We start from the raw sequence: 144,179 nt of genomic DNA on the forward strand, positions 1-144,179 counted from the left end.
AAATATGCGATTAGGGCACGGAGTGGGGTATCTGAGCTTCAACATTTTACCACTTACCTGCAGAACAATAAATTCCATTTTAATTGAGAGAGGTAAATTGTTCCCTGTGTAATGATTTTTAAACGATACTACTTAACTTGCATTGCCCTGTGGTTCATCAATGCTGTGGATGCTGCAAATAATGAGAACACCATGAAAACTTCAAGATTGACAAATTATTTATTGACATCAGCTGATCGATAGAACTGACATAATTGCTAAACAACTGACGAAACTGAGCTAAACCGAACTGAACTGCACTGACTCCTGTAGTAAACAAAACTTGACTGACTTCCTGCGCAGCATCACTGTCTCGCTTTAAATACCATTTTAACAATTGCTACCATTGTTAATTTATTACAAAATGTAACTTAAAATTAAAAACACTTTTGTATAACATAACTGCTGTTACATTTGTACAGGTTATAAAATATAATGTCAGATAACATAATATTTTTATCATCATCTTGATTTTATGTGTAAAAATTAATTCACAATCTGATTTCAACAATTATTTTGATTTTACTTTAACTTTGTAATTAGTGACTGTAAGGATTTTATTGCTAACATTTGTTTCAAGTATACACTTTGTGCTTCACCAGATTACATAAATTAAATACACACGTTTTCTCAAATACCGGAATTTCATAAATTTGGGTGGTGTAACTAACAAGAGGTAAATATCTGCTTATTTTACAAGCACCATTAATTACAATGAATTACATAAAATGAATAATGAATGGAATTACATCACTGGATAATGATTGTTATTTTCATTTGAATGGTAATGAGGTTTTTGTGTTAGCGAATTTACCAATTGCAATTATGGTAATTAGAGACATTAGTTATTTATGCAAAAAATTCCACAGCCTCTTTATATTTGTTACTAAACATTTATTACTTCAATTTCACAATCTGATATTTAATTTGGCATAAGTACATATTTTTGTTAATGACAAAATTCTATTAACAATTATGAGAATGTACATCATTCCAGAATATTCTATATGTATTTACAAAGAAAAATAGGTTTTTGGGCAAACTGACCCTGAATGATAAGTATAAAAATACACATAAAAGGCCCTAGGAAGCACTGAATCGTACAATAGATACAAGGATGCATATAAAGGCTGTTGCATAATACCTGGAATAAATAAATATGACTCTCTTCATATAGCATTCTCTGTGGATGCTAACATAATTATGAGATTTCATATTTTTCCAACTTTTCATCTTTGAGCTAAGGTGTTCTCTCTCAAGCCCAATTTATACCGAGGTCATCAAAAGCAAACACAAGCAAATGAACATTCATGTGGACAATGTGCAGGGATTCACTAGTGTCCACCATCCATACTCGTACCTGCAAATAAACATTGGCACTGCAGCAAACGGAAGAGAACATGAGATAACTAAGCAGCCATGCTGTATTTGGTTGTTTTCGTATTTCTACTTGAGTATGATGAAAATATGCAGTTTCCATGAACGACCACATGAATCAAATAGTGGGGAAAGCAGATGCCAGATAGAATCATAGAAGAACCTTAAGGAAATATAAATCATCCACAAACGAAGTAGCATACAAGGTGCTTGTATGACTGATTCTTGAATAATGTTCATCAATCTTGGACCCATGCCAGGTAAGACTGATAGAAGAGACAATAGAGAAGATCCAGTGAAGAGCAGCACATTTTGTCACAGGATCATTTAGTCAGCAAGAGCAAATTCAATTTTGATTATTATTATAGATAAACATTTGCAGTTCTTTACAAAGGTTGTGCTTATTCACTCCATTCCTGACTGATGCAGGCATGTAACCAGTTGGATGTTTGAGTCCATCAATTTTCTACCAGTTTTAAGAATTTAATCTATATCATGGATGCTGTTCAGTGAACAGCATCCATGATGGTGTGTACTTTTTTCAACGATGAATGTTTGCATAGTGAAATATTTATTTCAAATGCATTAAATACTGATATGTACTTATTCTGTTTATTTAATTTACTTGTATATTGTTACTGAACTACTGTTAACATTCTTCTTGTAACAAAAGTGAAGTGTATGGCCTGAAGAGGTTTTTTTTTTTTTTTTTTTTTTTTTTTTTTTTTTTTTTTTTTTTTTTTAAAAATCTGATATTTATGTTGTTCACAAATTGCACCACCTTCTAAGCTTCTCATGCTAATTAAGGCCATATTGTTTTCTGACTGTACCTCTGACCAAAATGTCATTCTGGTAGCTGGAGCCCAAAGTTTTTGGTAATCGTGCCTTTTGTATTCTTGTAGAGATATTTCCAAAGCGACTTTCATCCTGTAACAAATATTTATTTATACATAACTGAGAAGTTAAATACCAAATTTCCTTAATTTAGCTTTGAAATTTTTGTAAATTAAAAAATATTTTCTTAATTTTCTTCCTGTATTGCACTCCCTTAGGTGCTGAATTTCCAGAAACACTGAAACATGTATTTTTTTTTTTATTTCTAACTGAGGAGTCAAATACCAGTTGCCATAGATATAGCCTTAAAAATTCTTTAGGAGGTAATTATTTATTTTCAAAAAAATTTTTGTCTTCTGTTTTAACCCCTTATTGGTTGAAATTTCAAAAACACTGAAACACGTATTTATTATTTTCTGGCTGAGAAACCCAATACCAGTTTCTGTAATTCTAGCTTCAAAATTCCTTTAACAGTGACATAATTTCAAAAAGCCTTTCATTGTCTATTTCACTCCCTTAGGAGTGGAATTCTGGACAATCACCTACAGTGTAAGATTCAAACACTCTCCAAACTTTTAAGTTTCTATCCCTAGTGGTTTGGGCTGGGTGATGGTGAGTCAGTGAATCATTCTGACCCTATTTCACCCCCTAGGGTTTGAATTTTCAGAAACTGTGAAACTTGTATTTTTTTGTCCCTAGCTGAGAAACCAAACACAAATTTTCAAAGATTTAGCTTTAAACATGCTTTCGCAATGAAATATTTTCGTAAAACGTTTCATCCACACTTTCACCCCTTAGGTGTTGAATCTCCAAAACCAGTGACATGTGTATGTTTTATTTCTAACAGAGAAACCAAATACAAATTTTCAGAGATTTAGATTCAAAAATGCATGCACAATGAAGTATTTCTCTAAAAGCTTTCATCTCCCGTTTTACCCCCGTAGTGGTTGATCTTCCTAAAACAGTGAAACACGTTCTTTTTTTTTTCCATAACTGAGAAGCCAAATTTAAATTTGAAATATTTAGCTTTAAAAATGCTTTATAATAAAATATATTCATAAAAAGTCTCATCCCCTATTTCACTCCCTTAGGAGTCCACGTACTTTTTTTATTTGTAACAAAGAAGTCAAATACCAATGTTCATAGATGTAGCTTTAAAAATAGTTTAGTAGTTCTTTAATGATGATGTATTTTAAAAAATAAGCTTTCACCCGCTCTCTCACCCCCATTGGTTAAATTTCCAAAAATGCTGAAACACATATTTCTTTATTTCTGACCAAGAAACCAAATACCAAAACTGCCTTAAAGGTGACATAAAAAAAAGAAACTTTCATTTCCTGTTTCACCCCCTTAGGGTCAAAATTTCGAGAAATCCCTTCTTAAATGACGTGTACACTAAAAGGCACATCTTCTCCAAATTTCAAGTTCCAATCTTCAGAGGCTGTGGTTGGACGATGATGAGTCAGTCAGTCAGGACATTGCCTTTTATGTATAGAGAAGATTGTAGATATGTGGATAATAAATTTTCAAAATAGTACAGACAGAAAATAAAACAGAGCATGTTTATATCATAACTGTACAACCAGTCATGTTTACCAAAATTCAGCTGAAGGTCCTGCACTTCAATGAAATATTTGCTTATTGGCATGCGTTGAATTTCTGACCAAGAAACCAAATACCAAAACTGCCTTAAAGGTGACATAAAAAAAAGAAACTTTCATTTCCTGTTTCACCCCCTTAGGGTCAAAATTTCGAGAAATCCCTTCTTAAATGACGTGTACACTAAAAGGCACATCTTCTCCAAATTTCAAGTTCCAATCTTCAGAGGCTGTGGTTGGACGATGATGAGTCAGTCAGTCAGGACATTGCCTTTTATGTATAGAGAAGATTGTAGATATGTGGATAATAAATTTTCAAAATAGTACAGACAGAAAATAAAACAGAGCATGTTTATATCATAACTGTACAACCAGTCATGTTTACCAAAATTCAGCTGAAGGTCCTGCACTTCAATGAAATATTTGCTTATTGGCATGCGTTGATCTTCCAATTAGTTTAATTTCCATTTGCTTGTGCAGTATCCAACAGTTCCATTGTTGCCAGCTTTGTCACTGAACTGTGCTGTCACTATTTGTGTTTTGTCATGTTATTTCTATTGTTTTTCATTATTTAACATTCCAGTATGGACAGTGATATCAGTTTTGATAATTCAAAGTACTTAACTGACGATTACATCCATCAAGCACACTGCTGATTTCATGGGAGTTCATAGCACAAGTGCACATGTGTGTGGGGGGAGGAAGGGGGGGGGGGAGAGAGAGAGAGAGAGAGAGAGAGAGAGAGAGAGAGAGAGAGAGAGAGAGAGAGAGAGAGATGATCATCAGAGCTCACCTTGCGCCCCTGTCTATTTAAGTTTAGCCAGGCTACACTTAAATGTAACTTAAAATACTGTGTTCAAGTTGTTAATGCTTCTGTGGAATAAAGTTGTGTTCAGTCTACTGGTCACGTTGTACTGATACCTAACTAGCTACAACACAAGTGGCAATGAGTGTGGTCCTGTTCTCCACTCAGATTTCTACTCTGGTTCATTCTCACAATGGCTGAGAGTGTTATGGAGGACATTTCACATCAGCTGGTCAAACAGCAAGAATCATTTGCCACAGCATTTCACCAGCAATCACAGATGCTGGACAATCAAACTCAGGTACAAGGGGGGACCCAAAAGAAACCGGATTGTTGTCATAAAAAATTTATTGATGAATTTTTTTACAAAATTACTTCAGTCGCCTTCAAAATACTCTCCATTACATGCGATGCACTTGTCAAGTCTCTTTTCCCACTGTTGGAAGCATGTTTGGAACACTTCAAGTTTGATATTGTCTAGTGCCTTATGCGAAGCTGTTTTTACCGCCTCCACATCATCATAACGCTCCCCTTTTAGCATTTTTTTCATTCGTGGAAATAGGAAAAAGTCACACGGGGCTAGGTCTGGTGAATAAGGAGTATGGGGAGTGACAGACCACCTCTGAGGTGCCAAATAGTGGGTCACTCGTAAGGCCGTGTGTGCTGGAGTGTTGTCGTGATGCAGAAACCAGTCATCTGATTGCCAAAGTTCCAGGCGTTTCCTCCTCACATCCTCTTGCAGACACCTTAAAACATCCAAGTAAAAGTGCTGGGTAACAGTCTGGCCAGGGGGTATGAATTCCCGATGCACAATTCCACAAACATAAAAAAAGACAATGATCATCATCTTCAAATTTGACCTCACTTACCTTGCTTTTTTTGGTCCGGGAGAGTTGGGAGTCTTCCACTGGCTTGACGCTTGCTTGTTTTCTGGGTCATACCCATAACACCATCTCTCATCCACTGTAATGACTTTGTTCAAGAAGTTTGGATCACGTGCAATCTCTGTTTTCAAGTCCTGACACACATTCATGCGGATGGTTTTTTGCTCCTGTGTGAGAAGGTGCGGAACAAATTTAGCAGCAACATGTCTCATGTGCAAATCCTCACTCAGAATCTGCTGGCATGAGCTCAAACTGATTCCTGTCTCTGCTGAAATTTGATCGATTGTTTGGTGATGATCCTCGTTGATCTTTTGGTGGACCTTTTCAGTGTTCTCCTCATTTCGCGATGTTGAAGGGCGTCCAGAACGAGCCTGGTCTTCAACACACATCTCACCACTTTTAAAGCTCCCAAACCACTCGAAAACCTGCGTGCGGCTCATAGCGTCCTCCTGGAAAGCTCCCTGAAGCATTTGGTGTGTTTTTTTAAGCAGGAAACAAAATTTCACACACACTCTTTGTTCTTTTAAAATTTCCATAACGACTTCGCAACTTGCCAACAGTCAGAGAAACACAATACCACACTTGCACATTCAGCTCTACACTGATGCCGTCTGCACAGCTGTTTCATGAAAGTCTCTACTAACACCATGTAGCATGAGAACCCTGCACTATGTCTACAAGTGGCAGCGCCCTCGGAGTCCGGTTTCTTTCGAGTCCCCCCTCGTACTTCAATCATTGGCTTCTGTCTTGTCTAGATGGCAGGCACATCAGTCTGTGTCACCTGTTGTTTTGGCCTCCATGGCCCCCTTGGTTTACCTGCCTCCCTTTTCTACATATGAGTCCATTGAGGAATGGGATACATATGATAAATGTCTGCGACAATACTTTCAAGCTTTTGGGATTGCTGATGCTATTTTATGTCATGCCTTGTTCCTTTCATTGATATTGCCAAGAATGTATCAAGTCCTACGGCAACTTGCCCTTTTGCAGCATCTGCCTTCTTTAACATTTGATCAAATGTATGAACTTCTTTCAAAATATTACTGTAAGCGCATCTATGTTATTACATACTGGGTTGAGTTTTATCTCTGTTGGCAGCAACCTCATCAATCCTTTCGAGCATGGGTGGCTGAACTCCATGTGTTTAATCATCATTGTCATTTTGTGTCTGATGCGCATAAAGAGCCGTGTACTGATCCAGTGGTGAGAAATGCTATCATTCAATTAGCTCTGGATCATGAGGTGGGAGAACATGCCCTCCTATGTGAAAATCCATCCATGTCCACTGTTTTAGGTATAACATAGTTGTTCAAGGTGATGCGATCTGCAGATTACCAAATTAGCTCATGGTGTGAGGTACCAGCAATCCAATACTCTCCTTCACACCAAGCTTCAGTTAGTTCACAGAAGGAAGACATAGTCATGGTAGTCCACATATGATCACAGGATCAAAGCAGTTGGCCTCTCTCCCAACAGCAGATGCACCTACAAAGTGAACAGGCCAGCTAACAGCAACATATGCCTTCCATGCTCCCATCCTGCCATTAGTGTTCCATTAACCATGAGTGCGCTGACTGCCCAAAATGCTGGGCCATGTCATAACTGCAATGAAAAAATGTCACATTGCTTAAAAAATGTCACATTGCTACTGTTTGTAATGCAAAAATTCAGCACACCAACACTGATATGGATATAGACATAAATTTATCAGCTATTTCCGCTGCACCAAACAAGCTTTTCATTGGTTTTATGTTTTTTTCTGCACATTTCTGCGCATTCAAATGGATACAGGAGCTGCAGTAACATTGCTAAACTCACAAACTTATATGAACTTGGACTCCTATCTGCTTCCCCCTGTGTCACAAAAGTTAGTAAATTACAATAAACAGAGTATTCCTATTCCCAGTCAATTCTCTGCCTGTGACCCACAAGTCAGTAGTCCAGTCACTTACATTTCTTGTTGTGGCCAACGCACATACAGAGAATCTTTTTGGATTAGATGCTTTTAAGTTGTTTGGTTTTACTATTTCAGGTGAAGTGAATTTAGTGTCTGAACAAGTGCCATATATACAGCTAAAGTGTTCTGAGTTTTCCTCTTTGTTCTCTCTGGACTGAGGTGTGCCTACAATTTTCAAGTGCATGTTACCATGAAACCTTCTGCTCAGCCTCATTCTTCTGGACCTGTCTGGTTCCAGTGGCATTCAGGGAACAAGTCAAAGATGGATTAGATCGCCCCATGGAATCCTGGATTGTCTGGCTTATTGCATCAAGTGAATCATGTACTTCCTCAGTCATAGTAAAGAAATCTTCAGGACAGTTAGGTCCCTGTGGTGATTTTAAAGTTTCTGTGAACACATAGTCTATAGTGGGCACATGCCTGAAACTGCACCCAGACTAACTCTTTACAGAGTTGTTGGGTGCCTATTTACAAGGCCCTTTAGATACAGAGTTACAACATATGTTAGTTGTCTATACCTCTTTTGAACTATATCAGTACCTGTTGTTACCTTTTGGAGTCACAATGGTTACTGATATGTATTGAGGTAAGGAAGATATTTGAAAATGGATTTGATGAAAACCATAAACAAGTATGCAAAATATAGTGTCGTATGTATGTAAAATGAGACTTCATACCATCATACCCTGCATCTGGTAACAAACAATAGAATGTAACAAACAATGGAATGTGTATGATATCTGCTTCCACAAAACTAATTCCATAGGGTCAACACTAGGTAGAACTGACGGACTAAAAGACCTATGAGTTGTTTATTTGCCTCCAAAATTACCCAAATCTTGAAATGAAGACATGTATACAATGTTGTAACAAAATCCATTCTATTTAAAGTGACGTAGTTACGAGTTCATTAAATATAATGACATGAAAGAAGAATGTTGTGTAGCCACTATACTCACCATGACACAATTGAACAAAACCATTAGGATTAACTGTGGTTTCATTAGTCATTACAATATATTCTTGGATGAAGATTTTGATATCATTGCTAGATGAGGATGGGGTTAAAGAAATAATTAAAAGGAAGAAAATAAATGAGTATAACAGAATCTTCGTAGCATCATAATGGATGTGTCAATGTAGCTGGTAGATATGTCTGTATTATCTGCCTATATTTAAATACAGTAACATGGTTGAACCAAGTTATGGGTCAGAGAAAGGAACAAAGAACACATTAGCAGTCAATGAATTCACAACAGCCAATTTGGTCTTCAGGTAAGTGAATGTGTGAAGCTAGTGTAATAAATTGCCAGTGGAATTCTCAAGGAAATTTTTATTCTTCATATTCTTTGTTCATTCAAGGTACGCTTCAGATGTAATTTTAAATTAATTAAAAATTTCATTTTCCTCTGGTAAAGCCATGTAATATTCTTTCTATAACTTATATAGCAATTTCAAATTCCTGTCCATGTGGCCTGTGGTATGTTTGGGAGCCTTGAGATGCCCACTTATGGCTAAATTACTAGACTTGTGGATGTGCTCTTGAAACCTATGTTTCTATTTGGCCTATATAAAATTTATTGCATTATTCACAAGTGATTTTATAAACTCCCCTTTCTTTGAATACTGCTTTCTTACTTGACCTATCCTTCAGCAAAACATTGACATTATTTTGTGTCTGAAAAATAATTGAGACATTAATTTCTTTCAAAATTACAAATATTTTATCTGAAATGTTTCCAATATATGGAAAAATGATATATTTGTTCTTCTTTTTTGTATTAATTTTTGAGAGTGTAATTTCTCCAGCATTCATGGCCTGCTTCATCTTAACCTTCTTTTTTATTAGTCTGCCTGTAAAAAGAGAGGTCATACCCATTTCTGACACCTATGTACTTTAGTGCATCTAATTCTGTATTCAACTGTTCACTTGTCATAGGTATTTTTAGTGTTCTTTCATCCACTATTCAACTAACAGGTGGAAATATAAATATTTGTATTGGACTGGGTGACAGAAAGTTTCATGAATAAGTAGGTCAGTTGCGGTTGGTTTCCTGTAAATGCTGAATGGATGCTTATTGTAAGTTATTGATAATGTCAGGTCTGAGAAGTTAATTTTACAATCTCTACCTATTTCCACAACAGACATCAACTTTCAATAAACAATATTATACAATTCTAATAAATTCTGTCTCCTCTTCTTTACCATTAAATAGAATAATTGTATCATCCACATTCCTTCTATAACATATCATTCTAATGACAATTTCTGATCCACGTTTCACGATCTTGTCCTCTTATAGAGTCCATAAAAATATTGACCATAGTCCCACCAAGACAGCAACCCATGGTTAACCCATTATACTGCTTATAACAACAAAAATAATTGATTATTGATAATATAATGTAAATGGATAGATAAAAAAAATCTACACACCAAACAGCAGCAAGGGAACACACACACACACACACACACACAAAAGGATTTAACTTTTACAAGCTTTTATAGCCAGTGGTTTCTTCTTCTGGCAGAAGAGTTGATGTGGTAGAAAGAGGGGTGAAGGAAAAGGACTGGAGAGATTTAGGAAAAGGGGTTGATGTTGTTCTTGCAGTTTTTTGCGGTCTTGCGGTTTGATGCAGCTCTCCATGCTACTCTATCCTGTGCAAGCTTCTTCATCTCCAAGTTACAACTGCAACCTACATTCTTCTGAATCTGCTTAGTGTAATCATCTCTTGGTCTCCCTTTATGATTTTTACCCTCCACGCTGCCCTCCAGTACTAGACTGGTAATCCCTTGATGCCTCAGAACATGTCCTACCAACGATCCCTTCTTCTAGTCAAGTTGTCTCACAATTTCCTCTTCTTCCCAATTCTGTTCAGTACCTCCTCATTTGTTACATGATCTACCCATCCAATCTTCAGCATTCTTCTGTAGCACCAAATTTTGAAAACTTCTATTCTCTTCTTGTCTAAACTATTTATAGTCCATGTTTCACTTCCATACATGGCTACACTCCATACTTTCAAAAAAGACTATACTTGATGTAAACAAATTTCTCTTCTTCAGAAACGCTTTCCTTGCCATTGCCAGTCTACATTTTATATCCTTTCAACTTATAATTTATTTTGGGAAGCAAAATAACTGATGATCGCCGAAGTAGAGAAAGGGGTACAGTGTAGAAAGGTCACCCAGAACCCTGGGTCACAGGAGACTTATTGGACTGGATGAGAAGGAAAGACTTACCATTACAGCTGTTGGTTTTGTTCCATTGAGAGTGACATGTTGCGTTCTGTTTGCAAGGATGTCTTGAATCCAGTCACAAATCTGCTCTGATACTTGATAAGCTCATATTTCTATAACTAAACAGCAGTGCAGGATGGAGTCAAATGCGTCCATGAAGTCAAGGAACATGGCATCAACTCGAGCGCCATTGTCTACAGCACTGCGGATCTCATGGAGGAACAGAGCGAGCTGAGTTTCAGAGAATCTCTGTCTGCGGAATCCATTTTGATTTTCGTAGAGGACATTTTCCTTTTGCAAGAATGTCATAATTCTTAAGCATAAGACATATTCCATAATTCTACAACAGACTGATGTCAACAATATAGGTCTATAATTGTTTGCATCTGTCCTGTGATCCTTCTTAAATATGGGAATGACCTGCACTTCTTTCCAGTTGCTACATGCCCTTTGTTATTCAAACAATCTGAGGTAAGTTACTGTTAGAAGGGGAGCAAGTTCTTTCACATAAACTATGTAGAATCTTACAGATATCTCATATGGTCCTGACACCTTTCCACTACTACACGATTTTTCTGTTATGCGATCAGTTATCTCAACATCTGCCATTTTGATGTTCATATGATGACTGAAAGGAGGGACTGTATTATGATCTTCCACAGTGAAACAATTGTGGAAGACTGAATTCAGTATTTCATCTTCCTGTGTGTCACCTTCCGTTTCAGTGCCAGTACGGCCACTTGAGCAAATGAGTAGATAATGATTTTAACCCACCTACTTGTTTCAGATATGACCAAAACCTCTTAGGGTTTTTACTCAGAGTTGGTTGACAATTTTACTGTCAGAGTCATCGAACACTTCTCTCATTGCTTCTGTGTCTAACCACTGTGGTGTATATCCAGTGCATACCTCTGGGACTTAGGCCCCAGTTCTTGCCACAAGCCCTTCTGGTATTCACTAGAGTACCTTTCACCTTGAAGCAGATGCTCTTTATGTGAGAGGTCCATGTTAGTTTCTCATCTAAGGTACCTCTAGATATTTCACTATCCCCTTCACAGGTAGAGTTTCATTGAAGAGCTTTACATTTCAACTTGAGTGTTGGATATGCTTCTTTGTGAATGGTACCACAACAGTCTTCTTAGGATTAACCCTTAGATCCTGTTTAACACACAAGTCTTGCACAATGCCCAATGCACCTTGTGCCATGTTCCTAACTGTGTCAGTAAATTTGCCAAGTATTACTATGACAAGGTCATCTGCATATCCTTGGCCAAAGCATTGTCTGGAATTTAGTTCCTCAAAAGAGTTCGTTCACCACTAGATTCCACAGTAACAGGGACAAAACTCCATCTTGTGGACAGCTGCTAGTGGTATTAATTACCATCTTTTCTTTCATCATGGTGGCCCCTACCTTCCTTCCACTAATCATGGCCCTAGACCCCCTACATATGGTGGTCCGTAGGTAATGCCCCTATGCTGCCCTAACCATGGAATTGAATGTTGTGTTACTAAAGGTCCCCTTGATGTCCAGAAAGATGCAGAAGGCTATTTCTTGAAAGCAAAGTGCTTTCTCCACCCCCACCCCCCCCCCCCCTCCCCAATGAGTTGATGGAGAACTGTCTTACATGATTTACCTGGTTGATATGTGTGTTGGTTTGAATGTAGAGCAGCCCTAGTTAGCCTCCTCTCCCCAGCATGTATAATATCCAGTTTTTCCAATGTTTTGAGAATGAAGGAGGACAGACGGATTGGTCTCATGTCCTTGGCCTTGCTATGATCAATTCTCCCTGGCTTTGGAATAAAAACAACCTTCACTGCCCTCTAGGCACTGGGAATGATTCCTGATGCTAGGCTAACCATGAATAACCTGCATGGGACTCTTATGAGATTCTCTCCTACCTGTTGCAGGAGAGATGGAAAGATTCCATCTGGGCCAGGTGACTTGAATAGTTGGAATGTTCCCACTGCCCATTGGATTTTATTGAAGTTGACACACTCCTTGGCCGACTCCCAGTCCTCTCTTCGAGTGCCTGAGAACCATTGTCTCTCAGGGATCACATTCTGGTCTATGTTATCTGGCAGAGAATATTGAGGAAAGTGAGTTTTGAGTAGTAGTCTTTGCTGTCTTTATATATTCCCCATCCTCCTACCTCAACATACCTCCTGGATTGGTTGGTACTCCAGTGAGGATTTTGTGAAGTCTAGCTTGAGCAGTGGTGTTAATTACCATCTTTTCTTTCATCATGGTGGCCCCTACCTTCCTTCCACTAATCATGGCCCTAGACCACCTACATATGGTGGTCCCTAGGTAATGCCCCTATGCTGCCCTAACCATGGAATTCCTCACAGAATGCCCTCCAGGATGCCTCCTTTTGCTTGTCTAATTGCAAGGTTGTAGTTGGCAAGGGCCTCATGATATTTTACCCATTGTCCTTTATGTATCGCAAGGTTAAACAGTGTTCGTACCTGTTTTCCTTGCATTTCCAAGTTATTGTTCCACCAAGGCACACTCCTATTTTTGCACTTCTTGGTGATTGCACAGTGGTCCTGGTATGAGGTCATTATGGCAGAAGTGACAGTTTCTATTACTTCCCCAAACTCTACTGGATTCCTTATTGAGGTTTTAATTTCCGATAACCTTAAGTCAAGGTCCATCCTATATGTCTCCTAGTCTGTTTTCCTGAGATTCCTGTAGGCCGTGGTCGGTCTGATTCCCATTTCAACCTTGAATTTAATATACATGTGGTCTGATGAGGACAGCTCTAACACCACATGCCATTGTCTGACATAGTTGCCCATCATCATGGAACCAAAGATTATGTCAATTACTTCTTCCCTTCTGCTATTCCTGAATGTAGGTTCATCACCTCTATTCAGGACCTCCAAGTTGTTAGACAAGAGAAATTGAAGAAGGTACTCACCTCTACTGTTTGTGTCCTTGCTGCCCCACAGTAAGTTATGGGCACTGGCATCACATCCAACCAACAGTTGGTTACCTTTCCAATGGCAAGTTTCTGTCAGTCTCCGCACCTCCAAAAGAGGAGAAGATCTGTCTTTGTAAGGGAGGTATGCTGAGGCCAAAACAATTTCCCTCGTGATACCTTCCTCAGCCTCGTGATACCTTCCTCATGTTGCTGCATCCTGATGGTCACCAGGTCCCCGGAGCAGAGATCCAACATCGGCATGAAAGAAATTCCATTTCTCACGTAGGTACATGTTCTGGAGTTTCTTAAATCTCTAACATAAACCAGCTTACCTCCAATGCCACCAAGGCCCAATACGCCCCATTTATATAAGTAGGGGTCTTGTATCAGGGCCATGTCCACTTCCTGTCTCCCCAGGCAATGGCTCGGGTCAGCAGTGGCCTCTTTACCATGCTGCAGATTAATCTGCAGCACCTCCAGTCTCCATCTTGCTGCCATCATTGCCTTTGAGGTCTTTGATTACCCTGATGGTGAACTGCGAGAACCCTAAAAACAATTTCAGGTCTTGCTCTTGCATCACCTTCAGGGACTTCTCTCTGACATCCACTACCAGAATTCATCCTTCTGGTACAGCCTTCTGGTTGATTACTCTCCAATCCTCTGTTGAGACTTTTGGGTTCTGGACGCCTGTTTTCTCAAACAGAGTCTTGGGGAGACATCCTTAAAGATCTTTGGTACCCATATTGCTACCTTTGCGGTCTTAATAAGCTCAGCTACTGTCTTGACCAGCAGCTTCGCATCCTCCCCTGGGGATATCATGGGCACCTTGTTCTTGTGCCATTCCACCGTGTGCACCCACTTGCAGACAAAAACGAGGGTACTGCAATATCTAGATAGACCCTCCTGAAATTGGTTCCTGGACCAGCATCTCTCGCACCCTCCCCCGAAATCTTTTCAAAGAGGGCCAGCTGTATGAGCTCTTCCTGCTGTGAGGTGATGCCTACCAGTGGATAGCCTTCCTGGATAATTGCCATCTTAAAACTGAGACTGCTGTACCATAGGTCTGTTTCCCTATTTCCTGCCTTGGCTTCTTCTGAGCTTGCTTATCCTGAGAGGAGAGAGTCTTAGATTCCTCCCTTATCCTCTTGTTACCTGTCTTCAATGTTGTGGGTGTCTGCGTATCCCCTTCAACCTGAGACAGCTTCTTTCTCAGGCGTCTTGGTCTCAAGCCCTTTTAGTTCCCTCCACTTATGTTTGGGAAGCCATTCTTTCCCTTCCTTTTGTTTCTTTTCCCTGAGAAGTTTCCTCCTCTGGGCACCAGACAAGGCTTTAGTTTTGATCTGGTCCAACTTCTCAGTTAAAGTTCCCACTTCTTGCTCAGGTCTAGACCCTGATTCAGTTGTGGGAGTGCATTACATCAGTCCTGACCCTGATGTTTGGGTGTCTGAGCTCTCAGTTTGCCCTTCAGTTTGTTTTAATTTACTTTTGTCTGTCATGTCCATCTTGGTCCCACGAGATTTGGGGATCTACATGGTCCACACCACAGAAACCCCATGCAGTGTAAGGCTACATACTCAGCAAGGTCACCCAGTATCCCTGAAGCTGTGTTTGCAACACATCTTCCCATGTGCCACACAGCCCTTGGCACAGATTGCATCACATCTTGGGTTGGAGAAAGGAATTAGGTAAGGACTAGGAGTGGATAAGGGTGACAGGGCATTGTGGGACACTCAGCTAATGCCTTTCCGGCAGTAAGTCCTCTACCTTTGGCATAGTCCTCAGCTTCACATAGATACACAAGCCTCTCCACCCACACAGACAGTGCTTCAAGGTGGTGTCCCCAGGAGAAGATGTAGGGGGAAGTAATATGTTGTCCGACTCTTCCTGAAAAGTGCTCTCTTGAAACTTCAGTAGTAAATCTCTCCTTGATGCACAATGCCTCCCATGTAATGTCTGCCAGTGGAGTCTGTTGAGCATCTCCGTAATGCTCTCGTGCCAAGTAAATGATCCTGTGACAAGATGTGCTGCTGTTAATTGGATCTTCTCTATCTCTTCTATCCATCCTATCTGGTAGGAATCCCAGGCAGATGAACAATACCCAAGCATGGGTTGAGCAAGTGCCTTATACGGCACTTCCTCCATGGATGAGTTACATTTCCTTAAGATTCTTCCTATGAATCTGAGTCTGGCTTCTGCTTTTCCCACTATTTGTTTTATATGGTCATTCCACTTAAGTTTGCTCCAGATAGTTATTCCTATAAATTTGATGGCAGATATTGTTTCCAGTAGTTCGTCTTCAATAATGTAGGCATACAGTAGTGGATTTCTTTTCCTATGTATGCACAATATGTTACTTTTATTTACATCCAGAGTCAACTGCCAGGGCCTACACCATTCAGCAATTTTCTGGAGGTCATTCTGCAAATCGTACTTGAGTTCTAGGACAGCACTCATGGCTGCTGCATCATGGTCGCGAAGTGGGGCCGAGGCAGTTTCACATAAGTTTTTACAGTTTGACGATAATTCATGGATTTGTAGTTTTAGCTTGATGTCCACTGTGGACAAATGGTAGTTACTTTTATTCTGAAGAAGATTGGGTTATCCTGATTGAAACCTAGGTAAAGCTAGGTAAACTTTGCAACTGAGGCTGTTGGTTTTTAAAATTAAAATTAATACTTATACAGTTGCCGACAGGGCCATGAAATGTTGAAAATATTTAAAATCATATTAACCTTTTCTATTTCTGATATATGATGATGAATGTTGTCAGAGGCTACTTTGTCAGGAAAGGGTGGGTTTATCTAAACTAAAAATGCTCCAAGTGCACTTCACATGTATTCCACTACCCTAGCAGATGCTTCCTGTTTGTAGCACACGCCTGACCTATTAAGGGCCTAACCTATTAAGGGTAACCTTGCAGTTCTTAACTCAATAGTGGAGGTCAAGAAATCCACATCTGATATTGTCATAGTTTCATCTGAGCCTCTGGTTTAGACATTCCACTCTGCTCCAAACCAGAGAACCACAATCAACCCTGGGAACAAAACTACAAATAGACAGCTTACCAGCATCCCACATGCGATGACAGTTGCCTTGACCAAATCAGCCATTCGCCAAAAGGAGCCAAGGATGCCCACAGAACCCAAGTGGCAGGCATCATTCGTACCGACATTGTCACTATATGCAGCCAGTTGCACCCAGTGTGGTTGATAGCATCTGGCAGGGCCTCTTCCACATCCCGGATCATGGATGAGACCCCTTCCCCAGCAACAGACACACTGAGTGCACGCTGGCGTTCTTTCCTGCCTTGCCTGTTTTTTCTCTGAGGGGCTCCATCACCAACCTAAAGTTGGAGCTCCCAATACAATCATACCCACCCTCTGTATTTGTCTGTACAGGGCAGGAAAATTGTGAGAAATTTATCTCTGTGTACCAAACACGTTTTCGTGTAGTTGGGCAGAAAATTTTCTCCTGCCCATTTGTGAATATTGCATCTTGCTGTGTTGCTGTGACTGGACATGTTTCACTGCACAAATTTATGTTTCTGAAGGGATGTTGGTGTTTAGGATTGTGGTGTCAAGAGTGACAAGTATGGATCCAGGAGATAGTGGATGGGAATACTGGAAAGTTGGTGAAGAAGTAGTTATCTTTGTTGTGGGAGGCTACATTTTGGGCAGTTGGTTGGAGGTGTTGGTCAATGAGGACTGAAATTCTTTCAGTGGGAGCACAATAACCAGCTATAGTGGGTTGTCCACAGTTGTTGGGTTTTTGGATTTTTGGGAACATGTATAAGGTGGATACGCAGGGTTTCATGGCGTTTAGGAGGGGAATGGATTCAGGGGAGAAGATCTGCCAAGGGCCTGAGGCTTTAAGCTGGGACTGGAGGTTATGTTGAACTACTGGGACGGATCACTCTGGCAGTGTTCATAGATGGAGTAGTCAGGTAATGGGGAGAGGCCTCCCACCAGTTAGTCTCTATAATCATAAAGTGGTGAAACCTTTGTCTGCATTTAGGATTCTGCTGAAACATTGGTGTTCTTACGAAGGGATATGGGGAATGATGGTGAGGCCAAGTTGCAGGTAAGGAATTCCTGAAAGATGACAAGGGGATGGTTAGGTGAAGGAGGTGGGTAGGGTCATGATTGGATGGTGATATGAACTGGCAAAGGCAGGATTCAGTATTGGGATTAGGTTGGATTTGGAAGGAGGGTTTGATGGCAAAGAAGTGTTCCCCCTGCGGGGATTTGGAGAAGGATGGTATGTCTCTGACAAGTCCAGCATGGTCACATTTGGGTGCAGGGATAAAGGTGGGGCCTTTGGATGGGACTGAAACTTCGGTGGGGATGAGGGTTTTGCTGGAATGTTTAACAAGAGTGCTCCTGGAATTGTATCTGGTTATTGTGACCCCAGTCAAAGAATTTCAGTTCTCATTGACCAACACTTCCAACCAATTGCCCATAACCTAACCTTCAATGTCAAAGATACCAACCATTTCCTTCACTGACTTTTCACCATCCCCACCCCTTTACATCCTGGATCCATACTCATCACAGTTGCATCACTTCCCTGCACACAACATCCCTCACACCTGTGGTCTTGCTGCTATTGGACACGATCTTTACCAATGTCCTTCAGACTCCAAACTCACTGTCTCATTCCTAATCCTTTATCCTAACTAGCAACCACTTCTTCTCTGAAGGGAAAGTATACAAAGAAGTCTGCAGCACAGCTATGATGATCCTCATGGCACCCCCCTATGCCAACCTCTTTATGCACCACCTAGAGGAGACCTGCCTAACCTCCCAAATGCCACCCCTTCTGGCTCAGGTTCATTGAAGATATCTTCCTGATCTGGACTCAGGGCCAAGACACTATACATGCATTCCTTCACAACCTCAACACCTTCTCTCTCGTCTCCTCAACCCAAGGTGTCATCTTCCTGGTCATTGACCGCTTCCCCTGTGATGGCTCCATCCACACCAACCATCAAAACAGTACCTGCATTTTGACAGCTGTCATCCCTTCCACAGCAATAAATCACTGACAAACACTTGGCCATCTGGGGATGGAGTATATGCAGTGAGAATAACTCCCTTGTGCAGTAAGCTCAAGGTCTCTCCAAATTATTCACACAGATGCATTGCACTACTTCCAGGCCTAATCTGGAAACAGATCTTCCATTCCATTTCCCCACACACCTTCAATCGCCCCACCACCCCAAGAAACAGCTACAAAGGAGAGCCGTCTTTGTCACACAGTACCACCCCAGACTGGAACAGCTCAACCACTTGCTTCGTCAGGACTTTCATTACCTGTCATCATGTCCTGAAATTATGGACATCATACCCAAGACCCTTCCTTACCCAAGATCCTTCTCACTCCTCCTAAAGTGGTGTTCCATCACCCATGCAACCTCCACAACCATCCTATTCCATCCCTATGCCACTCCCAATCCCAACCCTTGCCACAGGGATCATGTCCTGTGGAAGACGCAGGTTCAGAACCTGTCCAATACATCCACCCATCACTTCTTATTCCAGTCCTGTCATAGGTTTATCCTACTCAATCAGAGGCCAGGCCACTTGTGAAAGTGGCCGTGTCACTGCAATGATTGCACAGATTGTTATATCGGTATGGCTACCAGCCAGCTGTCCACCAGGATGGACAGCCACTGCCTAACTGCGGGCAAGAGCAAATTGACCACCCTATGGCACAACGTGCAGCTCAATATCACATGCTTGATTTCAATGGCTACTTTACAACCAGTACCATCTGAATCCTCTCCTCCACCACCACCACCTCTTCTGAAATTTGCAGATGGAAATTATCCTTACAAAACATTCTCCGCTCCCAAAATTATCATTGCCTCAACCTACAGTAACCTATTGTCCCCACAGCCCCACCCTACAGTTTCCACCCTGTCTTTCCTATCATCTTCTCCCTATTCTCATGCCCCACCCTCACTGTGTGCCACCCTCTTTCCCATTTCCTGCTCCTTTCCTTTTTCACTCTCCGTTTCCCCCTCCCCACCTCCCTGCCTCACAGCCTCTTGATACTGCACCTTATGGCAGTCTTGTCATGTCTCCCCATAGTCCCTGCACACTTGGACAGACGGCGCTCTTCTCTACCTTGAACCAATCCCACTATCCTGACCATTCCCTGTCCCCTCCAGATTGCTAGTTTTGGTCAAATGACAGGTGCTTTCCTGTCTGAGCTGCTGGAGATGATCATGTGTGCGTAAGGTGTGCTTGCCTTTGTGAATGAAAGTGCATGTGTTTCCTTTTCTGAAGAAGCCTTTGCTGAAAAGCTAAACGTGTAACAGTCTTTTCATTGTGCCTGTCTGCAACTCAACGTGTCATCTTTATGGTGAGTAGCAATCTCTCCTTTTCCTTCTATTGTTGATACTGCAACCTGGAGTTTCCATTGTTTGAGATGTTCAGGAATTCCATATTGTCTCTACAATATTTCACAATGATTCTGAGTGTGCACTATCAAAGTTTAGGTAATATTGATCAACAAATTTATAAGAGGCAGTCAAATGAAAATGAGACAATTGGAAGAAAAGTAAGTAAACTGTTTATTATATCTAAAGTAATCGATGTAACTGTTAATACATTTATCCTACTGTACCTGAAAAACCTTGACTGTCCCAGTTGTGCCCCTCTTTGTCTGTATCAAACTGACAGCCACGAATGTCTTTGTTCGGAGGTCCAAAAATGTCAAAATTACATGGGTAGAGATCAGGACTGTACATCTACATCTACATCTGCATGATTACTGTGCTATTCACAATAAACTGCCTTGCAGAGGGTTCTGTGAACCACCTTCAAGCTGTCTCTCTACCGTTCCACTCTCGAACGGTGCATGGGAAAAATGAGCACTTAAATTTTTCTGTGGGAGCCCTGATTTCTCTTATTTTATTGTGATGATCATCCCTCCCTATGTAGGTGGGTGTCAACAGAATGTTTTCACAATCGGGAGAAAACTGGTGACTGAAATTTCATGAGAAGATCCCATTGCAACAAGAAACACATTTGTTTTAATTATTGCCATTTCGACTCACATATTGAGTCTGTAGCACTATCTCCCCTATTTTGCGATAATACAAAATGAGCCGCACTTATTTGTACTTTTTCGATGTCATCCATCAGTCCCACCTGAAGTGGATCCCACACCACACAGCAATACTCCAGAATAGGGTGGACAAGCATGGTGTAAGCAATCTCTTTAGTAGACCTGTTGTACCTTCTAAGTGTTCTGCCAATGAATCACAGTCTTTGGTTTGCTCTACCCACAACATTATCTACGTGATCATTCCAATTTAGGTTATTTGTAATTGTAATCCCCAAGTATTTTGTTGAATTTACAGCCTTTAGATTTGTATGACTTTTCACATAATCGAAATTTAGTGCATTTCTTTTAGCACTCATGTGAATAACTTCACATTTTTCTTTATTCAGGTTCATTTGCTACATTTTGCACCATACAGATATCTAAATCATTTTGCAATTCGTTTTGGTCATCTGATGACGTTACAGGACGGTAAATGACAGCATCATCTGCAAACAATTGAAGACGGCTACTAAGATTGTCTCCTATATCATTAATATAGATCAGGAACAGTAGAGGGCCTATAACACTTCCTTGGCAAATGCCGGATATTACTTCTGTTATATTCAATTACTTTCCATCTATTACTATGAACTGTGACCTTTCTGACAGGAAATCACAAATCCAGTCCCACAACTGACGCGATATTCCATAGGCACGCAATCTGGTTAGAAGACGCTTGTGAGGAACGGTGTTGAAAGCCTTCTGGAAATCTAAAAATATGGAATCAATTTGACATCTGCTGTCGATAACACTCATTAATTCACGAGTATAAAGAAGTAGTTGTGTTTTGCAAGAATGATATTTACTGAATCCGTGCTGACTATGTGTCAATAAATTGTTTTCTTAATGTTTGAATACAATATACGTTTCAAAACCCTACTGCAAATTGACATTAGGGATGTTGTTGTTGTGGTCTTCAGTCCTGGGACTGGTTTGATGCAGATCTCCATGCTACTCTATCCTGTGCAAGCTTCATCTCCCAGTACCTACTGCAGCCTACATCCTTCTGAATCTGCTTAGTGTATCCATCTCTTGGTCTCCATCTATGATTTTTACCCTCCACGCTGCCCTCCAGTACCAAATTGGTGATCCCTTGATGCCTCAGAACAAGTCCTACCAACCGATCCCTTCTTCTAGTCAAGCTGTGCCACAAACTCCTCTTCTCCCCAACTCTATTCAATACCTCATCATTAGTTATGTGATCTACCCATCTAACCTTCAGCATTCTTCTGTAGCACCACATTTCGAAAGCTTCTATTCTCTTCTTGTCTAAACTATTTATAGTCCATGTTTCACTTCCATAGCCGGCCGGTGTGGCCGTGCGGTTAAAGGCGCTTCAGTCTGGAACCACGTGACTGCTACGGTCGCAGGTTCGAATCCTGCCTCGGGCATGGATGTGTGTGATGTCCTTAGGTTAGTTAGGTTTAAGTAGTTCTAAGTTCTAGGGGACTGATGACCACAGCAGTTAAGTCATATAGTGCTCAGAGCCATTTGAACCATCACTTCCATACATGGCTACACTCCATACAAATACTTTCAGAAACGACTTCCTGACACTTAAATCAATACTCGATGTTAACAAATTTCTCTTCTTCAGAAACGCTTTCCTTGCCATTGCCAGTCTACATTTTATATCCTCTCTGCTTCGACCATCATCAGTTATTTTGCTCCCCAAATAGCAAAACTCCTTTACTACTTTAAGTGTCTCATTTCCTAATCTAATTCCCTCAGCATTACCCGACTTAATTCCACTGCATTCCATTATCCTCGTTTTGCTTTTGTTTATGTTCATCTTATACCCTCCTTTGAAGACACTGTCCATTCCATTCAACTGCTCTTCCAAGTCATTTGCTGTCTCTGACAGAATTACAATGTCATCGGCGAACCTCAACGTTTTTATTTCTTCTCCTTGGATTTTAATTCCTACTCTGAATTTTTCTTTTGTTTCCTTTACTGCTTGCTCAATATACAGATTGAATAGCATCGGGGAGAGGCTACAACCCTGTCTCACTCCCTTCCCAACCACTGCTTCCCTTTCATGTCCCTCGACTCTTATAACTGCCATCTGATTTCTATACAAATTGTAAATAGCCTTTCGTTTCCAGTATTTTACCCCCGCCACCTTCAGAATTTGAAAGAGAGTATTCCAGTCAACATTGTCAAAAGCTTTCTCTAAGTCTCCAAATGCTAGAAATGTAGGTTTGCCTTTCCTTAACCTTTCTTCTAAGATAAGTCGTAGGGTCGGTGTTGCCTCACGTGTTCCAACATTTCTACGGAATCCAAACTGATCTTCCCCGAGGTCGGCTTCTACCAGTTTTTCCATTCGTCTGTAAAGAATTTGCGTTAGCATTTTGCAGCTGTAACTTATTAAACTGATAGTTCGGTAATTTTCACATCTGTCAACACCTGCTTTCTTTGGGATTGGAATTATTATATTCTTCTTGAAGTCTGAGGGAATTTCGCCTGTCTCATACATCTTGCTCACCAGATGGTGGAGTTTTGTAAGGACAGGCTCTCCCAATGCTGTCAGGAGTTCTAATGGAATGTTGTCTACTCCCGGGGCCTTGTTTCAACTCAGGTCTTTCAGTGCTCTGTCAAACTCTTCACACAGTATCATATCTCCCATTTCATCTCATCTACCTCTTCTTCCACTTCCATAATATTGTCCTTAAGAACATCGCCCCTGTATAGACCCTCGATATACTCCTTCCACCATTCTGCTTTTCCTTCTTTGCTTAGAACTGTGTTTCCAACAAAGCTCTTGATATTCATGCAAGTGATTCTCTTTTCTCCAAAGGTCTCTTTCATTTTCCTGTAGGCAGTATCTATCTTACCCCACGTGAGATAAGTCTCTACATCCTTACATTTGTCCTCTAGCCATCCCTGCTTAGCCATTTTGCACTTCCTGTCGATCTCATTTTTGAGACGTTTGTATTCCTTTTTGCCTGCTTTACTTACTGCATTTTTGTATTTTCTCCTTTCATCAATTAAATTCAATATCTCTTCTGTTACCCAAGGATTTCTACTAGCCCTCGTCTTTTTACCTACTTGATCCTCTGCTGCCTTCACTATTTCATTCCTCAAAGCTACCCATTCTTCTTCTACTGTATTTCTTTCCCCCATTCCTGTCACTTCTTCCCTTATGCTCTTCCTGAAACTCTGTACAACCTCTGGGTCTTTCAGTTAATCCAGGTCCCATCACCTTAAATTCCCACCTTTTTGCAGTTTCTTCAGTTTTAATCTACAGTTCATAACCAATAGATTGTGGTCAGAGTCCACATCTGCCGCTGGAAATGTCTTACAATTTAAAATCTGGTTCCTAAATCTCTGTCTTACCATTATATAATCTATCTGAAACCTTTTAGTATCTCCAAGGTTCTTCCATGTATACAACCTTCTTTCATGATTCTTGAACCAAGTGTTAGCTATGGTTAAGTTATGCTCTGTGCCAAATTCTACCAGGCGGCTTCCTCTTTCATTTCTTAGCCCCAATCCATATTCACCTACTATGTTTCATTCTCTTCCTTTTCCTACTGTCGAATTCCAGTCACCCATGACTATGAAATTTTCGTCTCCCTTCACTACCTGAATAGTTTCTTTTATCTCATCGTACATTTCATCAATTTCTTCATCATCTGCAGAGATATTTGGCATATAAACTTGTACTACTGTAGTAGGTTTGGGCTTCGTGTCTGTCTTGGCCATAATAATGCGTTCACTATGTTGTTTGTAGTAGCTTACCTGCACTCCTATTTTTTTATTCATTATTAAACCTACTCCTGCGTTACCCCTATTTGATTTTGTATTTATAACCCTGTATTCACCTGACCAAAAGTCTTGTTCCTTCTGCCACCGAACTTCACTAATTCCCACTATATCTAACTTTAACCTATCCATTTCTCTTTTTAAATTTTCAAATTACCTGCCCAATTAAGGGATCTGACATTCCACACTCCGACCTGTAGAAAGCCAGTTTTCTTTCCCCTGATAACGACATCCTCTTGAGTAGTCCCCGCCCGGAGATCCGAATGGGGGACTATTTTACCTCCGGAATATTTTACCCAAGAGGACGCCATCATCATTTAATCATACAGTAAAGCTGCATGCCCTCGGGAAAAATTACGCCTGTAGTTTCCCCTTGCTTTCAGCCGTTCGCAGTACCAGCACAGCTAGGCCATTTTGGTTAGTGTTGGCAGGGCCAGGTCAGTCAATGATCCAGACTGTTGTCCCTGCAACTACTGAAAAGGCTGCTGTCCCTCTTCAGGAACCACATGTTTGTCTGGCCTCTCAACAGATACCCCTCCATTGTGGTTGCACCTATGGTACGGCTATCTGTATCATTGAGGCACGCAAGCCTCCCCACCAATGGCAAGGTCCATGGTTCATGGGGAAGGACATTAGTGATATGGGCTTGTAATTCAGTGGAATACTCCTACTTCCCTTTTTAGGTATTGGTGTGACTTAAGTAATTTTCCAGTGTTTAGGTGTGGATCTTTTTGTGAGCAAGCAGATAAATATGGAGCTATAGTATCAGCATACTCTGAGAGGAACCTGACTGGTATACAATCTGGACCCGAAACCTTGCCTTTATTAAGTGATTTAAGCTGCTTTGCGACATCGAGGATATCTACTTTTATGTTTCTCATCTTGGCAGTTGTTCTTGATTGAAATTCAGGAAAACCATGTTTAATGACTGCTTTAGCAGCACTGTCATTAAACACGGTTTTCCAAAACTGTATGAAGGATGTGTAAGGGATTCCCAGCAAAGCGTCTTCAGTTTAGTCAGACTTGCCAGCAAAATGCCTGCCCATATGTTGCCAAAGTTGTTTTGGGTTTGCTGCAGAAGTTTCACTTGAAAGTCCTTACACATCTTCCACACAGTCCCTATCTCTCCCCATGCCGTTTCCATATCTTTGGAACCCTAAAGAAAGACTCTGTGACCATCAATTTTCTTCAGACAAAGAGATATGTGCCTTGGTACAATCACAGTTCTGTTGGCAACTGCAAGTCTTTTTCCATGAAGGCATTGACCATCTTGTCTCAGATTGGGATCCATGTATTAATAATTATGACGATTACTTTAGAAATGATAAACAGTTTAATTTTTTCCCATGTGTCCCATTTTCGTTTGCCTTCCCCTTATACTCACATCGATTTCTTCCCTCTGAAGAATCTAAGTAGTTTATCATACTTTTTATAAGCTTGATTGTCATTCTGGCCCTCTTCAATTTGGTGAGTAGTTGTCTGTATTTCCATAACTCAAAACTTTTGAATACATATGAATCTTATGAGTGATTGGTTTTTTCCAGTTAACTAGTAGCTGCTCCCTAGTATGCTGACTTCCATCTTATGTTTTCATCATTATTGATGATAGTAACTTGTAGTTGGTTCCAACAGTTTTTCTTGTAAAGTGATCAGGAACTCATTGATCTGCACTGTTATTGTGGAATTAAAAATACTACTATATGAGTAACAACAGTATTTGCAATGTTGTTTTTTTATGAGAGGAAAGTTACATAACAACATATGTCTTAATTTATGTATCTCTATTTGCTTGTATTTCTGCCTATTACCTGGCTTAGTGTAGTGTCTGCCTGATGACAAGGTCACTACTGTACTATATTGTGCTGAGATGGGGATGGAGCAGCTCTGGTACAAAGTGAAAATGGAGCAGTCAGTAGTATTCCCTTTCACAGAGATGGATGGACTGCAGGAACAAGGATGTCTGGGTGGGGACTGCTGAAAACAAAAATAGTTACTGCCAAAAAACATGTAAACATAAATTGAAAAATGAACTGCCTTGTTGTGGTTGCTCTGTGTGTTGTCTGTTTTATGCAGAAGATTCTAATTGTTGAGCACAAAAAGCTTTATATGCTGCAATGCAACACCTAAATCATAAATACACCATTAACTCTCCACACACACACTTTGAATGGTGAAACTGCATTATTGTGTCTAACACACACAAAGATACAAATGAAATACTATGGTAAAAAGTTCAGTGTTTATTTCTCCAGATCTTCAGTAACAAGTTAACAGGTTTCAATTTCTTTGAGCAACACTAAAAACTCAGAATTAATTAAATGCAGCGTTTACTGCCATGAAAATTTAGATTTATGCTTCTTCTCCTTCTCCTTCCTCCTCTTCATCAAATTCTCCCTCTTCTTCAGCTGTTGCTTCCTGATACTGCTGATATTCACTAATTAAATCATTCATGTTTGATTCAGCCTCAGTAAATTCCATCTCATCCATACCTTCACCTGTGTACCAATGAAGGAAAGCTTTGCGTTTGAACATTGTTGAAAACTGTTCCCCTAAACGTTTGAAGAGTTCTTGTATAGCTGTGGAATTCCCAATAAATGTTGCTGACATTTTAAGTCCACGAGGCGGTATGTCACACACTGCAGTCTTAACATTGTTTGGAATCCACTCAGCAAAATAACTGCTGTTCTTGTTCTGGACATTCAGCATTTGTTCATCCACCTGCAAACACCGTCATGCATATTATCTGCTTTGTCTTACATCAGGTACTATTTTAATAAACACTGTTTTATTGAGGTCAGTTGTGTTGTGTACTATGAACAGAGATCTTGTATTATGTACTGATAGCTTTCTCAAATATTCAAGTTGATGCCTATTACTAATGAATATTGATGAAAGACAATGAGAAGTCAACCTATGGAAAACATGCCATTTAAAACAAAAAAACCTTCACCATGAGTTTATCAATATTTGCATATATGAGTGTATAGCAGAAAACTACAACTATGCTAAATTAGTTGGAAAATAAATAATGAAAATGTAAATTAGGATAAACAAAAAAATGGTTCAAATGGCTCTGTGCACTATGGGACTCAACTGCTGAGGTCATTAGTCCCCTAGAACTTAGAACTAGTTAAACCTAACTAACCTAAGGACATCACAAACATCCATGCCCGAGGCAGGATTTGAACCTGCGACCGCAGCGGTCTTGCGGTTCCAGACTGCAGCGCCTTTAACCGCACGGCCACTTCGGCCGGCTAGGATAAACACATTGAACATATAAGTGGTAAAATTAGCTAACTCAAAGACACAAATATTGTGAAAATGATGTGCTACACACTAATCCATTCAACATTAAGTTATGATTTAGTTTTTTGAGAGACACCTCAAAAACAAACATCAATAGAATATTCAAACCACAAAAACGGGGAATAAGGATGATAGCCAATCTTAAATGTAGAGGATAATATAGGCCAGCTGTTAAAATTTGTAAGATACTAACATTGTTTACCATATACCTTTATCAGAAGCAGCCAAGATTTCTGCTTGCAGGCCGGGCACTGGCAAGAGTGCCACAGCACTTGCCTTCACAGCACATTTCCCCCACTGCAATGCCACACATCGTGAGCAGGAGCAGGGGCAGAGGGGGAAACTGTTAATGTGCCATACATATAACTTGGTTTTATATTTCAGGTTTCCCAACAATGTAGACCACAAACAGAACAAATTTTCAGTATTATTTATTTTTGACATGCTGAAGAAGTAATGTATTTTTTATGTGATACAGACCATTGGTACACAGACAGTCACAGACAATTTCAAAGAGTTTCACACTTACATTGTCACGTAATTGTGACTTGTTTAGTTGATCATCTCATTACAGAGATGTAGAAACTCTATCTGAGGGATGTAATGTAGATATCCTGGACAGTTGTACTGTAAAAGGATTTGTCATTAAATTGGGAATTACCTTGCAGATCAATCATTTACATCTGCACATGCACAGGGGTGCTTTTATCTGAAACAACAAATGGTCTCAAAAACAGTTCAAAAACAGATGTAAGACTGACAGTGTCCTCAAAATATTTGGGAAACTATCTTTGTAATTCTTTCAAGGCCACAATGAATTCTTCAAACATCATGTGCTTTTATAATGACAGTAAGCTTATGGAACTGAATCGTGTTTGTCAAAATGTTCCTCTTGTACAATATTATTTTCTTTTCAGCTGTATCTCCACCAAATCCGGAAGTTGTTCCTCATCTTTCAGTGTCTTACTATTGGATGTGTGCAATCAAGTCCACTTAAAATGCACCTTTTCCTTCATAAATGCAACAAAAGTGAGTTTTAAATTGAAATATCATTCCAGGCTTACCCCTTGATTTAACCAACGTACTTTGCAGTAATATATAAAATATTCATACTCTTCATTCAGTTTCATTGAAAGTAGTTGAAACTGACAGTGGAGCAGTAGGTGCACTTCAGATATTTTGCTATTTATACTACCAATATCTTCACATGCTGCATGGCTGCAAATTTAGCACAAAGTACTCCTTAATGTACTGAACAATGAATCCCATCTTTCAATCATTTTAATTCTTTGCTCTTTCATTGTCAATTAAACCCCTAAATTCTTTCTGCATGGTATTGTAATATAGCTTCCTAGCAAATTTGGGATACCCCTTACTTGTGCGACTGCATAATACATACTGAGAATTCTCATCCCTCTCTTCTGTCATGCCCATTCAAGTTTAAACACTTGTGATGGTAGGCTGCTTCTTTTTGTGCAAACACTCCCTGGACCTGTGACTGTCCTTCATACCATAAACAAATAGTGAAGGGTAAACAGTGCTGACACCACGATTCTGCTGAACTGAAGAGTGCTGCACCAACCGAAAATGCTACCCCACAATATTAAATGAAATTATGTAAACTGAAGGTGGAGGTGGAGGAATAAAATGGAAGGAACTAATGATATCAGTTGCATTAGGGCTTTATGCAGAACCAGCACTGATGAGTGAAAATATACGTTGGACCAGGACTCAAGCCCAGGATCTTCTGCTTACAAAGCAATTCCATTAACTGTTGTGCTGCCTAGACACAGAGTTTATCACAAGTACATGGACTATCCCAGCATGCTCCCCTGCTGACTCACTCCCACATAGCACTACCTATCCACAGTCTCCATCCATGTCCTCCTTGCTCACTAATTTTAGATTCCTGGTGGAGGTCAAACATAAATCTGCATCTGCACTGAAGGTTGTGGATTCATTGCCTATTGAGGCAAATTCATTATATGAATGTGTGATGTCTGGCCTTTTGGACATATCCAAAAGACCGGACCCCATGTATTCATACAACTAAATTAAATGGCATGTTGTACCAAGTACTTCCGGGAAGGATTGAGCAAAGGCATTTCATGCACAGCCTTGACTTGCACACTCAGCTGTGTGAAGTTTGGCACACCATGACCATCACTGACCTACACGAGCTCCTGCGTTGGACACAATTAAAATATTCTCCTGGTACTCAAAATAACAAGACCCACACAACCACAACACAAAGAAATGGGACCTCTTCCATGAGCCCATTCAAAATTCCATGAAATGCAAAACAATGCCATTATATGCAGGTCCAAAGGCCCCAGAAAAACTACTTTCAAACTTGAGAGTGATAAACAATAAGAATATTTTTAAAACATCTCTCAGAACTTATTTAATAGAAATCATTAAAGATTTTATATGCACTACTGTTAAATTGTAGGACAAATTGCAATGCAATTACTGTATCAAAAGAAATGTCACTTAACATAAATGATATAAAAGGCAATTATAATTTACCATGAAATAGACCTAGAATATTATTGTGAAAAACCATAATCTGCTAAATGCTTAGTAAAAGTTTATACTCATCAGTGTGTGTGTAATATAGACCTAACTGCACCTGATAGATACAATGTGTTTTGTCTATGGGTATGATGAATAAATAAATAAATAAAACTGTTGTGTATTCATGATGAGTACTGTGGGATATAACAAGTTCTGAAATAAGTACTGCTATTTAACCAAAAGCCTCCAAACCACCTGCTGAATACACCATGTGTGATCTCGAGCTATATATATATAGTAAAATGTATATACAGGCCCAATGTATAAACATTATGGACCTAACTTCTGTCAGGTTGTGTCAAAAGAAGGAATAGAATGAATCTGAATGGAATATAATTGCAGAGTGACATGGTATGGAATTTGACAAAATTAACTTTGGGAAAATTTCGCATATCCGTTGAAGGTGGTGCAAAAATTTTTGTACCTAGTTCTCAATAAATCAGAAATCTTGTGTTAAGTAATTGTATTGACCATTTTGTAATAATTGAAAGGAATAAAAATGTGCTAGTAATCCAGAGAGCTACGTTACTTATACCTGGGTAATATTCTTTTTTAAATGTATTCTGATACTCATTTCGTATTTTAGTATTTTGTTTGAGATACTCCTTGTGTGATGTATGGCAGGAGGAGTAACTCATCAGAAATCCTGACACCACAACAGGTGCTGCACAGGGTTACCAATATACTGCACAGTGCCAAGGGAGACCTGGTAACTACGAGGATAATCCCAAAAGTAAGGTCTCCTTTTTTTATAAGACATAAACCTGTTTATTTCTACAATGGTTTACATCAGTTTACAGCTTGAACATTTAGTTATTTTTCGACATAATCACTATTTCTCTTGATGCATTTTTGTAGATGCTGTGGCAGTTTTTGTATGCCCATGTCATACCAGCTCGCCACCATGCTGTTCAGAAAGTTATGAACTTCTTCTTTCACCTTCTTGTCGGAGCTGAATCGCTGGGACCACAATTAATGCTGACAGGTACTGTGAGACTCTAAAAAAACTCAGACGGGCAATTCAGAACCAGAGAAGAGGAATGTTGAGTAAGGGCATACACATTCTCCATGACAACAATCGCCCACACATCGCTCGGCAAACCGTTGCTCTCCTGCAACAGTTTCAGTGGAGTGTAATCACCCACCCACCCTATAGTCCTGACTTGGCGCCCAGTGACTATCACCTGTTCCGTAGGTTAAAAGAACATTTGGCCGGAAAGCGATTCAGCTTCGACTACGAGGTGAAAGAAGAGGTTCATAACTTTCTGAACAGCATGGCGGCGAGCTGCTATGACATGGGCATACAAAAACTGCCACAACATCTACAAAAATGCATCAACAGTAATAGTGATTATGTTGAAAAATAGCTAAATGTTCAAGCTGTAAACTGATGTAAACCATTGTAGAAATAAACAGGTCTATGTACTTCTAAAGAAATAGGAGACCTTACTTTTGGGATTACTCTCCTATATCATTCCATTGTATGTTCATGGATATTGAAGACAACAATTACATACTTGTACATATTGAGTGTGAAATGGAAAGCTTTTGACAGGAAATTATAAACCATTACATGTTTGTCCAAATAAACAAAAGTATGACAGCTTTTCAAAAAGTGTCTGACCTCATTATTTTTGTTGAAACCAACAATGGTATTGGGGTGCATGCACTATCTATGTTTGTAGGCATATGTAGTGAGCATGCCTGATTTTTTACAGTGGAAACAACTGTTTGCTGAGTAGCCATTGACAAATGAAAACATGTAAGTGGTATTTTTCGAATTTTGTGGTGTGGTCAAAATGACAGAAAAAGTGGAACAACATTACTGCACCAAACTTTGTTTTAAGCGTGGCTTTTCTCACATTGAAACAGTCTGCAAGATTTGACAAGTGCTAGGGACAAAGCAATGTGTACTAGACAGATAAAGGAGTAGTACAAACACTTATACACTTCAAAGATGGCCACTCATCAATGGCAAGTGAAGCACATTCAGGTAGGCCTTCAACATTTGAAAGTGAGGTTGTTATTAATCATGTAAGGATCCTAGTGATGCAGGATTTACAGAGCAAGGTCAGAGAACTTGCAGATGAGGTTAAAATTAGTATTGGCTCCATTCATTCCATTTTAACAGGACATTTGAACCTCAGAAGGATCATACTAAAATTTGTGCCAAAGCTGCTAACACGCAAGCAGAAGTACCTTTATTCAAAGATCACACAGGACATGCTGGATACTGTGAACAGCCATCCCAACTGTCTTAACACAGTGATAACTGAGATGAGTCCTGTGTTAATGGGTACAGCCCAGAAACAAAGTTTCAGTCATTATAATGGAAACATGTATCATCCCTGAGACCTAAAAAAACAAGACAGGTCCACAGCAATGTGAAAGTCATCCTGACCATCTTTTTTGACTCAGATGGTGTGGCCCATTTCGAGTACACCGCAGAAGGTACTCTTGTCAACAAAGAGTACTGTCAAAAGGTTCTGTGTTGCCTTCATGAAGCAGTAAGTAGTGAGGTGCAAAGGCTGGATTTGTGGGGACCAGGCAGTTGGCACCTTCATCACAATAATGCACCCACTCACCATTCTAAGTTAATTTTTTGACCAAATGCAGCACGACTATGGTTTGTCAGCCTCCCTATTCTCCTGACTTTGCACTGAGTGACTCCTGGCTTTTCACTAAAATCAAAAAGACTCTGAAAGGGGCCAGATTTCAGAACAGGGAAGACATTATTCAGAATTTGATGGAGCAGCTGTGCCCCATATCAAAGGAGGCTTTCCAGCAATGTTAGCAGCATTATGAGAGGTGTGTAGAAGCTAAAGGGGACTACTTTGAAGATGAATAGCGCCAAACAGTTGTATCTGAGCAAAGATTAACTTTAGAAATAAAAGTAGATACTTTCTGAACAGCCCTCATATTTATGTGAGAAACTGATTATTTGACTAAATCAAGAAAATAAAAGAAGAACAAATATAATTACGTATGAATCCAAACGATGAAAGCACAGCTGCTGCAGTCAGCAAAATACATGATGATGTTTGCCTTGAAAACACACACACACACACACACACACACACACACACACACACACCAGAAGGAGAATTCACATTGTAGCAATTCTGTATCTTGCAACACATTGCAAAAGGACAACTAGTTTGGTTATTCCAACAGAGAGATTTCAGCAAAGCAGTCACACATGATCAGATATGCTACTAATTATGTAACTATGAAATTAAAGTGTCATGAAAGTACTAAAACCAGTCACAATGAAGGTCAAAATTTTACTGTGTAAGGTGGTATAGTGTTTAATACACTGAACTTGTATCCAGAAGTACTAGCACTGAAATTCTCATCCTACTAACTAGATTTAGGTTTTCCAATATTTCCCCAAAAGCACTCCATTCAAATGGCAGAACAGTTCTTTCAAAAGAACCATGGCCATTTCTACTACCAATCAACTAAAGCATGTGACTTCAGCTACAACAGACTGGAAAAAATATCTGCTGGCATATCTGTTTTAAGTTTAACTCTTTGGGTGCTTCAGACATGTGTACTACATCCCTAACTGAGTTGTGTATCATTGTCACCTAATGTGCTTAACGGCCTGTATCTAAGCATCTACCTGAGCCGGAGCTACCACAGTTTCCTGCTTCACCTTGTGCTGAGCAGTTCTTGAGTGCTTTCTATTGCGTCTCCTTCTATCGCTTAAGATTTGTCACAGGCATGAGGAACACTGCAAATGTAAAACTAGTTTCTGAATTTGAGGATTGTATGTGAATTAATACTTGATACAGATCTGCGGAGATTTAAAGCAGCTTATTCTCCAATAGTTTATGATGCAATTTTGGTAACCGATTCTGATTGTATGTGTCACTTTCAGTACATAGTAGTAGTTCAGTATCGCTTCATAGCTATAAATTCATAATATGTCATGTACTGCATGTATTCTTCATTTTACTAAATAAAGGAATAAACAAGTTTGATCTTAAATAAGTAGATATTTTTGGATTGCACATTGTCTGTCCAGATTATAATACTGTTCCATTGCATGTGAGGGATGAAAGCCATTAGTGATACTGTTTTCCTTTATAGTATTTTTGTAATTAAAAAGCATCATGATACACTGCCCAGTGAATGAAATATACTGATTGTCTGTAATATCATTCATGTATTGGCATTTATTTTGAGCCACATTGAAAGCTTTTTAACTCCATTGTTATTGTTTCATGAGATTTTTTAATTTCATTGTTATTATATCATGAGACTTATTTAGTAGCTTCATGAATGATTTTTCACCAGACTGATTGAGTGCTTAATCATTGGAGGTGGACAGATAGCCTATCTATAATAAGTACACCCTGCAAGCAATACATCTATGAAATAACTCTCTTCTTACAGGAAATTTGGTAATGTGTCACTTATATTTCTGATAACTACTTGTCCACTGAAAACAGGCAACATGGTTTTCTGTCTCACAGTCAGTAATATTTCATAACCTGAATGTAACTTTTCAGACTGGGCATATATAATCTGAAATGTTCATCTTTTCATGTGTGTTTTATGGCACAGTACTTCACCCAAAGTCAGCCACAAAGGGAAAGATGGGTACCAGCCTGAACAGTTTATGGAAATGCATGAAAACAGTACATTTTTTGTGCAATAATGTCTTTAAGGCAATGGAAATCAAGGTGTATGGGCATTTTTATTAATATAAAAATAGTTCAAAATCATACATAGATGATCATTTACTATATTTGTCTATCTGACACAGGTTATGCTGTATTTTTATTTTTGTAGATTTCACTTACAAAATAGATCATGACACTTCAAACCTCCGGTCTGTGAATTTGTCTGCACAATATGTTCTTTCAAAAATGACAGAATTATTGGATCTTTCCCTAGTTAACAGTTGTGTCCTAAAGGTGAATCATCAAGTATGTGATTAAGTGGACAAAAATAATTTTGATGCATTCACATTTGTCACTAAACTGTGTTTTGCTATCACTTTTAGATTTGGATAAACTGTCGATTTCATTCTTGTTGAGGCATGAGACTGTAGTGTTACACTTGCTGATGTAGATGGCTCAGGGCTGCTTTGGAACCTATAGAGGAGCTGTATAATTAACACTGAATAATTTATCCTAACTGTTGCCCTTCCCCATGATTTTTTCCTCAATAGAATAGCTGATGATAAAAACCTTCTGATGTCCAGCCTGATGAATAGTAAGATCTAAAGTGAAATAGAATGTAGTACAATGAGATCATAACAGATAAAGTGTACAAATACACCTTAGGCACCAGAACTATGAAAAACTAATCAGATAATGGACAGCAAATCCACTGTACACTTGAACTCATCAACAGTGCAGGTACCTGAGTGGTGGTGTGGCCATACTGTCATTAGTATCAGGGGATGGCAAGGAGGTTCAAGTTGTCTCATCAACAGTGCTCACCAAAAATCCAGAGGCCATGCTTAAACTCATCAACAGCACCTGGGGAACAGTAGAGCATGATGAGATAAATCATCAACGGCAGTCAGAGGATTAACAAGCCATGTTGTTGCCCAGAAGCTTTTGCTTAGAACAGTATGAACAACACATCATTGAACAGTGGAGAAGCTTTTATTCTGTAATCAATAACACTAGACAATGGTAGATAGATGGGCACAAGTGGATTAGACTGATGCATGAATTACTGTGTGTCCCATGTTCCCATGTCTCTTTATCAAAACAGTATCTTGAATTGGAGTTCTGACATATAAGAGCTATACATCCAATAGATCAGTGTGTGTGCTATTGTGCTTTACACAGGGGTCTGTGTGTCTCCATGCCCTCCTTGACATATTGCAGAACATCTTCGAAGCTATGCTTCATAACACTTCCAAGTAATTCGTCATCAGCTGTGTACCAACAATGAGGCACAGAGGATTTAATTACTCCCCATAATGAGTTGTATGGTATGGTAAGATCATGGTGGCAATTTCAATGAGGGTGGAGATGGTTCTGAACCACATACTATCCAGAAGTCTCAAAACTGCTCATCAAAGAACTTGCATAACCAAAAGTCAGTGTGTACTAGAGCTCAGTCCTGCTGCAACCATGTAAATTCTATGATTCCCTTTCTGTTAAGCTGAGGTATTAACCAGATTTGAAACATGTCAAAATGTGGTTTACTATTCATGTAACCTTTAAAAAAATAGGGTATAAAGAAGTTTCATGATTACATCCTGGTCTATATCATAACATTCCCTTCCAACTCACACTCATAATGACATTTTTCATGTGACAAAAAATCAATTTCCCTCCTGTGTGAACTATGACATATTATACATTCTTCATTGCTCCAAGCTGTCATCAGGTAATTCAGTCACAAACATTGGTCTAAATCCATTCACAAACACTGGTCTAAATGCTTTCATTCTTAAATCTTTTTTCATGTGGTCATGCAAAACTAAGTTCACTTGCTCTTTTGCAAATGGATTTTATTAAAGACCACTTAGTTCATTGAGCCACAGTGGCACACATTTCCTCTCACGTTATCTTATATCCACTATGTGGCTCGCTTTTGATGCTGCCTGAAATGAAACCACATTTCTGCCAATCAAGTAGGAGTGCCTTGTGAGGCAGAGTTTTGCCAAAGCGATCTCTAAACTTACTCACTATCTCTCTTACTTTTGCATGTCTGTTGACATTTGTGCACCCCACAGATGTAACAAATCACTCCTCAACAGTGTGTGTCCACTCACATCAGTCATGGCTTCGTAACTGAAAAACACACAATACTGAAGTGAAACAATACAGTACTGCCAACATATTTTGGCAGCTTTGAAGGAGGGATAGCATTAACTATTTATTTTCCTAATTGTGCAAAGTCAAAAGTGGACACAAATTTCTCAGAGAACCTGTGCTCTGTTGACACTGAAATTAAGTTAAGATGCTATTCGGGCCTTTAACTCCAACCACTTGTTGCAAGTTGCATTAATGTGTTTATAAAAACATTTTGAGAATAATATAAGTGAAATTAGGGCATGTACTGAAGCATAGAGCCAGTCTGTTTTTCCTTGTCCTTGTAAGAATGCAACAGGACAGGAACTTGTTAATCCCTGTATGAAGTGCAGATGGTTTATGATAGGAATGAAAATTACTCTTCCACCAGAACTCCCAGTGATGTGTTCCATATTCTATGATGTATTCACAAACAGATCACTCGAATATGAAACAAATTAATTAATAAAATTAAATAAGCATTGCAATATTTGAAGTGTGCATTCTGTGAGTGAGTTGATAGGTCAGATGAATCTTCCACAGTACCACATTATTCAAAACCGTCTCATTTCTTTGTCAAGAAGTAAGGCCAGCTGTATTCTGCGCAGATGATGCTGTCATTTACTGTCTAGTAAAGTCATCAGAGGTCAGTTGCAGAATGATTTAGATAAGGTATCTGTATGCCATGAAAACTGGGAATTGACTCTAAATAATGAGAAAAGTGAAGTCATAACACAAAAAGGAATCCATTAAATTTCAATTACACAGCAAATCAAACAACTGTAAAGGCTGTAAATTCAACTAAATATTTATATATCTAAAAACAAAGATGATGTGACTTACCAAATGAAAGTGCTGGCAGGTCGACACACACACAAACAAACACAAACATACACACAAAATTCAAGCTTTCGCAACAAACTGTTGCCTCCCAGGAAAGAAGGAAGGAGAGGGAAAGACGAAAGGATGTGGGTTTTAAGGGAGAGGGTAAGTAGCCATTCCAATCCCGGGAGTGGAAAGACTTACCTTAGGAGGAAAAAAAGGACGGGTATACACTCGCACACACACACGTATCCATCCACACATATACAGACACAAGCAGACATATTTAAAGACAAAGAGTTTGCCCAAACTCTTTGTCTTTAAATATGTCTTTAAATATGTCTGCTTGTGTCTGTATATGTGTGGATGGATATGTGTGTGTGTGCGGGGTTGGAATGACTCCTTACCCTCTCCCTTAAAACCCACATCCTTTCGTCTTTCCCTCTCCTTCCTTCTTTCCTGATGAGGCAACAGTTTGTTGCGAAAGCTTGAATTTTGTGTGTATGTTTGTGTTTGTTTGTGTGTCTGTCGACCTGCCAACACTTTCATTTGGTAAGTCACATCATCTTTGTTTTTAGATATATTTTTCCTACGTGGAATGTTTCCCTCTATTACAACTAAATATTTAGTTATTACAATTACGAATAACTTAAATTGGAATGATCACATAGATTATGTTGTGGTGAGGGTGAACCAAAGACTGTGATTTATTGGCAGAACACTTCAAAAATGCAACAGGTTCACTGAAGAGACTGTTTACACTATGGTTGGCCACCCTCTTCTGCTGTACTGCTGTGCTGTGTGGGATAGGATTAATGGAGGACATTGAAAAAATTCAAAGAAAGACAGCTTGTTTTGTACTATCATGAAACAGGGGAGAGAGTGTCACGGATATGATACACAAATTGGGGTGATGATAATTAAAACAAAAGCATATTTTGTTGTGACATGATCTCATGAAGTTTGAGTCACCAACTTTCTCCTCAGTGTTTGTTGGCACCCACCTACAAAGGGAAAATAATAATCATAATAAAATAAGAGAAATCAAAGCTCACACAAAAAGATTTAGATTTTTGTTTATCAAGTATGTGTTTGAGAGTGGAACGGTAGAGAAATTGCTTGAAAGTGGTTCGATGTCCCCTCTGGCCAGGCACTTAATTGTGAATTGTAGGATACTCATGTAGATGTAGGTTAAAATGGATGCAGGTTGCAATTGTTACGCAGAGGTGTTTGCTTGCGGCTTGTAAACTGTCAGTGTTTCTTAATCCATCATTGCAGCACAGCATAGTCATCTAGATGAAGGACCTTTTTTTAAATTTAATTTTTTTAAACTCATAGCCATTCTCACTTTCTTCTTACTGGTTATACAGAAGCATAACATCATCTTGCATCCATCAGTATATATCTGCTCAATTTAGTGACTTCTACGTAATCTGCTGATAAGCATAATACATCTCTAATATTACATCTGCTCTTTTGTTTTCCTGTATAGATATTGCAAATCAATCTTTTTTATTAATGAGACTTCTTATACTTGGTTAAATGGCACTAAATATGCTTTCTTTAATACTCATGGCTTTGTCCAATGTGCAGTACTTAGTTTTGCTAGTATCTGTTTCAATCACAACAATTTCTACACTGAAGCCCTTGTCATTTGGACAAATTTACTAAAAAAATGTCATAGGAAACATGATGGATATCACTGAGCTAAGATGACTACTACTTTGGTCAGATTGAATGCTTTTGGCAATTATCTGTGCAAGCAGCCTCTTACCAAAAGCATTCAGATGTAAAAGAGTGAGGGGTCATGCATCAGTCACACTCATGTGAGAATGTTTTTGTATCCTTCAAATATTCTGAGCTTTGTTGTAACACGTTTCAGAGAATACTTCACCCAGGATTTATCACAAAGCTCAGAGAGTAACACTTTGGTAAATTCCATAGGATAGGTAATTTTCTCATAGATAAATGTGTAGTTAACAATGAATAACATCTATTCACACTTGCACTATGTACTTTTGCAGAGAGAGATAAACATGCAGACTGAAGCAAAGGCTGTTCTTTATTGTCAATGACAAGTGTGCTCACTTGTTGTGATAGTACCAGTGAGGTCAATCCATGATGGAACCACATTAGCCCCCTCCATTTTTTAAAAACCATGTGTCCTTGGTACTTGGGGAAACTGGTGCTTGACTTGTCTGCCAGTTCTCATAAAGACAGCCTGTGGCGTTTGCCTGCTTTATTTCTTCTTTGATAGTCCTCAGTATTGATGTACTGCGTTGTGATACTGGCTGAACAATGGGGAGTGGAAGTTCAACGCTGACTATAGTTCTTTACTTTCACTGTTCACAACTCCCCCCCCCCCCCCCCCCATCTCCCCCCAATAATGCACAGTTATACGGCCAGTGCACTATTGTTTAACTTTCGATAGGCCTAATTAATAGGTTGCACGCAAACATCCACATAATGCTACAATAGTTTACTGTTGAACATCTATGAGCAGAAAAAGCCTAACCACACAGTTCTTGCCGCATAATACAGTATGTATTGAACAGACACTGTCATTGTTTTAACACATGGCCTAATTGTGTTACACTTATTTCACTGTTAAGTTGATGCATTGTTGTTGGTCTAACCAATACAGGTTCCTCATCTGAAACTTGGCTGTGGACTGACTGTCTCGAGACCAAAATTTAGGCCCTTATATTTCATCACAATAATAGGCAGTGAAACTCCACATTGTTTGATGTTTAATTTACAGAGATTACAGTTAGAACTTAACTCATTAAATTAACTGAATACATCGAAAAATTCCATCTTTTTAACAGTTTCTTCTACTAGAAGAGTTAGGCTGAATTATTTGTCTAATTGGCAGTTGATCCTAAATAACGAAAGTTGAGAGATCATCTGTGATGAGTGCTAAAAGAAATATGTAAAACTTCTGTTACACAATAAATCAATCAAATCTAAAGATGATAAATTGAGTTAAATACCTAGGAATTATGATTACAAACAACTTAAATTGGAGAGAATACATAGAAAATTATGTGTGGAAGGCAAACCAATGACTGCATTTTATTGGCAGAAAACTTAGAAAATGTAACAGATCTACAAAAGAGACTTCTTACACTGTGTTCTCTGTCCACTTTTGGAGTACTGCTGCACATTGGGGGATCCTTACCAGAAAGAATGAACAGACTACATTGAGGAGGTTCAAAGGAGGAAGGCACATTTTGCATTATTGAGAAACAGGAGAGAAGGTGCCAAGGACATGATACAAGATTTGGGGTGGACATCATTAAAGCAAAGACATTTCTCAGTGCAGCAGGATCTTCTCATGAAATTTCAATCTCCAACTTTCTCCTCTGAATGCAAAAATATTTTGTTGATGTCAACCTACATAGGGAGAAATGATCATCATAATAAAGTATGGGAAATCAGAGCTTGCACAGAAAGATATAAATGTTTGTTTTTCCGCATGTTGTTTGACAGTGGAATAATAGAGAATTATTATGAGGGTGGTTTGATGAACTCTCTCCTGGACACTTGAGTGTAATTTGCAGAGTATCCATGTAGATGTAGATGTAGAAGTAGTCTTTAGTTTGCACCTTAATATCTGTTGCATCAGTCCACAGTTGCAGGCAGTTCCTAAGTACAATCCAGATAGATTCAAGTCCTTAGCCAAGTCCATAATACCCTAAAATCACTGACAGAGAGAGGCATATAACACAAATTTAGTGGACTGATGATAACTTGCAGCATCGCCTCAGGTGAGGAGGGCAGCTGTCAGCCAGTGGCCATGGTCGCTATGTAGGTGCCTCTGGCAGCAGGGTGCGGAATGTTTGGTGCCAACCTATGAATTATGAAGTGACACTTCTAGCATGGGGCATGTGGTTAATAACACCACAGTCCATTTATCTCTATCTCTCTCTGCAAGTGTACCTGTACCTATGTGTGTGCTTCTGAACTTACTAGGTAGTACGAATGGTTTGTCTACAGTCTCCAAAGCACTGAAGTTATTAGCATTGTAGCACCACGTATATTATTTCACTGACTTGGAAAGCTTGAGTGTAATCCAGTCTTCTGAACCATTCTTAACATTACCACTGCAAAATCTAGGTCACAATTGTGGTAATTCTTCTTGTGCTACTGCCAAATCAGGCCTGAAGCTTCATGATTAGCTGCTCTTTTTCTAGTAATGATAACTGATTCCCAAAAAAAATCACTTTAAATCTTAATTTCACAAAGATGCATACACTATTTCAAACAACCAAAAATGACCTTTCTTTAGCAACCAAAGTGCACCTGACTAATTGTACTCTGCATGAAATACTGTGAACAAATTTCCTTGGGGTCTAGTTGGATAACTCTTGAAAAGGGAGTCAACATATAGATAAACTCACTGGGTTCAGCTAAAGACAAATGTGTTGTCTTATTTTGTATATTTTCATTACTGGTTGTCTTACAGAATTATCCTCTGTGGTAGTGCAAAAAAGTGTTTATTCAACAAAAGGAGTGAGTAGTGAGAACATTGATTGAATCCACGACACACATTTTGTTTATTTTTATTCCTTATGCTTCCTGCCATCATTGAGGATGTTTGACTTGTAAGAAGGTAATAGGTTGTATGTTGCAGATAAAAGCTCTTTAAATACAAGTTAGTCAATTTGAGAACCAGCCAGAGAATTTATAATGATCTTGAAGTTCTAACACTAACTTCTCAATACATTTACTCCTACAGATTTTTGTTGCTGATCAAAAAAGTCAGTTTCAAATAAATTGTGATCAACAAAATAACAATAGAAGAGACAAAAATACTTTTCATGTAGACTTTGCTACCTTATCTAGAGTTCAAATTGGATTTATGTTCTCTGGTGCAAAGGTCTTCTTACGCTCCCATTAAACACAAAGCAAGAAACTCGGAATTCCTATCACTTAAAAACAAAATCAAAAACTCCTCTCATTAGCCACTCTTTTTACAAATTTCCATTTTATTTAGATTATGTGATTGGAAGTTCTGATAGCTACAATAGAAGTATATGTGTTCATTTTAAAGGTGCGTGACAAGTATCAATGCATTATAAACATGTATCTGTTGTTACAGATGAAGGTAACTATACCAATGAAAATATTATGCTACCAATAAACCAACATTGTAATTATACAAACCACTAAATAATAAAAAGCAGTAACTCTAGGTATGACAGTGCATCCCTCATCAAGTGAGAATCCCATGTTGATTCAATCTAATTTTACATGAGACGTCTTTGCAGGCAGTCTCTAACCCAGACCCGTGGGCTGAAGGTGTTACATTATGGATCTGGTCTGGGACTATGACATCAACTTCTAGTTACAGACCTATCTCAGTCCTATCAATTTTTGGCAGTCACCTGTGATATAAGTTCTGGCTACAGTTTAAAAAGGGAAATTATACTCTTAATGTGATGCAAGTGACAGATACCATTCTGTTGACTTACTGTAATGGAGACACACACACAAAGTAGTCTGCTTGTTATATGTAAAAGCAAGTTAATTAATTAAATAAACATCACCTCTTTCATAGACATGCGCCCTCTGAAGATGGCTGCCACAGTGAGATATCGACCATGTCTGGGGTCACAAGCTGTCATCATATTTTTTGCATCAAACATCTGCTGTGTGAGTTCCGGTACAGTTAAAGCTCTGTACTGCTGGGACCCACGTGATGTCAAGGGAGCAAATCCAGGCATGAAAAAATGTAAACGGGGAAATGGGACCATATTTACAGCAAGCTTGCGAAGATCAGCATTTAACTGTCCAGGGAACCTGAAATTTAAAAGTAAACATATAGTATTTTGTATTTGTAATCTAAATAACTTCTTCTTTTTCTAGCAGAAATAAAAAAATGTTATATGTTTAAAAAGCTAAAGAAAATACAATGGAAAATCCAGGATTGAATGTAACGATATTATGAAAAGGAAAGTTGCTACTCACCTTATAGAGGAGACTGAGTCGCAGATAATGCCTTCGTCAACAATACACACACACACACACACACACACACACACACACACACACACACACGACTGCAGTCTCAGGAAACTGAAACCACACTGCGAGCAGCAGCACCAGTGCATGATGGGAGTGGTGACTGGGTGGGGGTAAGGAGTTAGGCTGGGGCTGGGAGGGGAGGGATATTATGATGGGGATGGTGGTTAGAGAAGTACTGCCCTCAACATGCAAACTAACCTTACATCTGCAGAAAAAACTGCAGTCCACCATCTATAAACTGATCCTGACCTTATAATCTTACTTGCAGACAAAGGCTCCATCACTGTTGTTTTGAACTACAAGGATTACCTGGTGAAAGGACTCCACCAACTCTCAGATACTTCCACCTACAAACCTTGCCACAGTGACCCCATTCCGGAACTCTAGCAGGATCTCCAGTCACTACTCAAATCCTTAGGCCATCCCAGAACCTCTACCCAGAGCCCATTTCTCTACTCACCCCTGCCATTCCCCACATTCCTACCTTCTATACGCTTCCTAAAGTCCATAAACCTAACCACCCATGATGCCCCATTGTGGCTGGTTACTGCGCCCCCACTGAGAGAATCTCTCCTCTCATAGACCAACACCTTCAACATATTACGTGGAACCTTCCGTCCTATATAAAAGATACCAACCATTTCCTCCACTGACTCTCCACAGTTCCTATCCCTTTACCACACAGTGCCCTGTTCATCACTATTGGTGCCACCTCCCTTTACACTAATGTTCCTAATGTCCATGGCCTTACCGCTATTGAACACTACCTTTCCCAATGCCCGACGGATTGCAAACCAACAACCTCCTTCCTAGTTGCCATGACCAAGTGTGTCCTCACCCACAATTACTTCTCCTTTGAAGGCATTACCTACAAACAGATCTGGGTACGGCTATGGGCATCCACATGGCACCATCCTATGCCAACCTATTCATGGGCCATTTAGAGGAATCCTTCTTAAAAAGCCAGAATCCTAAACCCCTCACCTGGTACAGATTCATTGATAACATCTCTGCAATCTGGACTGAGGGTGAGGATACCCTATCCACACTCCTCCACAACCTCAACAACTTCTCCCCCATTTGCTTCACCTGGTCCTACTCAACCCAACAAGCCACCTTCCTAGATGTTGACTTCCACCTCACCTACAGAAGTACCTCTGTCCATGTCAAACCTACTAGCCACCAGCAATACCTCCACTTCGACACCTGCCACTCGTTCCATACCAAGAAGTCCCTTCCATACAGCCTAGCCACCTGTGGTTGCTGCAGCTGCAGTGACGAGCGCCCCCTCTTGAAATATACTGAAGGTCTCACTGAAGGCTTCACAGAACATAATTATCCTCCCAACCTTGTACAAAAACAAATCTCCCGAGCCTTATCTTTCCAGTTTCTCACCGTCTGGCCACAGAGGAGCATTCCCTTCATAACTGAGTACCATCTAGGACTAGAGCAACTGAATTACATTCTCCGCCAGGGTTTTGACTACCTTTGTTGTGCCCTGAAATGAGAAATGTCTTGCCCACTATCCTTCCCACCCCTCCCACAGTGGTATTCCACCGTCCATCATAGTTACACAATATACTTGTCCATCTGTACACAACCCCTGCTTCCAACACCTCATCTCATGGCTCATATCCCAGTAATAGACCTAGATGCAAGACCTGTCCCATACATCCTCCCACCATTACCTATTCCAGTCCGGTCATGAACATCACCTATCCCATCAAAGGCAAGGCTACCTGTGAAACCAGTCATGTGATCAACAAGCTAAACTGCAACCACTGTGCTGCATTCTATGTGGGCATGACAACCAAAAAGCTGTCTGTCCACATGAATGGCCACCGATGAACTGTGGCCAAGAAACAAGTGGACCACCCTGTAGCTGAACACACTGCCAACCATGACATCCTTCATTTCAATGACTGCTTCACATCCTGTGCCATATGGATCCTTACCGCCAACACCAGCTTTTCTGAATTGTGCAGGTGGGAACTCTTCCTGCAATACACTTATGTTCCTGTCACCCTCCTGGCCTCAACCTTCGGTAGTCACTGTCCTCACCTATCCAGCCCCTTCCCTGTTCGCATACCAACACTACACAGCCCACCATGATATTCAGTCTGTTTACTTGTCTCCTTTGCCACTAATCCCCCCCCCCCCCCCCCTGCTCCCCACCTCTCCATGCCCTCCAGCTAACCTGCAGCACTTCACTGTACACCATCCCCACCATACTATCCCTTCCCCTCTCCACCCCAGCCTCCTCCTTACCCCCCCCCCCCCCCCCCCCCCGCCCCCCAGTCATCAATCCCATCATGATGCACTGGTGCTGCTGCTCTCAGTGTGGTTTCAGTTGCCTGAGACTGCAGTCATGAGTGTGAGTTGCATTTGCATGCATGGTATCCGTGTGTGTGTGTGTGTGTGTGTGTGTGTGTGTGTGTGTGTGTGTGTATTGTTGACGAAGTCTTAATGGCCGAACGCTTTATTTGTGACAGTCTTTGTGTTGTGCCTATCTGTGACTTGGCATCTCCACTATATGGTAAATAGCAACTTTCCTTTTCATAATATTGTCACATTACAGTCCCATAGCTTTACTGCTGCCAGGAAATACTTCTCTAATACTTTCCAAACTTGATAGAAACTATCCTGCATGCACGTCTAGACTAGCACTTGAAGGAGAATGGGTACAGTTGAAAAAGCTCTCAGCCACAGCCTGTGGGATTGATTTTAGAATGAATCCTTTAGTCTGCAGCAGAGTATGTGTTGTTTTGAAACTTCCTGTTGGATTAAGACTGTGTTCTGGACGGAGACTCAAACCTGGAACCTTGTTTTTCATGGGAAATTTTCTTGCCAACTGAGCTATGGAGCATGACTCACAACCCATCCTGCTGTGAAGTTGATAATGTATAGATCATAAATGTGTTCAACAGAGGGAAGTGTTCATGTGTTGCATGACTGATGAATTTCCATTAATTCAGTTGCATCAGATTTCACTTTATTTAAATTGGAATATTTCTGTTAATACACTGCTTGCACAGGTAACTGTCAAAAGCAGTGTCTGGCTAATTCAGCATCTGCCCATGCACAAGGATATCCAATACTTTTTCACCATTTGAGGAATGACAATCACCAATATAATGGACTTGCATTCAGGAGGATGGGGCTGCAAGTTCCTGTGCAGGTATCTTGACTTAGGTTTTCTGCCATTTCCCTGAAGCAATTAAGGTGAATTCGAGGATGGATCCTTAGAAAAATATTTTCGCTGATTTCCTTTTCTACCCTTTTCACTCTCAGAGAGTGTGCTCCACCACTAATGACATCATCAAGAGCACATTAAAGCTTACTCTTCCTTCATTCCATTGTCTCTCCTTGGCCATTTCTAAACCAATTTCTTCTCAACAGTTGAGCTGCAGATGAATATTCAGCTGAAACAGCTAGTAACAACACAGAATGCTGCAGCTTGGATACAACTAATTGTCTCAAAGACCACTGATGTAGAGTATTACCACATGCTGTGGGTTGTCTCCTGTAGTGTATGTGTTTAAACTCACAGACTGATTACGTGTGTGCTACTAGTGTGATTCACAACTCAAACAATTATTTATCATTGTGGTTTATGGAATGTCACAGGACTTCTATATGGAATATCAGAATTTGCTAGAATGTTCTATGTATGTATGAATAAGACCACTCTCTGCTCACACAATAAAGGTGCTTTCAGCATGAAGTGGAAGTTCTTGTTGATGACCCAGTTCTCATAATGTATTTGATTCTGGATTGTATGTGATGCAGATTGGTGGAGATATCCAGTTATCTCAAACATTAAAACCACAGTGGCTGCAATAAGGTTATATAAAACCAGTCATCTTGATGGGCAGGAACCCAAATACAAATAGTACATTCCCCCTATGGTCTGCATTGTCAAGGCACTAATGAAAACAAAAGAATTGCCAAGTGATATGTCCACCAGACATCTAACTATATATGTGGGAGATGCTGACCAGTGTCCAACAAAATGTTTGAAGGCATTCAGTTGTGTCACGAAGCGCAAGTAGTGGCATGACATGATGCGTCTCACTGATGTGTACATTTACTTGGATGCTACAACCCAACAGTGGTTTAATAACAATAAAGAAGTGAAAATTAAGAAAACATTCAGCAACAAGCAGCAGAAAGTTCACACAGCTGAAGAACAACTGAAGTAAGGAGCCCAATACCAAAGACAAATGACACAGTTGTCAACACAGACTATTTAAGCACAATGTCACACTTTGAATCTGAATGTGATGAAGGTCAACAATTTTCACACCCAGTGAAGGGTTTGTTAGAGGACTCCTTTCAAGAACTTCAACAAAGGATTTCATTAAGTGGTGTCAGTACATCTAGGCACTGTATGATATGGGAGTAAGCCAAGTTATGCCTGAAAGACTTCCAAATTTCATACTGTTGACCATCATGGAAGACCATCACAGTGTCACATTGCCATATGGCAAATAGTAATAGAGAAATATGTGGGTTATAGTGCCTGTTAACGTAATACCCAGATGGCTGGAAGTAGCAGCATTCAATGCCATAACCAGCCAGGAAGTGGTATCATAGGTAATTCTCAAAGAGATTCATCAATCGTAGGCACCAATCTCTAGAATGTATGCCAACATTGAGGAATAGAGTCATCTCTGACCTTTGTGTTGATGACCATTGCTGCACCATAACTGAGCTTGCTCTTCAGTGCATCACAGTCATTTCTGATCACTATACACAGATTCCAGCCATTTGCCCAGCAGCGAAATCTGGAAAACTTAATGAGCTGACCATATATGGAGGCTGCCACAGATGAAAATCCTACACAGATAGCAGTTGCAAAGATGACAGGAAGGCAAAGCCCTAGCCAATGCTTCTCTTTGCTCCCTCTCACTTCCAGCCATCAGCCTACCCCTCCCTTCCCTTGCCCACCTCTTTTCTCCTCTCACCAACTCCTTCGACATGACCCCTCACCCCATCCAAGCTGCAGTGCTTATATATTACTTTTACTCTTTACAATATTTATATTCCACCCAGAATTTTCCATTACTGTGTTTAACTCCAGTCTTTGTATTAAATGGATCTTGACTTTTCCACTACATGTACAGATTATAGTGTTCTGTGGAAAGTTATGTAAATGCTTTGTCTGAAAGAGCAATGGCTTTTCCCACAGTACTTGTTCTCCTCCCATTATACTACAGCTATATACATAAAGTACTCTACAAATAATTTTTATGACTGTCAATAAGTGTAAATCAGAACTGATCACAATTTCTTAGCAGGGCTGTATTTAATTTATCTATCTAGCTACCTCTGTTGAATCTCCCCAACCAGGGAAATATTATGATGTGAATTCAACCAACAGTCTGGTTCTTGCCACCTCAGATTTTGATAGTTTTTTTGTATAATGACAGTAGCAGTTGTTTACATGAATAACGACAAAACAAAAATTCTGGAAATTCCTGGGTGAAAGAGTACATAAAATAAGTGAAAGGCAACCACTTGTGTGTACTCTCACTGGAAAAAGAGCAAGAGCTCAAAAGCTAATGTTAATTGTTTTCTATTATCTGTTTCTATGCACCACAAAGCAGCCCTCTGCAGGTAAATGACTGCCTTTCCCCTCATTTATCATTAATATCAAAATTAAAAATTTTTGGGTCTTTCAATTTTTTGTCACATTTTGAAAGTTTAAAATGATCATATCACAAAAACTATTTGACTTAAAGACCTTAAATTTGTACTATTTCATTCAGTTTCCTGTAAGCTTTAAAAATCTGTGCTACTTGGTCATATTCAAATAAAAGTGAGAAATTTTCCTGAACATTTTTTTTTTAATTCCAAAATCAGAATTTATTACTTCTTTGAAAGAAATGTATATTAGTCGCACATTATTTATTAATGTGTGTGCCAAATTTGTTGATGGTACTCCATTGGGAACATACTGGAACAAATTTAGTAGTAAGTGCACAGTCTCTTATGTCTTTGACTTAGTAATAAGTTGTAATGGAACCTGAAATGTCAAAAACCAGATAAATACTTCTTCATCATGTGCACCAAACAGTGCAGGTGGAGCAGTTCTTGGAATAAGAAGATACTAGGTGAATTGAGTGGCCTGCCTGTTCCCTGACTAAAATCCCATCGAGCACACATCTCAATGGTGAGACATATTTCAGCATGTCCATGTCCACTACGCCATCCAACAGCTGTCAACTGTGCAGGTGGAGGAAAGAAATGTCCTGCCATAAGAACTCCTTACGAATTTCATGGCAAGCATGATAACATGTTGCAGAGCATAGATTACCATTCATGGCAATCACACACCAATAAGAACAGTGCACACCTTTTGTAATGTCCAGGGGAACATCATGAATTGTGCTGAATTCAATGTAATCCTTATTTTTTAATAAAAGAGTCATTTTCTGTTTGTCTCATTGTATGTTTCTTTCAGTTACCTGCTGTACATACTGTATCAATTCTCGGTACCTATGATCCAACTTTCATCCAGTTGTTACTTGGCAGTGACACAACATGCACAACTGTCCTTCAGTTATGCATACTGGTGTACTTAAAAATGCGTTATTTGAGTGCCTTGGAATGACAAACTTGCTAGATTAAAACTTTTTGCTAGACAGGTACCAAACCTGGGATCATCGCCTTTCATGTGCAAGTGTTCTACCAACTCAGCTCTCCAAGCCATATTCTTTCTCCAGGAGTGCTAGTCCCGCAAGGTATGCAAGAAAAATGTAATCTTATTAGAATCTAACGTTATTTACTGCACTCATCTTTTAAAGGATATAACTTTGTCCTCTCAATAAATAGTGATAGATTATTGATACAACAATGTGTTCTTTTCCAATGTAATCTATGAACCTTTTCACATCTTTTCCTCTGATATTCTGTGTGTTCTTCCAGTTACAGTTGTGGGATTTAATTTTCTTGGAGCTGTCAATTTACCTGGTATTCTTGGGTATGAAGTAGAGGGAGCTGGTCCAAAAATGATGCATAAATAAAAGCTTTACTCCTTCTTTTTCATCTCTTGATCTCACACAAGGCTTCCATCATTTGTTGTAATAATAAGCAACAAATTCTAAGCATGGCATCTACACCTGGAGCCACTTGAATTGTGTGAGGATCAAAATCCTTAAAATGAGAAAAAACTTTTGTCTTGACTTTGGCTTTGCTCAGAGGACTAAATACATGATACTTCTATGTCCCTGTGACACAGCTTAATAAAATATTTTTGGCAAGCTCCTTTATTCTGCTGCAAGTTCACCATTTGTCACATAGAAAAAAGTGACTGATTGTATATTTGTTTAAATTACTCACACAATTGTAAGGAAAATACTTGATCATACTGCTGCCACTGCTGATTAATATGAATGTTAAGAACAGCACCTTAACTGCAATTTTAGGTGCACTTATTAAGCCACAACTGCTTTCATTCTATATCCACAGGTGGCAACTGATGGACTATGGTGCTGCTCTGGACATTGGTAGGTCAAAAACGGACTTCCAAAATTTTTTGAAAGTATAAATTACTCAAGTAAATAATTAAAACAATTTTTCTATGGGTAACAATATGTTTGAGCACCACCCTTTTCATTATTATAGTATTTTATGAGCTTTAATTGTGTGACTGATCTGAGTTCTTAATGTTTAGTACAAAAATTAAATACGTAGCTGCTATACTGTGTAGCACTGGACAAAGTGTTGGTGAGCATGGATGGAAGGGAGCAAGCTGGATGGCCAGCACAGCGTGTTGTGTCGATTCACATAAAAGCTCTGTACGTGTGAAGGCAACACAAGAATTTTATTTAATGCAATAGGAAATTTTATAAACCAGTCTCTGACTATGGCAACCAATCAAGCCTATTTTAATTGTAGCATGCATATTATTTTTAACACAGTTTTTGTGCTCATAGATGAAAGCTTAACACCACTTCAAGAAACTTTAATGTGAATTTACAATTTTATCTTTTAGGTAAATTTCACAATGATGGCAAGGTATTCCATTGTCAGTAAGTAGCAATGCCAGAAGAACCAAAATTTTGATTGCTGACAATAAAAGTAGTTTGCTCAAACTTCTCCAGAAGACACTTGGCTAAGCCACAGCACTTGATGAATCATGTGACATTGTTGATGATGAACAAATGCCTACTTCTGTGTAATTTTTGAATACTGAAAGTAAAGCACTTAGGGAAGAACTGCCAGAAATATTGCCATTTAAAAGCGAAACTCATGGGGAAGATTTATTCAAGACTTTTGTTGACTTCATGGTAAAATCAAACATTAGTTAACATAAAATGGTGTCTCTTTCAATAACAGCGCCTCAGTGATGATTGGCAAATAAAAGGAACTAGTAAAGAGAATCAAGGATAAGAATGCTGGGCTGCTATGTTGTCAGTGCATACCAGGTGTACCAGTATGAAATGAGCGTTTTTTTTTTTGTGAAAAATGAAACACTAATTTTGAATTGAAAAGTAAAAACATTTTATTCAAAGTACTGACCATTGCTTTCTATGCATTTTGACCACCTTTCTGGCAATTTGTGGACACCACGCCAATAGAAATTTTCGTCTTTTGAAGCAAACCAATCAGACACCCAATTTTCGACTTCTTCGTAGGAATCAAAGTGTTCCTCAGCCAATGCGTGTCCCGTTGATGAAAACAAATGGCAGTTGGAAGGGGCCAAGTCCGGTGAATACGGCGGGTAGGATAGCATCTCCCAGCCAAGTGCTTTGATTGTATCCTGAACCAGTTTTGCTTTGTGTGCAGGTGCATTGTCGTGTAAAAGAAATTACTTTGCCATGTCTTCTGGCCCATTCTGTTCTTTTTTCGATCAATGCATAGTTCAAATTGATCATTTGTTGTAGCGATTAGTATTCACAGTTTCACCAGGTTTTAGAAGCTCATGATACACCACACCTTTCTGGTCCCACCAAACACAGAGCATTGTCTTCTTGCCGAATCGATCTGGTTTTGCAGTCGAAGTTGATGGTTGTCCCGGATTAACCCATGATTTTTCCCGTTTAGGATTTTTAAAATAAATCCATTTTTCATTTCCAGTAACAATTCAATGCCAAATTGATTTTATTTCATGTCTTTGAAGCAAAATTTGACAAATGGTTTTACGGTTTTCCATCAGTCTTTCATTCAATTCATGTGGCACCCATTTTCCCCATTTTTGGATCTTTCCCATAGCTTTCAAACAGTCAGACATCGTTTGTTGTGCAACATTTAGCATTGCTGCCATTTGCTTCTGACTCAAAGTATCATCTTCATCCAATATTGCTAGCAATTCGGCATCTTCGAACTTTTTTGGTGGTCTTCCACATTCTTCATTTCTTACATCAAAATCATTATTTCTGAACTGTTGAAACCATCTTTTGCATGTTGCTTCTGATAGAGCATGATCACCATATGCCTCGACAAGCATTCGATGCCACTCTGGCAGCACTTTTTTTTCAAATGAAAACAAAAAATTAATGCTTTCCGCAAATCATCACTTTCTGGTACAAAATTTGACATTGTTAACACGATGAAAACATATGATGTTGTTTGTTCCATGACTTGATGTATACTAAATATCTTTGACAAATATCATACCAACCAAACAAACAAAAATTAACGCTTGTTCATAACAAATGTTTCCTATCGACATGTTTGTATCTTAACGCTCATTTCATACCGGTACACCTGGTAATTCTTTGTGGAAAACTTAGTGCCACTCTTAAAGAAACAATGCACCATTTGATCAAGTTGATTAATATTATGAGGTCTCATTCTACCCTTCAGTACAGAGAGTTGAAAGAGTTTCTATCTGAATGTGACTTGGCACATTCTGACTTACTGCAGCACAGTATTTGTTGTGAAAGTAAAGGTCAAATGATTAAATCTTTTGGCATGTAAAAGAAGTAGTAACCTACTCCTCAGACAACTTGGATATGTAAGAAGCAAGAAAGCATTTGCAGTTCCTAACAAAGGAATGCAATGCGCTGGCTGTGGATCTCGTGAATGACATTCTGAAACATTTAAATGCACTCAATACAAAGCTACAAGGAAATAGGAAATTAATATGTGTTCTGATACAAAAGTCTCTTCTTTCCATTGCAAGCTGGATATCTTTGAAGAAGCCACTGCAAGTCAAAAATTTATTACTTTTCCAAAAATTCTTGAATACAAAAATAATTATGAAACAGACATTGCAGTATTTTCAAATTTTTTGTCAGATCTCAGGAAGGATTTGACAGTATGATTCTGAGACTTTGTACAGATGGGGATGTTGCAATTCTTCAAAACTGCCTTTTTCGTATTTCCCCAGGGGCAGAATGGACTGATGTGGCTGTGAAGTTGTTCTGTCTTTCAGAACCCTTACTCCAAATGGAGATAATAGACTTGCAGGAAGACATTTCCTTGCAAATGTTAAAACTGCCATCTGCTGAAGAATTTTGGAGTAAACATGTGCCAAAAAAATATGGAAATTGCAAAAAGTTAGCCATTTACTGGATGCAGTATTTGATTCCTTAAATGAATATTTTGAAAAACCAGTACTGCTCAAGATCAATGGCCACCGGCCACCCACCTTGAAGACGCTATGTAAGCTGCTCCCCATGTGAACTTAACTTTAAAAAACACACTCAAGACTGCAAATGTAATCTGTCCAATTTATTTTTGAAAATAAATATGCTGTTTTGAACATAATTATGGCTGTCTATTGTATTTCATATTATTTTGTGAGTGAAAATTAAAGTAATTAGAAAGGAATATGAGTTTTTTTAACAAAATTGTTATATGGGATGGTTTGGAATGGTTTACCACATTTGTAAAATGATAAATCAAAGTGAACTTAATTATGAGTTTGTTTGATTGTTTTTTAAAAAAAAAAAAAAAAAAAAAAAGTGTGATCAGTTGCAAAATTAAAACCACAGCTTAGAACAGATGTCTCTAGTATGCCTGTTGATCACATCATGTCACAGTCGTTCTGAGCATGCTGTCAGCATATAAACAACTCTAGAATAGAGTGTCTCCCACCAAGGGTGAAGATCATCAACAAATGAGTAATGTGGATGGTAAAAATTTCAGGAATGACAGCAAAGTGCAACAATGGTGCAGGAATTTTCAGGAAAGATGTACATATATTCATGATACACAGGCCATCAGTGATGGAAGCAAGTGTAAACTGACGATCCTGTTCAGAAAGTGGACCAGGTTATTTGAGAAAATTGTCAGTTTATAGTTTATGCGTTGAGTGATTCATTTCCTGAGTTTTCAAAGTCAGGTCTCTATACCATGTTGAGATACTTCAGTACTTACTGCAAATTCTGTGTGAGATAGGCCCCCAAGATGGTGTCTGACCACTGCAAAACACAGTGAATGGGCCTGCCACCTTGGTTTCGCCAGCATTGCCATGATGAAGAAGATTTTTATTTAAACAAAATTGTCAAGGAGATGGGGCATGAGACCATTTTGAAATTGAAGAAACAAAAGAGCAATCGAAATAATGGATGCATTCTCTTTCCCAAGTAAACTAAAAAACCTTCTTCATCAGGAAGTGTATGGTTACTGTGTTCTGTTTTGTTGGTACAATTCATAAAATTTGGCACAACTATCATTGCAGCTTCATACAGCATGCCTCTTCAACTTCTGCAAAGAAAAATTCAGAACAAGCAGAGAGAAATGTTGTCATCAGGCACTGTCCTTCTTCATGGCAAGCCCAGCTGCACATTGCAACTTTTACAGTGACACTCCTGCAGCACTTGTGATGGGAAGTGTTTGATCCTCTGCCATACATCTCAGACTTGGCTCCCTCTGCTCTTCATGTCTTTGCTCATATGAACCACTGGCTATGAGGACAGCATATTAGCATAGACAGTGAGCTGCAGGCCAGTCTTAGAGAACTGGCTGGAAGCATGCCCTTCTATGAAAAGGGTATTGGAAAGTTGGTACCACACTGTGACATTTCTCAAAGTCCAAGCAGCATCTATGCAAGGTGGCAGGTGCAGCTAAATTTACAAATAAATTTTTTTGATTTTCACTGTGGTTTCATTTCACAGCCAATCAGACCTTGAAAACAAAATAACCCTGATAATTCACAGGAGTTTCATTTTAACTTTAGTTTTACAAATCAGGTTGCAAACTGTACAGTCAACAATACAGATTGTAGTAAAATGGAATTTATTTAGTGTTTGATAGTCCAGGTAACCATTGCAGCTTATTACTAAGCTCAAAGTCATACAGAATGGATGCTGCACAGTAAATTGGCTTTTTTTAAATATGTTCCCATTGGAATACCATTATGAAGTTTGCCACATACATTTAACAAATACTGTATGACTAACATACATTATTTTGAAATTTTAAGAAATTAAGAAAAGTTTAGTTTAAGAAAATGTTGTCTTTTATGAATAAAGTGATATATATTTTTAAAGTTTATAAGAAAATGAATGACGTGGAGGTCTGTAAGTCAAATGGTTTTGAGATATGACCATTCTAAGATCTCAAAACATGCAAAAATCACACAATTTTTGAAACTTTAAAAATTCATAGGCCCAATTCAAAAACTAAATATCCAAAACAAATCTTAAAGTTTAAATTACATCTTGTTCTGATAGGAAGAATAAAATGACAAAAAATTATAAAATTCTAAACCATCAAGGCTCAGATCTATTTTTCTAATTGACTGATTCCACACAGAATGACTTGATAACTAACCCACAAAAACAGCAATTTAAAGCAGAGTTTATGTAAAAGGTTACCACTCTGCATTTAAGGTTTAATGTTTTATTGTATAAAAACGGAATATACATTACTGGCCATTAAAATTGCTACACCACGAAGATGACATGCTACAGACGCGAAATTTAACCAACAGGAAGAAGATGCTGTGATATGCAAATGATTAGCTTTTCAGAGCATTCACACAAGGTTGGCACCGGTGGCAACACTTACAGCGTGCTGACATGAGGAAAGTTTCCAACCGATTTCTCATACACAAACAGCAGTTGACCAGTGTTGCCAGATGAAACGCTGTTGTGATGCCTCGTGTAAGGAGGAGAAATGCATACCATCACATTTCCAACTTTGATAAAGGTCGGATTCTAGCCTATCGCAACTGCAGTTTATCGTATCACGACATTGCTGCTCGCATTGGTTGAGATCCAATGATTTAGCAGAATATGGGTTCAGGAGGGTAATACGGAACGCTGTGTTGGATCCCAACGGCCTTGGATCACTAGCAGTCGAGATGACAGGCATCTTATCCGCATGGCTGTAATGGATCATGTAGCCACGTCTCGATCCCTGAGTCAAGGGATAGGGACGTTTGCAAGACAACAACCATCTGCAAGGACAGTTCGACGACATTTGCAGAAGCATGGACTATCAGCTCAGACACCATGGCTGTGGTTACCCTTGACGCTGCATCACAGACAGGAGCACCTGTGATGGTGTACTCAACGACAAACCTGGGTGCACGAATGGCAAAACGTCATTTTTTCGGATTAATCCAGGTTCTGTTTACATCACGATGGCCGCATCCGTGTTTGATGACATTGCGGTAAACGCTCATTGGAAGTGTGATGGTATGGGGTGCCATTGCTTACACGTCTCGGTCACCTCTTGTTTGCATTGATGGCACTTTGAACAGTGGGCGTTACATTTCAGATGTGTTACAAGCCGTGGCTCTACCCTTCATTCGATCCCTGCAAAACCCTACATTTCAGCAGGATAATGCACAACCACATGTTGCAGGTCCTGTATGGGCCTTTCTGGATACAGAAAATGTTCGACTGCTGCCCTGGCCAGCACAGTCTCCAGATCTCCCACCAATTGAAAATGTCTGGTCAATGGTGGCCAAGCAACTGGCTCGTTACAATACGCCAGTCACTACTCTTGATGAATTGTGGTATCGTGTTGAAGCTGCATGGGCAGCTGTACCTGTACACGCCATCCAAGCTCTGTTTGACTCAATGCCCAGGCGCCTCAAGGCCGCTATTACAGCCAGAGGTGGTTGTTCTGGGTGCTGATTTCTCAGAATCTATGCATCCAAATTGCATAAAAATGTAATAGCATGTCAGTTCCAGTATAATATATTTGTCCAATGAATACCTGTTTGTCATCTGCATTTCTTCTTGGTGTAGCAATTTTAATGGCCAGTAGTGTACAATTATGATTTAGTGATATAATGAAATTAAAAAATGAAAAGGATTTTCATTTTTATTTATATGAAGTTTAGTTTGTATTTTATGACAGCCATTAATAACAGAATACAGAGAATTTACAAAGAAAAGTCTCATTAGAAAGATAGCTTTACTTTTCTGTTACTTTGTTGTTAAGTGCTTACACTGACACATCAAGCCATGATGGAAGTTTTGTCTATTGCACTACAGCCATCACAATGGTGTAATACTGATGTTGACTGAATTCTTTCCAATTGGTACAAGGATTTGAAAAAGTAAAAACTATTTTTTTGTAAAAGTAAATTTATATTTTTTGAATGCATTTGTTAATTGGTGTTTGAAATTTTTGCTAGAGTGCTCACAGTAGCCCTGTAACCTTGCTATGCTGTCACAAGTCAGTAAGCTTATTTCCCTAATGTTATGGATCTTAAGACATATTGTACACTTCCTACAATATCCCAGGTATGAATAAGTTTTCTGAAGATTGCTTTCCCCAGCTTCAAGAGCTCAAGAAGTTGTACATTTCCTACAGTATCCCATGTATGAATAAAGTTTTGTGAAAATTGTTTTCCCCACCTTCAAGACCTCAAGCAGCCACATCAGGCTTGAGAGGCAAAACTTATTTTGATTTAGATGGACTAAAGTATAGAAGAAATATGGTGTCCACAAACTCAAACTCACTTCAGACTACCAAAATTCCACTAACTATTCTCTTAAGTCTTGGCAGTTCTGTCAATGTAAGTGCTATGAGTATGATGGGGCACCAGTGAGGATTTGGTGCTATGGAGCCCAGGCTCCAGGAGGTGAATGCTAACCTAAGCCAGATTTCCACAGGCATCAATTTCTTACATATGCATCCCCTCCATCGCTACACTTACATGCAAGTTGGCTTTTACACAAGTTAGCATTTACACATGCCAAAGCTGGAAATGCTACTTACATGACTTTCAGATTGTGACAAGTTAAATTATTTGTACTGGAGTTTTGCAGCTTTTAGCCGAAGAGTTTATAGTGACATTAACAAACAAATATCAGTTTACATTCTCAGTTACAATACTTTTTAAACCAAGGCATCACTTCACTTCAAACAATGTTATGTTTCTATATTACAAATAAGTGATTGTAAGGAGTTGCTAACTGCTAGCATGATATTCATATCACACCGTTTAAGAATATGTTGCCACTTTAGAAAGTATTTATTTCCTTTGCTCAAGACTTAGCCCATTACTCTGGCATGACACTAACTTTTCACATAAATAAACAAACAATTTTAGGTCTGTGTGTAGCAGTTCCACCTGCTTTATTATTTCTTCATTTGTTGCTCTCGGTGTCGACACACTGCGCTGATACACTGGCTGAAAAATGGGGTTTGTAATTTGGACACTGACTACTGTAAATAATGTAGCCGACAGATACACAGTTGCGTTTCACAGTACTTTAATTTCACTTTTTCACCCCCCCCCCCCTATATACACATTTATGTATATGGCCAGTGCACTATTGTTTAAACTTTCCATAAGCCTCATTAATAGTTTGCGGGCAAACCTCCACATACTGCTACAACAGTTTACTGTTGAACATCTACGAGCAGTAAAACCTAACTGCAAAGTTCACAGTTCTTGAAGAATAATCACATATGTATGAAAACAGTCACTGCCATTGTTTTTACACATGGTCTGATGGTTTAACACCTATTCCACAGTTAAGTTGAAGCATTGTTGTCATTCTAACCAACACAGGTTCCTCGTCTGAAACTCGGCCATGGACTGACTGTCTCATGACCAAAAATTGGTCCCTTATGTATCACCAAAATAATAGGTACTGAAATTACACATTGTTCAAAGTTAAATTTACAGAAATTACAATTAAAACTTAACTCATTAAATTAACTGAATACTTTAAAAATTCCATCTTTTTAACAGTTTCTTCTACTACAAGAGTTAGGCCAAATTATTTGTTTGAATTGTGAAATTAACAAATATAGTCATGCAAACAATACTTTTGACAAAACTGTTAATTACTTTGGAATTAATTAAGGGCTGACTTTGCTAATATGTTTTCAAATAGATCCAAGTAGATCCTTTAAAATGACTATTAGTTGTTCCTCCAAATGTTTATACTTTGTGCAGAATTTACATTTGTTTATATGTCAACAACAGAGTTTAAGTTACAAAACAATTACAGATTTGCCCTATAATGAAGGCTACTAATTAGGAATAGTTGAAATAAATTAGAAAATCCACTACATACATAAAACTAAGCACAAAATTAGATCTGATGTTCTATCCTTTAAAACTGAGTCGCCAATCTTTCTCTTTTATGAAAATGCAGATTATATTAACGTATGTTAATGGTAATTATTTAAACAAGAAAAAAGAATTTAAGGAGGCAGACGGCAAAACAAGAGGGGAATTAAAATTATCCGAGCTTACTTCATCACATGTGCTGTCAAACAAATGAGAGCAGAATGAGAGCAGATGCACCTACTGGCTGCTGGTGAAGCTCATAGGTGATGGTGGGTGATGCAACATCATACAAGGTAGTTAAACAACTTTCAGCTTTTGTAACTTATGGGTAAGCTGTCATGACAATGTGCACATAGAATGTTTCCACATATAAGTTAACTTACATGAGTGTTGGTGGGAGAATGGACGAGTAAGTAATTCATGTCTGTGGAAACCCGGTTTTAATTCATATTAGCTACCCACTGGAAAATTCAGCTGAATAATCTCTACAAAATTATTACATTTCTGTCTTTTCTGATCATGATGGCTCACACCTAGGGCTGCCATGCATGTGGATATCCACTGATTTGTCCAAGGATGTGTGTGTGTGTCCTGAGGGAAACCTGGATCTTTTCCTGTGCCTGGAGATATTCGATTCATTGAAGATAAATAGATTTTAGTAAATCCTAGTTAAAATTCATTAAATGAGAACTGATGCATGGTTATTTTTGTTATGTTAGAAAACCAGCGGAAAGCACCCTTAGATGCTCTCCTACACATATATTTCCATAATTATTTACTGAGAACAATGAGAAGCCACCAACAACCAATGATCACATGAAACACGCTGTCCCGCCCACCAGCTTATCACCAATAGACTGTATGTGTCTGGGAGAATAATCCCATTTGACCTAAATGACCAGGGTTTTTGAAGTTCTTCTCTGGGGTTGGCAATTTAAATGATGGTAGGACTAAATGTACTCCAACGTATACACACACACACACACACACACACACACACACACACACACACACACACACACACACAAAAAAAAAAAAAAAAAAAAAAAAAAAAAAAAAAAAAAAAAAAAATCAAATTCCAAAAACAAAGAAGAAACATTTTAAATTATTAGGAGCCTATTAGCATGAAACAAATCAACTTCATTTGGTAAATTATATTAAACTCGCCGATTGCACTAGCTGTCAGACTGATGATGAAGCAGCTGAAGCCACTAAAATCAATCAAGGTCACCAGGTCTGGACAGAATCCCTATCAGATTCTGTACTCAATGCTGTAGATACCCCCCCCCCCCCTATTGTGCTCAGTAATTGGAAGAAGGCACAAATCATATCCATCTACAAGAAAGGCAGTAGAAATAAATTACAAAGCTATCATCCAATATCATTGACATATATGTGTAGTAGAATCTTGAAAATAATAAGATACCTAGAACAGAATGATCTCCTCCATTCCAATATGGATGCAAAAAATGTGAAACCCCAATCACACTTTTCTCATATGACATTCTGAAAGCAATGGATCAAGGCATTCATGTGGCTGTAGCATTTCTAGAGTTCCAAAAAGGATCACATCAACACTTATTATGGAAGGTGTGGTCATATGAGGTATGAAGTGAAGTTTGTCAGTGGACTGAGGTTTTCTAGGTTGGGAGGATGCAGCAAATACTCATGGATGGAGAACCATCAACAGATGTAGGAGTTAAGCCACAGAAAAGGGAATTGGGACCTTGCTGTTCACGTTGTATAGTAACAACCTTATTCTTCTTAGGTCCTTAACCATCAGGTTTGTTAGCAGCAGTTCTGTACACTGTAAATTGCTCTAGGGATCATCCAGTCTGGAGTAGGGACTGCCTTGAGGAAAGGGAGATACTGGAAATTTAAACAAAAAAGTGCATCCGGTATGATGAGGCCAAAAAGATCTATATAGCTATGCAGCCCTCCACATTTGCTACCTCTTTTCCTTCTATTCTTAAACAACCAGTTCAGAAGACTGCTGCTACTACACAAACACAGGCTGCTAGTTTCAGCATTAGTAGCCACTATTGGAAACAGGAAGCAAACAGTCTGATGATGTGGATGTCCCTCTCTCTGACATCTATCATGAAATTGTCTTCAGAGCTAAATCATCCTGATATTGGCTTAGAGCACTCGTCTCACACCAAGACTGAATCTCTGCCCACTATGAGGTCCCGTTGCCAGCAGAAAGACAGAGTGAAAGTACATCCCTGTGATAAATGTCTCCCATACTACAGTATAAAGTTAATGGGTTCAGGACACACATGGAGGAACTGAAAATCTTAACACTGCAACGCCCCCTGTGCTCAAAGCTGAGACTCTCACAGACCTTTATAACAACTCCCCTGCCTGTTTCTCCTGCTGGTTGATTTCAGTGCCCAGAATGTATTATGGGGCTCGAACTATACTTGCCCTAGGGGTCGAGTCTTGGAAGACTTTGTGATTCCTCAGAAGCTGTGCATCCTCAACACAGGCAGTCCCATTCATTTCTTGGCTCCTGCTGGATTATCCTCAGCCAAAGACCTCTCTTTCTGCTCTCCATCCTTTGTAGACTCTGCTCAGTGGGAAGCAAATCAACTTCATTCCAATGAACACTTCCCACTCTGGATGTACCTAGTGGAGCATTACATGAACAGAAACCACTGAAAAGGATGGTCATAAGAGCTGACTGGACATTTTTAAGTGAGCTGTCCATGTTTGAATACTGTGGCAGCATCCAGGAATAGGTGTACCACATCACACAAGTGATCCATCATGCTGCTGACTTATGCGTTTTAGACAGGTACGTGCCGAGTAAAACTGTGAGGGACGGGAAAAACCCACCGTGGTACAACAACAAAGTTAGGAAACTACTGCGAAAGCAAAGAGAGCTCCACTCCAAGTTTAAACGCAGCCAAAACCTCTCAGACAAACAGAAGCTAAACGATGTCAAAGTTAGCGTAAGGAGGGCTATGCGTGAAGCGTTCATTGAATTCGAAAGTAAAATTCTATGTACCGACTTGACAGAAAATCCTAGGAAGTTCTGGTCTTACGTTAAATCAGTAAGTGGCTCGAAACAGCATATCCAGACACTACGGGATGATGATGGCATTGAAACAGAGGATGACATGCGTAAAGCTGAAATACTAAACACCTTTTTCCAAAGCTGTTTCACAGAGGAAGACCGCACTGCAGTTCCTTCTCTAAATCCTCGCACAAATGAAAAAATGGCTGACATCGAAATAAGTGTCCAAGGAATAGAAAAGCAACTGGAATCACTCAATAGAGGAAAGTCCACTGGACCTGACGGGATACCAATTCGATTCTACACAGAGTACGCGAAAGAACTTGCCCCCCTTCTAACAGCCGTGTACCGCAAGTCTCTAGAGGAACGGAGGGTTCCAAATGATTGGAAAAGAGCACAGATAGTCCCAGTCTTCAAGAAGGGTCGTCGAGCAGATGCGCAAAAGTATAGACCTATATCTCTTACGTCGATCTCTTGTAGAATTTTAGAACATGTTTTTTGCTCGCATATCATGTCATTTCTGGAAACCCAGAATCTACTATGTAGGAATCAACATGGATTCCGGAAACAGCGATCGTGTGAGACCCAACTCGCCTTATTTGTTCATGAGACCCAGAAAATATTAGATACAGGCTCCCAGGTAGATGCTATTTTTCTTGACTTCCGGAAGGCGTTCGATACAGTTCCGCACTGTCGCCTGATAAACAAAGTAAGAGCCTACGGAATATCAGACCAGCTGTGTGGCTGGATTGAAGAGTTTTTAGCAAACAGAACACAGCATGTTGTTATCAATGGAGAGACGTCTACAGACGTTAAAGTAACCTCTGGCGTGCCACAGGGGAGTGTTATGGGACCATTGCTTTTCACAATATATATAAATGACTTAGTAGATAGTGTCGGAAGTTCCATGCGGCTTTTCGCGGATGATGCTGTAGTATACAGAGAAGTTGCAGCGTTAGAAAATTGTAGCGAAATACAGGAAGATCTGCAGCAGATAGGCACTTGGTGCAGGGAGTGGCAATTGACCCTTAACATAGACAAATGTAACGTATTGCGAATACATAGAAAGAAGGATCCTTTATTGTATGATTATATGATAGCGGAACAAACACTGGTAGCAGTTACTTCTGTAAAATATCTGGGAGTATGCGTACGGAACGATTTGAAGTGGAATGATCATATAAAATTAATTGTTGGTAAGGAGGGTACCAGGTTGAGATTCATTGGGAGAGTGCTTAGAAAATGTAGTCCATCAACAAAGGAGGTGGCTTACAAAACACTCATTCGACCTATACTTGAGTATTGCTCATCAGTGTGGGATCCGTACCAGGTCGGGTTGACGGAGGAGATAGAGAAGATCCAAAGAAGAGCGGCGCGTTTCGTCACTGGGTTATTTGGTAACCGTGATAGCGTTACGGAGATGTTTAATAAACTCAAGTGGCAGACTCTGCAAGAGAGGCGCTCTGCATCGCGGTGTAGCTTGCTCGCCAGGTTTCGAGAGGGTGCGTTTCTGGATGAGGTATCGAATATATTGCTTCCCCCTACTTATACTTCCCGAGGAGATCACGAATGTAAAATTAGAGAGATTAGAGCGCGCACGGAGGGTTTCAGACAGTCGTTCTTCCCGCGAACCATACGCGACTGGAACAGGAAAGGGAGGTAATGACAGTGGCACGTAAGTGCCCTCCGCCACACACCGTTGGGTGGCTTGCGGAGTATCAATGTAGATGTAGATGTAGATGTAGATATCCATCCTCATGTCACTGAGGAGGTAACCTGTACCTGATGAGTGCTGCCCAGAAAACTGGGACAGGTGTGCAGCTCTTCAACAGTTTAAATACAACCCAACAGAAGACAAGCTCACAGACTTAAGTCAAGAGAGCCAAGGATAAACACGTTTTAAGGAGGGTGAGAAAAGGCCATGGCAAATGTTCCTGGATTCCACCAACCATTCCACTTGTTCTATGAAAGTCTGGTAAGCCACCAGGAGGATTTCCAGTAAACACAGTCGTTCTCCAATAGCAGCAGTGCTGAAATGGCCTGGAAGCATTGCTCATATGATGGCAGAGCATTTTGCAATGACTATGGCCAATGCCAGCCCGGATCTAATGTTCCGCTGTTACTGTGGAATTCAGATGCAACAATTCCGAATCTTACAGCTACCCTTTCTCCATGTGGAAGCTGGATTCAGCGCACTGTCTGAGACTCGTGATAATATAACCCCATCATGAACAAACCCGGTACTGCATGCTTCAACATTTGCCAACAGTGTCGCAGGAAGTCCTCCTCAACTATTTTAATTTGATATGGCAGACAGGCTAGTTTCCCAGTTCATGGAGAGAGGCAGTTTTGATACCTATCATCAAACCAGGAAAGGACTGGACATGCCATAGTAGTTACCGGAGCATCACCTTAATGAGCTGTGTAGGAAAGACCCTGTAGCAAATGGTTAACCATCATCTGGTCTGGTCATCATCTGGTCTGGTGTCAGAGAATAGGCAACTCCTTAGCTACTCTCAGTGTGGATCCCAGAGATTTCAATTCGCCTTCAACAGCATGAAGCTCCTATAGGTGGCTATTCAGCAGGCTTTCCTATGTAAACAAAACTGTCTTGGTATATTGTATGGCATCAGTTAGGCAAATGACATTGCTTGGAGACACAGTATTTTAGAGCAACTCTCCAATGGGGCTTTTGCGGCCACCTCCCCATCTTCATATTTTTGCTTTATGTCCTGAGTTGGTGATATGCTATCAGATCGATTTGAGCAGGAGAATGGTGTCCCTCAGGGCAGTGTTTTAAGTGTTACCCTCTTTGCCATTGTCATAAACAGTATCATGTTTCCTGTACAGAATCCTGTACAATGCTCCTTGTTTGTGGACGATTTTTCTGTTTTCTGTTCTTCTTCAAATGTTGCCACAATGACTCATCAGTTACAGCTTACAGTGCAGGGGTTAGAGGAATGTGCTACAAAAATGAGTTTTCAGTTTTCTGCAGATAAGTGTGAATGTGTTCATTTTAATCATTCTCATTGTATATTTAATTCACCTGACTTACATATGAGGGACACCATTCTACATTTTAAAATTTCAGTGAGGTTTCTGGGCCTCATTTTTTACTCCAAATTGTCATGATTACCTCATCTGAGAGACCTGAAAACCAGAACCCAGAAGAAACCGTATATCTCAAAGTGCTTTTAGCCACAGGTCTTAGGGATCAGGTGAGGCACAGCTGTTCCAGTTTTATAGGGCTTTTGTGCATTTATTGTGGGACTGTGGGTGCATGGTGTACTGGTCAGCAAAGCCTTCCTACCCAAAGATTATTGACACTAACCACTATGAGCAGATTAGGCTGGCCACGGGTGATTATGGGACAAGCCTCATACCCAGTCTCTGTGCTGAGGCCGGGGAATTGCCACTCACCATCCAGCAAAAGCTCCTCATGGTGTGTCAGCCATGTTAAGCTCCTTGCTGCTTCAAATTCACCTGCACACCATACTGTTGTTTGTCAGTGTCTGGAACATCTTTTCTCCAGTTGTCCGCAAGCAACAATGCCATTTGGGAGCTGTGTACAGTATGTGCTGGAGTCACTTGGTGTGGAGCAAGTACAACCTCAACTGCAGGGTTTTAACTGGCTGCCACCCTGGTTATTGCAGAGGCCCAGAGTGATTTTAGGTTTTGTGCAGTAAAGGAGAGATTTCACTCCTGCATATGTTTTCAGTACATTGTTTTATGACGTAACTGAGCGCTACAACTCTGCAGCTGTATTTCAGGATAGGTTTCAACAGCAGACCCCTTTGATTGCTCTGTTGTTTTCCCTGATTATATTCTCAAGATCCAACTGTCTCAAGACTTTACTGTCCTCAATGTGGAATTATATGCGATCTTGCAGGCACTGGAACAGATAAGATGTGTTTTCAGTGCTAAATTCCTTGTCTGTTCCGATTCCTTGAATGCCCTTCACTCTCTACTTCACATGGACTCAGCAGCTAAAGTAGTCCAGAATATCAAGGATGCCCTCCTCTGACAACAAAGGCTGGGAAAGGAAATATCTTTGTGCTGGGTGCTGGGGCACATGGGTATTGTAGGGAATGAAAGGAAAGATGTACCAACCAAGGAGGTGTGTCACGATCCTCAATTAGTTCGGTCCGCCACCCCTCTACATGCTCTCACCTCACTGTTGAGGTACAGAGACATGTGTTGATGGGAAGAAGAATGGCTGGAAGTGACAGATGCTGCATCTCATTAAGTCAGCAACGTGGCCATGGCGTACCTCCTTCCAGCCACGTGGGCAGCATGGAGTCCCCCTCACAGGTCTTCACATAGGCCACAGCTCTATGATGCATGGTTTCTTTCTGTGGCAATACAACCCTCCCACGTGTAGTGCTTGTGACATACATTTTATTACGCTGCATTTTATTTTTGAACCACAGTGCGGTGGCTCATTTGCCGACTATTTTAGCTGACAATCAAACAAATGTGGTACGACTTTTAAAATTTTGTAAGTTTTCTAACTTTTTCTCTGAAATTTTAGGCTGACTGGTTCATCCCTGTTTTTGGTAAATGATCAGTCAGCCACATATTGCTGTGAATCTGTTTTAGTTATTCCAGTCTTCATTGTGTTTTAATTGATAGTTTTCAAACATCTCTTCATTTGTGGTGTCATTTTTCATGTTGTGAACTAGAGTGACTGAGTGGGTGATCATGAGTGAGACTGGGAGAGAGTGAGTGTCTCAGTTTACCTTTCAGTTCTTTAATCACATTTTCTATGTTTTAACCACATTCATTAGAGTGAATGTGGTCAAAACATAGAAAATACGATTAAAGAACTGAGAGTACAATGGCTCTGGGTACTGTTTCCTATAACAGGCCCAGCCCATACCCTCCTCAACAATGACAACAGCTGGATATTCTTCTGTTAGACCATGAACACTTGCACAGTGACTCTGGATTCTGTATTACGTAACAGGTCCAGCCACTGTGCAATGGCACAGTGCAACCCATTTTAACAAATACTGACCCTGCAAGTGTTAAAATGGGTTGCACCATGCCATTGTAGGTCATGTATAGTTGCGCCTTGGAATGTGTGAAATTTGCTGTGGCAGAGGTGCCTACATTCATTATGCTGCATGCTGACATGAAATGCGCTGTACTAACCTGTGTTGCAAGTAGTGTGTCAGTGATTTTGGCATTTGTCTGTGGCCATGTGGTGTATGGAATGGAATTAGCTGTGACATTTATTCATTGATGGTGTTGCATCATGGTAAACATCCTATCAGCCAGAATATTTTTTTTTTCAGCAGGCTCTGCCTCAAGATGTGTGATGTAAGTTTCACTACATATGTTGTTGACAGACCTGCATCCAGCATTAGCTTGTGTCAAGTCTTGTCTGTTGAGATTGTAAAGTTCTGGATATTCGGTATCAGGTAGCTACCATAAATGTACAGGAGCTGAGAACTCTGTAGTCCCCACACAATCTTTCTTCCACATGAGTTTTATTGGTGACTGCTGCCTTTATAGCATGCAGGTTGCTGGGGCTAGACAGCACATTTTGTGTTAAATTGCTCAGTTGAAGGTGCTACCATCTTCAGAGTTGACTGTAAAAAGGCACACCTCCAAATTCTCATGTACACTGATGGTATTGCAAAAACAGCAATATCACACCATTTGGCTTGTTTGAATGTGTCCTCATGCCTTATGATCTGATGAATCCATCCAAATGTGGCTGTATTTCATAGAAATACTTTTTAAATTTGATTTCTGTTGTGTCTACTTTGACCTATCTTCATTTTTTTCAGCCACAGCCCAGCAACACAACCAGCTCCTCAAAAAAGTTTTCAGTGCCTTACAGGACCTAGGCATGGTCATTAATGAAGCTCAGCAAACAACTCCCCCTCCCTCTAAACTACCACAAGCTTTGTCAATTCTTAGAGAACTTCTATCAGCATCACCTACTGCAAGCAGTAGCAACCCAGGCACCAGTAAATGACGCCCTTGCTCAGTTGAACAAGCAGGGGGAAGAGACGAGTAGTTTGACCAATAAAATGAACAATGCATTAGAACTTGCTAAGGACTGTCTAAGATGAGGAATTATGTTGGCTCGTCCCATTCTGAATGCGCAGCTCCCTATCACCACAGACACCAGTGACACCGGTACCATGGCTGTACTGCAACATGTTGTAAGGGATAAGATTCAACCACTACGCTTCTTTTCAAGTAAAATGTTTTAAGCTAGCTCCCGCTACCAGTTTGCATTCAGAGTCTGTTAATTCTCATCATATGACTATAATCACGTCACAAACCTTTCTAAATGAATCAGCTAATTACAAATGACAGCTTCACCAGTGCACTTTGCTTTTATATGTTGTGTATGTAATACTACCTGCATCTGCATATGTGCATATCGCTATCCCACGACTTTTGTCCTATCAGTGTAAAGCTAACAGAGGCATTGAGTGTAACATTGAGAAGCAGTATGAATGGTATACACAAATAAAATCAGTAGCAGTGAAGATGAATCCCCGAGTCATCCACCATCCAGTGGTGTCACCCTTTAAACCACCATCGCTTATTGTGAATTTTGTTTTATTCATCTCATGACGTTCATTTGCGATCCATTTGGTTTGCGTACAGGAGACATGTCAAAAATTTATAAAACAATTACAATGATTTTTACATTAATAAATAATAGCACTATAATAAATAATGACACTATAAGGATAGCACATTGTACCCAGCTCAAATATCCAGTTTGTCCCACAAGAATTCATCCACTGAGTAATAACACTTCAGTGCCAGTACCTCATATAGCTTTCTTTTAAGTAAACCTAAATTCATCTGCACCAACTTGTTCCCTTTTAATTTATTACAAATTTTCATTCCCATGTACTGAGAGGTCCGTGGGCATACAGTTTGAGGTGGTGGGTGGGGAGCATAAAATTTTCTTTGTTTCTGGTATCATGTGAGTGGACAAAATGGTTTCCCTCAAATAATTTATGACTGGTGCACAAAAATATAATACTCTCATATATGCATAAGGATGGCAGAGTTAGTATTTTAAGTTTTCTAAATAATGGTCAACATGGTCCTTTGTGATTTGCAGTGCACATATTTCATATGATTTTTTTCTGTATTTTTAATATCCGCACTATGTTTGTTGAGTTACCCCAAAAAACAATACCATACCTAATAATGGATTAGAAGTAGCTTGTATATGCTACTTTTCATGTGTCCATGTCAGTTACAGTTGACAATATTTGCGTTGCAAATGGAAAGCTGCTCAGTTTGTTTGCTAGGTTTTCGATGTGTGCCTACCAACTCAAATTTTTATCTACATTTAAACTTAAGAATTTGACTGAGTCAACTTCTTCCATACCTTGGTTGTTGTGTACAATCTTAATCTGCTCTCATTTTGACTGTTTGGTTCTGAACTGCATCACATGAGTCTTAAATATGTTAAGATTCACCCCATTTAACTGAAACCAAGTTTCTAAGGTAGTGAGGGTACTGATCACAGATTTGGGAATTTTTTTCGAGTCCTGATCCTCAACTAAGACAGAAGTATCATCTGCAAACAGAACTGATGGGAAGCTGATATTTAATAGTAAGTCATTAATATAAAAGAGAAATAGGACTGGGCCTAATATAGAGCCTTGTGGAACACCCTGTGATATTTTTTCCAGTCAGAAAAATAATATGTGCCGTTTGAAGAAATGCTAACTCTTTGCTTTCTGTTCGATAAGTAGGATTTAAGCCATTGTAGGGCACTGCCGCTGATGCCATACTTTTCAAGTTTGTAAACAACCAATGCATGGTTTGCGGAATCAAATCCCTTTTGTGAGGTTGCAGAAAATTCCTGCCACCTTATTTCTCTTGTCTAATGATGTACTTATTTTCTCAATGAAACTGTTTACTGCATCGATGGTGTTTTTACCCTGCTGAAAACCAAATTGATTGTTTAGAATAACAGAATATTTTGCAATGAAGTTTTGGATTTGTGCAACAGCAAGTTTTTCAAATATTTTAGATAGGACTGGGAGAATCGAGATAGGGTGATAATTTCCCACGATCTCTCTTGATCCCTTCTTGAAGAGTGGTTTGACTTCAGCACATTTCAGTACCTCTGGGAAACAGCCCTCTTCAAAACATTGATTTATTGTCTGATCTAGTGGGTTTTCAATTCTATTGTGTACCACTTTAATAACTTTGATGGGTATTCCATTCTAACCTGCAGATTTTTTGTTTCTTAATGTTAGAATAGCATTTTGTACATCCTCCACAGAAACTTTTGAGAAATTTATAAAGTTTTCAGAGTGTTTGCCTAGGCCAAAGGGATTTACTTTGTTGTGATAATCTGTTACATGTACATCAGACTTTGCTACATTTATAAAGAATTCATTAAAGTACTCTGGTGTTTGAGTTGGATTTACAATAGTATTTCCTTCAATGTCAACTTTTGGAATTTCTTGGTTACAGGCTTTAACACCTAACTCAGATTTAATGACTGACCACACAGCTTTTGTCTTATTTTTATGATTTAAAAGTAACCTGTTATTTGCCAGTTGTTTTGCTGCCTTGACAACTCTTTTAAATATGGTGTTATAGAGCCTAACATATTTAATGAAATCAATATCTATATTATATTTTAGTTCTCTGTGCAGTTGCCATTTCCTTACACTGGAAATTTTTATGCCCTGGGTAATCCACTTTATTGTATTTGTTATTTTACTGCTGCAGAGTCTAGGTGGAAATGTTTCATTAAAGTCTCGAAGAAAACTATTTAGGAATTTCTCAAAGTTTTCGTCACTTGAGTTACAATAATCAAAAGGTAATGTTTTATCTCTTAGCTTCTCACTAAATGTTAGCAAGTTTTCTTTGATACAGTTGCTGCTCATATGGATTCTCATACGTGAAATGTTCCTGTCTATCTGTGGCAGCTCAGCTCAATGAACAATGCACAATGATCTGAAATACCTAATCTAGACAAAATTTATACACATCTTCATATACATAATACTAATTATGTGCAATATGGAAAAATAAGTGAACAGGACGACCTAAATCCCACCATGGAGGGCAAACAACTTGAAAGAGTACAGTGTGCAAAATTCCTGGGTATGCACATTGATGAGAAGATTAATTGGAAGGACCATGTGGTGAGCTTAGCACTAAAACTAAATTCAGCATGTTTTGTGCTTAGAATAATTTTAAGAGTTTGTAGCAATGACTGTACCAGATTAGCATATTTTGGCTATTTTCAGTCCATTGCATCCTATGGCATAGTATTCTGGGGAAGAACAAATTGTCGTCTAAATGAGATTTTCAAATTACAAAAACGTGCTATTCGGATAATGACCCACAGCCCACCTCAAACACATTGTAGGCCCCTTTTTAAAGCATTGAAAATTTTAACAATTCCATCATTATACACTCCTGGAAATGGAAAAAAGAACACATTGACACCGGTGTGTCAGACCCACCATACTTGCTCCGGACACTGCGAGAGGGCTGTACAAGCAATGATCACACGCACGGCACAGCGGACACACCAGGAACCGCGGTGTTGGCCGTCGAATGGCGCTAGCTGCGCAGCATTTGTGCACCGCCGCCGTCAGTGTCAGCCAGTTTGCCGTGGCATACGGAGCTCCATCGCAGTCTTTAACACTGGTAGCATGCCGCGACAGCGTGGACGTGAACCGTATGTGCAGTTGACGGACTTTGAGCGAGGGCGTACAGTGGGCATGCGGGAGGCCGGGTGGACGTACCGCCGAATTGCTCAACACGTGGGGCGTGAGGTCTCCACAGTACATCGATGTTGTCGCCAGTGGTCGGCGGAAGGTGCACGTGCCCGTCGACCTGGGACCGGACCGCAGCGACGCACGGATGCACGCCAAGACCGTAGGATCCTACGCAGTGCCGTAGGGGACCGCACCGCCACTTCCCAGCAAATTAGGGACACTGTTGCTCCTGGGGTATCGGCGAGGACCATTCGCAACCGTCTCCATGAAGCTGGGCTACGGTCCCGCACACCGTTAGGCCGTCTTCCGCTCACGCCCCAACATCGTGCAGCCCGCCTCCAGTGGTGTCGCGACAGGCGTGAATGGAGGGACGAATGGAGACGTGTCGTCTTCAGCGATGAGAGTCGCTTCTGCCTTGGTGCCAATGATGGTCGTATGCGTGTTTGGCGCCGTGCAGGTGAGCGCCACAATCAGGACTGCATACGACCGAGGCACACAGGGCCAACACCCGGCATCATGGTGTGGGGAGCGATCTCCTACACTGGCCGTACACCACTGGTGATCGTCGAGGGGACACTGAATAGTGCACGGTACATCCAAACCGTCATCGAACCCATCGTTCTACCATTCCTAGACCGGCAAGGGAACTTGCTGTTCCAACAGGACAATGCACGTCCGCATGTATCCCGTGCCACCCAACGTGCTCTAGAAGGTGTAAGTCAACTACCCTGGCCAGCAAGATTTCCGGATCTGTCCCCCATTGAGCATGTTTGGGACTGGATGAAGCGTCGTCTCACGCGGTCTGCACGTCCAGCACGAACGCTGGTCCAACTGAGGCGCCAGGTGGAAATGGCATGGCAAGCCGTTCCACAGGACTACATCCAGCATCTCTACGATCGTCTCCATGGGAGAATAGCAGCCTGCATTGCTGTGAAAGGTGGATATACACTGTACTAGTGCCGACATTGTGCATGCTCTGTTGCCTGTGTCTATGTGCCTGTGGTTCTGTCAGTGTGATCATGTGATGTATCTGACCCCAGGAATGTGTCAATAAAGTTTCCCCTTCCTAGGACAATGAATTCACGGTGTTCTTATTTCAATTTCCAGGAGTGTACATTCTGAAATGTCTGTTGGTGATCAAAAGAAATCAGGACAAAATGAAAACCAATACAGACTTCCATAATTACAATACACGGCAATGTAAAGATCTCCACATACAAGCTGTAACAAGGACCCAAAGCCAGAAACATGTATGTAATCAAGGCATCAAACTTTTTAATGCACTACCAAAACATATCAAAGAGCTGGAAAATGAGGATAAATTTAAAACTGCTATAAAACCACGTGCTTGACAAATGCTATTACAGCATAAGTGAATATCTCTGCACAACTGTATAAAATATATGTTTAAGTTAATGTGACAAATGAAATTACATCAGTGCATAATAAATTATGTTATAAAAACACTTATTAGTTGTATATTGTATTAAACATAAGATAGATTAATATGAATTCAGCACAGATACAAATTTTGTAAAGATATTATATAGTTGTTAAAATGTACCCTGACAAATCCTATATCACAAATGTGATCATTGGGATGATAATAAATAAATAAATAGTTAGAACATTTTCAATCCATGTTGCTGATTACCTATTGTCTCTGGTAGATTCAAAGAAATTCAATTTGAAACCATGTTTCTTCACTAAGCCAGTGAAACTTGAAGCGTGACTACTATTACATGTGATATCAATATTAAAATCAGCAGCTATTCCAGCTTTTTTTTCTTTTTTCCCTGGAAAGGTCTTCTAGCATAATTTGAAGCTTAGATAAGAATAGTTCTGTTGTTGACGTCCCTGGAATTCTGTATATTGAGATTATTATAACATTTGCTAGTGAGTCCACTATTTCTACACAACAGCCCTCAAACACACATTCTTCATTTAAATAATTAAAACAGTTTCTGGTCTCATAATTTATATCACTATGTAGACGTATACATGAGCCTCCACATGACTTTGTTCTCCAAAAGCTACTTGCTAATCTGAAGTTTTTTTGTTTAGAATTTTAATTGTGTCTTCAGTAAACCAGAGCTCATTTAAACAAACAACTTTAATATTTGCACATTCTGACAGAATGATTCCCAATTCATCTATTTTGGAGCTTTTATTGTTAGAAGCATCAGTGTTTAAGCCATTTATATTCCAGTGGATAACATACCTACTTTGACTATCACTTGCGGGGTTTAGCCCTTTCAGACCCCTTGTCCATTTCAATGGACACTACTTTTCGAGAGTAATATCTCACATCTGCTATATGAAAACAACTTCTGTGATGGAACTGCGCCTTTTTTGTAACGTAGGGGACGAAACTAATTTATTTTATGTTACCAAAGGTTCAGTAGATAAAATTCCAAGCATTTATGTACAATATTGCAGTAGTTGTATTTGATGTTATTGCTTCAGACTTTGTATTTGCGTCTTGTTTCAACACTGTTCATGAAATTGCTTACATCTGACGTATTGATTTTCAGAATTTTAGCATATGAGAGGGATGCTTCCCAAAAACTGGATTTGCTGATGTTACATGAGGTTTCTGACTTAGAGCTCTGAGAAAATGATGAAAGTGGCCCTGATGATGCAGAATCTATTCCACAATGCACTAGACCTGGTATGTAATAATAAAACTATAAATCTCACCTGACTATTATATATATTTTGACCTGGTTGTTGCTATACTGCATTGTCATTTTTAGGTGCTGATGTAGTCACAAACTACGAAGAGGAACGACTGGAGGACGATAGTTGCAGCACAGAAGAAGATGTCCAAAATCATACTTATGCACAGGACTCAAATGTTGAAGACTCTATTATTCCATATGAGTGGGTGTTTACTGAAAATAGTGATATTAGATGGAGAAGAAAATCGCCTACACTCCAAAGCACACCTATAGGTGAAGACCAGTATTCAGTGCAGCCATCAGAGTGTGATATGACACCCATTGAATATTTTTCAGAGTACATTTCTCATGCTTGCTTGGAAAATATGGTTGAAAAAACCAACATGTATGCATTGCAACATGGGAAAACATTTACACCGACAAATGTAATTGAAATGAAGGCTTTCCTACGACTTCATATAATAATGGGATGCTTGAAATACCCCAGAGTTAGAATGTATTGGGATTCAGCATTGCATTTAGATCTCTTTGTGGAAAGTATGTCAAGAGAGAGATTTTTCCAACTGAGATCAAATTTCCATGTAGTTGACAATTTGGCAAGACCAGAAAAATGCAAAGACAAATTTTACAAAGTGAGACCCATTTATGATTGTATTAGACGTAGATGTTTGGAACTACAGATTGGGGAAGAATTATGTGTTGACGAGCAAATGATTCCTTTCAAAGGTCATTTAGGAGTAAAGCAGTATTGTAAGGGAAAGCCTAAACCTTGGGGTATAAAACTGTTTTTATTATGTGGAAGAAGTGGTCTGTGCTATGACTTTCTGTTGTACCAAAGAGATACTCCAGAAATCTCAAACACTTTTGTAAAAAAGTTTGGTTTAGGAGCATCTATTGTTCTAAAACTTGTTGAGAGAATTAACAGGGAACATGCTTATTTATATTTTGATAATTTCTTCACAACATTCAACTTACTAGAAATATTAAAAATAAAAAATATATATGCAGCAGGAACAGCAAGACTATGTCACATGCCAAATGTACCTTTCATCAGTGATAAGGATTTGAAAAAGAAAGGGCGTGGTTTTTCTGAAGAAGTGGTGAGCATGAATGAAGCAGTGATAATGTGTAAATGGTTTGACAACAGACCAGTAGTTCTGGCATCAAATTTTGTAGGATGTGGTAGTCAAGATGAAGTACAGCGCTGGGAAAAATCAAGAAAGACATATGTTTCTGTCTCACGGCCTGAAGTTGTACGTCGTTACAACCATGCTATGGGTGGTGTTGACAAAATAGATACGTTAATTAGCCTGTATAGGATTTTTATTAAATCTAGAAAATGGACATTGAGAATGTTGTTCCATGCTGTAGATTTAGCGTGTGTGAACAGTTTGTTGGAATACAAAAGAAATACTGAATCACTGGGAGAGAAAGAGACAATGGATTTGCTTCATTTTAAGATGAGAATAGGAGAGGCTCTTGTAAAAATGGGCGCTAGTACCAAAGTGAAACGTGGCAGACCCAGTAGTGATTTACAGGACATAAAAGCAAAAAGAGCAAGAACTGAGATTCGGAATGATCTTACTGGACATTTTCCTGAGTACCATGATAATACAGAAGCTTCAAGGTGTAAAATGCCTAGTTGTAAGAATAAAACTCATGTATTTTGTGAGAAATGTAATGTTCATCTATGTTTTGTCAAAGGAAGGAATTGTTTCAGAATGTTCCCCAATGCAGGATGTAACAATCATTGATACTCTTTGTCCATTAGAATGGACATTTTGTAAAATGTAAATAAAAATGTTTTCAGTGATTTTGTTGGATTTATTATGTTTCTAATACCCATTTTTACCTATTACAATGAATAGATATTTTTTTTCATGGCTGAGAATAATATAGGTCTGAAAGGGTTAGCACATTTCATGCCAGATAATGGTTTGGTTCTGTCTTTCTTCATGCTACACAATTTTTTTCGCCCTCATCACTACTTATAAGTTTCCCTTATTTTTTATGATCTGGCAAGTATCTACAAACGTCTTACTGAATATTTTTGAGCCCAACCCATTCAGATGTAGACCATCTTTTGCAAGACACTTTGCACTTAGAAATTTGTTGGGATCTATGAAAAGTGGACTACAGCGATATGTCAATTATGAGGAGGTGCTTGACTATTGTACCCCATCCTTTAAACTCCCCATGTACATTATGCTTTCTGGACTGCTGGTAGCAGTTATTCCTTCCTTGATTTCATGAGGTTTTTTTACAGTCATCATTCACAAGGCTCAATGGTCTGCGTCCATTGGTATATGAGGAGTGCCTGGTCTCCATTTAGCAATGCTTGTTCCTTCATGTGTCCACTTCAAAAGTCGATTTGGGCAGCTTTAGAAGGACTGATATATCCCTGTGGGGATTTTGATCTCTATATGACGCTCAAATATCTCTTGATGGCGTGGAGTGAACGATATTTGGACGGAGTGAGAGGAAAGACAGTCCATTCTGCAGTAGTGTTTGGTGCAGATGTATGTAAAGTTGCTCTTGAGAATGAAGTGTACGTTACATTAACTGTGCTTTGTGTGACTGGAAGTAGTTCCTACTGTACCATGACCGATCCTTCCTACACTGGTAACCTCGTGTCTGTCATAAAATACACAATAAAATGGCTACCCCATTAACTGAAGATAGACAAACTTTCAAGAACCAGCAATTAATGAGCAATGTAAGAATATAGCATGGAATGGTGTATTACATCACGACAGTGTGCCCATTGCGCAATGCAGTGCCCATCACACCTCACCTGGGTTAATGTGCAGCGTCGTTGTGCAAATACAGTCGTGAAAACCGAGAGCATTGACAATTCGCGCCTCTTACGTATGGACATTCACTGGCCTAACTATATCTCAAGAATGGTGGTCAACACTGATGCTGCCACACACAGTGCTTTCAACCAACAACATAAACTTAGCGCCGCTTTCGTGTCTTCTGCAGCTTCTGGCCCATAAATTGGATATAAGCAACTGCTTACCGTGTCATCACAACCAATAGTGTGCCATGAATAATCAGCAGCCACGTTGCCTACTACACTGAGCAATGCTACAATCATGTCTTCAGCCACGGCTCAGAGGTTCAGCCTGCACCACAAACTACAATAGTTTGACCAAGTCATCCTGGTTTGTAGTTTGTTGCAGTGAACAATTTTCGCAGAAACTAGAATTCTAGACGATAGTTCAAAATACGTTAACCTGCTCTCCCTACTGACAGGACAGGCTCAACTAATCAGCGACCTTATCCTGTCACTGCCAGATGCAAACAAATACAGCGCAGAGACTTCCTCAAACACCAAACAACAGCTGAAAGACGCTATCTATGACCAGTATTTCCACGACAATACGTACACAAAACTTTGGTATCGTCTGTATACAGCTACTGCTTATGCTGGATACGACCTTGTGGACCCTACGGATCGTCAAGTTACCGACCGAGTTGCAGCTGGCGATGATCATACTCAAGTCCGCACTTCTAGAAAAATGACTTGCAGTAGCAGATCACAAGGTCTTGGTTATATGTCACCAGCGACAGGTGGCCCCTCACATAGCATTGCACTGACAACGTCTTGCACACCACCAGGTCCCATTCAAGCCAGCTTGACACAACTTGAGGATGATGTCACACCTCACCGGCAACTGATAGCACGCCATAACACGACCAACTCGCCTGCATTGCAGAGCAACGAAGCATCTGCCATTACATCTGGCCCATGGACATTAATCCACCGGTCCCACTGTCAATTCGGACACACTGCTCACAAATGTGTTGTTCCCTGCAAGTTCCCAAACGATGGCGGTGGACCAAAGTAGACGCTTCATCCCACCTTATGAGGAAAATCGTCTACCCCACTCATGTATGGTGGAAAGCTCGTGTCGTCACCACAACAGCGATGCAAGGATGCCTCTTTGTGCTAGACCTCACTACTCAACAATACTTTTTAGTGGACATGGGCTTCAAAATCAGCTCCTTACCACACAGCAGCACATCAAGCTTTGAACTGACATCAGCACTCCTACTTCACTTGGCAAACATCTTGGAGAGACCAGTCCACAGCACTGCTACTTGCACCATACCCCTTGTGACAAACCTTCAATGCACCTGTGCATTTTATGTGACACACATCAGTGAACTAATCATTGGCATGGACTTTCTACAGTTCTACCAGTTCTCGCCCAGTGTAATACACGTAGCACTGACACGCCATACTACTAAGCAGTGCATCGAGGGACTTTTTGCTATAAGCATGCCTACTGGGTGACATTCGCTCTCACGTCTCACCACCAAAGACTCTTCTTCCGGAACACTCCTTGAATGCAGATGATTGATAGATGATATTTTTGCTACCCACCAATGGCACATCGACTACAACACACAAGCACAGGCACTAAGCATCGACAAAACAGACCTCCAGCACTGCATTATGGAGACATAGGCAGCACTTACATTGCTGCACGAACACTTACGTGTCCTATGCTCTCAACAGCTGGCTGCAGCACATGGGGAACTGCCTACCACCACACCCCCTATGCCCAGCCACGTTCCACACACAACAGTCACCTCACTGGAGCACACACCGATAATGCCCAACAACACTCACAACAAGGTAAGTACACTGCAGCACACAGTGTTTGTGAACAGTGAACCTGACTTACCTACCTCCTGCACTTGGACCCACGTGTGTGCAGTGAAAGATGGAACAGCACACTGAATATTGACCACTGGTGGTCCTGCAAATCGTCTCAAACCTAGCAGCTTGTGCCAATCAGACCCACATACTGCTAAAAACGAAATACAGGAACTTCCGCAAGTGGGCATTGTCTGACTCTCAGACAGCGCATGGGCTTCACGCATTAAGTTCGTAGTTAAGAAAGATGGTTTAGTCTGACTTTGTGCAGGCTACAGGATACTCAACTCCAGAACTGTACATGATAGTTTACCTATAGCTAACATTCAAGACTTACACACTTGCTCGCTGGTGCAATAGTATTCATTGTTACCGATTGTAAGAGATCGTATTTACAAATACTGTTGCAGCTGAAAACGGCGATCGCCACCTTATTTGGGCCGTACAAGGACCTCTGCCAGAGTCAGAAGGATGTCGATAGCTCCTATCCATGATCTACAGGACGTCACAATATGTGCAAATCATATCTGTGTGTCACATTACAGCCGAATTAGCTGTATGTGCATTCATTGAGCTATGGATTATCTACTTCAGCATACCTGAACTATTTACAACTCATTAGGACCACCAATTTGAATTGGCCCTCTTCAGCACCCTGTGCCACCTCTGCGAGCTCACCCACACTTGGACTGCCACATATCAACAGCAAAGTAATGGCCTTGTCGAGAGGTGGCATAGGCCGTTAAGGTGGCCCTTATGTGCCACAGCATTTCCTGGGCTGAGGCACTCCCAAGGGTCCCGCTTGGCATTTGCTCAGCGTACAAGGATGTCTCAGGCAGAGGTGGTCTACACAGAGCCGATGGTCTTGCCTGCAGACTTTCCTAGCCTACGGCCGATAAAGATGAGATGGACTTGCCTACTCTAGTTTGTCATGCTAAGCAACATATCCGAAACATGCATGTCCTGCCACCGCCAGCTCATTTGACCCCAAAAGTATTTATACAAAAAGAACCTTGCCTCCTGCAACATTGTGATGTTGCGAGACGATGCTGTACGAGCAGCTCTACAGCCTATAATCAGGCCCATACAGGGTGCTCAAACATAGCCCACAGATATTCGACATTTTAGAGCGCAGCAAACATATGACTGTCTCACTCGCTCGATTTAAACCTGCTTGGGTGCTCCAGGATACCTCCACCTCAACCTACTGACAAGTCGACATCCCGGTCAACGAGAAAGACGATTAACATAGATTGCTCACGTCACCACCGTCCTCAGATTCGATGGGCAGGACTTTGACGAGTTTCCACTGCCACCTTCTCCATCCATCCAACATCTGAGTTGTGTCAGACCCATTCCATAGCATCTGGTACAGTAGCACATGAAAAGCAGCAGCATGTCTTACAGCACCACGAGAAATGGCCTCCGACGTGATACGATCAGTCACGCACATCCAGTGTTATTAAAAAGGAAATTGGGCCTGAGTAGCGAAACGGACTGCGATTGGCTAGCGCAGTGACGTCACTATAGGAGCAAAGTGAGGCAGTGGCTGGCGCAGCGAGCGGCTCTCAAGCACAAATAACTGCTTATAACTGCAATAAGTTATCAGGAAATTGTTTAAAACAGTCAATTTATCTGTTTAGCTGTTGGCAATTCATGGAGAGCACCACTGCCGGGATTTTCGTCTTTGTGTTGTTGCTGCTGCATTTTCAGTTTCATATCGAGGAAGCCAATGCAAATGAAAAACCTTGTTTTAAAATATTATTTGATAATTCCTAGTGAAAAATCGGCACAAGTGGTTTGGACAGGAGCGCATATTGTTTTCACTATATTTCTTTCTTTCGTAACACTTTCCAAATTGGTAAATTCATAAAAAATTAATTCAAAATGCGGCACATTATGTAGCCAAGCCCACCGCGAGATAGGACATCAATCCAGCTGATATGCCCCTCAACTAGCAAAAAATCTTGAGATATGACTAGATGGTGTTCACAGTGCGTCGTCATATTTCTTTGCACAAAACACATTGTACCCAGCCAGGTATCTGATTCCTCCTGAGAAGCACTCAGGTCCCTCCCTGACAGCTGACTCTTCTGCTGTAAGTTGAAGACGAAAGTTAATATCTTGCAGTTCTCTTTCACCATCTACCGTTTCCAGTGCTTCACTCACGTCAGACAAAATTCCTCTGGACAGATGTGTCATCGAAAGTCGCAGTCAGCTGCTTCTACCGAAGTTTCATTTGATAAAGGAATATCGTGAGCATTGTGCCCGAAAAGTAGCAGCCATAATCAATATTTAACTTCTGTTGGAGGGATTGCCGACCAGGGTGGCCGAGCGTTTCTAGGCGCTACAGTCTGGGACCGCGCGACCGCTACGGTTGCAGGTTCGAATCCTGCCTCGGGCATGGGTGTGTGTGATGTCCTTAGGTTAGTTAGGTTTAAGTAGTTCTAAGTTCTAGAGGACTGATAACCTCAGAAGTTAAGTCCCATAGTGCTCAGAGCCATTTGAACCAATTTTTCTGTTGGAGGACGATTCAAATGGCAATGACAAGTCGTCTTAAGTGTGAGAAGATATTTTCCAGTCCATCTTGGTTCTATCATGCAGTTTGAATACATTATATCTGCAGTGGCTGAAGGTCTGAAGACAGTCCAAATAACGAGCGAACAGTTGTCATTATGTCTTTCTGAAATGGGAGCAAACGATTTGTACTGTTTACGAGCATTTTTTCGCCACACGTGCAGCGTTCCCTTAATATTCTTTCCTGAACATTTTTGTGCATCCCGTAACCAGAGGATAACGTGCTCTTGTCATTGAATCTGCGAGCATTGAGGGTGTCAAATGTCTCATTTACAAGTTAAGAAAACTTCTCTTCTTTGGGCACAGGTACTTAGTGGGTTCAGCCGTGATACTCTAAAATAGTTACATTACTAAATAAACACTTTGAAGTTCTCTGCCCTTCACAGTGAGGTGAATCTGTGACAGTTTAGTACTCAACTTTGTTTCATTAGTATCTATTCCGAGCAGTCTTCCTACAACAGATTTATTAACAATTTTCCCACCTGGAAGCCTTATTCCATTATCTAGAATGTGGTTCCTCTTTAATTTAAATAAATGTAGAATATCTAAGAACACCCAGATGTTTTGTTTTCATACTGCGGATTTGGAAAGCAGGAATTTGTATCTGTTACATTAAAATCCTTACACACAATTCGATTTCTTGCCCCGAGGTCGCACACCGCCGCAACAATATTGTAGCCAACATCCTGTATGGCGCACATGGTAGTGTTTAACCGATCAGCTTTTTTCTGTGAGACAAAATCATAGTAGGCTGGCTGCCTCCACATTGAAAAAAAAAAACACATCTCAGAACAAGTAACAGTGCAGTCCTACAACACGATCTTCAACAGAATCGTATGAAACACTGCCGTCTGCAGTCACTTCGTCGAATGAGAGCACACATATACATTCAGCTTTTGACAATAATGAACTTTAATTAGCTGCAAAACGTCTGAAAGCACACCAGGAAAGAATGTGTTGATCGTCCTGGAAATGGAAAACAAACCTGATTTCTTAAAAATAAATAATGCTTCCCTGGTACAGCACTAAGAATAACTCCTTTGTAAGTATCTTCTCTTTGCCATTTCACTTGTTCATTTCTATTCAGCAAGTAGTTTATCTGCATTCTTGAAAACAGTTTGCCCGATAATTATCACTGTCTTCTGCACTCACATCTTTTGATACTTGTGCTGATTTTTTATTTTCTCAACACAAGCTTTCACTTATATTTTCATGCAGTTCTCATTATACCTCGGTTTTGCACATATAGCTCTCAGACTGTGGTTCCTATATTCTTATTCGTGTTGGGTTTACTAAGTTCATTGATTTGCTTACTGTCAATCTGACATTCATCTGTAGCTGTTGTCCAGCATTTTAATTTTTATAAACACATTAGCGAGGTGCTCAACTGCACTTTGCATTGTCTTCCTTGCCTGCAATCTTTCTGTCCTATTTAGAAAAACTGCATCACTGCACTTGAATTACCACTATACTGGGAACACTTGCTGATATATTTACGGTAATTTGGTTTAAGTACTTTCAAAGGTGGTAGATTAAAAACTTTTGCTTGTAAGTCATGGATGTAATCATCAAGTGTGAAATGCAACAAACACACTGTTGATGTCATAACACTGAAGCAATGTTTTTGGTGGCACTTTGTTATCCAGACTTCCTGCAATGACAGTCTTTTGGGATCGAATGATAAATTATACCCAAGTCTTTTGTCTTCCAACTGTACGATAGGCACGCCATTACATCACAGCCAAGCATTTTAAGGCAAAACTTGTATCAAGCATCGCAAAACATCACAAACTAAAGCAAACTACACAACTCTGTTATGAGCTGAATGGAGCTGCATGTCCCTATGTGCTCTTGTGATGTCGACCTACACAGAACGACAAAATGTTCAGCGATCAGCGCATGCTATTTGGGCTTCCCCTGCGTGCTTCTGCGCACACCAGCGTCCGCCAACTGCTGCTTTCCGCAGTACTCTGTAGTCCCAGCGGTGGACTCTGTGGGGATATCGCATGGAGGTAAGAATAGAGGGAGACGCCGTGACGTCACAGCTGTGAAGCTATGTGAAGCCGAGGGTAGCCATCTCAGTCCGACCAAAACATTGCTGCTGTAAGCTTGTGTGCATAGGCTTGTCGCTCGCTTTTGGAAAGATTTTGCGCTATTATGGTGACTTGTGTGGTGTTCGGATGTATGAATCGTTCTGATTGTGATGCGAACTCGAAGGGAATAACATTTCGTGCGTAAGTTGTCTCGTTAAGTGTGATTTTACAACTTCATTGTGAATGAACGTGTGCTACATCGGTACTTGTACTACAGCGTGTTTTTCTCCTGTATGATTTTAGATTTCCTAAAAATGAAAGTCGGAAAGCTCTGTGGGAGAATGCCGTGAGGAGGAAGAATTGGCGTGCGTCTAAATGGAGCACTATATGTTCTCAGCATTTCCGAGAAGAGGACATAGACCGAACAGTAAGGCTCCGAGAAAATGCTGTACCATCAGTTTTCCCTACACACCCAAAACATTTGCAAAAGGTATGTTAATTTAAAGAATTAAATTCTTAGTTTTCAAGTTCACGTTTCAGTATAATACGTACGTATCGTCGATAATCGAAGTGTTGAGTAACTCACTTTGTCTTCATCATGTACCAAATTAAAAGCTAACACTACATTAACTGGCGTAAAGTATAGGCCTAAACAGGACACTGTGTAGATTTGCCATTCTATGTACGGTATTTCAGTAAATATTTGTGGTAGTGAACAGTGTTTCCCAGTAGTGTAACGTAACTGAAATGTCCCAGTACGTATTAAAAACAAGGTGTATTTATGGGGCTTTGGAGGTAGGGTATAGCTAACTTAGTTTTCAGTTTCTATTATTTAGTTTGTGATACACGTTTATTACTGAATTAACAAAATTGTATCGTTTACATTGAAGGTTAGCTATTCGTAATATTACATTAAAAACTATTTTTAATCAGAAGAAACACGGACTTTCGCCTTTACGAGATTTTATTTTAAACAAAAACTTTGAAACAACCAATCTGATGACGTTACATGCGTATATGGTGCAATTAGCGACCGTAATACACGCAGCGCTATAGCACACTGGCAATGTTTTGGTCAGAGTGTTATGGCAGCGAGCCACGCCCCCATGGCTTCAAAACGTAGTACGGCTGGGATACGTAGCGCCATCTCCCCTTATTCTTACCTCCATGGGATATCGACCTCTACGCAAGGTTCGAACATCTCTGGCCGGCACAGAGTGGACGATCTTTGCATAGACTGAGAAGAACTGTGTAGAGTTGCTCTTGAGAATAAAGTACACATTACGTTAACCACGTCGTGTATGATTGGAAGTAGTTCCTACTGTACTGTAAGCGATCCTTCCTACATTCCTAATGGGTTTGTTACTCAGGCGACACCCAATCACTAGTCCACGTTCGAAGCCACTGAGCTCTCCTGACTTCTCTACTGACAACGCAATACTCCCTGCGTCTTTTTATAATGGTAGGTCCACTTCTCGTGACATCTAGCGGTTATTATTCTGGGTTTCAACCCCCAGGACTGCTTTTCGACACAACGACAGGGGTACCAAAATTAAAAGGGCAGCACATGATACAGAAGCTGGCCCTGTTCTACTGCGGGTCAGCACCGTTTCACATAAAACGCTTGATGCTGTATCATTGATAGCCAAATCATGGGCATAATTCTTGCAGACCACAGATATTAAAAATAGTTTTTAGAAAGTCTGTTGCCAGGGAACTTGGAGATTGTGATTGTGCGAACGAGTACTGCACCATAAGTTCCCCCAATGAAAACTATCGTTTGCAGTGGTGTTGTTCCATTACCAACTACGTCACTATGTTCTTATTTTTTTGGACTGGGAAAATACAAAAGCTTACCGGTAAAATGTGGGAGGAATTATTTGCCTGCTGCGTAAGTACATGTGCATACATCGCTAGCGTCTGAAAAAATTTTGCTGAAAAGGCGGAAGGTGGCAGTGTAAGACTCTACAATTGCCCAGTTTCGGTATGCGTCGTACCACAAGAACTAACTTTTATAGAAGACAAAGAAAACTTAGAGAAGTGATAGGTAGTAGCATTGAGTCTCAGACTGCTCCAAGGTTCGATCATCATGCATTTATTACTTTTTTTGAAGAGCGAATTGAGTAAGATAATAGATCTGTCCGTTTTGGCTCGAAGAATGCCATGTCTTGTTCCTTTGTGAATGTGTCTCCCCTTTCCGTTGTTTTGAAATTGCTCATGTACTATTCAGACCAAGGGAGGAGAGACGTGAGGAGATAGTCGCTCTTCTGTGCCATACCGCCTTTATTATTGCTTTCTTTGGTGTATTGTTGTCAAGTTAACTACGAGGCGTGGCCTGACTGTTGGGGTAATGCAATCTCTCTTGTTGTACATCGCTGAAAAGCGAGTCAAAATAAATTCATTATAGTAGGGACTGTGGTAGGAGACAAAACTGTGTTCTGCATTTTGAAATAATAAAATACTGTGAGCTTTTGTAAACTGCGAGTGCTAAAACACTTGATTATAATATATCACCTTCGAAATGAAGTGTGTTTTTAATAGTGATCTATAAAAGGAATGCCCATACATTAAAAAAAAATTTCTGACTCAGATATTAGGTGCAATAAGCGTGCATCTGCTTTCATTATAAACCATGGGGGGCGATCGTATACATCACAATATATGTTAAAAGTGAAAAACATAAAAGAATGGTGCATGCAAATGCTTCTTCTAGAACCATATTGACCTTTTTTTCAAAATTGAAAGTTTTCGTGATAAAGATGAAATTAGTAGCTGTTGAAGGAGCGTTCAGTTACCATACTGTCCAACAAAACCAGTCTTTCAGATCAGTGGACTATAATGCTAAACTTATCCAACGTAATTTTGATCAAAAATTTACTTGCAGCTGTAACAAAACCGAGGCAGTTGTATCCAATGTGTTAACCCCATTTGTCAGTTCTCAACAAGAATCTAATCTGCAGAAAGCTAATTTTATTTAAGTGACGATGGATGCATCATACCATAACGAAGTAAAAGTATTTCCATTGCTTGTTAGGTACATTAATCCTACTGAGGGGATTCAAGTTGAAATACTGGATCTGAAATCCTTTCCTGGAGAAACTTCAGAAATCGTTGTCACATTTCTGAGCGAGTGTTTGAAAAATAATAACTTTAAAAAACCGCTCTTTGTGCAAGTGACACGAAATGCAGATTTGGTGGTGTGCTTCCAGAAAAGGCATCAACATCTTCACAAAACTGAGAGGAAATTTAGTCATAACTTACTTGGGGTTGGGGTTCTGCTAATATGATCCACAATACTATCCATATGATGTCCTTCCTATTCATATTGGAGGCGTTATTTCTAAAATATGTTTGTACTTCTTTGTGTATACTGCATGAGTTGAAAATCTTAAAGTATACTGTGAATTTGTAGACCAGCAGCATAAAAAAAGTGGCTTGCTTTACTCACTATGGTCAGACGGCTTTTGACAATGTTTGCTCCTCTGAAATCGTATTTGAATCTCAAAATAAATGTCCGTTTCTTATTAAATCAGTCTATAAAAATCATTCTTTAAAAAAATTCTTTAAAAATTCTTCTTAAAAAAGCTTTCTTCACAAACATCAACTTTTCACAATATACTGCAAAGAGTTGAGGTGAAACAATTATAGTTTTGGAAGTAATCTCTGTGTTTAATGATTTAAAGGCTAATTTAGTTTCCAAGGATGAAGGCTGTTTCATAACATCAGCTGTCAGAACAATTCTTGGTAAATTGGAAAATGAGGGATTATCATCAGAGGTTGCAAATTTTGAACAATATACCCATGTACTTTATCAGACCGCAGCTGAATGTTTAAATAAGTGGCTGGGACCCACTGAGAGATTGTGGGACATCAGTTGGGTAGCACTTAGGCAGGAGTACCCCAATGAAGATTTCATTCGTAAATGGTTCCTTTAGCTGTAACTGACGATACTGACCAGTATTACGAGTATGTCTATATTAAACAATACATATCACTGAAAATATTTGAGCTGATAACGTCGCCGTTGAGCGCCTGTGATCTCCAAAAATATTACAAAAGTGGAAAATGGAAAAATCATCATGTAGCAATTCTTGGGTAGAAATTATTTCACACTGTAACATGAACAATGTGCCTTATACCAATTTTCTCAAAATATTGGAATTTCTTCTTTGTTTACCTGGGACTAACACCATCACCGACCGAATGTTTTCTCATATGAATGGTTTATGAACGACTGACAAGAACACTCTTTCAGTGAAGACTCTGAAAGCTATGTTGATTAACAAGGTGGGCTTTAATTATACTTGCATAAATTTTTACAAAATGTCGAGTGGTAAAGTGAACTTACTGAAGAAAATACGTTCATCAGCAAAATATCAGCGAGGATGAATCCTGCTGTAATAGTTCTACACTTCAGAACTGTTGTACAAGTTACACATTTTTATTTATTTATTATTAATTTCGAATCCATGGTATTTATGATGAAACAATTTTACGCTTTCTGTTTTATCCCTTTTCACTTTCAAAATGTCCTTTTTTCTTGTTTCAAAAATATGGCCAACTTAAATATAGTCTAAGTCCTACATCCTACTTGCTTTTTTAAAGGGAGTTCGTTGCTGAGGGAGCTAGATGAAGTGGCCATTTGAATCGAGAGGACCTAAATGACACCATCTGGTATTGGTTGATTTCTGACTGCTGTGAACGTAAACTAACAAAACACTGTTCAGTGCATCTAGATGTGTGAGAGCAGGAGTGATAGGCGGAATTAACGATGTTATATGTAACTGATTTTGGAATCGTGTTAAGTGTGACATGTTAGTCTCATTGAACACAATGTTGTTTGTTGTAAACACTGTCGGCATTCGATTTCATCGCATCAATAACCTTGCCGAGTGTCTTTTTGGGGATAGCGTATAATATTATTATACTCAAATTATAATGTATCCAAAAAGTTGAGCTTCTTTAGTCGAAATTATTATTTCATGCTTATTTACAGGCGTAGACGTCCGCAGAGGTAGGGGAAGGGGCAAGATGTTGAACTTACCTCTCCTCCCCCCACCCTCGCCGAGCGAGGTGGCGAAGTGGTTGTCACACTGACTCACAGTCAGAAGGCCAAGAGTTCAAACTGCCATCCAATCATCCTGACTTTGGTTAACCGTCATTTCCCTATATCGTTCCTGGCAAATGCTGGGACGGTTCCTTAAAGAGGGCGCGGCCGATTTCCTTTCCCATGCCTGAAACAATCCGACATTTTCGTCCGTCTCTAATGACCTCGATGTCGACTGGACGTTAAAGTCCTAATCTTCCGTGCCTCATTCCTCCCCAAGTAATCTGGAGTATAGAGTTTTGATTCATACATTATACATTATAAATTCTATGAAATTTAATAAGTTTTTGTTACCTATAAAATTTAGTTCTTGTGGTTTGCGACGTCTCGAAACTGACCATCTCATTTGTTTAAAATGTGGCAATTTTAGTCTTATCCCCTCTCCATCCTCTCCATAAATTTCTGCATACCTCCATGCTAACAGAATTAACGAAGCCGTGGTGTACGTTTTATACTCAAGTCAGAAGTCATGATAAGACCCACCGCCAAGCCGGTCCTGGCTCGCACAAGCTAATATAAATTGCTACATGTCACACAGCATATAAACGACAATTGATCATACCGTTAAAAAAGGAAAAACATACAAAATTTAATAAATTACAGCAAGATTTAATGATGGCTATTTTGGAAAACATAGAGAAACTGAAGTTTTCGGACAAAATTGACAATGTTGTGCATACTATGGAGTATTAGCCAAATGAAAATGTTCGTATTAATTGTGTATTTCAGAAAGTATGTCTTACATTTCACACATTCGATTTTTGCTGCAATTGAAACAAGCACATGTACTGTATAACACCGTCAAGACAGTTTCGAGAATATTTTCCGACACAAAATACTTATCATTTGGAGCACTCCCCCCTTCCCCCTTTCACTTCTACACTTTCATCCGTGCCAGTTTTAGCTGCTAATTGTGAAATGCACTGTATACAAATCTTGTACTTGGGTGCCCCTCTCACCTTGGCGTCCCAAGCGACCGCTACTAATAATTGTCATACGTCTTGTACATAAATCTGGCAGTTGTGCCGCATCTCGCGCTCTTCTCAGCTTGTGTCCCAAACGTCGGCTTGTGTCGTTTGTGCCTTAAACAGACCCTGAACTCCGTCGTGTCCAGCAGGGGCAAGTGTGCAGCGGTCCACTGCGTCCAACTGAGCGATTTCCATGCGCCACGTCTGAATACAACAATAGCGGATACAAGGGATCGACAGAAATAAAGGCTGGGGGGCGAGTCTGCAAAGGTACGCATGAACCCTGAGCTTATGTCAGTACAAAAATAAAGCTTCGCCGAACGAAACGGCTAATATCCCTTCAACAGTGTGACAACCAAACAAACAGAAATTATGCAACGATTAATAAAGCTATATTCTTCATTGGGATCGTCAACATTATGCTAAAATTTCCCAAACCTTCAGCTTATCAGAATAATAGACAGTCATTTCTAGAAGTGTCTGAGAGTTCTCTAGTTAGTAAAAAGTTGTACTCCAGTTTCCAAGGCAGGGTGAGAGGAGGGGGTGACTAGTGCCTCCTCTTGCTCCCCCTCCCCATTTGCGAAGTCCATCGCATATTAAAAAATTTAAAACAAAGAATAGGCCCATCTACGATAAGCAAAAAAGCATCTATCAACGCGCAAACGAATTAAATTTGGCAATGGTATTTTTGAGCATGAGCTGTAAAAGAGAAAAGTATGTATGTTGGGTATTATTTTGTAGGAAAATGTGTTCATACAATACTATCCAATCAGAAAGAGTTTTACCACTGTGTCGCAAGGTGTGCTCTTTTCTTTGGCAAATACCTTGAATATGTTTTAAAATGGGTCACACACAGTCGGAAAATCTCAAAGTTGAAAGTGCGAGAATCGGTTGATTAAGTGCGACGACGCTGTGCATTTGCTCCGGCCAGTTTGCAATTTCTTCATATCGCTGGAAAAATTGATCAAAGTATTTGAGCAACAATATAACATTACAGTGTGCAACTATGGACTGTTCTTGTGAAAGATCACCCTTTTCGTACCAAACATAGCTGTATTTCAACCACCATATGCCATACTATCCAACAAAGAAGTCTATCAGGACCCAATTATGGATCTGCCACTTTTTTTTACATAATCTATCAGGGCCATTCCTTGAGAACCTAAAAAAAGAACATTGTCCATCTGCTTATTAGCTGATAAATTGGTTTTCGCATTCTACAGTAAAATTACACTGGTCCTAGTTCATACATTCATGTTCAGAAGAAACAGAACACCTTGAACGGCTAGAGACAGGACGTTTGTACCACAAGATGTGTACATTAGTATGTTCAGCAGAAATTATTAGCATTTGAATTTATTTATATTTTATGCATTTTATTGCGAGTTCCATTGATCCTGATAACAATGGAGTTGCAATGATATGGAACAAGCCAATATTTTTACGATGTTAACAATACAGCAGCACACAATAATGTTAATTCATGACAAAACTCATTGTAACAGCATGGGACACTAGGAGAAATACAAACATATCACATACATCAGAATTAACACTTATATGTACACATTCAGATTAACAATATCAAAGTATTTCAGCAACAATATAACATTACAGCTATAAACAGTTTCATTTATGCTTACATTGCGTGGGTAACTCGGTTGTATAATAAAAACTTGCTCCTATGTACTAAACAATTCATTAATTGAATAGAATGACTTTTGTAGTATATATTCCTTCAGATTGCTCTTGAATTTTGATGTTTCAGGAGCAAGACTTTTCATGACACTGGGTAGAGCATTGTAAATTTTGATGCCTGTATAATTTACTCCTTTCTGTACAAGGTTTAGTTTGACTGGTTACTATGAAACTCCTCTTTTGACTTTGTGTTTTGACCGTGATATTCACTATTGGTTTTGAAGAGAGAGTGGTTTTTATTAATTAAACATAAAAGGGAGTATACGTACTGAGATATCATTGAAAATACCTGTAATTTCCTAAACAGATTCCTGCATGAGTGCCTTGCTTGCACACCACTCGTGATATGTATAGCTCTCTTCTGAGTAATAAAAACGTTTTTTGCCAAGGGCTGAATCCCCCAAAAGATGATTCTGTAAGCCAAAAGTGCATGGAAATATCCGAAATAAGCAGCTCTTATGGCCTCCTTATATGCAGTTGATGCAGTTATGCGTGAGGCAAATGTTGCAGAATGCAGCCTTTTTTCTAGATCTAGGATATGGTTGGACCAATTTAGCTTGCAGTCTGTGTACACAACCAGGAACTTAGCTGAGTCGACTTGCTTAATTTGTTGTCCTGGTTCTTTATGTGCCATGTGAAACTGTGCATAATGAGTTTTTTTAATATTTAGAGAGAGTACATTACAGTTAAACCAGGAACTTAGCTGAGTCGACTTGCTTAATTTGTTGTCCTGGTTCTTTATGTGCCATGTGAAACTGTGCATAATGAGTTTTTTTTATATTTAGAGAGAGTCCATTACAGTTAAACCATTTCAGGATGCTATCAAATGTATTGTTTGCAGATGTTTCCCAGTTGTTCCCTCGTGCTTTGTCAACTAGAAGAGAAGTATCGTGAGCGAATAGGGTGAACTTGCTCACTGATGTGGTGCAGTGTGGGAGGTTATTTAAAAAGATAAGAAACAGTAAGGGTCCCAATACCGAGCCTTGAGGCACTCCAGTGTTGACTATGCCCCACTTGGATAAAGCTGGGATTCCATTACTGTCAGTAATTATTACCCTTTGTTTCCTATCTGTAAGGTAAGATTTAATCCATGTCAACATTATTCCACTTAACTCATAGTAGTCTGCTTTATTTAACAGAATTTCGTGGTTGACACAGACAAAAGCTTTGGATAGGTCACATAGGATTCCAACTGGCGCCAATTTTCTGTCAAGAGATCCGAGAGTTTGATTGGTGAAAGAGAAAATAACATCATCAATTGATAGGCCTTGCCGGAAACCAAACTGACATTGACCGAGAATGTTATGGGTGTTCAGGTGATTAAAAATTTTCCTGTATACCAGTTTATCGAGGGCCTTTGAAAAATTTGTTAGCAGCGATATTGAGTGGTAGTTTGTTATACATCAGTTTTTTCACCTTTCTTGAAAAGTGGTTTCACACAGGCATATTTTAATCTAAGTGGAACAATACCTTGTTTTAGGGATTCATTAAAAATGTGACACAAGGGTGCATTTATATAGCCATGGCAGAGCTTGAGTATCTTAGTTGAAATATATCAACCCCACTATCTTAGTTGAAATATATCAACCCAACAAGAGTTTTTTGACTGCATCTCTCTGATTGTCTCATTGAACTCACTAATAGTTATGGGGGTTATCTGCATCTGGCAAACTCTGGCATTGTTAGCTTTGTGCAGAAGGGCTATCGCATCAACCACTGAGCCTTCACAGCCAATCTTTTCTGCAGCTGTTAAAAATGTTTATTGAAGATATTAACAACTTCCTCAGTATTTTTTTACAATATTTCCATCCTGAATTAATTCTATGTATGTCATGCACTCTATTTTTTTACCACTCTCTCTTTTTATACCTTGCCAGATGGTTTTTGATTTGCTGTTAGAGTTATCAATTTCAGATGTTATGTACATAGTTTTGGATTTTTTTACTCTTTTTAAAATATTACAGTGCAACAATCTATAGTCATCCTTTTTGATGGGATCATTAGATAGCCTTAGGGATTCATATAAATTTCTTTTTGTTCTGCAGGAAGTTCTGATCCCTTAAGTAACCCAGGGTTTCCATTTTGCGGCCTGGAATTGTTTCTCAAGACTATTTTTGGAACTACAGTTTCAAATAATGGCACAAACTCATTAGAGAACAGTTTAAATTTTTCATTAATATTCCTCTCCATAAATACAGGGGTCCAGTCGATATGCTGTTAGAGAAGGTTAAAGATTTCTAAGTTATCATTATTGACTGGCCTGACAGTTTTAAAAGAGTGTTTAGGTTTATCACAGAGTTTGACATCATTTACTGTAAGCAGCTTACCATCACGATCTGACAGACCACTGAGAATTAGACTTCTGTATCTGCCCAGGAATATATTATCGATTAGGCTCTTACAAGTACTACTTACTCTAGTGGGAAAGTTAACTACAGAAATTAGGTTAAATGATTCCATCAGGTGTTCTAGTTCTCTTCTGCTGTTATTTGTAGTTAAGAACTTAACTTTAAAATCACCCATGATATTTAAATCCTTGTGATTTGAATATAATTGGTTCAGAAGTTGTTCCATTTGGTTTAAAAAGGTACATGTTTTCCCTACATGGGCCATAAAAACTGCCAAAATTATAAACGACTTATTATTTGTAGTAATTTCGGTTCCACAGTCCTCAAAGTGCGAATCTGCACTGTAAGTACTTGTGTCTAGGGATTTATATTTTACATTAGTTTTAACATAGTTTGCAGTCCCTCCTTTCTCCTTTATAGTTCTACAATAGCTGGCTGCTAATGAGCATCCATCAATTTGAGGTATTTCAGTTCCATTTGTCATATGGTGATCTGTAAGACATATTACTTGTGCATAGTCTACAGATTCAGCATCAATAATGTCGAGATTTAGAAGCTCCAGTTTGTTTCTGAGACCATTGATGTTTTAGTGGAACACACAGAGTTTACTGCTACCGTTATTTCTTGGTTCGTAGCTACACTTCGATAGCTTAGCATTTCCCCATAAACTCGGACTGTTTGGCAAATTATTACACCTCAGATTATCACCAGTCTTAACATTTGGCCTAAAAAAGCCTTAGAAACAGATTGCCAATGTTTGTCTAACAATACTGACCATGTGATTATCTCTTGAGGCTTATTTCCTGTTACACTCAGTACTTTATTTGCTACAAGTAGTTTTCCCAGGCCGTTTAGATGTAGTCCATGAGCAGTGTGAAATCGGCGGCCAGTATTGTTTATATTCACTATAGTAACGTTTTTGAAGTATTTAGCAATTGATTCATATTGTCATTAGTTGCATTTATTTCATGATTCATTGGGGGAGATCATGAAGATGTGGGATGTAGAGAACAACATTAGTATGAGTTAAGTCACTCAAACATTCTTTTAGCCCTTGACAGGCATTTGATGTTTCGTTTTTAAAGATATCGTTAGATCCTCCAACAAGCACAACGTAATCATTTGTGGATAACTTACCGACTTCTGTCGTGTGTGTATGTTTACTCAACCTGGACCTGGTTTGATGAATCCCGTAGCAGCAATCGTTGTAGATGTCTCATTTAGTATATGAGATGTGATTCGCGCCCATGGCTGTCGGCAATAAACATCAGTTTTCTTATTGACTCTTCTTCCTTGGAACTCTGAGATAGTGGGTGATGGTGTTGGGGAGTAGTTGCGTGTTGATAGGACTGATTATCTCCAGAGCTGTTATTCACCTTAGCACCACTTATATGAATGTGTGTTGTACGCCAATTATATGTGTCTTCGCCTATAAATTGTGATGAAAGGTTTTCGTCACTTTAAATACTATAATCCTTAGAACTGTTTTTCACTTGTATGGCTGGCGAGCACTTATTTGCGATTTTTATATCAGATATCTCGGAGAGATCTGGACTGCTATTCTTATCGAGTCTGCACAATTCACACTTGTACGTCTAGTTTGCCATATCGATAATGAAACGTGCTTTTGTAGCACACACATATGACACCATTTGTCTTTATGGAACACTTTTTGCAAAGATTTGCACAAACATTTTCGTTTTCATTCGATTTACTTTAAGTTTTATCGGTGTCGAGTTCTTCCGGTGCACTAAATGCTTCATGCCGTATTACTTTTTGTTTTAAGTGCGTATTTCCTGAAGTAGCACTGAAATAATTTCGGTACTGGATCTGCATTCGTTTAGCTGTAGGCCTAATTCTTTGCTTTCACATTTCGAGCAGAACCAGATTTTCTGACTTAGATTAGCATTCACATTTCTGAGACGATAAACAGTCTTACAATTAAAACACACCATACCTTTATTTGTTCTCTTTTTCTGGAGCATAGTTCCGCGTTTAAATTTTTCAGAAGCTACATGGCAGTTGTGCTCATGTGAAGGCGTGCTTGCATCACACGAGTAATTCGCTTTTCTATTTGCTTCACCCCTCAATGTTTTCAGTAACTTTTGATACAAAGAAGCATGAAATACACTTATCATCACAATATATAGCAAAATTAGGGCATTTTGTACACTTTTCTACTTCATTTTTCGATTTACTTTCAGAGGTATATAGTTCACTATCTACACACCACAGTCTAATGTTAGACTGTGCTACACACGGTGCCATCTAAAGAGCGAGTTCGAGGTCAACATCGATACTGCGGCACAACACCAGCTGCCGGTTAAGTGCCTGCGGCTGTCGTCGCTATGAGCCGAGGATAATGGATCAATGTGACTTGAGCAGACGTGCAGGATGCCTCACGATCCGTACTGTCAAATCAGTGAGTTTGGAAGAGGGCATGTTATTGGCATGAGAGAATGTGATGCATCCATACTGGGAAATGCTGCTTGTGTGGGATGAAGTATTTTGACAGTGAAAGCGGGAGTGTGCAGAATGTTCACAGAAGGCGTTAGAACACGGCGAGATGGGTCAGGTTGGATCACCAGACCACCACCCGAGAAGGTCGACACCTCATCCGAATGGCATTGCAGGCCAGCTCAGTGTCCACCTCGGCTCTGGCGCAACAGTGGGACACACCGTATACTATCAGGGATGACAGTCCGTCGCCGTTTATTACAGCATGGGTTATGTGCACGTCGTCCACTTCACCGCCTATATTTGACTAATGTGCAGAAACATGCTAGACCGCAGTAGTGTATGGAACGACGTCACTGGGAACAGGAATGGCATCAGATAGTGTTTTCGGATGAATTGCAACGAATTGGAACGATCACATAGATAATAGTGTGGGTAGAGCAAACCAAAGACCGCGATTCATTGGCAGAACACTTACAGGGTGCAACAGGTCTACTGAAGAGACTGCTTACACCACCCTTGTCGGCCGGCCGGAGTGGCCGTGCGTTTCTAGGCGCTACAGTCAGGAACCGCGAGCCCGCTACGGTCGCAGGTTCGAATCCTGCCTCGGGCATGGATGTGTGTGATGTCCTTAGGTTGGTTAGGTTTAAGTATTTCTAAGTTCTACGGGGCTAATGACCTCAGAAGTTGAGTCCCATAGTGCTCAGAGCCAGAGCCACGCTTGTCCGCCCTGTTCTGGAGTATTGCTGTGCGGTGTGGGATCCGCATCAGATGGGACTGACGGATGACATCGAAAAAGTACAAACAAGGGCAGCTCGTTTTGTACTATCGCGAAATAGGGGAAATAGTGTCACAGACATGATATGTTAATTGGAGTGGCAATCATTAAAACAAAGGCGTTTTTCGTTGCGACGGGATCTTCTCATGAAATTTCAATCACCAGATTTCTCCTCCGATTTCGAAAATATTCTGTTGGCACCCACCTACATAGGGAGAAATGATCATCACGATAAAATAAGAGAAATCAGGGCTCGCACAGAAAAATTTAAGTGCTCTGTTCTACCGCGTGCCGTTCGAGAGTGGAACGGTAGAGAACCCTCCGCCAGGCACTTTATTGTGAATAGCAGAGTAATCACGTAGATGTAGATGTGTTTGTTTGTAAACGATGGGCGCATTTTGGTTAGCCACAGACAGGGGGAGCGGCATCACAGTGACTGCATTCACATGAGACATGCAGTGCCACCTCAAGGCCTTGTGATGTGGGGTGCTATTGAGTACAACTACAAATTACAATGTGTGGGATGTGGTGAAACGACGGGTGCAGTGCTGTGACCCAATGCCAGTCACCACAGATGAACTTTGGAACCAGGAGAATGCAGCGTGGATGGCTATACCACAGGAAGCCGTTCACGCCTTTATGCATATCGATGCTGTCATGCGTGGAACAAGCTATCAGGGCCCATGGCGGACCTCGTGCCTACTAGGCAATAGGACACATGCTGAATCGATGTGACAATCATTTCTGCAGAATGTATTAATGTACATAACTTGTGAATACGAAAGTCCATTCTCTATTCGTTCAAGGTGTTCTGTTTCTCTGAACATAAGTGTAGTCTTGACTGATGTACAATAACGGATGCAAGTTTCGCTCACGGTTCCGAAACGACACAAAAATTCCTGTCGATTGTGACTAAACAGCGCTGTCGAAAGACTATTTCTGGATGCGTTCTGGGTCCACAATTGGCAAACCTGACACCAGTCACACACAGTTTTTGTACAGGATACTGTGTCCTCGTTCATTTGAGATGTCTATTGTTCCGATTATCTTGCGCACTTTCGACAATCCTACGTCACAATGTTATGTGTTTTGTCAAAGACCTCCGTTGTAGTGATCTTAACTTGACAGTCAGAGAGCATCTTTCATCCTTGTAGCTTATACTGCCACATAGAAACTCATTAATCTGAAAGTATTTCTGTAGAACCCCATGCATTTTAAACTGTTTTGATCAGTCTTACAGCCTAAGCCTTAAACTGAAAAACTGATTAACCCAAACCTAGAATGAGATTAAGTAACCACTTTAGACAGCTATCAACAGTTACATTCCTGAAGTCCTAACGCAAGGTTTATTTGCAATAGGTACAAGAATTACGCTTGTCAACAACAGCATTTGACAAAATTCTCTGATTTACCAGACCTACCAAACGACACTGCATCTTGATTGCTAACTTCTACATAGTACAGCTCCCTTTCCCGTTCCACTAGAAAAAGACACCAGGGAAAAATTACTACCTGTATGCTTCTGCGTATTTCTTATGCTAGGCCCACACAATGCTGCACACTATCGGGAACGAAAGTAAATGCGAAAAAGTGGCTGAACACAACAATAATCTCTTATTGGCATATATACTATTGGTAACTGTTCTGAAACTACAAAAATTCCGTCATTACGTTGACAACCGACTCCACTTAAACGAACGACGATGTTCCTGGTCACCAAACCTATTTAGTTGAAAAATCCAAGCTGTGAAGCTATTTGAGTTTGTTCGACTTTAATTTCAATCATTGTCTAAAAGAACAAGATGCAGTAGCTAGGCGAGCTACTTTTAGACAGAATATACTAGAGTAAATCTGGCAGGAGGCATTACCACGAACAGAGCAGCATGGTTTCGCCAAGATGTTTCGGAATTGGCTGTTCACAAGAAGAAAGCATTCTTAAAATGCAAAGGCAGTCAAAGTCGAGAGGATTACAGCGAGTGTAAGATCATTTGTAATCGGGCGAACTCAGATCTTTGAAAAATAAAAGAGTTATTATCAGGAACGATATACAAAATGTACGGAACGAGACCTTTATGGAACCCGGAAAAAAGTGTGGTGGATGCTCCAAAAGCAAAAGAAGGATGTTAATGAACGCATTCAGATACAATTTTACCTACCGGTAGCACATTGGCACTCATCTTTAACCAACACACCAAACTAGACTTCTCACAAGAAATGGTATTTTGATAGGTATTCGAGTAAATACAGTAATGAAATTAAAAGTGGCCAAATAAAAACACATGAAGTATTTGCTTTTATGTTTACATGTAGTGTCAGGCCACAGACGTAGAATTGCTGGAAGAATTGTGTTTGAGTATGATTGTATTGAAAGTGCTTAGTACACCACTATAAATATTCTCAGTGTTAAAAACGAAAAAAAACCATCTGTATATGAAAATGCAATGATCGTAAAATGTTTGACAACAGTACATGACCCCAACAAGAAGCTCAAAAATTCTAAGTCCCCTTTCCTAGCGAAACTGATGTGCACGTCCATATTTACATTTGAACGGCCTAAGCACAACACAAGCCTTGCAATTTAGGCAACTGCTGTTGGCGTTAACGACATTCATTTCCTTCAATAGAACACGTACCTGAGACATGTTGTTACTCCAGACATTGCTGCAGACACTAGGTGATTCAGATCTCCATAAGTCGGAGTAGTGAGTTTTAACGTGCGGAAGCAGATATCATACAGGGCTTCATTGTCGATGCAGTATGTCTCGTCGGAGTTCTCAACTAGCTGATGGACGGAGAGAGTGGCATTATATGGTTCAACAACTGTGTCAGAGACCTGTGAAATAATATCGTCAATCACTGAATGGTACAACAATACATGTTAAAGGATATCTAGTGACAACTGAAAGGTTGTGCCAGACTGACTCGAACCGGGAATTCCTGCTTATTACGAGCAATCGTCTTAACCACTAGGTTACGTGAGCACGCCCCCAAGCCTGGCACAAACTTTAATTGACACACATCTCCATTGCTTGCAGCGTATTCAACTCAGTACATGTCTACATTAATACAACTTCCGCCCTTACCTTAGGTGATGGCACAACACTGAAGGTGTTCATAATGCGGTCAGGGTACTCCTCCCTTATTTTCGATATCAGCAGCGTTCCCATGCCAGAACCAGTTCCACCGCCCAGCGAGTGAGTTAGCTGGAATCCCTGAAGACAGTCACAACTTTCTGCTTCTTTCCTCACAACGTCAAGCACCGAATCCATCAATTCAGCTCCTTCCGTGTAGTGTCCCTTCGCCCAATTGTTGCCTGCTCCACTCTGCCCAAAAACGAAATTATCGGGGCGAAACAGTTGTCCAAACGGCCCAGACCTGACTGAGTCCATAGTACCAGGCTCCAGGTCCACGAGAATGGCTCGTGGCACATATTTCCCTCCTATGAGAAAGAAATTGTCTGTTGGTATTCAGAATTGGAAACATAGCTGTCAGTAACTAAAACCGAAACGGTCAAGTATAATTATATTTGAAGTATGAGATCTTAATCACATGTATGTTTATTTTATGTCAGAAGACAGCCGGAATGACCATTAAATGCAATGTTCTCTACAGTACTGTGGAAAGAAATGCCTTTGGAAAGAAATACCATGAATTTAGCTTGCCACAATTTTAAAACTCTAAATCAAGATATTCTGATGGCTTTTCGAACTATGAATTTTGTCGCAAAGGATTATATATCTCCCTCCACAAAAATCAGTCGAATAAAACCTAAATAAATTTACCCCAGATCCTGAATCTCACCAAAGTCATGTTATGTGTTACGCTCAAAATTCGATAACACGATTTATTTAAATATTTAGAGCAACTGTTTCCCACAGTTCACAGAACAAATTTATAAGCAAGTAGAAACAACGAAAGAAATGAAACAGTCTCATTCCAAAGTGATAGTCAATGGTAATCTCAAATGAGGTATGTTATCTGCGTAAATAGCCATATATTCATCGAGGTAAAATTTTCAGTAATTAATAAGAGATACTACAAGTAAAGTGTCACAAATAACTATAATTTACAGTGAATTACCTGTTGCTTCGTTGTAGTACACATTTATGCGCTCCAGTTGTAAATCAGAATCTCCATGGTACGTTCCAGTCGGATCTATGCCATGTTCATCGGAAATTACCTCCCAGAACTGAAAAAAGAATATTATTATTTGTATCACTAAAGTACGAAGCTTGTGAGATAACTTGCAATAAAACTACTTGAATACCTTCGCCCCTATTTGATTTCCACATTGTCCAGCTTGAATATGTGCTATCTCGCGCATATTTAATCGGTCTTAAATTACCACTTGCTATCGCAAACCACTCGCATTCCCTATCTTTTAGCGTTGGAGTATGCGTTGACTGCTGTGCGAAATTTAGAAATGTGCGTGTTACAACAATAGACTGCGGAATAGTTAGTAAACAGGAAAATCCGATATGAAGTTAAAAACTTTTCTTGCGGAAATTATACCGCCAGAACGTACTTTATCCTGTTCTGAAAGCGTCGACTGTCATTTTACCATTACAAAGCCGCAACTGACGTTTATTTACCTAAACGGTATCGGAACTACTTTCTGTAGCTATAAAACGCGGTTAAATAAGGTTTATTTGATGCTTTGTTGAAAAAGCAAAGAATATCCATCTAAGAAGAATCTAAAATCAGAAACACAGCTTTCTAACTTTTTGTGATTTTTTACATTAGTTTTTTATAAAAATATGCAGCGAAGGAACATTCAAGCTACGAATTCTTAGTTTTGTTTTTATTTTGCGAGACATCTGTCCCCTTCTTGGCATTTACTACACTATAATCACACTACCAAATAGAATTTTTTTATACAAACATGTATGTCGGCTCTCCCGTTTTATCTGCTTCCTACAAACACAGATACAATGAAAGAGCATTTCAGCGCCATTTTAGGTCTTTGAAGACATTTTACTGTATTTTTCTTTACTGTTATAAACTATTAATTCAGTGTTTATTTCATAAGGACAGACGAATGGAAACCGGCTAGAAAAGTACGTTTAAGGGGATGCCCCTGTCAGAAATGTTGCCTCCAAGAGCGGGTGAAGTCGAGCAGGCCACAAACTTCTGATATATAGTGCATATTGGGGCATTGATTTCCGATTTTAAGTTCACACGAAGAAACACAAAATTCCGTGTCCGCTGATTGAATAGTGATTTCTCTCCATGGGAAAAATTACAGTTGCAGTGCCCATTGCCTAGTAGCTCTCGATTAGTACTGGTTGACCTCACACAACAGAAAAAGGCGCCACAAACTTAGAAGTGTCACTGTGTTAGTTGAAACGTTTTCGTCTTTTACTCGGAAATTGTACTACTGCGTACAGAGTAGCTTCTTCCGGACAGTTGCTTCCAGCACTACTATGCGTTAAGGTGGCTATTCACGTAACTCCATGCTTGACAAGCAGGCATGAGCAAGCGTTTTGCACAAGCATGCACGAATCCTTCATGCCTCCACATAGCTCAAGTATGCTTCTACAAGCATCAGTACGTACCTGAAATATGTGCAGTTCATACCACAATGCGTTCACATTACTGATCTAAGATAGCTATAAATTTTGCGAAGATATACATAGAGAGTCCATCAAGAGAATGTCATCAAGAATTTGAAAAACAACGAAGCCCCAGCTATAGATGATATTTCCATAGAAATGCTGACTGTGATGGGAGAGGAACGTACGCGCGCTTTACATTTAATATGTAAGAGATGCATATTTTCTAATTCTTCATCACAAAAAACGGTCAATTAGGAACTGCTCCAGTTATCGGACTACAGCATTAGTATCGCATGCAAGCGAAGTTCTCCTGCACATAATTAATCAACGCCTAAAGAAATTCCTGTATTCTGCGATTTCTATGGAACAGACAGGTTTTGTGGTAGGTAAAGATACTCGAGAAACAATCATGAATTTGAGGTAGATGTCTGAAAAAGATCGTAAAATCTGTGTCCGTGCCTCCATTTGTTTCCTATATTATGAAATGTCCTTTGACTGTGTCTTGTGGTCAATGTGTCTGCGTTCCGAAACTCCTAGCATCATTACTAAACGGTCTTAAAAACAGTCATATTGCAACCGTAAAGATGGATGATGAATGCTAGGAGTTTCCGATGTGACAAATGGAGTCAATACACTGTCACATCAGGTCTGTAACATCTATGCGTAGTATCTCATAATGCCACATTGAACTGTTGGAATGGCAGAAATTCAATCGACGGCAGGAAAATCAGCAGTTTACGCTTTGCTGATGATACCTCTCCCATTGCAAGAATTGAGGGCGAACTTAGTAATGTGTTCTCCGGAGTGAAGAATTATTAGTTTCAATTTCGGTCTAGGTATAAGCATGAAAAAGAACGACCAAACTAATGGCTATTGATTGACAAGGTTTAGTTGAAATCCACTTACAAATTGCTTAAAGGATCTGAAGGTAGTGAATGATTGTGTATAGCCCTATCTAGGCTCTCTGATCATTGAAAAAGGGCATTGCGATAAATAATATAAAACAAACGACGAATTGTCCTTGGCCGAGTTACAATGGTTAAGCTCAGTAAGATTTGGCAGAAGTGGGCAATAGCCAAAATGACAGATGACGCGCTTGGTGAAGTCATTGGTGTTCCCGGTGTGCTTATATGGCAGCGAGACCTGGACGATGAAAGCCATTGACAAGAGCAGAATTGATGTCATTGAGATGTGGTCTTGGAGGAAGATGTTACGTTTACCGTGGTCAGCAAGAAGAACCAATGCTTCAGTTGTAGAATAACGTAGCACCACAACAATTTATCTTCCCGTGTCAGTCAAAGCTACTTCCAGTAACTTGGACACATTTTGAGAAGAGAAGGGGATAGTTTAGAAAAGACCAACTTGCAAGATGAAGTTGAAAACAGAAGGCCACAAGGAAGAGCAGCAAGTAGATGAACTGAAGATCCCTGTGGATGGAGACGTCTGTTCGAAGGTTCAGTTAGTTAAGAAATAAATGAAGAAACGAGATCACGTCATTCGGCCCTGATAAATCGATTAATGATGATGATGATGAGTTCCTCCAGCTGCTAGTGGCTCATTTTATTTTAATTACACACGTGTTGCAGTACGCTTCTACTAGTAATTGTAGACGTAAATGATAGATTTATTGTTTTCGATTTCAGTATAAATGACAGGATACCGGATGGACGTGCTTTTTAGAATACAGAACTTTTTAGGTGACATTTGTGTCATTGAACATTTCAGAGAGACAGAAGTCGTCCAAAGGTCACGAAAACTGTGTAGGCATAGGAGATGATGCTTTTCATTTGAGAAGGTTTTTGGGATATTTACAATTATCTTTAGGATTTTTCAGATCGCTCTACATTTGGAACTAGGGCACATTGACAAAGTAATAAAAACGACCCTTGCTTTACGTGATTATTTAATATCTACTAGGAGTCAAACCTACCACCAAACATCTACAAGGCCTGAATTTGCGCAAATTTATCGTCTACATGCTCAAGCAGACTTGGCGTAAAACGTTAGATCATTCGTGCTTGTCAAGTCTGCAGTTACGTGTGTAGTAACTTTTAAAGGAGCCTTCACGTATGCGACAGCAGGACATTGTCACTCATGATATAGTTTGTCAAACTAGAGCCAGCAGAAGGTCTCCCATGAGTCAAGCCTACGGTTCTGTGCCAGCAGTCGAGAATAAAGTGTCTTTGTACACCACCGGTTACTTACAATAAAGTAGGCTTCGTCAGCGATAATTAGCGTTAAAGTAACCAAGAAAATACTATTACAACTCCATGGAGGACACGTACTACCAGAATCTTTGCAACAGATATCAACATTGAGTGTGTGGTTTTAGTTTTAAGCTTGGTTGTAGAGCTTTACTATTAACGTTTTTTTAACAGTGTGAACAACGCAAAGAATTTAAAAAACTGAAGAGGATCACTTTAACTGAGTTTCATTCTTGCTAGATAGTCTTTATTTTAAGATATCTAAACTTTCCTGCATCTGGAACTGAATTTGTTCCCTGACTGCAGGTTTCTTGGGGAAGGTCTTGGTACAGAATCACAGACAATACAATTATCACTTCCTGAGGCCAGTAAAGAGGGGACGCCTTTGGTGCATATGAGTGTTTCTAATTATTAGAAGTACAAATTTTTCTGTATTTTACAGTATTACTGTTGAGGGAAGAATGCCCCCCTTGTGCAAGCAATACCAACATGTGCTTAAGGAAGAATCTGGAACAATATTAGCCCTACACGAAAGCAATCTGCATTAACTACATCCCTCCGAAGAAGGTAGAAAGTAATGACATATTTTATAGACACCGTTTACATCGACATCTGCATACTTGCAAATCGCCCTGAAGAGCATGGCACTACGATGTTCGTGGCCGTGCTTCAGACGATGAGGTAAAGGCCTGGGTAATATTATTATTAGTTTGCATCCGTCTTCTGACTATAATCCGTTCATCATAAGAATAAACCTGATGTAAACATTGCACTGTGTATTCTTCAGCGTTTGCTGGATCCTCATTGGATTTCATATTCAAGTGGGACTGCAGCAAATCTGTCGCATGTACTGTCAAGTACGATAATAATGGTACGTTTTGTGCAGTGCGTTACGAGCACATCGACTTAGCGATAATAAGGGATACCGCATTTCCGGCGCATTTAACTTAGCACTGGCAGGTTAGCATATAGCTACCCTCAATGGCGTGGCCAGCCGCAGTTCACACGAAAAACGAGACGAACAGAGGAGCAATACAGCTTCGAATATCATTTAATTTTTAAGCAGCATGAAATAATACACGGCAAATCTCCCACAATACGCTCCTTAGACGACTAGACGAAAACCGCAACACGTTATCGGTTTTAGCTAACGTACTATTGTGACTAAAAACAAGAACGATGAAAATTCCTGACTTAACCTCAGTGCAATTTTTCTGCATAAGCCGTGTGTTACGTAAGAGAGTATTCATGGATTTCACCAAATAGTTAAATATTGAACCCACTGAAGGTATTATTTTCAGTCAGTCGTCTGGTAATCTCTTAGCTCCTTCCTTATCCGAATCCGAGAAATACATTGCAGCTCTGGAAGTGTCACCTGCTACGTTGATAACGAGCCTATCAACAAGAGAATCCATGAAGCCAACCAGGCGCAGCATTTTCTCTTCTTTTATGACGAGCCATTCTATATGCCGCCAGCTTTCGGCAGTGACGTGTGAAAAAGTTGCGTGCGTTAGATCCAGTACGCCTGGCAGTTTAAGTCTGTTTACTTCTCGGGCCAAATCCAGTAGCTTGGCTCCAGAGCAGTTCTGTTGGGTTCATATTATAATGGTACAGTAGCAAATGTAAAAATGTAGCATTTGCATGATGTGCTCGATGCTGTGAAAATGATTGTTTTCCATATTTCTACGATATTTATCTACCTCTTTGGTATAAGACGATGGACATAGTCCAGACAAAGAGGATTTGGTTTTTCATTTTTGCCTCAAAAATTAAATTGTTATGTTTCCTTAGATTAAACAACTTTCATACAACATGGATAATTAAGAATTTGTATTTGAAATGGAAACAGGAATTTAGCATCCAACATGTAATTAGATACAAGAAGATGTGCATTATTCATAATAATGATGGTGAGTTTTATAATTACGAGATGTAGGTATTTCAAATGTCAGTGTCGTCCTAACCGCCGTCTGCTTCACGTCTGCTGTGCAGCGAGCTACCTTAATTTAAGTATTAACTGTATTTTTCTTACTTGTCACTTCTTCTTCCGTGTGTTTTTGCTTTTAGGAAGCTTTAATTGTCGAGTGCTATTAATAGTGTTCCATAGATTTCGTGTTTGTTTTGAATACAGTCAGAGAGAGTCCCTTTAGTCAACCATAGTGCCAGTAGTGCTAGTGTTTGTTTTCAATACAGTCCAGAGACAGGTAGTGCTATTTTCATTGTTTTCTACAAGAAGTGGCTAGCAATCGCAGTTTAGTCAATAATCAGCCGCCTTTAGTGAATTAGCAGTCTAGTTAAAAGTTGATTAACTCTGTTCAGTAAATTGATTCCTTAGGATGGATAGGATGTGTGACTGCTGTGTACGGACGCAGGAGGAGCTGGCCACTGTTCGCGAACAGCTGAACGTGTTGATGGCCGCGGTCAGCCGTCTTAAGGCTGCTGCCTCGGAGTGTAGCGGCAGTGGGGGGTCTGGTGCGTCGTAAGGTACATCCCAGGTGTTACATGCTTCACCCACTGTCCCTGCTGTCGCGACATCTCAGCGGGTACCGGCCGCGGTTGGGCCACCCTCTCCCCAAGGGAAGTGGCGGGTTCAGCGGCGTTCGCGGCGCACGAGGCGGAGGGTAAATGTGGAGGCTGGCCGTGTGGCATCGCCCGCTCTGCCTGTGAGTGGACATGTGGCTGCTCCTTCAGCAAAGTCCGAGCAGGCACACGGGGGGAGGGGTTTATTAGTTATTGGGAGCTCCAACGTTAGGCGGGAGATGAAGCCCCTTAGGGAAATAGCGGAAAGGTCGGGGAAGAAGGCCAGTGTTCACTCTGTCTGCTTGCCGGGGGGTCTCATCCGAGATGTGGAGGAGGCCCTACCGGCGGCGATAGAGAGCACTGGGTGCACCCGACTGCAAATTGTTGCTCATGTCGGCACCAATGACTCCTGCCGTCTGGGTTCAGAGGTCATCCTCAGTTCGTACAGGCGGTTGGCGGAATTGGTGAAGGCGGAAAGCCTCGCTCGCGGGGTGAAATCAGAGCTAACTATTTGTAGTATCATTCCCAGAACCGATCGCGGTCCTCTGGTTTGGAGCCGAGTGGAAGGCTTAAACCAGAGGCTCAGACGATTCTGCAGAGATCTGGGGTGCAAATTTCTCGACCTCCGCTATCGGGTGGAGAAATGTAGGGTCCCCCCTGAATAGGTCAGGCGTGCACTACACGCCGGAAGCGGCTACAAGGGTAGCGGAGTACGTGTGGAGTGCACATGGGGGTTTTTTAGGTTAGATAATTCCCTCCCTAGGCCCGACAAGACGCCTCCTGAGACGCGGCAAGGTAGGAGTAGGCAAATTGCAACAGGGAATAACAATATTAATGTGCTAATAGTAAACTGCAGGAGCGTCTATAGAAAGGTCCCAGAACTGCTCTCATTAATAAACGGTCACAACGCCCATACAGTACTAGGGACAGAAAGTTGGCTAAAACCAGACGTAAACGTAATGAAATCCTAAACTCAGATTGGAATGTATACCGCAGAGACAGGCTGGACAGTGAAGGGGGAGGCGTGTTTATAGCGATAAGAAGTGCAATAGTATCGAAGGAAATTGACGGAGATCCGAAATGTGAAATGATTTGGGTGAAGGTTACGGTTAAAGCAGGCTCAGACATGGTAATTGGATGTCTCTATAGGCCCCCTGGCTCAGCAGCTGTTGTGGCTGAGCACCTGAAGGATAATTTGGAAAATATTTCGAGTAGATATCCCCACCATGTTATAGTTCTGGGTGGGGATTTTAATTTGCCGGATATAGACTGGGAGACTCAAACGTTCATAGCGGGTGGCAGAGACAAAGAATCCACTGAAATTTTTTTAAGTGCTTTATCTGAAAACTACCTTGAGCAGTTAAGCAGAGAACCGACTCGTGGCGATAACATATTAGACCTTCTGGTGACGAACAGACCCGAACTGTTTGAAACAGTTAACGCAGAACAGGGAATCAGCGATCACAAAGCGGTTACGGCATCGATGATTTCAGCAGTAAATAGAAATATTAAAAAAGGTAGGAAGATTTTTCTGTTTAGCAAAAGTAACAAAAAGCAGATTTCAGAGTACCTGACGGCTCAACACAAAAGTTTTGTTTCAAGTACAGATAGTGTTGAGGATCAGTGGACAAAGTTCAAAACCATCGTACAATATGCGTTAGATGAGTATGTGCCAAGCAAGATCGTAAGATATGGAAAAGAGCCACCGTGGTACAACAACCGAGTTAGAAAACTGCTGCGGAAGCAAAGGGAGCTTCACAGCAAACATAAACATAGCCAAATCCTTGCAGATAAACAAAAATTACGCGAAGCGAAATGTAGTGTGAGGAGGGTTATGCGAGAGGCGTTCAATGAATTCGAAAGTAAAGTTCTATGTACTGACTTGGCAGAAAATCCTAAGAAATTTTGGTCTTATGTCAAAGCGGTAGGTGGATCAAAACAAAATGTCCAGACACTCTGTGAGCAAAATGGTACTGAAACAGAGGATGACAAACTAAAGGCCGAAATACTAAATGTCTTTTTCCAAAGCTGTTTCACAGAGGAAGACTGCACTGTAGTTCCTTCTCTAGATTTTCGCACAGATGACAAAATGGTAGAAATCTAAATAGACGACAGAGGGATAGAGAAACAATTAAAATCGCTCAAAAGAGGAAAGGCCGCTGGACCTGATGGGATACCAGTTCGATTTTACACCGAGTACGCGAAGGAACTTGCCCCCCTTCTTGCAGCGGTGTACCGTAGGTCTCTAGAAGAGCGTAGCGTTCCAAAGGATTGGAAAAGTGCACAGATCATCCCCGTTTCAATAAGGGACGTCGAACAGATATGCAGAACTATAGACCTATATCTCTAACGTCGATCAGTTGTAGAATTTTGGAACACGTATTATGTTCGAGTATAATGACTTTTCTGGAGACTAGAAATCTACTCTGTAGGAATCAGCATGGGTTTCGAAAAAGACGGTCGTGTGAAACCCAGCTCGCGCTATTCGTCCACGAGACTCAGAGGGCCATAGACACGGGTTCACAGGTAGATGCCGTGTTTCTTGACTTCCGCAAGGCGTTCGATACAGTTCCCCACAGTTGTTTAATGAACAAAGTAAGAGCATATGGACTATCAGACCAATTGTGAGATTGGATTGAAGAGTTCCTAGATAACAGAGCGCAGCATGTCATTCTCAATGGAGAGAAGTCTTCCGAAGTAAGAGTGATTTCAGCTGTGCCGCAGGGGAGTGTCACAGGACCGTTGCTATTCACAATATACATAAATGACCTTGTGGATGACATCGGAAGTTCACTGAGGCTTTTTGCAGATGATGCTGTGGTGTATCGAGAGGTTGTAACAATGGAAAATTGTACTGAAATGCAGGAGGATCTGCAGCGAATTGACGCATGGTGCAGGGAATGGCAATTGAATCGCACTGTAGATAAGTGTAATGTGCTGCGAATACATAGAAAGATAGATCCCTTATCATTTAGCTACAAAATAGCAGGTCAGCAACTGGAAGCAGTTAATTCCATAAATTGTCTGGGAGTACGCATTAGGAGTGATTTAAAATGGAATGATCATATAAAGTTGATCGTCGGCAAAGCAGATGCCAAACTGAGATTCATTGGAAGAGTCCTAAGGAAATGCAATCCGAAAACAAAGGAAGTAGGTTACAGTACGCTTGTTCGCCCACTGCTTGAATACTGCTCAGCAGTGTGAGATCCGTACCAGATAGGGTTGATAGAAGAGATAGAGAAGATCGAACGGAGAGCAGCGCGCTTCGTTACAGGATCATTTAGTAATCGCGAAAGCGTTACGGAGATGATACTCCAGTGGAAGACTCTGCAGGAGAGACGCTCAGTAGCTCGGTACGGGCTTTTGTTAAAGTTTCGAGAACACACCTTCACCGAAGAGCCAAGCAGTATATTGCTCCCTCCTACGTATGTCCCGCGAAGAGACCATGAGGATAAAATCAGAGAGATTAGAGCCCACACAGAAGCATACCGACAAACCTTCTTTCCACGTACAATACGAGACTGGAATAGAAGGGAGAACCGATAGAGGTACTCAGGGTACCCTCCGCCACACACCGTCAGGTGGCTGGCGGAGTATGGATGTAGATGTAGATGCAGATGTAGAAGTGATACGGGAGGGATTTGAATCAACGCGCGAATACCCATGTGAAAGTTACCGTCCATTACACTACCAACTGCGCTATAACTTCAATGTGGTTTTCAAAATTAATTTGTGTATACACCACCAGGAAAACTTCAAAATCGATGATCTCCATAAATTTATGAGAAACGATAAGAACAGCCTGTTTCTCGGCACTTTTTAACTGTGTTGCACGCGCGTGTTTCATTACGAAACAGAAAGCAGCCTCAGCCATTTTCATACTGCACATTAACAGCGCGACAATCAGAGTACAACGCTGCAGAGGCTGTGACTGCATACAATTTTTGAAATATAAAATACGTGGCTAAAGCGTGATTATGAAAAACATTGATGGCTGTTAATACATTTGAATATCTTAAAGTTCTATTTAACGTAACTTAGTAATAAGATATCTAATACATAAGTAGGACCTACTTCCATGGGCGTAACGACATCAGTGTATGTGTGCTACGGCTTCTGACCAATCATCGCGTTTGTGTGTTTACATCAGGTTTATTCTTATGATGAACGGATTATAGTTTGATGCGGCCTGCCACGAATTCTTCTCCTGCGCCACCTCTTTAACTCGAGCAGCATTTGCAACCTACGTCCCCAATTATTTGCTGGATGTATTCCAATCTCTGCCTTCGTCTTTAGTTGTTACCCTCTACAGCTCCATCCAGTACCTTAGAGGTTATTCTCCAATGTCTTAACAGACGTTCTATCATCATGTCCCTTCTTCTTGTCAGTGTTTTCCATATATTCCTTTCCCCGCCAATTCTGCGGAGAACCTCCTCATTCCTTACCTAATTTTCAATATTCTTCTGTAGCTTCGATTCTCTTGTTTCGATTTGCCCATAGTCAATGATTCACCGCCATACAATGCTGTACTCCAAACGTACATTCTCAGAAATTTATTCCTCAAATTAAGGCCTATGTTTAATACCAATAGACTTCTCTTGGTCAGGAATGCCCTTTTTGCTAGTACTAGTCTGATTTTTATGTCCTTGCTGCGACCATGACGAGTTATTTTGCTGTCTAGGTAGCAGAAATTCTTGACGTCACCTGCTTTGTGATCCCCTATTCAGATGTTAAGTTTCTCGCTTGTCTCATTTCTGTTACTTCTCATTACTTTCGTCATTCTTCGATTGTCCCTTAGACTATTCTTTCCGTACAACAGCCGAGCGGTCTAAGGCGCTGCAGTCATGGACTGTGCGGCTGGTCCCGGCGGAGGTTCGAGTCCTCCCTCGGGCATGGGTGTGTGTGTTTGTCTTTAGGATAATTTAGGGTTAAGTAGTGTGTAAGATTAGGAACTGATAACCTTAGCAGTTAAGTCCCATAGGATTTCACACACATTTGAACACATTTTTTGTGAAAATCCTGTAACAATATAATACAGGCTACATTTCCTCTAAGTATTTTCTCATCATGTAAAAAAGTATGTTCTAATCAGCTTAATATCTATTATGTCCTGCATCACAGGACTAGAATATTAAACTCATTTTTGGCTCATGACGGAGTGCTTTCGAACCCCCTTAAGGTAATCAAATGTCTCGTCACATACGAAGTCCCTTAAGGTAACAGTAAAGAGCAGTTGCAAATATCAGGTTTATACTACATATCACTTTATGAATTCGGTAATACATCTGATTTTATTACGACCGTCGTCTCCCCTGCGTAGGCGAGAGATTGAAATTTCGTCAAAAGATATCGCTGCAACGAAAAAAAAAAAAAAAAAAAAAAACAGCGCCTGACGCCTGATTACGAATTCCAGTCAAGAATCATTTCTGTTGTACCCTAGCCATCACTTCCACCCGCCAGGCAGCACATTATTGATATCAAATTAATAGACTAGTAATTAATTAAATTGATCACGAGAGACCCTTTGCGTGGCGAGTAATTTTTTTTTTCCAGCAGTCGGGTTACACTCAGCAGATAGCTCAAATCGGAATCCCTGGGGGTAGACAATGTTCTTTTCAAGGAACGCTATTGAGAACCGACATTTGAAGCTGACCACAGAAGGTTTCTACCGCTGGCAACATGCATTTTGCGTAAGGACAGTGGCTATTAAAAACACAATCACAACGATTATGTTAACGTTACCCTGCACAAAAGGCGGTCTTGGTTCTACAGGCACACACAAGAGTCACTGATAGCGTTACGCTTTCTGGTAGAAATGCTGTCTGCGATTTGAAATCAGATCTATCCATTCAACCACATATTTGCATTGGATCCTATGGAGGTGTCTTTTAATGATTAGAGCCACTGGTGAATTACTTTTGCACCGCTCTCATACCTCGAAACGAGTCACCTTTCTCGAACGTATCAGCTAAGGATCCCACACAGCAAAAACTGCAGCGCAGCTGTTTGGACAGTCCCCCTGTACCTTATAACTGCTCCTCAGTCTCTAGCCTACCCTCCCTGCAGCTTCGACCATGTGATCATCTCAGTTTAAGTCGGAGCTGAACGGAAGGCAGAGAGCGCTGTATCTAAGACCTTCTACATTCTGTGGAGAAACAGGGTGAGCTGAATCAATGCGACATGACCGTGTTTTGACCACTTGGTGGAAATGGGAACATGTTGTAGCTCTGCCAACGGTGTACAAAGTGTAATCCCACGCCAAATGAAGCTTTCTCCTGCAACACGAAGTAATAGAAAAGATATTATGAGCAGTTATGGTGGTGTTTCTTATTGGGAAAATCAGGAGGACTGCATATGATACAGGATCTCGAAGAAGGACGAGGATTTTGCTAGTGCATTGCGGTCCATTTCCGAACTATATCCAGGTACTGGCTCTGAGCACTATGGGACTTAACTTCTGAGGTCATCAGTCCCCTAGAACTTAGAACTACTTAAACCTAACTAACCAAAGGACATCACACATATCCATGCCCGAGGCAGGATTCGAACCTGCGATCGTAGCGGTCGCGCGGTCCCAGACTGTAGCGCCTAGAACCGCTCGGCCACTCCGGCCGGAGGAGATGTGCGTCTCTCATGGTGCATTCATGTCTCTCACCCAGACATTATCTCCTCCCTCGTTATTTTGTGCCTCCACGTGTGTATTTTACTCACATGCTACATAGAAGAAAGTAAAATGCCGGCGATTCCCGGAAACGTTGCCCAATCGGACAACGGCCAAATCTTCCACCACCGGAAACCAATGCGGACACGAAAAAGTAAAGTAAGTGTGTCATCCAAAAGATAAAAACTGCGAACTATAAAAACTCCATAAAAATTATCAGGTAGAGAATTTCATAAGATATTACCATGTCCCTGTCTTCCGAAATGTCGAAAACAAATACCGGCTGCGTGTCGCCATTGACTATATGTGGTGATCCTACTAAATATACAGGTAAGTGCTTCATTGGAGCAGGTGGCTCATGATCAAAGTCGTTTCCACAGACCAGTGTAAAATTTCATCACCTTTACTGTAGGAGGGTCATATCCCATAGCCTATCAATCGCAAGAGAGAGTCCCTGTGTTGTTGCTGGATACATCGTTTTTTCTGTTGTAAGACATTCAAGCGGTGTATGGCTACAGCTGCATACACTGCCATCATTTTGTTTTTTCCACCATGACTTCGAGGTCTGTGTCAAGCTGCTAAATCGACATTAACACATCTCGACCCATGGGCTCTCACAGAAAACTAGACATTGCATGGTGTAAATAATGCTACTACTGCTTCCACAACACGCAGGACGATTAAAATAGGCATTTCCAAAAAGCTGTCCGAGTGTGATTGATGACCTCTACATTTAAAGCCATCTTTCACAGTGACGTGGTAGCCAGTGTCTAGGTATTCTGTCTAGGTATCTCATTTCGATTTATCCGTCAACTGCAGTCATGCACAAATCGCTGTTTCGATGCAGGCCATCCCAGGAGGGTTTTGCTCCCACTAAGACTATCTCTCCATCTCAAACAAGTGATGTCAGTCCGATCATTATGTGGTAATCAACAGTGTACCAATGGACGGATGAGATGGAAAAGACACCACTGATGTACCGTAATAAGCACCAAAATTGACAATGCGATCAATTTTAGAAATTTTACCAGTTTTTCCGTAATTTCAACACCAACAGATGATGCGGCAGCATGATTACCAATTTCTGTATCACCGCTAAACGTCCCTCCACTAATCATCTTGGGGTTGAAGCTCTTTTTTTTCCGTGTTTATTTTAACAATACGTATGTTTTTGGATAGGGTCCGCCTTTATCAAAATACAATTTTGTTTTTTAACCCAAACTGTGGAACAAAACAGTCACTGTAGATAAACAACACATCAGAAAAGCCACACCCTGTGGTAAAAAGGTATGAATTCATAATTTTATGTGTTTTTTCAAATATCTGTAATTACTATTTAAAAACTAATAGTTAGATGTATACAAAAGTAAAGAACATTGTTTATCTTTAACAGCCATAAAAAAAAACCACTGAAGATGCTGCAACTGCAGTGAAACATGTTTGAGTTAAAAAACAAAATTGTGTTTTGCCAAAGGCGGACCCTATCCAAACACATACGTACTCCCTCCACTACTTTGCGAGTACCGTGTACTAAATTGCGAATGTAGATGACTGTGCAGTACAACCATTCATGGTTAATTATCGAACATATATATACACCAAAGTATATCAGGCAGCATACTGATCTACATATTTCTAGGACTTCGATCTTAGTGCGTAATTTACGATTAGGATTGCCTATCTTTCCCTATGCGGATGGGAGTCACAGAGCATTCTCGCATTCTTAGGATGAAGTTGGAGATTGAAAGATCGCCTTGTCTTTGACCAACTCTTCCCACAACACCGTTATCGATTTAATTTGCAGCTGATCACAGGTAGGAGGCTACTATACGTGCTACATTCGATATCTCATGAAGGAACAGAGCGAGCCGAGTCCATAACTGCTGTTCAGCTAAGACGGTTCTGCACCAGTCTTACTCACGGCGCCCATCTAGGTACACAAGTTCTCTCCGATTGTGCGCATCTTAAGGAGGTTAGCACCCCTCATCGGTGTATAGTAGATATGAGAGTGTTGTGATCATGTAACAGGCGGTTATGAAGAAGAAAGTGTGGTTTATGCATGATGGAAATCCAGACAGACGTAGTTTGAAGCATTTTACGAAAATCAACTGCGTTTTCAATTCAGAAGTGTTGATCTAGTGCCTGGGGTCAGAACCAAGAAGGTAATAGTAAGAGAGAGATGATCGTGGAACATGAACACATGCATTCCTAAGGCTACATGGTTCTAATATTCCATTCTAAGAAACATATTCCCAGCGCATGACATACATTCTCCATGCAAGTTTCTCTATGATAAACTGTGGTCACAAACTGTAAAGTGATAAAAATTCTACTTTGCACACGAAAGGAAACGTCGATTCTTTGTAACACAAGCACTACATAGGCTTCCAGAGGTGCATGACGCCTGCTGTTTACGAAGTTCAAGCCCGATTACGGTTCGTAAATTATGATATGTTCACAACAGCCCCATAAAATGAACGTCGACAGATGAAAGTGCATACAAAGAAACAGCAATATCTTACAAGGAAATAAACACCACGATCAGTGGCCAAAGGAGATGTAAGGATTTTACCATAGCTTACTCTGGCAACCTTTCTCTTGCACACAGAAGTCATGGTCTGATATTAGGCTGTACTGCTCATGTGCGGGATAGTATTGCTATTTCGCCTACTCTTAAGGTGTGTATATATATGACATTGCTCGAAGTCACACACAGAACAAGCAGTTGTGTACTACTTGATCGCAGGTTATACTACAAAACTGATATAAGCCGAGAGAACAATGTTAAAAAAATGCTTAAATGTATGATAAATGACCTGCAGCATCATCTCCCTCTCTCTCCATCTCAACCGATCACTCCAGTTACTTTCAATCGTCCTTTAACGCTGATCATCTTAAGTTTAGAGGCAGATGGCTCTCTTTTCCAGGAAAGCATCAAAGGCAGCAGTCAACTTGCATGTATCACTATTACCTCAGTAGACATACAGTAAAATGTTGTTTCGGACTGCTCCCATGACCCAGTCTTCCCACTGGCGGATCCAGCTTGATCACAGAACACGTCTCTGGACGTAATGCATTGTTGATCCCCTTTCGAACCCTATCCTGCTTGTGGTATTTTGTGGATCCGCATCCTAACATCATTCCAGATATAATGCATGGCAGATTCATACCTGAACACTAAGTTCACATCCACAGTTGCACTGCAACTGTAGAAAATGTGGTTGGAGGTGACTGGATGCATTCGAGTAGAGTGCTATACTCTGCCGTCCAACCAGGAAAATAGTGGATTTTCGCTAGGTGTTGGCAACTGTACTACATTTAGAATAAGAGGTGTCATGATCGCATGGGCAAAAGTGACATAAAATCAACAAAATTACGAAAAATGACAGAAAATACGTTTAAGTTGAGGGAAAATACGCAGAAATGCGGGGAAATTGAGGGAGTCATTACAGGACTTCTGCCTGGTGCAGGACAGTTCTTGTAAATGGGAACGAGTATATGACAGCAAGAGGAATATGAGAAAAAGTTGACATGGAAGCACTGGGAACCAGGGAAACAATTTTTTTTGTCAACAGCAATGTTTAACGTGGATGACCACCAAATGTAGAGTAATAAATTTATGCAGTATGTATCATAATTAATAGCGTAAACGCATGCAGTTGAAAGTACACAAACACTAGAAGCAAAAAAATCTCAGTAAACAAAGGCTCGAGAATGCGTACCTTAAGAGCTACAAGCAATTTTTCATCTTCAATATTGTGAAACAAATCTCTTCTACTGAAAGCTCTTTGCTTTCCATGTTTTGGGAAGTGGCAGTATGGACCAAAAAAAGAAAAAAAATGTCTAGTAAACATGTGCTCTAAATGCATAGGTTAAGAGCTATGATCACTTTTTTATCTTCGCTACTTTGAAACATAACTCTTCTAATGAACAAACGCTCATAACTTTTAAGGTATGATTTTAGAGTACATGTTAACTGAACATTTTTTTCTTGTTTTGGTCAATACTGCCACTTCACAAAATATGGAAAGCGAAGAGCTTGAAGTAGAAGAGATCTGTTTCACAGTATCGAATATCAAAAATCGCTCGTAGCTCTGCATTTTCGACCCTATGTTTACTGAGACTTTTTTGCTTCTAGTATCGGGTACTTTGGACTGTATGCGTTCACGTCATTAATTATGATACACCCTGTATATGTCGGATCACAGGCCCAAAAGTAACCCCCGAAGCTATCGGTAATCGCCTTACAAATTTTTATAAAGTGTCCTTAGCTAAAGAGCATTGTATTACTAGCTGGGGTGACTGCAGTATACAACTACAGAATGGATCGTTCGTTTGAAACTGTGCAGGACAGTTTAGGTGTTTTAAACCGTAACAAACGGTATTTACAATGTACTTCTCTGTATTCTCTGCCAACCGCATCCTTGCGGTGTCAGCTAACCAACAGTTGCTGTATTAGCTCTGTCTGTGGCAGACGGTTAGGTACAAAGAATGTACTCACCTGTCTGATCGCGCATGGCAGCAGGGGCTATCGGAGTGACCAATGTCCTGGGCGAGTGCGACAGAAGTGACGTGTGTGTCATCTGAGAGAAAATTCAAAATGTTGGGTGGTTGCGCTGGACATATTGATAACATCCGAATTCCTACCACCCCAATCTTCTCTGGATCCCCTCCATGGCTGCAGGTGGGCACTCTGGCATACATGTGCGTCCAACCGTGCGGCTGTGATCATGGCAGTAGTTTTCAACCATCTCTGAGCGTTGGCCCTGGCGGCGTATGAGGTGGTTGGTGCACTGCAAGTTGACCTCGGGACTTAAGTGAGTGGGATGTGCGATTGTTTCTCCGACGTTGGCAACTACTGCTGTGGACTGGATCGTGGTTAAAGTGTGTCGCGATTAGTGCTTCTCAATACATCACAGAGGACTCTGTCTCGTAGTGGTATATGCTGTTGTCTCTATCTCATCATGCAACAGGCCTTCCTCCTTCCGAATGTAGTGGAGAGAAGCAATTTAGGAAGCCTATAGTGTGCGAGGTGCCGGGGCTAGCAGTGTATTTAACACTATATTGTAGAATCTTCATATGTGAATGATGCTCTAAACCCCCCCCCCCCCCATTCTAACTCCGACTTTTGCTGTTGCACAAGGATTAAAAAATATACGCGAACTGACTGTAATCAACCCTGCAAGTGGAGTAGAAAAGAGTTTGGCACCTGCAATAATTTAATTTGATAAACAAGTTAAATAAACGAAGGTTTCATTAACATAGTGAGGAATGATAGGTTTGCTCTACCGATTAACAGAATGAAAGTTCTGTCCAAAATAACAATATGATTTATTAAGACTAAACACAAAATACTAAACCAAAACACATGAAACATTTACAATACATCAAATTGGCTCAAATTGGATACTCATACAAACACTGTAAAGGTGAAGTTGTCCCTAAACTAGATTGTGAGGTTTAAGACAAAGTGGTATGTGGAGCCAATTCCTTGCTACTCAAATCATAAGAGAGACACACAACTAACCCAACATTAATTGCTGGTACTCAAGACAGAACAAAGATAGAAAAAGACGAACAGACGCGCTCTGCTGAGCTCTGATTATCACCTAGGAAAATCCCTATCTGCCGGTGCTGCGGACATACATTACCAAACTGTCTTCTTAACTGCCAGAACACGATCTGGCGTACCGTAGGCGATGGCTGGTTGCCTCGACGTCCTCGACCGAAAGGCGAGAGCCGACTACTCTAGAGCACCCGTACATGCCGAACACCGAACATTCCCGCCCCCACGACAGTGGCCGTGGTTAAACGTTCCAGTCAGCAACTCGAAAACCGGCGGAAATTTCCACTCCATTGCCGGAGCACTACCATTCCACCAATGGAGATTCTTGGCGCCAATTTCTGCGCTGATTTTGCTACGCCACGGAGCTATGCCCTGAGCAAGCCAATCACAGTTACTATTTTGCAGAAAACGCGGGAATTTGCGCGCCAAGGCTGCTTGGGAACACACGTCATTCCCACGCCTCGCTGGTAGCCCGCCGGAAAGTGTTTTCGCTAAGTTTCTGCGAAGTAACGGAACCTCTAGCCCAGCCACTACTTCAGGCCCCGGCGGGCGTGTCTCTTGACAATGTCGGCGTCTGGAAACCATTCACTCGACTGCCTCACACACATCGGCTTAACCCTCTCGAGATCAGTGGAGCCCGCTTGTCACCGGACCACCTGGGTGACGAGAGACACTGCGTTGGAAGTCCGCGTGTGAAGGAATAGCAACTTTCCACCGCATGCAATTAGCGAGGAGAATCGTAAGATAGAAATATGTGAGGGGGGGCTCATGCCTACGCCATTTTAGATTGTAATTGGTGAGCGGTTGGCTCACTTAGGAGCTAGGTAGTGAGTCAATCGCCCAAGAACAATCTTACAAAATGACTCCACATGCCGCACTCTATAAAAGAATCACTGCAACCGAAAAATGCAGCTCATAGAGGGAGGATTATTTATGATGTAGCCAACTTCACCTTCTTAATATGGAACTCTAACACTCACATCACACATCCATACCCAGGGAGCCCCTTCCAAACACCGATTCACACAGACATTCACGCTCTAAATATGACCCGGGCATGTGAGCCAAATATGGAGCAGTTTATTCTTTACAATCAGAGTTGGAGTGCTCCGCAATTAAATGCCCAAGATTTTACAACAATTTGAATCATGAAACTAACCTGAACTCACTAACACATGATACTATTTAAGTTAACAATCTCTTTGTGAGCTTTCAGAATCTAGTTACAACCTCCGATTCATTCTGTCTCCCTGCAGCAAGAATAACCTTTACAAAACGTTCCCTGAACTGATGGTCCATTCACAATGACAGTGGTGGCATCTGCTTCAGTTTATGGGGACTTCAGGCACACTGTTTGCATACACACAACAATAAATACAAAATACAAAAAAAAAACATGGTGTGGAGAACAATACAGTAATTTGTAATAAGAATTACAGTGTAAAACACATACACATACAAGGTATAACATACATTACAAAAACAACACTAGAGAAAGAAATTTAATAAAAAAAAACAAGGTTCATGGGGCATCAAGTTGTGCGTGCACATTGCACAAAGTTCACGACTGTGCTGAGAATGAGGCACTAAATCACATTGTTAGAAATATTCGAAGCACTTCACAAATTCGACAGTACTGACATCTCATAGGGCTAAACGTCGGGTGTTGTTGCTACGTTGTTGCAACAGCAATAGGGTGTTCTGGAGCATCTGCAGTACTCTGTTGAGATTGCACCAAGACCTACGCATATGATCACGGCAGTATGGTAGGAAGACACAGTGATAGGCTCTCCTCACGTCGATTAATTGTCTCTGAGGTCTATTTGTTGGGATACATCACTAGTGTAGGTCTCTTCTCTCGCTGGACAGTACTTTACGTTTCCCAATATTGCAGTTCGACGAGGGATGATGGCACGTGGAGTGACTCCACAAGTGTGTGAGGTCATCCATACAGGATCGAACTAGGAGCGACGATTGCTAAAACTGCTCTCTAATAGAGAGGAGAAGTTAGAAATGAGACCATACATTTGTTAGTGTGGCACGATACTGCTTTGTGTATGCAGATCAGCCAATGCTAGTGAGTTGTAAAAACCCAAACAGGTGAGTATAGAGCGTCCCTTTCTGTCCTGAGGCACATGAGGCGCAGGTTCTGACACGATATGTGATCTTCTTCGTGTACTCACGACAACGTGGTCTGCCGCAGGGAATCCCTCCAAACGGCTGCCACGTCTGGAGAGCTAGCAGGCTGTCGCGTGTGGGTCGCGTGTCAGGGTCAACGGCCAGCCTCACTTTCGCTTGTGGCCCGGCGAGGATCCCGCCTAATCCCTCAGGTATACGGTCCGGTGACTGTCAGCTTGCAGGACCGGACGCTCGCCCTCCTGCAGGTAGCCGAAGACCTCTTGTTTTAGCGCTGGCTGGCCTCTGCATTGCCACGATACCCGTCATCTGCACAGTTCTGACAAAAATCTTATGCCTAACTTTTTCCCATGACCTTCTATGTTATAATAAATTTACATAATGACACATTGATGGTCTGTCATTTCAGACACTCTTATTTTACTTTTATAGTTATTTATCTGTAGCTATCGTTATAACATCTAATCTAGACATGGAAATAATTTATTTTGATATATGTGTAGAGACCGATCTCAGTATTGTACATGGTGTGTGATAACTGATGCTATGTAATGGATGAACAACTAAATGTGCGGGCCCGCACCAATATTACTATTCCTTATATGGATCGACAGCAGACATGCTCAAGAATTAACTACCATATGCCAACGATCTACATTCTATGACTTCGGAATAAATTATGTTATTATGCAGGCTGAAGTTTTACTGAGCTATAAAGAACATGCAACTATACTACGTTTGCTCGCCGGTCGTCCCTCCATCTCGGGTCTGTGATTTGATGACCTGAAAAATAACATCCGAACAGGCGCGCGCCAAACACTTGTGGTAGAAAACCCCCACAATATTAATCTAGTTATTGTTAAATCATACAGTTTAACTTATCCTAGTATATCGTACCCTTTATTTATTTATTATTTATTTTTTTGTTTACCTTATACAATACTCTTACATAATTCCTGTTACGTTGAGATGTCTCGCTGCTCGCCGCTATTGACGACAGTGGTGTGCGCGCCGTACGACATGGCCTCCGAGTTCTCACTACGCCTCACTGAAACTCCAGAGACTGGGTTAGCCATGGCTATACACGACAATAAATTTATAGTTGCAACTTCCTTCTCTATGTGATGCGGTTTTCGCGATCAAAGCACACCTTTTCAGAGGCAGTGTAATATGACCAAGCCAGGACTGGTTCCTGTTGAGGATTCAGTCGCCCAACACACGCCAGTTACACAGTATGTCACGAATATCCAAGTATAAGTCCCTGGTTATTCATCTGTGACAGTCACGAGCAGCACGCTAAATCCCCAACCAGCACATTGGCATGGTAGGCTTTATGCCCGCATTTCTCTCGTCTAGGGCACCATTGGAGTCAAACGCTCACAGGTTCACCCCGACATGCAAGACAACGATGCTGGCGCAGCTCTGCAAAAAAAAAAAACTATACTGCCCATATTCATCCTCGAAATCACGCAATATACCACAATCTTGCAGTGCACTGACGCGTGCCTGCAAGCATTGGTATGAACGTCTCACGAACTGGTTGTGTCCACTATGGAGCGTATCACGACTTCTCAGAACGCTTCTAAGAGCACGTTCTTGTATGCGCCCGTTTGTGCGACATCTCGCCACTCATCTTTATCCCTTAACATGGACACCAGATAGGAAAGGACAAAAACATTGCTCACGGAAAGGTAGTGCCTCTTATCGCAACGACAGAGGAGATCCCGAACATAGACAAAAAAGTTAACAGCAGTAAATTCTTATGCGAGAAAACGCAGCGTGTTAATACTTTAACAATCTTAATCTATTAATGCAACGATTATTGTTCCCCGAAGAAAGGTTCATATCTTTGCCTATTCTACTATGTACACCACTTAAACTACAATTATTCCACGAACTTCTTTGTGTGAGAGAAGTGGTGGAGTCCTATGGACTAGCGTCAATCCCTTCTTAGACTCCCCCTCCTCTGACGTGCATTAGGATTTGGAGGTCTAATTTCAATCTCCTGGTTCTCCTGTTGTCCTTGATTTCGCTCTCTCCAATTACGGTCGCTTTGCCGTTCGTCATTCCTCCTGTCCCAGATTGCTTGTCGAGATTGAACCTGTTCCCTGACGTTCTGGTTGCTGTGTCTCTGGTTTCCATAACCTTGAATAGCGTAACCTTGATTTCCGTAACCCTGGTTTCCTAACTGACCAGTGCGATTATGCGATCTGTTGTCGTCTTCCCTTGCTGGCCCGTGGTATTTGTTATTTTGCGCCTTCTTCCTGTCCTTTGCGTCTTGTTTATCGAAGACTACTTCGAGTTCGCGCAGTAGACTCTTGAATGCATCTATGTCAGATACACACTTCCCGACAAGTGTCTGTTGATACCTAACTGGCAATTTGGAAAAGCAAAATTTAATGATTTCTCCGTTGCTATATGGACTATCTAAAAACTGATTCTTCTTGAGTAACTCATCAAAAAATTTGGTTGCGCTCCTATGCCCGGAAACTTCCAGTTCAGGACAAAATATTATTTCCTCTTTAATCCTATCTTGCGTTTCCTTTGACCAGAAGGTCCGCAGGAATGCACCAACAAATTCCTGATAAGTCCGACACGGCGCTGCCACGCCCCGCATCTTTTCCGCTGCTTGGCCTTCGATGTGTCCACACATGAATTCTAATTTTGCCTGGGTTGGCCATGATGCCGGTAATGAATTTGTAAACTGCATCACCCAGCTCTTCGGATGCATCGACCCTCCATTTTCTTTGAACTTCTGGAATTTTAGTATCGACAGGAAGTGATTGTGATCAAAATCCTGTCTGATCCTCGCACTGGTGTTGTCACTCGTTTCCGATACTTGCACGTCTGCTGAGTGTCCTGTTCTATCTTGCTGATAACTGTGATGTGCTACCTCTGTATCACAGTGGAGGTGGCATTCAGCAGTCACTCCTCTAAGTGGGCTGCAATTATTGGAGCTATTACTCGCTGTTTCTGCGTGTGCATTGTTCGTTCCGCACGCTGTCACTGGGCTAGAGCACGGCGGGCTTTTCCTCGGAGACACAATCCTGTGTACTCCATCATTGGTATCCGAACGTGCAGTGCTCGTGTGCCCGTTTCGCTCTAGTTTTGCTATCCGACTCTCTACTTCTTTCATTCGTTTCGTGATGTTCGTAACCGCAATATTACCTTGAGTCTTTAAGGCCGCTAGGGATTTGGAGTGGACTTGTGTCGCACGTCGCAAGCGCCCTGCGAGTTGAGAAGTTACTCTTGCGATTTTCATTGCCCCTGTTGCTGCAGTTTTGGCTAGGCCTGCTGCTTTTTGTGCTACCATTGACATTTGTTTTGCTTCTCCACATTCTTTCTTTATTGCTAATAATTCCCCACGAATTTCCCCTATATGCGAAATTATTGTCTCCGTGTCCTTCTTACGCTGTTCGTCAGCTTCTTCTTTCTCCTTCTTACGTTGTTTCTCAGCTTCTTCCTTCTCCTTCTTACGTAGTTTCTCATCTTCTTCCTTCTCCTTCTTACGTTGTTCATCAGCTTCTTCCTTCTCCTTCTTACGTTGTTCGTCAGCTTCTTCTTTCATTGATCGTAGGAAGCTCAGTATTGGGTTTACGTCATCTTTTTGATCCTCTTCAAACGTGGGAGATGTAACTCTGGACACCTGGGCGCTAGAGCTCTGACGTGGCCGAGCTAGCCCCTGTCTGCTCTCGTTCGTTTGATTATAAACTTCTGCTACCGTCTCGACCTGTGTGCCTGTCTCTGTTTCATCCTCTACTTCACTATCATAATCACGGCCGCAACGCTGCTCTGAGATCGCGTCCAAATCACCTTCCTCATCAATGACCCTGGCGTCCTGTCCTGCTAAACATGTGCCCATCTCATCTCCGAACCTATTCCCGTCAGTAAACTGCCCCTTATCCATTATGCTATCCTCTTTTGTTTTAGCTTCGGTCGATAATAGTCGTGCCTTACTTCTCGTTATCATTCATGAAAAACAAATTTATCTAAAATGCACAATAAAATTAATCTACTCCATATATTTTTACACATAGACATAAAATTTCAACAACGCCTCTCCAACGCTGTAATTATATGCACGATTTGTTGTGGTACAGAAACCGCACACAAACCCGACAAAGTGTGACGTGATACGGACACACCATCAAAGGAACATAAAAACAATGAACAAAAGAATATATTCACTGAAAACAAAAACTGTAATCATGCGCCGCTTCTTAAAACTAAACGCGGAACTACCAGAAAAAAAAACTTGGGCATTAATCAATAAAAATATTAAGCAAAAAAAATTCTGAATGTCCCTAGTACTAATAATACTTGCTTATCAGCGATTCACAGGAAAGATCCGAGGCTAAGGGCCGCCATATTATGTGAGGTGCCGGGGCTAGCAGTGTATTTAACACTATATTGTAGAATCTTCGTATGTAAATGATGCTCTAAACCCCCCCCCCCCTATTCAAAAATGGCTCTGAGCACTATGGGACTCAACTGCTGAGATCATTAGTCCCCTAGAACTTAGAACTAGTTAAACCTAACTAACCTAAGGACATCGCAAACATCCATGCCCGAGGCAGGATTCGAACCTGCGACCGTAGCGGTCTTGCGGTTCCAGACTGCAGCGCCTTTAACCGCACGGCCACTTCGGCCGCCCCCCCCCCCCCCTATTCTAACTCCGACTTTTGCTGTTGCACAAGGATTAATAAATATACGCGAACTGACTGTAATCAACCCTGCAAGTGGAGTAGAAAAGAGTTTGGCACCTGCAATAATTTAATTTGATAAACAAGTTAAATAAACGAAGGTTTCATTAACATAGTGAGGAATGATAGGTTTGCTCTACCGATTAACAGAATGAAAGTTCTGTCCAAAATAACAATATGATTTATTAAGACTAAACACAAAATACTAAACCAAAACACATGAAACATTTACAATACATCAAATTGGCTCAAATTGGATACTCATACAAACACTGTAAAGGTGAAGTTGTCCCTAAACTAGATTGTGAGGTTTAAGACGAAGTGGTATGTGGAGCCAATTCCTTGCTACTCAAATCATAAGAGAGACACACAACTAACCCAACATTAATTGCTGGTACTCAAGACAGAACAAAGTTAGAAAAAGACGAACAGACGCGCTCTGCTGAGCTCTGATTATCACCTAGGAAAATCCCTATCTGCAGGTGCTGCGGACATACATTACCAAACTGTCTTCTTAACTGCCAGAACACGATCTGGCGTACCGTAGGCGATGGCTGGTTGCTTCGACGTCCTCGACCGAAAGGCGAGAGCCGACTACTCTAGAGCACCATACATGCCGAACACCGAACATTCCCGCCCCCACGACAGTGGCCGTGGTTAAACGTTCCAATCAGCAACTCGAAAACCGGCGGAAAATTCCACTCCATTGCCGGAGCACTACCATTCCACCAATGGAGATTCTTGGCGCCAATTTCTGCGCTGATTTTGCTACGTCACGGAGCTATGCCCTGAGCAAGCCAATCACAGTTACTATTTTGCAGAAAACGCGGGAATTTGCGCGCCAAGGCTGCTTGGGAACACACGTCATTCCCACGCCTCGCTGGTAGCCCGCCGGAAAGTGTTTTCGCTAAGTTTCTGCGAAGTAACGGAACCTCTAGCCCAGCCACTACTTCAGGCCCCGGCGGGCGTGTCTCTTGACAATGTCGGCGTCTGGAAAGCATTCACTCGACTGCCTCACACACATCGGCTTAACCCTCTCGAGATCAGTGGACCCCGCCTGTCACCGGACCACCTGGGTGACGAGACACCCTGCGTGGGAAGTCCGCGTGTGAAGGAATAGCAACTTTCCACCGCATGCAATTAGAGAGGAGAATCGTAAGATAGAAATATGAGAGGGGGCTCATGCCACCTCTCAAGTGCTTTAAAAACTCAATCGCAACGTCAAATTCTCCATTGATAGAGACCTCTGACATGTAGCCATGACAACTTATTACACTACTAGCCATTAAAATTGCTACACCAAGAAGAAATACAGATGATAAACGGGTATTCGTTGGATAAATATAGTATACTAGAACTGACATGTGATTACATATTCACGCAATTTGGGTGCATAGATCGTGAGATATCAGTACCCACAACAACCACCTCTGGCCGTAATAACGGCCTTGATACACCTGGGCATTGAGTCAAACAGAGCTTGGATGGCGTGTACAGGTACAGCTGCCCATGCAGCTTCAACATGATACCACAGTTCATCAAGAGTAGCGACTGGCGTATTGTGACGAGCCAGTTGCTCGGCAACCATTGACCAGACGTTTACAACTGGTGAGAGATCTGGAGAATGTGCTGGACAGGGCAGCAGTCAAACATTTTCTGTATCCAGAAAGGCCCGTACAGGACCTGCATCATGGAGTCGTGCATTATCCTGCTGAAATGTAGGGTTTCGCAGGGATCGAATGAAGTGTAGAGTCACGGGTCGTAACACATCTAAAATGTAACGTCCACTGTTCAAAGTGCCGTCAATGCGAACAAGAGGTGACGGAGACGTGTAACCAATGGCACCCCATACCATTACGCCAGGTGATAAACCAGTATGGCGCTGACGAATACACGCTTCCAATGTGCGTTCACCGCGATGTCGCCAATCACAGATGCGACCATCATGATGCTGTAAACAGAACCTGGATTCATCCGAAAAAGTGACGTTTTGCCATTCGTGCACCCAGGTTCGTTGTTGAGTACACCATCGCAGGCGCTCCTGTCTGTGATGCAGCGTCAAGGGTAACCGCATCCATGGTCTCCGAGTTGATAGTCCATGCTGCTGCAAACGTCGTCGAACTGTTCGTGCAGATGGTTATTGTCTTGCAAACGTCCCCATTTGTTGACTCAGGGGTCGAGACGTGGCTGCACGATCCTTTACAGCCATGCGGATAAGATGCCTGGCATCTCGACTCTAGTGATACGAGGCCGTTGGGATCCAGCATGGCTTTTCGTATTACCCTCCTGAACCCACCGATTCCATATTCTACTAACAGTCATTGGATCTCGACCAACGCGAGGAGCAATGTCGCGATACGATAAACCGCAATCGCGATTGGCTACAATCCGGCCTTTATCAAAGTCACCGAGCAAGGTGGTGCAGTGGTTAGACACTGGACTCGCATTCGGGAGGACGACGGTTCAATCCCGTGTCCGGCCATCCTGATTTAGGTTTTCCGTGATTTCCCTAAATCGCTCCAGGCAAATGCTGGGATGGTTCCTTTGAAAGGGCACGGCCGACTTCCTTCCCCATCCTTCCCTAATTCGATGAGACCGATGACCTCGCTGTCTGGTCTCCTTCCCCAAACAACCCAAAAAAAATTATCAAAGTCGGAAACGTGATGGTACACATTTCTCCTCCTTACACCAGGCAAAACAACAACGTTTCACCAGGCAACGCCGGTCAACTGCTGTTTGTGTATGAGAAATCGGTTGGAAACTTTCCTCATGTCAGCACGTTTTAGGTGTCGCCACCGGCGCCAGCCTAGTGTGAATGCTCTGAAAAGCTAATCATTTGCATGTCACAGCATCTTCTTCCTGTCGGTTAAATTTCGTGTCTGTAGCACGTCATCTTCGTGTTGTGGCAATTTTAATGGCCAGTAGTGTACTACGGACTGGACCACGATTTAAGTGCGTCGTGTTTAGTGCTCTTCAATACATTACAGTGGGCTCTGACCTGCAGAGGTATTTGTCGTTGTATTGTTACTATCGTGTCATGCGATGGACCCTTCCTTCCCTCCTTCTTCTTCCTGATACAGCGGAGAGAACCAATTATAAATTCTATGGCGCTTAAAAAAAAAGAAAATACTCTTAGCTGACTTACAGTGGTCGGAATTTCCATAACCATGACGGTATAAATTCATGTCGAAATTTGGAATTCAAAATATCATTACACACATCACTGCTTCCACTCGTGACGTCGAATAATATTATGTTTGGATTATTGAGTGAAATTTCTCGTCAAAAACATAACACTGTTGTTAATGCAAGCACACTACTGTGCAGTGTCAATCTTTTTTATTTCGAGTAGTTTTAAACTGTGTCAAGCAAATTGTTTAAACGCCTATATTAACGATTTAATTAATATTTCCTGTGGCACATCTCCTGAAGCAACATTTGTGACATCTTCAAGATGCGATATTCCACACCAGATTTAATAACTCCTGATGCAGTTCGTGAAGTGTACCTCAAGAAAGTGTATCAGGAAGTCTGGGGCATTTTAGAGTTCATGACCTAATGAAATATCCCATGCTAGTTCCTGTGTCATCTGCAAAGCAAACTATAGCTCCCGCACCCACTCTCTCTCTTTCTTTGCATGCAGTGATCCTCTTTAAAGTGTATTTCGATTCAACCTGCAATTAGTTTTGTGACATCGTCAATTTGTAACTGTGTGAAATAGCTACATCATCCACCTTATATTCCCTACATCACAATTACATTACTGGAAATTAGTTATTTATTAACTTCAGCAGTACTTCAGGATCGATTCCCTGTCAGGTACTTGCTTTGGAAGGAAGGCTTATCTCGCGTGTGGTGGTATCCTACAGGTTTGGCCGTGCACGCAGAAACACGACGTCACCACTTGAGTTGGCAGCCGACAACCGACAACTGACAGCAGTGCGGCGAGCCCGGCGGTGCTTCCAAGTCTTTCCGGCGCACCCTGACTTGGCAGAAAGTCCTAAGAAATTTTGGTCTTATGTCAAAGCGGTAGGTGGATCAAAACAAAATGTCCAGACACTCTGTGAGCAAAATGGTACTGAAACAGAGGATGACAGACTAAAGGCCTGAATACTAAATGTCTTTTTCCAAAGCTGTTTCACAGAGGAAGACTGCACTATAGTTCCTTCTCTAGATTGTCGCACAGATGACAAAATGGTAGATATCGAAATAGACGAAAGAGGGATAGAGAAACAATTAAAATCGCTCAAAAGAGGAAAGGCTGCTGGACCTGATGGGATACCAGTTCGATTTTACACAGAGTACGCGAAGGAACTTGCCCCCTTTCTTGCAGCGGTGTACCGTAGGTCTCTAGAAGAGCGTAGCGTTCCAAAGGATTGGAAAAGGGCACAGGTCATCCCCGTTTTCAAGAGGTGACGTCGAACAGATATGCAGAACTATAGACCTATATCTCTAACGTCGATCAGTTGCAGAATTTTGGAACACGTATTATGTTCGAGTATAATGACTTTTCTGGAGACTAGAAATCTACTCTGTAGGAATGAGCATGGGTTTCGAAAAAGACGGTCGTGTGAAACCCAGCTCGCGCTATTCGTCCACGAGACTCAGAGGGCCATAGACACGGGTTCACAGGTAGATGCCGTGTTTCTTGACTTCCGCAAGGCGTTCGATACAGTTCCCCACAGTCGTTTAATGAACAAAGTAAGAGCATATGGACTATCAGACCAATTGTGTGATTGGATTGAAGAGTTCCTAGATAACAGAACGCAGAACGTCATTCTCAATGGAGAGAAGTCACCCGAAATAAGAGTGCTTTCAGGTGTGCCGCAGGGGAGTGTCGTAGGACCGTTGCTATTCACAATATACATAAATGACCTTGTGGATGACATCGGAAGTTCACTGAGGCTTTTTGCGGATGATGCTGTGGTATATCGAGAGGTTGTAACATTGGAAAATTGTACTGAAATGCAGGAGGATCTACAACGAGTTGACGCATGGTGCACGGAATAGCAACTGAACCTCAATGTAGACAAGTGTAATGTGCTGCGAATACATAGAAAGATAGATCCCTTATCATTTAGCTACAATATAGCAGGTCAACAACTGAAGCAGTTAATTCCATAAATTATCTGGGAGTACGCATTAGGAGTGATTTAAATTGGAATGATCATATAAAGTTGATCGTCGGCAAAGCAGATGCCAGACTGAGATTCATTGGAAGAGTCCTAAGGAAATGCAATCCGAAAACAAAGGAAGTAGGTTACAGTACGCTTGTTCGCCCACTGCTTGAATAGTGCTCAGCAGTGTGGGATCCGTACCAGATAGGGTTGATAGAAGAGATAGAGAAGATCCAACAGAGAGCAGCGCGCTTCGTTACAGGATCATTTAGTTATCGCGAAAGCGTTACGGAGATGATAGAGAAACTCCAGTGGAAGACTCTGCAGGAGAGACGCTCAGTAGCTCGGTACGGGCTTTTGTTAAAGTTTCGAGAACATACCTTCACCGAAGAGTCAAGCAGTATATTGCTCCCTCCTACGTATATCTCGCGAAGAGACCATGAGGATAAAATCAGAGAGATTAGAGCCCACACAGAAGCACACCGACAATCCTTCTTTCCACGAACAATACGAGACTGGAATAGAAGGGAGAACCGATAGAGGTACTCAAGGTACCCTGCGCCACGCACCGTGAGATGGCTTGCGGAGTATGGATGTAGATGTAGATGTAGAATAAGTCACAGCTGCAAAATACTAACACGAATTCGTTACAGACGAATGGAAAAACTGGTAAAAGCCGACCTCGGGGAAGATCAGTTTGGATTCCGTAGAAATATTGGAACATTTGAAGCAATACTGACCTTACGACTTATCTTAGAAGAAAGATTAAGGAAAGGCAAACCTACGTTTCTAGCATTTGTAGACTTAGAGAAAGCTTTTGACAATGTTGACTGGAATACTCTCTTTCAAATTCTAAAGGTGGCAAGGGTAAAATACAGGGAGCGAAAGGCTATTTACAATTTGTACAGAAACCAGATGGCAGTTATAAGAGTCGAGGGGCATGTAAAGGAAGCAGTGGTTGGGAAGGGAGTGAGACAGGGTTGTAGCCTCTCCCCGATGTTATTCAATCTGTATACTGAGCAAGCAGTGAAGGACAGAAAAGAAGAATTCGGAGTAGGTATTAAAATCCATGGAGAAGAAATGAAAACTTTGAGGTTCGCCGATGACATTGTAATTCTGTCAGAGACAACAAAGGACTTGGAAGAGCAGTTGAACGGAATGGACAGTGTCTTGAAAGGAGAATATAAGATGAAGATCAACAGCTGCAAAATACTAACACGAATTCGTTACAGACGAATGGAAAAACTGGTAAAAGCCGACCTCGGGGAAGATCAGTTTGGATTCCGTAGAAATATTGGAACATTTGAAGCAATACTGACCTTACGACTTATCTTAGAAGAAAGATTAAGGAAAGGCAAACCTACGTTTCTAGCATTTGTAGACTTAGAGAAAGCTTTTGACAATGTTGACTGGAATACTCTCTTTCAAATTCTAAAGGTGGCAGGGGTAAAATAAAGGGAGCGAAAGGCTATTTACAATTTGTACAGAAACCAGATGGCAGTTATAAGAGTCGAGGGGCATGTAAAGGAAGCAGTGGTTGGGAAGGGAGTGAGACAGGGTTGTAGCCGCTCCCCGATGTTATTCAATCTGTATACTGAGCAAGCAGTGAAGGACAGAAAAGAAGAATTCGGAGTAGGTATTAAAATCCATGGAGAAGAAATGAAAACTTTGAGGTTCGCCGATGACATTGTAATTCTGTCAGAGACAACAAAGGACTTGGAAGAGCAGTTGAACGGAATGGACAGTGTCTTGAAAGGAGAATATAAGATGAAGATCAACAGAAGCAAAACGAGATAATGGAATGTAGTCGAATTAAGTCGGATGATGCTGAGGGAATTAGATTAGGAAACGAGACCTTAAAGTAGTAAAGGAGTTTTGCTATTTGAGAAGCAAAATAACTGATGATGATGAAGTAGAGAAGATATAACATGTAGACTGGCAATGGCAAGGGAAGCGTTTCTGAAGAAGAGAAATTTGTTAACATGGAGTATAGATTTAAGTGTCAGGAAGTCGTTTCTGAAAGTATTTGTGTGGAGTGTAGCCATTTATGGAAGTGAAACATGGACCATAAATAGTTTGGACAAGAAGAGAATAGAAGCTTTCGAAATGTGGTGCTAGAGATGAATGCTGAAGATTAGATGAGTAGATCACATAACTAATGATGAAGTATTGAATAGAATTGGTGAGAAGAGGAGCTTGTGGCACAACTTGACTAGAAGAAGGGATCGGTTGGTAGGACATGTTCTGAGACATCGAGGGATCACCAATTTAGTACTGGAGGGCAGAGTGGAGGGTAAAAATCGTAGAGGGAGACCAAGAGATGAATACACTAAGCAGATTCAGAAGGATGTAGGCTGCAGTAGGTACTGGGAGATGAAGAAGCTTGCACAGGATAGAGTAGCATGGAGAGCTGCATCAAACCAGTCTCAGGGCTGAAGACCACAACAACAACATCCTGATGCTTATTGAAGCTTGAATAATAGTAAATTACTGTCAAGATTGCTGTTTTGGAAGTAAATTCTGAAAATCATTATTAAGTACTAAAGTTTGCACGTATCAGTTTAAGGGGCGCCCCTTTGCGTGGCCATGAGGATAAGTTTTCAATAGTATTTCTGAAAGTAAAGTAACATAATTGTTTAACTAAAACAATCTTAACAGTAACTGTTCATGTTGCTTCTCCATTTCAAAGAAACCCAGAGAAATATTGGTGTTAGTAAAACGTTAACAAATAACAGTCCTAAAGAAATGAAATTTAGTCGTGTTAAATAATAGTTTTGGTCATATGAATGATAGCTATAAGTTTAATATTTTTTTGTATTCTTGTTGAAACATATGTGTGGCTTCTTTAAATAGTTACTGAAGTATAGTGATAAATTCCATAAGTAACGGAAAGTGGGATTAATATTACTTACTCCCAAGTGACCATAGTAAGTGAAAGCAGTTATTTATTCAGTGTCGAAAATTGACTTCATCTTTTCGTGTAGACCCTGTGTCCGATTTGCTCTGGCGGCCGTTTTATTAAGCGAAACAGTTTATTGTTATAACAGGCTTTGTCTGATAAAAGGTCTCCAAAAGCAGTTATTCTCACTGCTTTTCCCCAAACTGTATGATTCGTAGAAAAATAGTTCGATACTTTACCATTAGGTTGAACACGGTTAAAATCTCTCTCCGAGAGTCGATGGTTTGGAGTGTTAATTCTGCGTGATTTTGTGGTGGTGTACCTGCCACTACTTACTGCACAGTTCTGACATTCAGAATCGCGGATCTTCCGTCTTTACAGTGGTAGAACTTAAACGTTCTGGTACCGTATTGACGAGAACGCGAAAGAACCGTTGCAAGCTGAATTGACTGATAACAAGTTCTTAGATTAAGATAAGTCAGAATTTAAGTATTTCTTTTCTACATGTGATTCTGAATAATAATTACAGCAAACAGGAAACATGGCTATGTGATTCACAATTCTTTGTTTTCCTTCCTTGACATACATATTTGTTTTCCATGTCTGCCTCTAGTGTCTTCATGAGGAATATCACAATTACTACTACACTTGTATTCAACAATGAACTTACGTAAAGGTCAATGCTTATGTGTTTTGATATATTGTTTCCATGCTATATTTTTGCAACAAGTATTTACTTGGAAAGTGGGTTCTGCTGGTACATGCTGTATTCCTTTCTCTTGACCAAACAGTTCTCTTAGAGTATTCTTGTGTGGGTCATGTTATTTGTTGAATTGGCTGCCCGCTTGGTGCTTTAGACAATTCCATAAAAATGTTTTCCTGTTCTTGTTCATCAAATTTCTCAAAGCATTGTCTTCAACATTTACACAGTAGTTTCTATCCCTTATCTGGCTGTTGTACTCCTGCTGTCGAAATGTATTTCTTTCCTTATACTCTGGGCGTTTCTCGAATAGTAGAGGCCCATTTTGCTGATTTAGACGCTCTCTTCCCTGTAAACTTGAAGATTTTACCCTGCTGTTCCATCAGCTGGTAACTTACCCTCAGCATTGCCATTAGTTTCGGTATACATCGATTTCTCCTACGTTATTTACTGCTGCATGCTAAAATCGCAAACTCAGGAGGATCAGAACTTGCTGTTGGACTATATTCAGACACAATGTCTGTTGACAGTGAACAAGCAGAACTAGCAGCTTCTGATGAAGTTATGTTGTGCAATTGTTTTTCATTTGACTTGGGCTTTAATTCTTTTTCTTTTGTTAGATTAGTTGCATCATTTTCAGACATAGAGGGTAAATCGTATCAACAGTGGTAATTTCCTGTAAGGAATGCTTATGGAAAAAATCACCAGGAATATCAAAACCTTTAAATTAATAAGTCATTTTCAAACCAGATGTCCAACATCTAGTAAAACAGAACTGAAGAGACTCATAGTTAATGAGGTTATTACAATCTAACTCATAACACCGATAATTTACCTCATACAAGATTGAAAATTATGCCCTTACCAAGTTGTTTACTTAAAGAATGTCTGATAACCTCTGCAATATGTCTTCCTCTAAATAAAACTGTACCATTATTGTACTGTCAGTCAGGGACTAAACAATGACAAGCTGATGTCAAAGTATAAGCAATGGCAAGTCAAAACCTCATCACTGAGGGCATTGTAGAGCTACATTAAGAAAAGTTGACAGTGAAAAACATAGAAGAAACCTTCACCAACGTATACATTCGATATTATTGCATGAGTACTTCCGTGATTATGATATGACATTGGTTTTCTGGAAGCCATGTTATATTTTGGTTATTCTTACAATGAGACCTAAAACTTGGTAACTTTCTTAGACGATTACATAATGTACCTCAAATTCATGAAAACTGACATTCGTTGTTGTTGCATTAAGCCACAAATTTATGTGAATGAATTTCCATTCATCCAGCAGAATCGGTACTTTTTGCAGATGAAACCAGCATTATAATAAACCCTTTTAGCGATGAATCAATGGAAGAATATAGTTAATGATATTTATCGAAGAATTATTAAGTGCTTCCCTGAAAATTGACTCACCCTAAATTTTAAGAAAAACAAACTAGCTTCAGTTCAGTACGAGGAATATAGTCATATCAACAATATTGACGTAGCACCTAAACGAGAGTCAGAAAACAGGGTAGAATGCTCACCGTTTTTTGGTGTACGTGCTGATGAAAACGTGATTTGGAAGAAACGTATTATTGCAGTGCTCATACTGTTAAATTCAACTGCAATTCCTCTTTGCATAATTGTTAGTCTTGGAAAAGAACTGTAATATCCCCACATTCTGATCGGTTAAACCACTTGCCATGTGATCGCGTACAAACAGTTTTAGAACAACTGTTGATTCTGAATAACGTCAGATCGAAATGGTGAAATATATGCAACCCACTGATGAGAATGGCATTAACAGCTCACCCACCTACAAAGCTTTTGTTGAGGAATTATTAATGAATAAAACAGTTAACGTTGGTACTGATATTTCATGGAAATAAATATTTGCAGTGGCTGAATAATTTAATTGCTTGAGATGAACTTGGATAATTTTGAAATAATATGATTGCCAGTCCACATGAGCAAACTTCATTGCAAATTCTGTTCATTACTGTAGTGGCGTGTGTAATCTAAGATTTTGCTACAATTCGATTGCATGACTTCATATCAAAATTGCTGATGCAAATATTTCCTGAGATTAACGAATTTAGTATGCCTGAATCACTCTGTTCAATAATTTTGACAGAACATTCCGAAAGACAAAACATACTGAGAACTGGAACATCGAAATGCCCTTGAACACTACAACACATATACACTACATTATACTGGCATGTAATGTGACAAATTTATTTTGGATGAATTAAGCAGAAAAGAAAAATAAAACTCTCAAAGCACTGAAAATAGCTATGAAATAGCAACAGTTGAAACATTGCTGAAATACTGTACACAAAGCAATCAACACATAATGATACAGGAGCAAATGCAACCTTCTTTTAATATTTAACTTATCTAGTGCCACAATTCAAATAAAATAAAATACGAGTAATTACTTTCAAATAAAATAATATTAGGATAAAGGCTTGTTACTAGCAATCTGCCTGTTAGTTAACGTATTACTAGCGCCCAGGTTTTAACAACTCATATTTCTCTCTTGAGCGTCAGGGGGAATATTACGACAATTTATGCACAAATCTAGGTATTGTAATGTAGAAAAAGTATTTTTTGTGCATATAACGTCATATTTATATATTTTTACGAATAAGTCATATTTCAGGCAACTTTTGACAGAAATGCACGTATTTGCCTCATCTTTAAGGACACAAGAATAAAACCGCGAGAATGTTGCTCACACGACACTGTTTCTAATGAGATTGTCCCAAATAAACACAACAATTACTGCAAAGCTTTATTTATCAGATCTACAGTAGACAAGCAGAATAACACATTAGTCGTTTCCATGACGTAAGACAATGTTATGCGGTGTCGAGGAAACGCTCTCAAAGCCAACAAAGGCGGCTTCCAACGCAATAAACATCGCATAAGTCGTCATACTGTTAAGTTTTAATACAAACTGGTTCAATATTCCGAAATCAAAGTGCTCCAACAGCATCATCATTAATCATGATTTTGCAGAGCAGTTCGCTGACGGGTAAATATTATTTTGTGAACTATGTGTTTTTTGAAGTTAGTGCAAGAAAGCGCTTTAATATGCAATAAAACTGTAATACCGAAACACAGCAACTGTGTGAAGAGAAGTGCTGAAAATTACAGCCGACAAAGGCTGTTATTTGAGCAGATACGTCCCTCTTCAACTATGCAATCATCCTTCGAGGACTTGTGTGGGACGATGGTGCCTCGCAGCATCACGTTGGAGAAGCAGAAGAATCCACACTTAAGACTGTTCTTGGGGGAGTACACGACACAACCAGTTGCATGAAGAATCTACATTGAGAAAGAAATATTCATCCTACGAGGAGGTGCTCAACAAAATACGAATTGGTGTTGCTGACCATAATGTCTGGGTGTCCATAGATGAAACCGACGATGTGGATGGGCATCATATCGCAAATGTTGTTGGTGTTCTAAAAGTAGACGGAACTGGAGAAACGTTCCGCCTTACGTGTGAAGTTTTCGAGAGAGTAAACAACTCGACAACTGTCATTTTGTTTCACAACTCTATGAAGCTACTGTGGCGAGATGCTGTGAATGGAGATAACGTTTTTCTGGAAGTAACAAATGGTGCTCACACATGGCTAAAACAGACTCTCTACCCCACTATGGTGTACGTCACTCGCCTTGCACATGCGTTACATTAAGTTGCAGAAGAGTATTACTGCATCAACTAAACCAAAATCAAGGCAATCTTTTGTGAACTTGAAAGCGACGAATCAAATGCTATCAAAACTATGAAAGAAGTCGGGGGTTGGGTTGTGTGGGGGAAGAGACCAAACAGCGAGGTCATCGGTCTCACTGGCTTAGGGAAGGACGGGGAAGGAAGTCGGCCGTGCCCTTTCAAAGGAGCCATCCCGGTATTTGCCTGGAGCGATTTAGGGAATCACGGAAAACCTAAATCAGGATGGCCGGACGCGGGATTGAACCGTCGTCCTCCCGAATGCGAGTCTAGTGTGCTAACCCCTTGAAAGAAGTCATTACAGACACCTTCTCTGGAAACTTGGTGTACATCAACGCCAGCTTTTCACTGGTATTAAAAGCCAGCACAGAACTAGAAGCTGCTGGAACTCAACTGTGTGATGCCCTGAATACTGTGCAATATGCGTAGAGTGAGTTATCTCGAGCTCGTTGTCATATATCCGAGAAAGTGAACAACAAAGTGCAAAGTGTTCTCCAGCGGAATCCTGGATATTCTACAATGTGCAAAGTTAGTGACAGTCATTCTGGGAATGCCACAACACTTGAAGACAACCAGCGCTGGCATGCAGAGGCCTCGCCACCTTCAAATACGTTCCTGTGACTTGGAAAGGAGCTTTTCCAGGCACAAAACTATCCTCAGAGACAATAGTAGAATTTGAAGATGGAAACCCTGAAAATATACCTTGTGACTCAATGCAACTCTGAAGAAACTAAAGACTGCCAGGACATGTTAACTGATCTGGAATACCTTAAACAAGTGGAGAGCAGTAGTAAAAATATGGTTTTATTGTTTTGATAGGTGTTATTGTTTTCATTGTAATTCGTGTTAATTTCAGACACATGCAGACGTTTGAAAAATCATTAAAAAAATAAGTGGTAGTTACTTAGTTTTAAACACTGCCAAAAGTAAGAACTATACTCAGAATTTGTTCAGAAGTGAATTTTGCATTACATATACATAAAAAATTAACAAGAATGTTTTTTAAAAAATATATAAAATCACATTTTATTTGCGTATTACGTCATAAAAGCTTACATATTTCGCTGTTTTTTAGAGCATTAAAATCTGGGCGTAGCTTATTCATGAATTTTTCAACGGAACAAGATTTGAAAAATTCAATTAAATTTTGTTACATATTTAAGATACTCAGCCATGTCAACTAGAAATCATGGAATCAGGATTATATCCCAAGTAATAATGATGTAGGTCAATAATATTTCATACAGTCTGCACTGATAAAAAACAGTATTGTATAGGAAAATTATTGTTTTCAAGAGTCATTGTGGTTTACAATTTAAGTCACTGATCACTTCAAGTATAAATCTTACAGTTTCATGATGCTGGCTGGCCTCGTCAAAAATCGTAATCTTATGGGGAGGTTTGGCTGATGACAACAATGATCGAGAACTGCTCCATTTTCGAGTTTCGTGACAACTCATTAATAATGCGCAGTAGCATGAACTCTTGTTTAATTTGCAAGCAGCCCGCTTGCTGTTTGTTTTAATTAGGAGCCCTGACTTGCGCCAGTAGGAAGCAAACCACAGTAGTCTTATTCCCAAAGTCGATTAAGAAGGGGAATGTTGTTGTTAGAATTCGCAATAAAACAGGGATGAATTCATATTAACATTTATTTTAACTGATGATGCACACTTCGGCACTATAATTCGATTTACATGAACTGTAATTCAAACGCCACATAGAGACATACAGGAAATTGATTCATCAGTTAGCGACATATTGGAAAGGAGCTTTGTTGGAACTTATGCTGGTTCACCTATATGAGTATACACTCCTGGAAATTGAAATAAGAACACCGTGAATTCATTGTCCCAGGAAGGGGAAACTTTATTGACACATTCCTGGGGTCAGATACATCACATGATCACTCTGACAGAACCACAGGCACATAGACACAGGCAACAGAGCATGCACAATGCCGGCACTAGTACAGTGTATATCCACCTTTCGCAGCAATGCAGGCTGCTATTCTCCCATGGAGACGATCGTAGAGATGCTGGATGTAGTCCTGTGGAACGGCTTGCCATGCCATTTCCACCTGGCGCCTCAGTTGGACCAGCGTTCGTGCTGGACGTGCAGACCGCGTGAGACGACGCTTCATCCAGTCCCAAACATGCTCAATGGGGGACAGATCCGGAGATCTTGCTGGCCAGGGTAGTTGACTTACACCTTCTAGAGCACGTTGGGTAGCACGGGATACATGTGGACGTGCATTGTCCTGTTGGAACAGCAAGTTCCCTTGCCGGTCTAGGAATGGTAGAACGATGGGTTCGATGACGGTTTGGATGTACCGTGCACTATTCAGTGTCCCCTCGACGATCACCAGTGGTGTACGGCCAGTGTAGGAGATCGCTCCCCACACCATGATGCCGGGTGTTGGCCCTGTGTGCCTCGGTCGTATGCAGTCCTGATTGTGGCGCTCACCTGCACGGTGCCAAACACGCATACGACCATCATTGGCACCAAGGCAGAAGCGACTCTCATCGCTGAAGACGACACGTCTCCATTCGTCCCTCCATTCACGCCTGTCGCGACACCACTGGAGGCGGGCTGCACGATGTTGGGGCGTGAGCGGAAGACGGCCTAACGGTGTGCGGGACCGTAGCCCAGCTTCATGGAGACGATTGCGAATGGTCCTCGCCGATACCCCAGGAGCAACAGTGTCCCTAATTTGCTGGGAAGTGGCGGTGCGGTCCCCTACGGCACTGCGTAGGATCCTACGGTCTTGGCGTGCATCCGTGCGTCGCTGCGGTCCGGTCCCAGGTCGACGGGCACGTGCACCTTCCGCCGACCACTGGCGACAACATCGATGTACTGTGGAGACCTCACGCCCCACGTGTTGAGCAATTCGGCGGTACGTCCACCCGGCCTCCCGCATGCCCACTATACGCCCTCGCTCAAAGTCCGTCAACTGCACATACGGTTCACGTCCACGCTGTCGCGGCATGCTACCAGTGTTAAAGACTGCGATGGAGCTCCGTATGCCACGGCAAACTGGCTGACACTGACGGCGGCGGTGCACAAATGCTGCGCAGCTAGCGCCATTCGACGGCCAACACCGCGGTTCCTGGTGTGTCCGCTGTGCCGTGCGTGTGATCATTGCTTGTACAGCCCTCTCGCAGTGTCCGGAGCAGGTATGGTGGGTCTGACACACCGGTGTCAATGTGTTCTTTTTTCCATTTCCAGGAGTGTATGTTTTATTTTTTTCTATCTATTTTTATCCATTTATTCGCCTAAGTAGTATACGACGAAGTTTAAAACGCGGTATACCTGCAGCATCAAGCCTGCGGAGCTAGCGAGAAAAGAAGAAGAACGTTAATTATCTTACGTTTTGCAAAAACTCCTATCTGTTATTTCATCGATCTTGTACCGTCTGTCTTTTCCTGTCGAAGATAGAGAGAGGTCGTGGATTTCTGTTTAGTTCACTAATAACATGAAATACATTAATTCTTATAGTACGAACTCAACTTCATTTACTAGTTCCTTATTTCACCTGATCTATCTGTCTGTATCACCGGTATCTGTAATACTTCGGAGAAGCAATAAATTTAAGCAGAACAAGCCGGACGCTGTAAAATTGTCTTCAAAGAAGAAGAGGAGGTAAACAACTTCAAGGCTCGAAGAACTATCATCTATTAATCCAGTATTATATGTTACAGATTATTCGTGCAAACGAAAAACAATAAGCCTGACTGTCTGGAGCGCGCGTCGCTGTACGTTGATTAGCTGAGTTACACGCTCCCGAGCGAACTCATTATTGTTGCGCCTCTTGTGCGGCGCCATCAAATTTCCAT

At 40.6% G+C, this 144,179-nt stretch overlaps 1 protein-coding gene across 1 annotated transcript; it reads right to left on the reverse strand.

Annotated features, from left to right (window-relative positions):
- Nucleotides 1-26,886: 26,886 nt before the first annotated feature.
- Nucleotides 26,887-102,873, reverse strand: LOC124798178 (tubulin beta chain). Its single transcript, XM_047261464.1, has 6 exons — nucleotides 102,817-102,873; nucleotides 102,630-102,738; nucleotides 101,633-101,988; nucleotides 101,183-101,382; nucleotides 43,562-43,814; nucleotides 26,887-27,255 (listed from the first exon to the last, which is right to left on the reverse strand). The coding sequence occupies exons 1-6, from the start codon at nucleotides 102,871-102,873 to the stop codon at nucleotides 26,887-26,889; spliced, it is 1,344 nt and encodes a 447-aa protein (XP_047117420.1).
- Between the last annotated feature and the right edge of the window lie 41,306 nt (nucleotides 102,874-144,179).

This window comes from Schistocerca piceifrons, chromosome 5 (genome assembly GCF_021461385.2).
Source record: "Schistocerca piceifrons isolate TAMUIC-IGC-003096 chromosome 5, iqSchPice1.1, whole genome shotgun sequence".
Lineage (NCBI taxonomy): Eukaryota > Metazoa > Arthropoda > Insecta > Orthoptera > Acrididae > Schistocerca > Schistocerca piceifrons.

Coding starts and splice junctions, on each gene's coding strand:
- LOC124798178 (XM_047261464.1), bottom strand. CDS start 102,873: ATGCGCGAGATAGCACATATTCAAGCTGGACAATGTGGAAATCAAATA. Junction 102,739..102,816: donor GAAATCAAATAGGGGCGAAG/GTATTCAAGTAG, acceptor TTCTTTTTTCAG/TTCTGGGAGGTAATTTCCGA. Junction 101,383..101,632: donor GTGTTGTGCCATCACCTAAG/GTAAGGGCGGAA, acceptor ATTATTTCACAG/GTCTCTGACACAGTTGTTGA.